General features: G+C 46.8%; 4 protein-coding genes, 2 long non-coding RNA genes and 1 pseudogene across 10 annotated transcripts; 6 read left to right on the forward strand and 1 right to left on the reverse strand.

The window, feature by feature from the left end:
- The first annotated feature begins 5,078 nt into the window (after positions 1-5,078).
- LOC140419182 (uncharacterized) lies at positions 5,079-11,057 on the forward strand. Its single transcript, XR_011945589.1, has 3 exons — positions 5,079-5,267; positions 7,158-7,328; positions 8,245-11,057. It is a non-coding gene; the product is annotated as an uncharacterized lncRNA (long non-coding RNA).
- A 12,126-nt stretch (positions 11,058-23,183) lies between these two features.
- On the forward strand, positions 23,184-32,690 carry LOC140419183 (uncharacterized). The gene is made up of 3 exons (XM_072502952.1): positions 23,184-23,247; positions 26,626-26,741; positions 28,471-32,690. Exon 3 carries the CDS (start codon positions 28,587-28,589, stop codon positions 29,622-29,624), a length of 1,038 nt encoding a protein of 345 aa, XP_072359053.1. The 5' UTR covers positions 23,184-23,247; positions 26,626-26,741; positions 28,471-28,586; the 3' UTR covers positions 29,625-32,690.
- Positions 32,691-38,325: 5,635 nt separating this feature from the next.
- LOC140419184 (uncharacterized) lies at positions 38,326-58,411 on the forward strand. Of its 5 annotated transcripts, none has more exons than XR_011945591.1 (3): positions 38,326-38,521; positions 47,253-47,924; positions 58,221-58,411. XR_011945591.1 is itself a non-coding variant. In XM_072502953.1 (2 exons), exon 2 carries the CDS (start codon positions 47,937-47,939, stop codon positions 48,921-48,923), a length of 987 nt encoding a protein of 328 aa, XP_072359054.1. In that variant the 5' UTR covers positions 38,326-38,521; positions 47,253-47,936; the 3' UTR covers positions 48,924-50,995. The 5 variants fall into 5 exon arrangements, 2 of the variants coding, with proteins under 2 accessions (XP_072359054.1, XP_072359055.1); XR_011945590.1 differs by having other exon boundaries at positions 58,265-58,411; XR_011945592.1 differs by lacking the exons at positions 47,253-47,924; positions 58,221-58,411 and adding an exon at positions 50,255-50,995.
- Positions 58,412-71,070: 12,659 nt separating this feature from the next.
- LOC140419189 (uncharacterized) lies at positions 71,071-83,863 on the forward strand. The gene is made up of 3 exons (XM_072502966.1): positions 71,071-71,498; positions 72,136-72,251; positions 78,650-83,863. The coding sequence occupies exon 3, from the start codon at positions 78,765-78,767 to the stop codon at positions 79,800-79,802; it is 1,038 nt and encodes a 345-aa protein (XP_072359067.1). The 5' UTR covers positions 71,071-71,498; positions 72,136-72,251; positions 78,650-78,764; the 3' UTR covers positions 79,803-83,863.
- A 15,388-nt stretch (positions 83,864-99,251) lies between these two features.
- LOC140419198 (sodium/potassium-transporting ATPase subunit beta-1-like) lies at positions 99,252-101,148 on the forward strand (annotated as a pseudogene).
- A 9,045-nt stretch (positions 101,149-110,193) lies between these two features.
- Positions 110,194-112,491, forward strand: LOC140419191 (uncharacterized). The gene is made up of 2 exons (XM_072502969.1): positions 110,194-110,351; positions 111,224-112,491. Exon 2 carries the CDS (start codon positions 111,333-111,335, stop codon positions 112,359-112,361), a length of 1,029 nt encoding a protein of 342 aa, XP_072359070.1. The 5' UTR covers positions 110,194-110,351; positions 111,224-111,332; the 3' UTR covers positions 112,362-112,491.
- A 4,975-nt stretch (positions 112,492-117,466) lies between these two features.
- LOC140419202 (uncharacterized) lies at positions 117,467-125,158 on the reverse strand. The gene is made up of 3 exons (XR_011945602.1): positions 125,111-125,158; positions 124,050-124,156; positions 117,467-120,620 (listed from the first exon to the last, which is right to left on the reverse strand). It is a non-coding gene; the product is annotated as an uncharacterized lncRNA (long non-coding RNA).
- Positions 125,159-137,940: the final 12,782 nt, after the last annotated feature.

Here is a 137,940-nt window from a genome sequence, read left to right on the forward strand (position 1 = left end):
CAGACAGATTAAGACACAAACACTAAACATACATGCACACAGACCCACACACGCTCATACGTAGACACAAACACATACATAGACACACATAGAAACACATGCATAAACATACACCCAGGCATAACGAACCACACATATTTTGTCACAAAAACACACGCAAAAATTCACAAACCTGCACCTAAACACAAGAAAGCACATGTTTATACACACAGACACACGTGCACATACACACACAAATCCACACACACAAGCGGGTACACAAATGTACACAGACACATACAACCACATGTCCACACAGATACACAAACATATGAAACGAGACAAGCAGATTGACTGAAGAATATGAAACACAAATGTAACCAATAACATGTACATTAGCAGAATTTCACGATGACAGAAATATTTCCATTCAAACAGAGACAATAATCCACGTTAGCACACTAATCAGGTGGACACATATTAGCATACACTTACATTCATTAACACGAACACACATGAATACACAGAGAGTCATCAATACACATCAATAGATAGTTATAAACAACCATCAGCGCATAAATAGCACTGCTGCCTCACAGCGCCAGAAACCCGGGTTCAATTCCAGCCTTGGGGGATTGTCGGTGTGGAGTTTCCACATTGTCCCGTGTCCGTGTTTCCTCCGCGTGCTCCGGTTCCCTCCCACAGTCCAAGGATGTGCAGGTTAGGTGGATTGGCCATGCTATATTACCCCTTAGTGCCCACAACGTTAGGTGGGGTTACGAGGTTCTGGAGATAGGGCAGGGGCATGCGTCCAGGTAGAGTGCTCTTTCGGAGGGTCGGTGCAGACTGAATGGGCCGAATGGCCTCGTTCGGCACAGTAGGGATTATATGATGATGATTCTATGATGAAATACACGCATCAACACACACACACATAAACGCACTTATCCAGACACAAACATTAAGACACTGACATGCATGTTGAACGTATAAAGACACATTAACACTTTCATTACTGGGCAGGGAAGTATAAACTTATATTAACACAGGCATTAATATATAAACATAGACTTCAACACACAAACACACACAATAAAACACTCATACATACAGATTAACAGAAGATAAACAAAGTTCACAGACAGGCGCTGACACACAAATACACAGATCAATACTCATTGACACATGAACACACACAATGACACTTAAAAAGACATCGGGACACACAACAGAGGAGTAAATCAAAACACGAATTTCGCATCTACACAGACACAAAAGATAAAGAACAAACACAAACATCAGGCAATGGCGGCACGGTGGCATAGTGGTTAGCACTGCTGCCTCACGCCGCCATGGACCTGGGGTTGATCCCGCTCCTGGGTCTCTGTCCCAGTGGAGTTTCTCCGTGACCCGTGGGTCTCACCCCACAACCCAAAGATGTGCAGGGTAGGTGGATTGGTCACGCTAACTTGCCCCTTACTTGGAAGAAAAAAGTTACAGAGATCGATTTCTGAGTGTCACAAACTCAACAGTAGATATGCAATGACAAATATATTAAAGAATGAATTAGCAGCGGGAGAAAATGAAGCGAGAATATTAAAAATATATCCTGGATTAATAAACAATCTGATTATATTTATTTGCTCTATCCTCGTAGATACCACAGACCACACCTGGACTGAAGACTATGAGGATGATAACGGGAACATCTGGACAACCGCTTCCACATTCAACACCCTGTTCTTCCTGAGCATTTCCTACAGCGCTGCAGTCACTCTGGTGAAGGTGAGAAGATTCAATCCACTCACACTTCAAACTGACAGAAGCCGCTTAAAAAATCTCTAAATGTTTGATTGATTAAAAACTCTAACATCAATGTCCCAGATCATAAACATCTGCTTCGTCATTTTCTCTCTCGTTTACAGATCAAGTGATCGGTTGACTTTCGGACGCTGTAGATTTTCCTCAACTGTTTATTGTGATGTGCGTGTGACAGAAATACAATATCTCCTCTTGGTGACTCTCACAGTAAAATTCTCTCAGTTTATTATTCTGCATCTGTAACTGAGACAATCATGGACAGTATTTCTGTTTTTCAGTTTGAAATGTACGAGATAATTTTGGCTGTAATGTAATTGTAGCTAATAATTTCTCTCAATGTCATGTCTAAATAAGTAACTTATCTCGTACCTTATTTACAACAGTTGCCTTCCCTTTATGTTGAGCTCCTGTTCTCTCTTTCTGATGTCTGTTACAGTTGTACATACATTTGGCAGCTCAGAGGGCATGTGTTCTGTTCTCAGTGTGACCCTCAATCGTTATGTTCCCTTTTGTAATTCAAAATAAGCTTTTCTGTAATATTTTCTCTGAAATTGTAATAAATATTGAATGAAAAATGAAGAAAATAAGGCTTTGCCGAACTCCTTTCTCTAAGGTACTTCGGGAGCGCTCCATTTCCCCGATTATATAGTTTTCTCCCCTTTCCCAGACAGGTATTTCTCACCAATCCTGTCTGGGATGTTACTGAACTCATGGCCCCTCAGTGAAAGCGCCACTGCGCCACCAAGCGGCCCATCCGGGTAAAGCCAACTTCACCTTTGCCTTATTTTGGTAAACTCCAGAGGCAGAATGCCAGCTGAAGAATTCCACAGATTCACTGCCCTCTGATGGAAGAAATGTCTCCTCATCTCTGTCCTAAATTTGAGATCCCTTACTCTGAGATTATGCTCTTTGGTCTTAGACTCTCCCACAAGAGGAAACAAGATGATTTTTCAGGCGGTGTAACTGGTTAAAGCTCTTTCCACAGTCAGTTCACTGGAACACTCCCACTCGGGTGTGTGTGTATCGGGGCTTTTCCAGTCACACTGATGTTTGAAATCTCTTCCCACAGTCAGAACAGACAAGCACATTGACAGTTTGTGATATTTAGATCCTAATGAATTGAGTGACTGTCAGATCTCGATGTTATATTTGGTTCGAGTTGCCCAGATGCCAATCCTCCCGTTCTAATGCCTGAAAAAGAAGTTTACAAAAATTATCATTTTAAGAATAGGATAGAAATTCAAAACAGATCATTTTAGTTTCTATCGAACCTTCTTTCCTCTCTTGCTTTTCCCAAGCATGGGGCCCAGTCAAAATAAAAGACCAAAATCAGCTAGAAGCCCCAACAAAAGTGTTGGGAACCTTCCTAACTGAACCAGAATATTGTTCACAGTGTCTCTGAAACACTCTGTCCGCTGAGGTGTCCACTGGTTGTGGAAGGTGTCAAACATTCTGGTGGATAGCGCATGCTCCCTCTGCAGGGCCACTGGGAATAGACAAGACCACAGAACAGCGGTCGGCAGCCAGAGTAACCACCCACCCGCCTCCATAATAATATTAATAATAATCTTTATTGTCACAAGTAGCCTTACATTAACACTGCAATGAAGTTACTGTGAAAAGTCCCTAGCCACCACACTCCGGCGCATATTTGGGTACATAGAGGGGGCATTCAGAATGTCCAATTCACCCAACAGCATGTCTTTCGGGACTTGTGGAAGGAAACCGGAGCACCCGGAGGAAACCCACAGGGAGAACTTGCAGACTCCACACAGACAGTGATCCAAGCTTGGCATCGAACCTGGGACCTTGGAGTTGTGAAGCAACAGTGCTAACAGTGCAGGGGCTGTTTAGCACAGGGCTGAATCACTGGCTTTGAAAGCAGACCAAGGCAGGCCAGCAGCGCGGTTCAATTCCAGTACCAGCCTCCCCGAACAGGTACTGGAATGTGGTGACTAGGAGCTTTTCACAGTAACTTCATTTGAAGCCTACTTGTGACAATAAGTGATTTTCATTTCATTTCATTACCACTGTGCTACCGTGCCGCCCACACCACCCAGCTACAATGCACTGTTTTAATAAGACTCAAGAGTAGATTCAGGATGTCACGCTCAGCACAAGGATACTAGATATTATAGACTGTAAGATCCACAAACTTTGTCATGATGGCTGCAACTTAACAGGTTATTATGGACATTAAACTGTGGGTAATATTCGATTCTGTGACCAATATTTAATTAAACACGGTCCCGAATAAGGAAACTTTGCAGCCACCTGCGAAGTTTAAATGTCTCGTTGTGTCAGGATGAACCAGCATTTGAGGAGCATGAAATCTCTGGACTGTCGGTCTCCAAGAGCCATATTGAACACCGGAGAATGAGCTCGAATTTGGACAGAGATAAGCGTGAGTGAGCATCGTAAACTGCTATTGTATCGGGGTGTTCTGGGTCTCAGAGTTTTAACTCTGCAGTTAATTGTCAGGGATGCAGTATAATAAACCCTGAACAAAGAAAATGTGTGTGTGAGAAGCACCTGAAGCACCAGGAACCAGCTGAACCAGCAGAGCTGAATGTTTTCCAGTGCAGCCACAGTACTGTACTTATTCCAGCTTCCAAGTCCACCTGAGAACCAACCTCCTGGCTATTCATCTACAAGAAGCTTCAGAGACTCATGAGAATTATTTGTTTCTAAAAACGCTTCACTCCAACTAAAGGATTAGCTCAACAAGAAGACAACAGGCCTGCAGCGATATAAAGACTGCAGTCTACATTCCATTTTCATCATTCCAGCTTCAACTTGATCTGTATCTAATTTCTGTTTATGTGTCAGTGAGTGTGAATAAGACAGACTGAGATGTTCAAACATCCAGGGAAATTGTGTGACAATAAATAACCATCTTCGGTTTAAAAATCACCAGTGAGCCTGCTGCTGAAATGTATTTCAAATAAAGTAAAATCACTCTGAGGGTAAGAAAATATCACACAAACATCCCGATAATGAACTGGAAAGGATCATGAAATGTAATCAAACGCTGTATAACCGCCTTCAGGTAACTATACAGAGGCTGCAGCCTCTCACACTGAATGTATACGCGATCCACAGACACCTCCAGGCCACAAATATCAACTTCAGTTTGGGAGTGGGTGAAATTTTTTGGAACCTGTTTACCAAAGACGAACTCTGCGGGCGCTAGGACCCGGCTGGAGAACAGAAATCTTCAGGCCCCGCCTACTAACTGTTACATCGCCAAGACGCCAGCGCATGCGCTCTGTTTCCCCAAGATGGCGGCTGTGAACCAGGGCCTGGTCCCGGGAGAGAGCTGACCGGCGGTGATGTGACCTGAGGATCACCGCACCTCAGGCAAGGGACCAGGTTGGGAAGGCGGTGCCTTCAGGAATAACTGGGAAGGTGATGTTTGGTCAGTTGCTGCAGTCTGTGTAGTGAAGGTGCTGTCACAGTGGTGTGAGGTGAGGAAGTACAGGATTATCACCCAGCAATGATCAATTAAGGGGAATGTAAATCCAGCTCAGGCTGCTTTCAGATTGGAAAGGGAGCTAAGGTGTGTCCTCAGAGCTGGTGAATGTTGGGGCTTTGGCAGTTTCTCTATAAAGTCCCTCTCTTTACAGCACGGAAAGAGGCCCTTCGACCCATTCATAATAATCTTTATTATTGTCACAAGTAGGCTTACATTAACACTGCAATGAAGTTACTGTGAAAATCCCCCAGTCGCCACACTCCGGCGCCTGTTCGGGCACACAGAGGGAGAATTCAGAATGTCCAATTCACCTACTAAGCTCATCGTTCGGGACTTGTGGGAGGAAACCGGAGCACCCAGAGGAAACACACGCAGACACAGGGAGAATGAGCAGACTCCACACAGACAGAGAACCAAGCTCGGAATCGAACCTGGATCCCTGGTGCTGTGAAGCAGCAGTGCTAACCACTATGCTACCGTGCCGCCCAGTAAGTTTATTAGATTACTAGCTCTGGATGAATTGTGTCCCAGGATGCTGTTGGAGGCGAGTGAGATATTGCAGAGACTCAGACCCAAAGTTTTAACCACAAATTAGGCCTGTTTTTGCTGGAATTTAGACATTTAAGGTGTGATCTAATTGATGTATTTAAGATATTAACAGGGAAAGACAGGGTAGATAAAGATCAACTATTTCCACTGGTTGGAGATTCTAAAATTAGGAATCATTGTCTAAAAATTAGGGCTAGACCGTTCTGGAGAGATGATCGGAAGAACATCTTCACACACAGGGTGGGAGAGGTTTGGAACTCTCTCCCACACACAGCAGGTGAAGCTGGATCAGTTGTTAAGTTTAAATCGGAGGTAGAGTTTTGTTAAGCAAAGATATTCAGGGATATGGAGTTAGGTCACAGATCAGCCATGATCTCACTAAATGGCAGGACAGATGCGAGGGGATGAATGGCCTACTCCTGTCCCTGTGTGTATTTCTGTGATTCTGAAATTCAGACAACGATACCATGATAGTGCGAAGAGTCCTGATTAGCACCTGAGTTAGTTCGAGCTGCAAACCATCCCTTCAGATCCTTGCCCTTCATGGATTTCATGAAGGCCAAGGTAATAGTTGGATTATTGAAAGACTTGACGGAGTTGTTAGATACCATTTTTCGGGTCTCAGGATAACGCACAACGTAATTCACGCCGCACAGCCTTGCGTTGCCTTTGAACCTCATCGAGGCCTCGACGCTTCGTTTGTGTTGCTGCCGAAATTCCTGGAAGAAGTAAATCCTCACTCCTTCCTGCAGCCAGGTTCCACCTCATCGTTCCCTCTCCAGGACATTCTCTCAAGTTGTGGAAGCGAATGATTACAGGCCTGGGATGAAAACTATCCCTCGGCCTCAAAGACCGATGCTCCCTTTCTAATTTGGAACGCCCAAGCTTCACATCCAGCTCGAGAAAACGTGGCAGTCGATCCTCGAAGAACCTAACGGGAGTCTTACTCTCCACACTAAATGGACAGAAAATATCATAATTTATGGGCAGCACAGTGGTAGATCCAGGGTCCCAGGTTCGATTCCCAGCTTGGGTCACTATCTGTGCGGAGTCTGCACATTCTCCCCGTGTCTGCATGGGTTTCCGCCGGGTGCTCAAGTTTCCTCGCACAGTCCAAAGATGTGCAGGTTCGGTGGATTGGCCACGATAAATTGCCCTTCGTGCCCAAATAAAAGGTTAGGTGGGGTTACGGGGATGGGGTGGAGGTATGGGCTTGGGTGGGGTGCTGTTTCCAAGGCGCAGACTCGATGGGCTGAGTGGCCTCCTTCACTGTAAATTCTATGATGACCATCTGACAGGCCAATGACTCAGATGTTCTTTTTCCGAACCTCAGTTCTCCAGGACCTCCGCCAGCCACTTGACTGGTTTTCAAAGGATTGAATTCGACGGAAGCATCTTGCTGAATGTTCAGGATTCTCTCCTCCGGACCATCGAGCCTCTCCATGGCGTTTTGGAGCTGGGCCTCATGAGCTCACAGATATTGAGTCAGCACACTCCGCCTCTGGTCAGTAACACGGATAATGTTGACAGTCATCATTTTCGCCGCCTCCCAGAGCCCCAGAGAGCGTGGGGTCGAGAGACCTCCTGAGGGTCAGGCCGCCATGTTGAAAAGGCGGCTCCATTCCCACTGAATCCACCTGTGCTGTTTTATCAATGCATTTCTTCACGTTTTCCAGCATAATCCTACCAATCCGAACCCTGAAATCTTCCAGGGACACGATAACAAATATGAATTCAAGGATTAGGTAGATGAGTGCCAGGCAATCAGGATAAGTGTCAGATTGTAGGTTAGTGGCACCAGAACCTGTGGAAAAGCAGCTACTCGCGCACCTGTATCGCATGCCTGACACCACCCCACTCCCAGTCTGAAATCTGATTGATGAGGATGTTGAGTGTTATGCGGAACTTGCAGGTAAATGGAGAGAAAGCTGAGATGAGAAGGGATTTCTTTACTCGACGATGTGGTGAAGATTTGGTATTCTCTATCCCCGAGGATTCTGGAGCTTCAGTCATCAAATATTTTCAAGACACAGACGGATCGGTTTCTAGATATTGAAGATGTCGAGGGATATGAGGGATAGTGTGGGAAAACGGTGCTGAGGTAGATTAGCCAATGGTCCCATTGAATGGATCAGGCTCGATGGGCCGAATTGCCGACTGCAGCTCATACTTGTTATGATCTCCTGGACAGGAAGCTGTGCGCTTGGATTTGTCAATCAACCTGAATCAGCTCCTTCAGGAGAATTAGGAGGGTCAATATGAGATACAGCAGAGTGAGAATGGAGGGAATGTGTGGGATGGACATTTACAGCTTTTGGGGAATAAGAGAGAGGAAAAAAAGTGACATAGAAACTAGAATTGTCTGTTCTGAGTTTCTATCCTGTACTGACAGTGATGAATTTTGTAAATTGTTTTTACAGGATATTAGACGAGGAGGAATTACAGACAGAAATCTCAAACGTTACGTCTTGATCTGACAGTCACTTCTTTCCTTAGAACCTGGATATCATCGGGCTTTGAATCTAGAAGGAGAAATGTTTCCCCGAACAGTCAGCTAAATATTTCAACCATCAGTGTGACTGGAAAAGCACCGAGACCCACACAACACACACCCGAGTGGGGGTGTTCCAGTGAACTGACGGTGGAAACATCAGTGTGACTGGAAAAGCACCGAGACCCACACAACACACACCCGAGTGGGGGTGTTCCAGTGAACTGACTGAGGAAAGAGCTTTAACCAGTGACACAATCTGAAAAACATCACAATATTCAGAGCGGGGAGGGACCGTACTCGTGTTGTGGACGAGGCTTCAACTGATTGTCCTGCCTGGAGAGACGTCAGGAGACCCAAAACATGGAGAAACCGTGGAAATGTGGGGACTGTGGGAAGGGATTCAGAGCCCCATCTCTGCTGGAGCTTCATCGGCGCAGTCACACTGGGGAGAGGCCATTCACCTGCTCCAAGTGTGGGAAAGGATTCATTCAATTATCCACACTGCAGACACACCAGCAACGTCACACTGGGGAGAAGCCATTCACCTGCTCTCAGTGTGGGAAGGGATTCAATGATTCATCCACCCTGCAGAGACATCAGCAAATTCACACTGGGGAGAGGCCATTCACCTGCTCTCAGTGTGGGAAGGGATTCACTCAGTTATCTCACCTGCAGACACACCAGCGAGTTCACACTGGGGAGAGGCCATTCACCTGCTCTCAGTGTAGGAAGGGATTCACTCAGTTATCTCACCTGCAGACACACCAGCGAGTTCACACTGGGGAGAGGCCATTCACCTGCTCTCAGTGTGGGAAAGGATTTGCACATTTATCCACCCTGCAGACACACCAGCGAGTTCACACTGGGGAGAAGCCATTCACCTGCTCTCAGTGTGGGAAGGGATTCACTCGGTTATCTCACCTGCAGACACACCAGCGAGTTCACACTGGGGAGAGGCCATTCACCTGCTCTCAGTGTGGGAAGGGATTCACTCAGTTATCTCACCTGCAGACACACCAGCGAGTTCACACTGGGGAGAGGCCATTCACCTGCTCTCAGTGTGGGAAAGGATTTACTCTATTATCCAACCTGCGGAGACACCAGCGAGTTCACACTGGGGAGAGGCCATCCACTTCTCAATGTGAGACGTGATTGCATGTTTCATTGGACTTGCTGTGACACCAACAATTTCATAATCGATTACAGGGCTTGGATTCTGCCGTTATTGTTTCTGCTCTACGCCCAGGACTGCATTTTGTTAATTCTGACAGGTGGTCAGTGGGATGGTCGGAGGGTTTCTTTATGCTGGACTGGCCGGTCTCACCACCTTGCCTCCAGTGGGCTGATTCTCTTTGAGCCTGGTTGCTAAAACCTGGCTTCAAAATTGCACAAGGATCACAGAGTAAAAGGATGTTTGGAAGTTTGAAGATATTTAGTTTCCATTTCTGTTTCAAACCCCCCAAAGCATGCCACGTTGCCATGGAGATGGGCCCTGGTGGTTACATGGTTACTTTGTTTAAGTTATCTGGGTGTCCCTGACAGAAGGAAACTATCAGGTTATCAGCGTCAAGTTGCCTGAGGTGGATGAGGAAACTGATTGGTACAGGGAATACCTAATATTTAAGGAATTATTACGTATTTATCAGGGGTCGGTTAGCTCAGTTGGCTGGACGGCTGGTTCGTGACGCAGAGCAAGGCCAACAGTGAGGATTCAACTCCCGTACTGGCTGAGTTTATTCATGAAGGCCCCGCCTTCTCAACCAGGCCCCTCGCCTGAGGTGTGCTGACCCTCAGGTTAAATCACCTCCAGTCAGCTCTCTCTCTGTCAAAGGGGAGAGCAGCCTATGGACCTCTGGGATTTTGTGACTTTTATTTCACATATACACAACAAATATAGATTCCTTTCGGGAACAAAAATCCAACAGGAAAAGTGATGCAACCGTGACTAACAAGAAAAGTTAAAGATTCCATGAGATCCATTAGAATTCAGCAAAGGAGGACCAAGAAACTGATGAGAGCAAACTGGCGAGAAACATAAAAACCGACTGGAAAAGCTTCTGCAGGAATGTGAAAAGGAAAAGATTAGCAAAGACCAATGTGGGTCCATTCCAGGCAGAGACAGGAGAGTTTACAATGGGGAATGAGGAAATGCAGAGAAACTAAACAATGTGTGTCTGTCTTCACAGAGGAAGATACAGAAATTGTCCCCAAAACACCAGAGAACCAAGGGACTGGTGGAGATTAGTATTGGTGAAGAAGTCGTACTGGAGAAATGAATGGGGTTGAAAGTGAATAAAACTCCAAAAGCTGATGATCCACACCCCAGAGTGTTGAACGAGGTGGCTGTAGAGATCTCTATTCCTCATTCTAAATTCTCCTGACTCTATCTGGAACAGACAAACCTTTGTTTGAGCCAAACATTTCCTTTTTATGCAGCCACAGAAGCTTTAACAGTCAATCTTTATGTATTTTGCCAATTCACATTCTATTCTATTCTCCCTTTGTTTCTCAGTGTCTTGGTTGAAGAACTGAAGTAAATCCTCGGGAATGAATCATCACTTCGGACAGGTTCTGAGACAATTAAATTTTGACTTCCAGGACAGAGTAACTATAATCGTGGAGTGTGATTGTCGGTTATGTAAAAGGGGAAAGTTCTATTTTATAGTTTATGTGTAGGTTTCCAAGTTAAAGTAGCTTCTAGTTTGTTTGTTTGTTGTATTAAAAGTCATAAAACTTGAAGTCCCGTCGTGTGATCCTTCAATTTGTTGACTGGGGATTTGAATTTTTTATAAGAAGTTGCTGAACTTTATGGGGGTCCAGATCCACAAGTTTTGTCTTCCTATTTGACCCTCTGGCACCTTTCTGTCTCTATTGCTCGTGTCAGTGACAGCCAGTTGATGGAGCTGAGGGCGGAATTTAGCTGAGAATAACGGGGCCTGTGTCCCAGTTGGGGAACTGCCATGGGCGTCGCTAATAGAGACCGGAAGGTGCTGGAGGACCGGGTGGGAACTGCACCACCAACCAATCGGGGTTCAGGGGCGAGGGTGACCGGTGCTGATGGTGATGTTACCCCCAGGGTTCAGTGCCCCCTTGTCCAAAGCGGGGAGTCACGGGAACAGGGTACAGAGGAGCCGAAGGGAAACCATTTGGGACCAGAACATTGTGAAAATTCTGTTACTCTGGTTGTCTTTGATCCTCAAGTAATTTTCTGTTAGGTTTTTTTAACCATGTTATGTTTCGTCAATAATCTTTTAACAGGAAAATATTTGAATTTGTTGGACATTTCCTGATTAAATCTGCTCACTTTCAGGAAAGTGGGTGAGAGGTTAACAGAAAATGAGTCCCTCGAAGGTAATTGGCAAAGGAGCCAGAGGGGTAGAGGGGATTTGAATTTTCTTTTGACACAGTGTTTGAAAATGGGTTCAGGGAATCAATCGTGACTGACGAATTTATCAATGTTCTCTGAGGAAGTAACAAGGGATGTCAATAAAGGAGAACCTGTAGATGTGCTTTGTCTGGATTTGCAGAAGGTATTTCCCAAGGAGCCACATCAAAGATTATTACACAAAATATGAGCTCATGGTGTGGGGGCAACATATCAGCATGGATAGAGGATTGGTTAGCGAACAGGAAGCAGCCAGTAGGTATAAATGGGTCATTTCTGGGTGGGTAAGATGTGACAAGCGGAATGTCACCAGGATCAGTGCTGGGCTCTCAACCATTTACAATCTGTATGAATGTGTTGGATGACGGGATTGAATGGCGGCTAAATTTTCTGATGCTTAAAGACGGGTAGGAAAGTAATTTGTGAAGTGGATTTAAGAAGTCTGCAAAGGACTACAAATAGGTTAAGTGAGTGGGCAAATGACAAATGGAGCATAACTTTGGAAAATGCGAATTGTCCACCTTGTCAGGAAGTGTTAAATAAAACTATTATTTAAATGGAGGGAGATTGCAGAACTCTGAGGTACAGAGGGATCCCGGTGCCCGATCCCAAGTTAGTCTGCAGGTACAGCAAGTGATTCGGAAGGTCAGTGGAATATTGTTTATTGCAAAGGAAATCTAATATAAATGTAGGGATGTTTTGCTGCAGTTGTATAGAGTCAGAGAGGTTTACAGCATGAAAACTGGCCCTTCGGCCCAACTTGTCCATGCCGCCCAGTTTTTACCACTGAGCTTGTCCAAATTGCCCGCATTTGGCCCATAACCCTCTATACCCAGCTTTCCCATAGAACTGTCTGATACTCGCAAGCCTCTGTGTGAAAAAAATTCCCCTCTGTACTCTTTTATATCTCTCCCCTCTCACCTTAAACCTATGCCCTCTAGTTCTAGACTCCTCTACCTTTGGGAAAAGATGTTGACTATCTACCTTATCTATGCCCCTCATTATTTTACAGACCTCTGTAAGATCACCCTTAAGCCTTCTATTCTCCAGGGAAAAAAGACCTAGTCTATCCAGCCTCTCATAACTCAAACCATCAAGTCCTGGTCGCATCCGAGTAAATCTTTTCCGAGCTCTTTCTAGTTTAATAATATCCTTTCTATAATAGGACCAGAAATGTACACAGTGCTCTAAATGTGGCCATACCAATGTCTTGTACAAGTTCAGCCAGACGTCCCAACTCCTGTATTCAATGTTCTCACCAATGAAACCAAGTATGCCGAATGCCTTCTTTATCACCCTGTCCACATCTGACTCCACTTTCAAGGAGCTATGAACCTGTACTCCTCGATCTCTTTGTTCTTTCACTCTCCCCAACTCCCTCCCATTAACTGAGTAGGTCCTGCCCCGATTCGATCAACCAAAATGTATCACCTCACATTTATCTAAATTTAGTTCCCATCTGCCATTCATCGGCCCACTGGCCCAATTGATCAAGTTCTGATGCAATCCTAAATAACATTCTTCACTGAATCTTGGTGTCATTTGCAAACTTACTAACCATGCCTCCTACATTCTCCTCCAAATCATTAATTTCAATAACAAATAACAGTGGACCCAGCACTGATCCCTGAGGCACATCGCTGGTCACAGGCCTCCAGTTGGAAAAACAACCTTCTACAACTACCCTTTGGCTTCTGTCGCCAAGCCAATTTTGTATCCAATTGGCTACCTCATCCTGGATCCCGTGAGATTTAACCTTGTGCAACAACCTACCATGCAGTACCTTGTCAAAGGCCTTGCTAAGGTCCATGTAGACAAGGTCGACTGCACTGCTCTCATCTACCTTGTTGGATACCCCTTTAAAAAACTCAACCAAATTTGTGAGGCATGATTTTCCACTCACAAAGCCATGCTGGCTGTCCCTAATCAGTCCTTGCCTCTCTAAATGCCGGTTGATCCTGTCTCTCAGAATACCTTCCAACAACTTACCCACCACAGACGTGAGGCTCACAAGTCTGTAGTTCCCAGGCTTTTCCCTCTGGCCTTTCTTAAACAAAGGCACAACATTTGCTACCCTCCAATCTTCCGGCACCTCACCTGTGGCTGTCGACGATTCAAATATCTCTGCTAGGGGACCCGCAATTCCCCCCCTTCCCACAAACACAAACATCCCGCAGGCCCAGAGGGACAGTGAGGGTCTTGAACATTGTTGTACAGTCTGATTGATATTTCATATGAGCCTTTTTCAGTTCCATAGAATCACTATGGTGCAGAAGGAGGCCATTTGGCCCATCATGTCTGCACCAACCCTCCAATGCGGCACCCCACTCGGGACCACTCCTCCACCCTATCCCCAGAACCTCACCTAACCTTTGGCCACTCAGGGGAAATCTTTTAGAATGGCCAATCCACCTAACCTGTGCATCGTTGGACTGTGGGAGGAAACCGGAGCACCCGGAAGGAACCCACGCAGACAAGGGAGGAAGTGCAAACTTTACACAGTCACCCAAGGCTGGAATCGAACCCCCCACCCTCTGATCTACAGTCAGCCTTTGTTCGAATGAAAAGAGCCCCAGTTTCTCGAATCTCTCCTGGTAACTAAAGCCTCTCTTCCCTGGGATCTTAGAGTCTGAGAAAATACAGCACAGAACAGGCCCTTCGGCCCACGATATTGTGCCGAACCTTTGTCCTAGATTAATCATAGATTATCATTGAATTTACAGAGCAGGAGGAGGCCATTCGGCCCTTTGAGTCTGCACCGGCTCCTGGAAAGAGCACCCTACCCAAACTCAACACCTCCACCCAACACCAAGGGCAATTTTGGACATTAAGGGCAATTTATCATTGGCCAATTCACCTAACCTGCACATCTTTGGACTGTGGGAGGAAACCGGAGCACCCGGAGGAAACTCACGCAGACACAGGGAGGACGTGCAGACTCCACACAGACAGTGACCCAAGCCGGAATCGAACCTGGGACCCTGAAGCTGTGAAGCATTGTGCTATCCACAATGCTACCGTGCTGCCCTTGAGAACAAATAAATCTACACTATATAATTTTACCATAATCCATGTACCTATCCAATAGCTGCTTGAAGGTCCCTAATGTTTCCGACTCAACTACTTCCACAGGCAGTGCATTCCATGCCCCCACTACTCTCTGGGTAAAGAACCTACCTCTGATATCCCTCCTATATCTTCCACCTTTCACCTTAAATTTATGTCCCCTTGTAATGGTTTGTTCCACCCGGGGAAAAAGTATCTGACTGTCTATCTATTCCCCTGATCATCTTATAAACCTCTATCAAGTCGCCCCTCATCCTTCTCCGTTCTAATGAGAAAAGGCCTAGCACCCTCAACCTTTCCTCGTAAGACCTACTCTCCATTCCAGGCAACATCCTGGTAAATTCTCTTTGCACCTTTTCCAAAGCTTCCACATCCTTCCTAAAATGAGGCGACCAGAACTGTACACAGTACTCCAAATGTGGCCTTACCAAAGTTTTGTACAGCTGCATCATCACCTCACGGCTCTTAAATTCAATCCCTCTGTTAATGAACGTGAGCACACCATAGGCCTTCTTCACAGCTCTATCCACTTGAGTGGTAACTTTCAAAGATGTATGAACATAGACCCCAAGATCTCTCTGCTCCTCCACATTGCCAAGAACTCTACCGTTAACCCTGTATTCCGCATTCATATTTATCCTTCCAAAATGGACAACCTCACACTTTTCAGGGTTAAACTCCATCTGCCACTTCTCAGCCCAGCTCTGCATCCTATCTATGTCTCTTTGCAGCCGACAACAGCCCTCCTCACTATCCACAACTCCACCAATCTCCGTATCGTCTGCAAATTTACTGACCCACCCTTCAACTCCCTCATTCAAGTCATTAATGAAAATCACAAACAGCAGAGGACCCAGAACTGATCCCTGCGGTACGCCACTGGTAACTGGGATCCAGGCTGAATATTTACCATCCACCACCACTCTCTGACTTCTATCGGTTAGCCAGTTCGTTATCCAACTGGCCAAACTTCCCACTATCCCATGCCTCCTTACTTTCTGCATAAGCCTACCATGGGGAACCTTATCAAATGCCTTACTAAAATCCATGTACACTACATCCACTGCTTTACCTTCATCCACATGCTTGGTCACCTCCTCAAAGAATTCAATAAGACTTGTAAGGCAAGACCTACCCCTCACAAATCCGTGCTGACTATCCCTAATCAAGCAGTGTCTTTCCAGATGCTCACAAATCCTATCCTTCAGTACCCTTTCCATGACTTTGCCTACCACCGAAGTAAGACTAACTGGCCCGTAATTCCCAGGGTTATCCCTAGTCCCTTTTTTGAACAGGGGCACGACATTCGCCACTCTCCAATCCCCTGGTACCACCCCTGTTGACAGTGAGGACGAAAAGATCATTGCCAACGGCTCTGCAATTTCATCTCTTGCTTCCCATAGAATCCTTGGATATATCCCGTCAGGCCCGGGGGACTTGACTATCCTCAAGTTTTTCAAAATGCCCAACACATCTTCCTTCCTAACAAGTATTTCCTCGAGCTTACCAATCTGTTTCACACTGTCCTCTCCAACAATATCGGCCCTCTCATTTGTAAATACAGCAGAAAAGTACTTGTTCAAGACCTCGCCTATCTCTTCAGACTCAATACACAATCTCCCGCTACTGTCCTTGATCGGACCTACCCTCGCTCTAGTCATTCTCATATTTCTCACATATGTGTAAAAGGCCTTGGGGTTTTCCTTGATCCTACCCGCCAAAGATTGTTCATGCCATCTCTTAGCTCTCCTAATCCCTTTCTTCAGTTCCCTCCTGGCTATCTTGTATCTCTCCAATGCCCTTTCTGAACCTTGTTTCCTCAGACTTACATCAGTCTCCTTTTTCCTCTTAACAAGACATTCAACCTCTCTTGTCAACCATGGTTCCCTCACTCGACCATCTCTTCCCTGCCTGACAGGGACATACATATCAAGGACACGTAGCACCTGTTCCTTGAACAAGTTCCACATTTCACTTGTGTCCTTCCCTGTCAGCCTATGTTCCCAACTTATGCACTTCAATTTTTGTCTGACAACATCGTATTTACCCTTCCCCCAATTGTAAACCTTGCCCTGTTGCACGTACCTATCCCTCTCCATTACTAAAGTGCAAGTCACAGAATTGTGGTCACTATCTCCAAAATGCTCCCCCACTAACAAATCTATCACTTGCCCTGGTTCATTACCCAGTACTAAATCCAATATTGCCCCTCCTCTCGTCGGACAATCTACATACTGTGTTAGAAAAGCTTCCTGGACATACTGCACAAACACCACCCCATCCAAACTATTTGATCGAAAGAGTTTCCACTCAATATTTTGGAAGTTAAAGTCGCCCATGACTACTACCCTATGACTTCTGCACCTTTCCAAAATCTGTTTCCCAATCTGTTCCTCCACATCTCTGCTACTATTGGGGGGCCTATAGAAAACTCCTAACAAGGTGACTGCTCTTTTCCTATTTCTGACTTAAACCCATACTACCTCAATAGGGTGATACTCCTCGAACTGCCTTTCTGCAGCTGTTATACTATCTCTAATTAATAATGCCACCCCCCCACCTCTTTTACCACCCTCCATAATCTTATTGAAACATCTATTACCAGGGACCTCCAACAACCATTTCTGCCCCTCTTCTATCCAAGTTTCCGTGATGGCCACCACATCGTAGTCCCAAGTACCGATCCATGCCTTAAGTTCACCCACCTTATTCCTGATGCTTCTTGCGTTGAAGTATACACACGTCAACCCATCTCCGTGCCTGCAAATACTCTCCTTTGTCAGTGTTCCCTTCCCCACTGCCTCACTACATGCTTTGGCATCCTGAATATCGGCTACCTGAGTTGCTGGACTACAAATCCGGTTCCCATTCCCCTGCCAAATTAGTTTAAACCCTCCCGAACAGTACTAGAAAACCTCCCTCCCAGGATATTGGTGCCCCTCTGGTTCAGATGCAACCCGTCCTGCTTGTACAGGTCCCACCTTCCCCAGAATGCGCTCCAATTATCCAAATACCTGAAGCCCTCCCTCCTACACCATTCCTGCAGCCACGTGTTCAACTGCACTCTCTCCCTATTCCTAGCCTCGCTATCATGTGGCACCGGCAACAAACCAGAGATGACAACTCTGTCTGTCCTGGCTTTTAACTTCCAGCCTAACTCCCTAAACTTGTTTATTACCTCCACACCCCTTTTCCTACCTATGTCGTTGGTACCAATGTGCACCACGACTTCTGGCTGCTCCCCCTCCCCCTTAAGGATCCTGAAGACACGATCCGAGACATCCCTGGCCCTGGCACCCGGGAGACAACATACCTTCCGGGAGTCTCGCTCGCGACCACAGAATCTCCTATCTATTCCCCTAACCATTGAATCTCCTACAACTATTGCTTTTCTATTCTCCCCCCTTCCCTTCTGAGCCCCAGAGCCAGACTCAGTGCCAGAGACCTGGCCGCTAGGGCCTTCCCCCGGTAGGTCATCCCCCACAACAGCATCCAAAACGGTATACTTGTTTTGAAGGGGAACGGCCACGAGGGATCCCTGCACTGTCTGCCTGTTTGTTTTTTCCCCCCTGACTGCAACCCAGCTATTCTTGTCCTGTACCTTGGGTGTGGTTACCTCCTTGTAACTCTTCTCAATCACTCCCTCGGCCTCCCGGATGATCCGAAGTTCATCCAGCTTCAGCTCCAGTTCCCTAACACGGTCTTTGAGGAGCTGAAGTTGGGTGCACTTCCCGCAGGCATAGTCAGCGGGGACACCGGTGGTATCCCTCACCACCCACATCCTACAGGAGGAGCATGCAACTGGCCTAGCCTCCATCCCTTCTTACCTGACAGAATATAGCTGCCCTGTGGACTAACTAGATCTCCTCCCTCCGACTCTGCTCCCAGTCAGCTACACTTTCTGTAAACTCCTGGCTCTCTTTGCAGTCTTGGCGGAAATGTCGGAAACAAAATGAAAGGAGCACCTTACTCCCTCCTCACCTAACTCCCTCGGTCACCAAACTCTTACTATAGCACTCAAAAAGCACAAAATTCAGCACTCAGTGCAAACCTATCATCTCAATGAATCTCTTCTACACTCTCTCCATGGCCTTGACATCCTTCCTGGTGTAAGATCCCCAAAACCTGATCTAATATTCCAACTGCAGCCGAACCAATGATTTGTCCAGGTTTACATGACCTCTGTCCTTTTGAACCCCACACCCAGAATTATAAAACCTTGGATCCCATGAGTTTTTTAAACACTTTATCAACTTGTCCTCCCACATTTAAAAGTTTGTGTATCTGAAACTCCTTTTAGGGTTTGGGAGATATTAACATAACATGGCTGAAATACATTGACATCCAGTGTCTGATATAATGTGTGTTATGGGAGAGAGAAGTTTAGTCTGAATTATAAACTCAAGCAGGCGCTTCACTGCAGACAGGTCACCATGGAAACGCTGATAAGACATTCCTTCACTGCAGAAAGGTCACCGTGGAAATGCTGATAAGACATTCCATTCCACAGAATCGACTCATTGGAAACTAATCGGATGGGGAGAGGACAGAGTTTGTCTGTTATCAAGTCAAAAGGTAACAGGGGCATGGATGAGGTTTCAGCAGCAGTTGGGGTGGGGATGGACACAGGTGACATTATGGAGATTGAAATATCTGGTATTAGTCATGGTGTGGATATGGGGTCAGAATCTCAACTTGGGGTCAGATCTGACCCGGAGATTGTGCAGAGTGTGGTTCAGCCTCAGACAGTTCCCAGGGAGAGGGATGCACTCGGGAGTTAGGAAACCGAATTTGTAATGGTGACTGAAGACAATGGCTTTGATCTTCCCAATTTTTAATTGGAGGAAATTTCTGCTCATCCAGTACTGGATGTGGGACAAGCAGTTTGATAATTGAGTGACAGTGGAGGAATGGAGAGGGATGGGGGTGAGGGAGAGCTGGGTGTTGTCAGTGTACATGTGAAAACTAACACGGTGCTTTTGGATGATGTCACCTACTGGAAGCGTGTTGATGAGAAAATGGAGGGGCTGAGGATAGATCCTTGGGGGACACCGAGTACAAGGAGTTGGAGAGGAAAGGGAGGTTTTGAAGTGGTAGTTGCAATGATGGTGGGGTTAAATATTGTTTTAGGATGGGTGATGATGGTGCATTTAAAGATGAGCGACAGGACGAAGAGAGAGAACTATGAACAATATCACACAACATGGAGAAGGTGAATGGTCAGCAGTTTTGTGAGAATGTGGTTAAATAGTAATAATCAAACAATCTTTATTAGTGTCACAAGTAGGCTGACATTAATACTGCAATGAAGTTACTGTGAAAAACCCCTAGTCACCACACTCCGGTGCCTGTTCGGGTACACAGAGGGAGAATTCAGAATGTCCAATTCACCTAACAAACACGTCTTTCGGGACTTGTGGGAGGAAACAGGAACACCCTGGGAGCAGACACGGGGAGAACGTGCAGACTCCGCACCGACAGTGACCCAAGCCGGGAATCGAACCCAGGACCCTGGCACAGGAGGCAGGTCTAATGGAGAAGATGAGCTCTGATGAAGATAGAGGGTAGGAGAGAAACTGGAGAAAGAGGAGTTCAGAGCTCAGACCAGGTGGAATTTTCGAGACAGTTTGGCCCATTGGTGGAGAGGAAAGCAGCAGAGGCAGCTCATCAGATTGTCTCAATCTCAGTGAGAAAGAAGCTTCATGAACCACACACTTGAGGTGAGGATGGAGGAGACAGGGGCGAGGGAGAGACCTTCAAACAGAACTAACTTGTGATGGGATGTTAAAAGATTCGACACACTTGTGTTAAATAATTGACTTTTATCCAGAATATTATCCCTTATAACTGGATTAGCGTTTATAAATATGAGTCCAACCCGAGTCCAATGAACATGCTTCAGTCCTGGATGTGATTAACAGCAAAATCCAATCACATCAGTTACTTGTGAACCCACTGGTGTCTCAGCAGGTTGCCTGAGTGAATGAATCCCTTTCCACACTGGGAGCAGGTGAATGGCCTCTCCCCAGTGTGAATCCGCTGGTGTAGAGTGAGTTGAGATAATCGTCTGAACCAAGTCCCACAGTCGGAGCACCTGAATAGTTTCTCGTCAGTGTGAACATGTTGATGGGACACCAGTTCCCGAGAACTTTTAAAGCACTTCCCGCATTTAAAAGGTCTCTCATCATTGTGAATCGGCTGGTGTGTCAGCAGTTGGGATGACTGAGTGAATCCATGCCCACACTCTGGACAAGTGAAAGGCTTCTCCCCAGTGTGAACTCACTGGTGCATCAACAGGCTGTATGACTGAGTGAATCCACGCCCACACTCGGGGCAGGTGAAAGGCTTCTCCCCAGTGTGAATGTGTCGATGGGTTGCCAGGTCAGATGGGTAATTGAACGCTTTGCCACAGTCCCCACATTTCCATGGTTTCTCCCTGCTGTGACTGCGCTTGTGTTTTGACAGACCAGATGATTGGCTGAAGCTTCGTCCACACAAAACACGTGTCCGGTTTCTCCCCACTGTGAATTGTGCTATTTCCTTCCATGTTCAAAATCTGATGATATTCAGGTTCCGATCAGTTATACAACAGACAGATTTTGATGTGGTGTTTGGTTGGAGTTTCCCAATTGCACATCCTTCCCTGCTGATACCCTGTGAAATTGAGTTAAAACAAACAAAAGGGAGAGAGAGATCCCACAAAAACACAAAGGCAGGTTGTGAAATTGTGCTGAATCAATCTGGTAACTTGTGGGGCCGGCACTGGGAAAGTGACTACGAAAACTGTTGAACCTTTTGTGAAAAGTGAACTAGTTTGTTAATGTCCTTCAGGGAAGGGAACCTGCCACCCGGTCTGAGCCCACACAAGATTTGGGCCTCTGCAAGAACACAAGAAATAGGAGCAGAAGTAGACCATTCGGCCCTTCGAACCTGCTCTGCCATTGAACACATTTGTGGCTGATCTCAGTCTTCAATTCCACTTTCCCGTTAGCTCTCTATGTCCTTTGACTTCCTGAGAGACCAAAAGTCTCACCATCTCAGCCTTATATATATTCACTGATGGTCACAGTAACTTCATTGCAATGTTAATGAAAGCTTACTTGTGACAATAATGATTATTATTAACATCCACAACCCTCTGGGCTAGAGAATTTAATATGAGAAACAGAGTGAGAGAAAGAGAGTGAGTAGTGGGGGAGAGAGAAAATCAAAAAGATTGATGGAAAGGGAGAGAGTGAGAAAGGAGTGAGGGTAACAGCAAGCAATGGACCAACAACTGAATCACAATTTGACAGAATCTCCTGAACCCTTAACCTCCACCACCTGGATGGAGCAGGACAGCAGATGTATGTGAACATCACCACCTGCAAGTTCCTTTCCAAGACACACACTGTTGAACTTGTCTGACATCCAGTGCTGGATGAGCAGAACTTTCCTCCATTTAAATATTGACAAGACTGAACCCATTCCCTTTCAACCCCGCTACAAACTCCAGTCCCTTGCCACCAATTCCATCCCTGTCCAATGTCTGAGGCTGAAGCTGACTGTTCACAACCATGGTGAAATATTTCACCCCTAGATGAGCTCTTGACCACATATCCACACTGTCACCAAGATTGCCAATTTCCACCTCAGGAACACAGCTCGACTCCACCTTTGTCTCTGTTCATCTGCTGCAGAAACCATCATCCATTCTTCTGTTACCACTTAACCAAATTATTCCAACGCACTCGCAGCCGGACTGCAACATTAAACAACCCCCTCCATCCCATCCCAAACTCTGCTACCCATGTGCATACTCACACCAGCCTCTGTGCCCACTGATCTGCAAATGCTTCCTTTTAAAAGGCACACACAAGTTTAAATTTCTCATTCTTTTCCTCCATGATAATGATCATCCTGATCACTGTAATCTCCTCCACACACACCCCTTTGAGATCGCTGCACTCATTTAATTCCAGCCACTTGAGAATTCCTCATTTTAATCTCTCCACCATTACTGAGTTGCCAAGGCCTCAATTTCAGGAATTTCCTCCTTAAATCTCTCTGACTCTCTGACTCAATTTCCTCCATTAAGATTCTCCTTAAAATCTAATATCTCCTCATGTGGCTCAGTGTCAATTGTTATTTTGTAACGTTTCTCAGAGTCTTAAAAGTTATATTCTGTTCAAGTCACAATATAAATTCGAATTATTGTCACTGCCCTCGGCATATATTCTGCCCCATAAATAAGAATTTGTAACTCAGAGTGAAAGTCTGTCATGAAGACACATTTCAAAAATGTTGCCCCCAACAATGATGGCGATTGAGCCTGCGCTCTGCTGCTCGTGCCCCAATAAAGATGGTGGGTGCGCGTGCGCACTACTGCCAGTGAGCCAAATAACGAGGGCGCATGCGCACCGCTGCCAGTACCAAATAAAGATGGCGGGTGCATAGTCTGGTCTGTAACAAAGCTGCAGCCTCCGCTCAGATCCCCAGGTACCGGTGGTTTATTTTGTCAGATGTTCAGTTTATATAACATGTTTACGAAGCGTGCCTAACAACCCGCATGATCCAGCTCTCCCTCCGTCCCGCCTTTCCCACCTTCACGGATTGTGGATCCTAGAAATAACGTTTTCTGCGTCGCCATTAATCACACTGCGCATGCTTCACTCGGCCCAGTCCCGCCCCTGATTCACTCCGATTGGCGGGAGGACCAGTCACTTCCAACCCCCCCCCCTTCCAGGACCCGTCCACTCTTCTATTGGTCGCGCGATGCCGTCAATCATTGTCCGGGAATTATGAGGGGTCAGGTGAGAGGTCAGTGTTGGGGGCGGGGTTTACAAATCCCGAGTGCGGCCCCAGAGCTGAACAATGAACATTCTCCACTCTCACTGTCCGCCACTTCCGGCTTCTCTCCACAAACAACCTCACAGAGACCAGGGGGGAGACACTGACCCAGTGACAATGTCACTGCATTAGTCACCCAGAGAGACAGGAGAATGTTCTGGGGACATTACATTAATAAAATCTGGAATTTAAAGTTCGTTTCAGTGATGGTGACTGAGGGTCACTGAGAAAATCTCCAATGTAATTGGATTAGGTCAAAAAGGCAGAACGTAGGAAACTAGTTATTTTAAAGCCTGTTGTTGGGAAACTGTTGGAATCCATGATTGAGGAAGTAATAACTGGACATTTGGAAAGTCAAACTGCAATCCATCAGAGTCAGCGTGGTTTTGTGAAGGGTAAATCGTGTTTGACTCATTTCTTGCAGTTCTTGGAAGATGTAACAAGCCAAGTGGATAATGGGGTCCTGTCGATGTATTTTGACTCCCAGAATACATTTGATAAAGTGTCACATAAAAGGTAATAATAAAGGTAAAATCCCACGGGGTTGAGAGATATTAGCTTGGATAGAGGATTGGCTAACCAACAGACAACAGAGAGTGGGGTTAGATTTATTGACACATGTACTGAAGAAAAATGTTTTTACCCAGAGGGTGGCGAGGGTCTGGAATGCACTGCCGAGGAGGGTGGGAGAGACGGTTGTCTCACATCCTCTAAAAAAGTACCTGGATGAAGACTGGCACGTCCTAACATTAAAGGCTATGAGCCAAGTGCTGGCAAATGGGATTAGGTAGGTGGGTCAAGTTTATCATGTGTTAGTGCAAACTCGATGGACCGAAGGGCCTCTCCTGCACTGGGAAATAAATGAAATGAAAATTGCTGATTGTCACAAGTAGGCTTCAAATGAAGTTACTGTGAAAAGCCCCTATTCGCCACATTCTGGCGCTTGTTTGGGGAGGCTGGTACGGGAATTGAACCATGCTGCTGGCCTGCCCAGTGTGCTAAACCAGCCCCTCTGTGTTGCTGATGATACAAAGTTCGGTGGCATCACAGACAGCATAGATGATTGCATTATATTGCAAGAAGATATTGACAGACAAGGTCAATGGGCAAGATTGTGGTAATGTAAACATGTGTGAGGTTATCTGTTTGGAACCAAAAAAGGATAGAACTGAGTACTTTCTAAATGGAAGGAGGTTAAGTACAGTGGATGTCCGAAGAGATTTGGGGTTCATAGAATCTATGGCACGGAGACCGGCCCTTCGGCCCAAACCGGTCCATGCCAACCAAAAAGCTCATCTAGGTCAATCCCATTTGCCTGCATTTGGCCCATATCCCTCTGAACCTTTCCTAACCATGTATCTGTCCAAATGCCTTTACAATCTTGTCAATGTCCCTGCCTCAACTACTTCCTCCGGCAGCTCATTCCGTACCATCCTCTGTGTAAAACCATTGCTCCTTAGGTTCCCATTAATTCTTTCCTCTCTGAACTTAAACCAAAGCCCTCTAGTTCTCGATTCCCCAACCCTGAGAAAAAGACTGAGTGTATTCACCCTGTCCACGCTTCTCATGATCTTATACATCTCAATAAGATCACCCCTCAGTCTCCTACGCTCCAAAGATAAAGGTCCTGGCCTGTCCAATCTCTCCCTTTCACTCAGTCTCTTGAGTCCTGGCAACATCCTTGTAAATCTCTTCTTCACTCTCTCCAGTTTAATAACATCTTTCCCATAGCAAAGCAGCCAAAACTGAACACAATACTCCAGGTGCGACCTCACCAACGTCCTGTACAACTGCAACATAACTTCCCAACTTGTATACTCAGTGCCCTGACTGATGAAGGTTAGCACGCCAAAAGCCTTCTTCAGAGAATTTATAGTGCAGAAGGAGGCTATTCGGCCCATCGAGCCTGCACCGGCCCTTACAAAAAGCACCCTACTCAAGCCCACTTATCTACCCTATCCCCGTAACCCAGTAACTCCCACTTAACCTTTTTTTTGGACACTAAGGGCAATTTAGCAAGGCCAGTCCACCGAACCCGCACATCTTTAGACTGTGGGAGGAAACCAGGGAACACACGCAGACACGGGGAGAACGTGCATACTCCGCACAGACAGTGAACCAGCTGGGAATCGAACGGGGGTCCCTGGAGCTGTGAAGCAACTGTGGTAACCACTGTGCTACCGTGCTGCCCTATCGACCTGTGACTCCACCTTTAGAGAACCGTGCACCTGAACTCCAAGATCCTTCTGTTCCATGATACACCCTCAGGCCTTACCATTCACTGTGAAAGTCCGACCTTGATTTCTGAAATGCAACTACTCACACTTATCTGAATTGAATTCCATTTGCCATTTCTCGGCCCACTTCCCCAGCTGATCAAGTGCCTGCTGCAATTTTTGATAACCTTCCTCACTGCCGCCAAGACCACCTATTTTAGTGTCATCTGCAAACTTCTTGATCATGTCTTGTACATTCTCATCCAAATCGTTGATTATAGATATAAACAGCAATCTCCTAGTTACTGATCTCCGAGTTACTCCCTATTTAGTTTATTACTCCAGTTTCTCAAATTTAGAACAGATTCCCAATCAGCCAATCAGCTTTACTCTGAGGTAAGTTATTTATATTTACTGTTCAAAGCTTCTCCTCCCCGGATTCGGGCCAAATCCGCTCCCTGCCGACTAGGCTATGAATCCCTGAGGTAAGTTATTTATATTTACTGTTCCGAAGCTGCTCCTGCCTGAGTTCGCACCAACTCCACTCCCTGCGTTGGTGAGATTCATACCTGGGTGTCTGGAAAATCGTTAGGACAGTAACTGTCCTGTAAGGTAATGAGTCCTTTTGCTTCCCAATTGGCCGAGGAAGGCAGTGTGTCACAAGGATGGATGTGTTGACCGATTAATGGCTGGAGGATGGGGGCAGGTCATGTGATCAAACCTCCAGGAATACATTTAATCAAAGTTGGCAAGGAGAGAATGTTGTGAATTTCTATCCTAAACTGACAGTGAGGTTTCTGTAAATTTACAGGATACTGGAAGTAGAGGTTTAACAGACGGGAAACGCAAACCAAACGTCACATCGCGATCTGACAGAGTCACTTGGTTCATAAGAAACTGAATTTCAGCAGCATCTGGGTGTGGAAGGTAAAAGGTTTTTTCTGTTCTGTCAGTGAGGGAAGATTTCAGGTCTCAGTGTGACTGCAAAAGCCCCGAGATTCACAAACCCTGGTTAGGCCAAACCTGGAGAACTGTGTTCAGTTCTGGGCAACAAGCCTGAGGAAGGATAGAATGGCCTCGGAGGGAGTGTAGCACAGATTTACCTGAGTGATATCTGAACCCCCTGGGGTTAAATTACCAAACTAGATTACACAAAGGAGTCAGAGACATGATGGCACAAAGGGCATTCGGCCCATTGAGACCATGCTAGCTCACTGGGGCAATCCAGTCAGTGCCATTCTCCTGCTCTATCCCTGTATCTTCGCAGGTTTATTTCCCTCAGATGTCTATCCAATTTCCTTTTGAAATCAAATCGTTCATTGTGTCTATTTTCAAACTCCCTCATAGGCAGCAAGTTTCAGGTCATTGCCACTGGCTGTGTAAAAACATAAATCTCATATCACCTCATATCTCCTGTACCTTTTACATACAAACTCAGAACAGGCCACTCGGCCCCTCGAGCCTGCTCAGCATTGAATAAGATTGCAGCTGATCTCATTCTAACGTTAACTCCACATTCCTGCCTACCCCTGATGACCTTTCACCTCCTTGCTCATCAAGAATCTATCCAGCTCTGCCTTAAAAATATTCAAGGACTCGGCTTCCACTGCCTTTTAAGGACGCGAGTTCCAAAGTCTTACAGCCCTCAAAAGAATACAAAATCCTCATCTCCATCTGAAATGGGTGACCCGTTATTTTGCAACAGTGGTGCCTCGTTCTCGATTCCCCCACAAGAGGAAACATCCTCTCCACATCCACCCTGTCAAAACCCCTCAGGATCTTATATAGATCAATCCAGGTTTTACCCAAAACTTTAAATCTTTGTCCCTGGATGATTAGTGAATGGAAACAGAGTTTCTTTATCCACCTGATGGAAACCTGGCATAATCTTGAGTTCCTGAATCAAATCTCCCCTCAACCTTCTTTGCTGGAACCATTCTGCAAAATCTCCTCTGCACCTTCTCCAAGAACCTTCAGATCCTTCCTGAAAAGTGGTGACCAGAGCTTTAGAAAGATTCATCGAATAGAATTGGAATCATAGAATTCCTACAGTGCAGGAGGCCACTCAGCCCATCGAGTCTGCACTGATTCGCTGAAAGGACACCCTGCCTCGGTCCACACCCCCACCCTGTCCCTGTAACTCCATAGCCCCACATAACCTGCGCATCCCTGGACACTAAGGGGCAATTTATCAAGGCCAATCCACCTAACTTTCCCTTCATTGGACTGTTGGAGGAAACCTGAGCACCGGGTGGAAACCCACGCCGACACGGGGAGGAAGTGCAGACCCCCCACAGACAGTCACCAAGGCCGGAATTGAACTCGGGTCCCTGGCACTGTGAGGCAAAAGTGCTAACCACTGTGCCACCAGAAGCATAGTTTTGGTATCAATATTACTGTTTATGAAGCTGAAGATCGAATTTGCTTTGCCAACTGCTCTCTTAGTATGTCTGTAGATATACAAAATCCCTCTTCACCTCTTTCTCTCTCCTCCCAAAGAGGCCAGTTGGGTTTTTATGACAATCCAGCAGTTTTCATGGTCACTTTTTCCCAGTGTCGGCCCCACAAGTGACCAGATTCATTCAGCTCAATTTCACAACCTGCCTTTGTGTTTCTGTGGGTTCTCTCTCACTCCCTATTTTCTGTTTTCAATCAGTTTCACAGGGTGTTCGAAGGGGAGGCTTCAAAGTCCAGAAACTGAAACCAAGCATCACATCAGGATCTGACAGAGTCCTCAATTTATCATATCCTGAATATCAACGTACTTTGAACATGGAAGGAAAAAGCATCGTTCACAGTGGGGAGAAACCGTACACGTGTTGTGTGTGTGGACGAGGATTCAGTCGATCATCAGGCCTCACAAGCCACAAATGCAGTCACACTGAGGAGAAACCATGGAAATGTGCGGACTGTGGGAAAGGATTCACTTCCCCATCCCAGCTGGAAACTCATCGACGCAGTCACACTGGGCAGAGACCATTCGCCTGCGCTGAGTGTGGGAAGGGATTCACTCGGTTATCCACTCTGTCCACACACCAACGAGTTCACACTGGGGAGAGACCATTCACCTGCCCCAAGTGTGGGAAGGGATTCACTGAGTCATCCGCTCTGTCCAGACACCAGCGAATTCACACTGGGGAGAGACCATTCACCTGCTCCGAGTGTGAGAAGGGATTCAGTGATTCATCCAACCTGCGGAAACACCAGCGAATTCACACTGGGGAGAGGCCGTTCACCTGCTCTCAGTGTGGGAAGGGATTTGCTATTTCAGCCCACTTGCTGAGACACCAGAAAGTTCACACTGATGAGAGACCGTTTAAATGTCCAGACTGCGGGAAGTGCTATAAAAGTTCTGGGAATCTGATGAGCCATCAACGTATTCACACTGACGAGAGACCGTTCAGGTGCTCTCACTGCGGGACTGGGTTTAGACGATCATGTGACCTCACTGCACATCAGCGAATTCACACTGAGGAGAGGCCATTCACCTGCGCCGAGTGTGGGAAGGGATTCACTCAGTCATCCAACCTGTCCACACACCAGAGAATTCACACTGGGGAGACGCCATTCGCCTGCGCCGAGTGTGGGAAGGGATTCACTCAGTCATCCGCTCTGTCCACACACCAGCGAGTTCACACAGGGGAGAGACCATTCACCTGCTCAGAGTGTGGGAAGGGATTCACTCGGTCATTCGCTCTGTCCACACACCAGCGAGTTCACACAGGGGAGAGACCATTCACCTGCTCCGAGTGTGGGAAGGGATTCACTACTTCACCCAACCTGCTGAGACACCAACGAGGCCACAAGTAACCACAGTGATTGGATTTTGCTGTTCCTCACATTCAGGACTGAACCATATTCATTTGGGTCTCTTTCTGCTGATAACAAACTACAGCCCATTTACAGGGGCTAATATTCTGGCTGAAAGTCAAATAAATTGACTTAAGACAATAAGACATAGGAGCGGAAGTAAGGCCATTCGGCCCATCGAGTCAACTCCAGCATTCAATCATGGCTGATTTCAACTCCATTTACCCGCTCTCTCTCCATAGCCCTTAAATTCTTGATTTCTCAAGGAATTATCAACTTCTGTCTTAAAGACACTCAACGTCCCGGCCTCCACTGCCCTCTGTGGAAATGAATTCCACAGACCCACCACTCTCTGGCTGAAGAAATTTCTCCTCATCTCTGTTCTAAAGTGACTCCCTTTTATTCTAAGGCTGTGCCCCCGGGTCCTAGTCTCCCCTGCTAATGGAAACAACTTCCCTCCGTCCACCCTATCTAAGCCATTCATTATCTTGTAAGTTTCTATTAGATTCCCCTCAACCTCCTAAACTCCAATGAATATAATCCCAGGATCCTCAGACGTTCACCGTATGTTAGGCCTACCATTCCTGGGATCATCCGTGTGAATCTCCGCTGGACCCGCTCCAGTGCCAGTATGTCCTTCCTGAGGTGTGGGGCCCAAAATTGCTCACAGTATTCTAAATGGGGCCGAACTAATGCTTTATAAAGCTTCAGAAGTACATCCCTGCTTTTATATTCCAAGCCTCTTGAGATAAATGACAACATTGCATTTGCTTTCTTAATTACGGACTCAACCTGCAAGTTTACCTTTAGAGAATCCTGGACTAGGACTCCCAAGTCCCTTTGCACTTCAGCATTATGAATTTTGTCACCGTTTAGAAAATAGTCCATGCCTCTATTCTTTTTTCCAAAGTGCAAGACCTCACACTTGCCCACGTTGAATTTCATCAGCCATTTCTCCATCCCAGCTGCAAACTCATCAATGCAGTCACACTGGGCAGAGACCATTCACCTGCTCCAAGTGTGGGTAGGGATTCACTCGGTTATCCACTCTGTCCACACACCGGCGAGTTCACACAGGGGAGAGACCATTCACCTGCCCCAAGTGTGGGAAGAGATTCACTCAGTCATCCGCTCTGTCCACACACCAGCGAATTCACACAGGGGAGAGACCATTCACCTGCTCAGAGTGTGAGAAGGGATTCAGTGATTCATCCAACCTGCGGAAACACCAGCGAATTCACACTGGGAGAGACAGTGGCGTCGCGAGCGGAGCGGCCGCGATGAGGAGAAGCTCCTGCTGGTCCACGATATCGCGGTCTTTTTCGGGGGGCTCCCCACTGTTTTAAAAAAAAAAATTAAACTTCTCCGGGGTCAGCCCTGCCTCCCTCGCCCAAGTGTCAAAGCTCCGTTTCAGGGAGCCGGAGGGTTGGAAGGGTGAGGGGTGGGGGAAGAGACTGGTCTCGGTGGGTTCGGTGGAGCGGCTGCACGTGGAGGAGGAACGGGACAACCTGAAAGCCGGACCTGAAAATTTGAAAGGAGCAGCGGGGGCGGAGCCAAACAGGCCGAGGCGGCAGGCCCAGAGCCAGGGCGTGATGTCGGTGAGATGTCCCACATCGGATGTCCCGCCTAGAATGTGGTAAGAAGACAAGCCTGGTCCCAGGGACATTCTGGAGGAATACAAAAAAGAAGAGAAAGATGTTTTAAAGAAATTTGGTGAAAAATTTTTTCTCCCTTTTTTTTTTTTGAAGGAAGAAAATGTTTTTGTTTTTTCTATTAAAAAAAAAAAGAAAGGATTGAAGAAGGTGGAAAAAAAAGGAAAAATAATAAGCCGTTAAAGGATGCGAAAAGCAGCATTGAGAAAGGTTGGAAACACGGGCTCGCCGTTGAATGAGAAGACGAGCAAAAGTGCTGACAAGATGGCGGATGCCGGACCGCGTGGTGGGTCAGCACTATTTACGGTGGAGAAGATGACCGAGGTGATGGTGGTGGAGCTGGAAAAGCAGTTTGTGAGGCACATGGAGGCGTTGAGGAAGGAGACGGTGGTCGCATTGAAGTCATTGAGGGTAGCTGTGGCAAAGACATCGGCCGAGGTGAGAGCAGGGCGAGAAGGTGAAGGAAGTGGAGGCGGCCGTGTCGCAGCACATCGACCAGCTCACCTCGCTGGGGGACGAGCTACGGAGGGTCGTGGAGGTCAACAGAGAACTCCGAGCAAAGCTCGAGGACTTGGAGAACCGCTCGAGGCGGCACAATCTGAGAATTGTGGGCTTGCCCGAAGGGACAGAGGGTCCAAGGCCAACAGAGGACTTCGCTAAGAAGCTGGCGGAGTTGATGGGGGAGGGTGAGAACCCCTCCCGGTACGAGCTGGACCGAGCTCATCGGTCATTAACGCCGAAGCCCAAAGTGAATGAGCCGCCAAGAGCAGTAATTATCTGCTTCCATAAGTACTGCATGAAGGAGAAGGTGTTAAGCTGGGCGAAGGAGAAGCGCGAGGTGCAGTGGGATGCTGCTGGAGTTTGGATCTACCAGGACGTGACGGTGGAGTTGGCAAAAAGACGAGCGGCGTTCTGGCGAGTGAAAGCGGCACCGTACAAAAAGGGGGTGCGAAGCTGAGGGTGACGTATGATGCCAAAGACTTTTATTTCGAGACAGCGGAGGCGGCTGAGGCATTCGTGCGGGCAGAAGGCTTGGGACAGACGTGAGGAGCGGAGCTGGAAGAGGGACTGGGCTGTGATTGGGGAGCTGGAAAATGTATCAATGCTATAACTTTCTTTTTACTGACGTGTATTGTAATTTAATTCTCTTCACATTGTTGCAGAGTTCAGGTTATTGGTTGGGTTGATTGGCATTCTGTGTTGCGACGGTTATATCTTAGTTTAGTGAATTGTATGGGTTGGATTGTTGTTCTTGCTTTTTCTTTCTCTGGGACTGGGTAGGAGGGACTGGTATTTCTTGGCGGGGGAGCCACTCGCGCTAGCTAATTAAAGTCAGCTAGTGAACGGAGGTGAGGTGCGAGGAGGGCTGCGGACATTGGAGCCTGGTTAGCAGGTTTCGATGGGCCTACGAGGCAAGCGGGGGGGAGGGGGGGGGTGGAGATTGATGCTGGGAGATGTTTTTTTGAGAGGAAATGTTGGGGGGGATTTGGGAGGGGGGGGGAAGGGGTTTGATGTTACTGGATAGGATATGGGTCAGGCTCATGGGGCAGGGCCCGGTGGTATGATGATGGTGGATAAGAAGGGTGGGGTGGGGTGAGAGACCCCCAGTTGGGATAGTCATATGGAATGTGAGGAGGTTAGAAGGTCCGGTCAAGAGGTCAAGGGTGCTTGCGCATCTTAAAAGTTTGAAAGCAATGTAAAAGATGTAGCAATGCTGCAGAAGACTCACTTGAGGGTGAAGGAGCAGGTGAGACTTAAAAAGGGCTGGGTTAGTCAGGGGTTTCACTCTGGATTTGACGGAAGGGCTCGAGGGGTAGTGGTGCTGGTCAGCAAAAGAGTACGCTTCCAGATGGAGAAGGTGGTGGCAGATCAGGGGGGTAGATATGTGATTGTGACAGGGAAACTGGAGAGGAGGTTTGTGGCGCTGTTCAGTGTATATGGCCCCAATTGGGACGATGTGGGATTCGCAAAGAAGGTGCTTAGGGCCATCCCCGACATGGACACACACAAACTGTTGGTGGGGGGGACTGGAACTTGGTGCAGGAGCCTAGGTTGGACAGGTCACAGCCGCGCTTGCTGGTCCCATCCGGGGGGGGAGGGGGGGGCAAAGGCGCTGGCTGGGCTAATGGTGGAAATGGGAGGGGTGGACTCTTGGAGGTTTCTGCACCCGAGGGAATGGGAGTACTCGTTTTTCTCAGCAGTCCATAAGGTCTCGCAGATCGACTTTTTCGTGGTGGGAAAGGCTTTGCTGGCTGGGGTAAGGGGTTGGAATACTCGGCAATTGCAGTGTCAGATCACGCTCCACATTGGATGAATATGGTACTGGAGAAGGGGGCAGCGCAGAGACCGGGATGGAAATTAGATGTGGGACTTTTGGGGAATGAAGTGTTTTTCTTTGACAAAATTGAAAAGGTAATTAAGGAATATGTAAATTTCAACTGTCCGGGTGAGGTGTCGAAGGCAGTTGTCTGGGAGGCTCTAAAGGCGATGGTGAGGGGGGAGGTGATTTTGTTTAAGGCCAGGGTGGACAAAGAGGAGATGTTGGAGCGGCAGAGGGTAATAGATGAGATGTTGGAGGTAGATAGGAGTCATGCAGAAGATGGGGACTAAGCAAAGCTGGAAAAGAGGAAGGAACTACAGGCGAGCTTTGACCAACTATCTACCAGGAAGGCGGTGCGCCAGCTGAGACGAGCAAGGGATGCAGTTTACGAACATATGTTAGCAGGTCAGCTCCGGAGGGAAGCAGCGGCAAGGGAAATAGTTCAAGTGAGGGATAGGGCGGGGAAGTTGGTAGTAGCTCTGCAACTGATTAACAAGGTTTTTGAGGAATTTTATGAGGGGTTGTCCAGGTCAGAGTCACCTGGGGGAGACCATGAGATGCAGGAATTTCTAGATGGGTTGGAGTACCCGAGGTTAGGGGAGGGGAACAGGACTACATGAGAGTGAGCGATAGTGGAGCAGGAGATAAAGGATGCGATTGGGAGGATGCAGGGCCGGATGGGTTTCCGGTGGAATATTATAAAAAATTTAAGGATAGGCTGGTACCCCTGATGGTGGGGATGTTTGAGGAGGCGATAGGGAAGGGGGTGTTGCCACAAACTTTGGGGCTGGCATCGATTTCACTGTTGCTAAAAAAAGATAAGGATCCGATGGAGTGTGGGTCGTATAGGCTCGCATCGCTTCTGAATGTGGACGCAAAAGTATTGGCGAAGGTACTGGCCGGTAGGCTGGGGGAGTGCCTCCCGAAGGTGATATGTGAAGATCAGACGGGGCTCGTGATAGGGAAGCAGCTCTTTTCAAATGTTAGAAGTGTATTGAACGTCGTTATGGCGCCGGCAGAGGGGAAGGAAACAGAGGTGGTTGTGGAATTGGACGCTGAGAAAGCGTTTGACCAAGTAGAATGGGGGCACTTGATGGCAGTTCTGCACCGATTTGGGATTGGACCAAAATTTGTGGACTGGGTAAAGCTACTGTATAAGGAGCCGGGGCCAGTGTCCGCACAAACAACATCAGCTCAAGATACTTTTCTCTCCACCGTGGGACTAGGCAGGGATGTACTATGTCCCCCCTGCTGTTTGCACTTGCGATTGAGCCGTTGGACATCACATTAAGAGGTTTGGGGGTATGGAAAGGAATAGTGCGGGGGTGGGGTGAATAGAGCATAGGGTGTCCTTATATGCCGATGACTTGCTGTTACACGTGTCGGAACCGAGTGTGTCGATAGGGGGAATATTGGAGCTGCTTCGGGGGTTTGGGTCTTTCTCGTGGTATAAACTAAATCGAGACAAGAGTGAGTATTTTGTGGTGTCTTGGCGGTGGGTGGGGGCCGGTGTGTCGGGGCTGCCATTCCGTAGGGCAGGGACTCACTTTAGATACCTGGGGGTGCAGGTTGCCCGGGAGTGGGGGGGAGGGGGGCTCCGCAAGTACAACATTTCTAGTTTGGTGGAGAGAGTGAAAGCTGACCTGGCAAGTTGGGATGGTCTCTGTCGCTGGCGGGTCGGGTACAGCCGGTTAAAATGAACGTGTTGCTACGATTTCTGTTTATTTTCCAATGCCTGCTGATTTTCCTACCAAAGGCTTTTTTCAGAGAGATTGAGGGAAGGATTACTTCATTTATAATGGAGGGAAGGTGGCCAGAGTTAGAAAGATGCTGCTACAGAGGGGAAGGCAGGCAGGGGGTTTGCGTCTTCCGAACCTGATGTATTATTACTGGGCAGCGAATGTGGAGGAGGTGCGGAGCTGGGTCTGAGGGGTTGATTCCCAGTGGGTCAGAATGGAGGAGCGTTTGTGCAGGGGGTCAGGATTGAAAGCACTAGCAACAGCGCCGCTCCCGATGGCCCCGGGGAAATACTCAGGGAGTCTGGTAATAATAGCTTCATTGTAAATCTGGAGGCAGTTTCGCCAACACTTCGGGTTGGGGGCAGGGTCAAGGGAAATGCCGATTCGGGGGAACCACAGATTTGAACCAGCGAAGTGGGATGGAAATTTTCAGAAATGGGAGGAGAAGGGGATTAAGTCACTAAAAGATTTGTTTCTTAGGGGTCGGTTTGCAGGATTGAAGGAGCTGGAAGCGAAGTATGGGCTGGAGCAGGGGGAAATGTTTAAATACATGCAGGTTCGAGATTTTGCCAGAAAGGAGATACAGAGCTTCCCGGTGGAGCCGGCCTCCACATTACTGGAGGAGGTAGTGTCAGCGATGTAAGGAGCTATTTTGGAAGAGGAGAAGGCACCACTGGAAGGGATCAAAGCAAAGTGGGAGGAAGAGTTGGGAGAGGATATGGAGGAGGGGTTCTGGTGTGAGGTGCTCCGGAGAGTGAATGCCTCCACCTCGTGCACGAGGTTGGGGCTGATGCAGCTGAAGGTGGTATACAGAGCACACCTCACGAGGGCGAGTATGATCCGATTCTTTGAAGGAGTAGAGGATGTGTGGGAACGTTGTGGAGGAGGTGTGGGGGGGATCACATTCATATGTTTTGGCCCTGTCCAAAGCGAGAGGATTACTGGAAGGAGGTTTTTAGGATAATTTCTAACATGGTGCACGTGAAACTGGACCCGGGTCCCCGGGAGGCCATATTCGGGGTGACGGACCAGCCAGGGTTGCAAACGGGTGCGGAGGCAGATGTTGTAGCCTTCGCCTTGTTGATCGCCCAAAGGCGGATCCTGATAGGTTGGAGAGCAACCATTCCACCCTGTGCCTTGGCGTGGTGGGGGGGACCTGTTGGAATTCTTGACTCTTGAGAAGGTTAAGTTTGAACTGAGGGGAAGGATGGAGGGTTCTACAATTCATGGGCATTATTCATTATGCACTTTCAAGAACGGAATAACATCGAACATTAGTTGGGGCGGGTTGGGGGGAGGGGGCTGTGTGTTAAAGGCATCTATGGGTGATCCCTAATTCCTTTTTGTCATTTGTTTGTGTGAACATGGTTTGGTGGGAGGATGGGATTGTTGTTATTGATATGGGGATTTACATATTTGTTAGATTATTGTTTATTGTTGGTGGGTGTAAATTTGGGAGAAAATGTGAAAAAGGAGGAGAATAAAAACAAATATGTAAAAAAAAAAACAGTGCCAGTTACTGTGAAAAACCCCTAGTTGCCACATTCTGGTGCCTGTTTGGGTACACAGAGGGAGAATTCAGAAAGTCCATATTACCTAACCGCACGTTTCGGGACTTGTGGGAGGAAACCGGAGCACCCGGAGGAAAACCCACGCAGACACGGGGAGAACGTGCAGACTCCACACAGACAGTGACCCAAGCTGGGAATCGAAACTGGGACCCTGGAGCTGTGAAGCAACAGTGCTATACACTGTGCTACCGTGCCGCCCATCCCACCCAGCGACAATGCACTGTTTTATCCAGACCCAAGAGTAGATTCAAGATGTCACGTTCGGCACAAGGATACTAGATATTACAGACTGTAAGATCCACAAACTCTGCCAAGATGGCTGCAACTTAACATGTTATTATGGACATTAAACTGTGGGCAACATTCGATTCTGTGACCAATATTTAGTTAAACACGGACCTAAATAAGGAAACTTTGCAGCCACATGTGAAGTTTAAATGTCTCGTTGTGTCAGGATGAACCAGCATTTGAGGAATATGAAATCTCTGGACTGTTGGTCTCCAAGTGTCCTATTGAACACAGGAGAATGAGCTCGAATTGGGGCAGAGATAAGCGTGAGTGAGCATCGTAAACTGCTATTGTATCGGGGTGTTCTGGGTCTGAGTTTTAACCCTGCAGTTAATTGTCAGGGATGCAGTATAATAAACCCTGAACAAAGCAAATGTGTGTGTGAGAAGCATCTGAAGCACCAGGAACCTGCTGAAACAGCAGAGCTGAATGTTTTCCAGTGCAGCCACAGTACTGAACATATTCCAGCTTCCAAGCCCACCTGAGAACCAACCTCCTGTCGATTCATCTACAGAAAGCTTCAGAGACTCGTGAGAATTATTCGTTTCTAAAAATGCTTCACTCCAACTAAAGGATTAGTTCAACAAGAAGACAACAGACCTGCAGCGATATAAAGATTGCAGTCTACATTCCATTTTCATAATTACAGCTTCAACTTGATCTGTACCTAATTTCTGTTATGTGTCAGTGAGTGTGAAAGAGACGAGGAGCTGAGATGTTCAAACATCCAGGGAAATAGTGTGATAATAAATAAACTTTATTCCTTTAAAAATCACCAGTCAGCCTGCTGCTGAAATGTATTTTAAATAAAGAAATATCACACTGAGGGTAAGAAAATATCACATAAACATCCTGATAATGAACTGGAAAGGACCACTAAATGTAATCAAACGCTGTGTAACCCCCTTCAGGTAGCTAGACAGAGGCTGCAGCCTCTCACACTGAATGTCTACGTGATCTACAGGCACCTCCAGGCCACAAACATCAGCTTCAGCCTGGGAGTGGGTGAAACATTTAAAAAACCGGTTGCCTTTAACAGATCACCGGGCACTAGGACCCGGCTGGGAACAGAAACTTTCAGGCCCCGCCCACTCGCTGTTGCATCACCAATACACCAGCGCATGCGCTCTGCTTCCCCAAGATGGCGGCTGTGAACCAGGGCCTGGTCCCGGGAGAGAGCTGACCGGCGGTGATGTGACCTGAGGATCACCGCACCTCAGGCAAGGGGCCAGGTTGGGAAGGCGGTGCCTTCAGGAATAACTGGGAAGGTGATGTTTGGTCAGTTGCTGCAGTCTGTGTGGTGAAGGTGCTGTCACAGTGGTGTGAGGTGAGGAAGTACAGGATTATCACCCAGCAATGATCAATTAAGGGGAATGTAAATCCAGCTCGGGCTGCTTTCAGATTGGAAAGGGAGCTAAGGTGTGTCCTCAGAGCTGGTGAATGTTGGGGCTTTGGCACGTTCTCTATAAATTCATTCCCTCCCTCCCTCTACCACCTCTATCTTTAAAGTCGTAGAATTTTACAGCACGGAAAGAGGCCTTTCGGCCCATTCACAATAATCTTTATTATTGTCACAAGAAGGCTTACATTAACACTGCAATGAAGTTACTATCAAAATCCCTGAGTTGCCACATTCCGACACCAGTTCGGATGCACTGAGGAATAATTCAGAATGTCCAATTCACCTAAGAAGCTCGTCTTTCGGTACTTGTGGGAGGAAACCCACGCAGACACGGGCAGAATGTGCAGACTCCGCACAGACAATGACCCAAGCCAGGAATCAAACCCAGGTCCCTGGCGCTGTGAAGCAGCAGTGCTAACCACTATATTACTGTGCCGCCCATAAGATTATTAGATTAGTAGGTCTGCATGAATTGTGTCCCAGGATGCTGTGGTAGGCAAGGGAGGAGATTTCAGTGGCTCTGACTCAAACTTTTAATTTCTGGCCACGAGGGGAGTTGCCAGGTGACTTGAGAACAGCTAATGTGGTCCTATTATTTAAGAAAGGTTGTAGAGATAAGCCAGGGAACTGCAGTCCAGTGAGTCTTACATCAGTGGTAGGGAAACTATTGGAGAAAGTTCTGATGGACTCTATTTCCACTTGGAGAGGTTTGATCAGGAATAGTCAGCATGACTTTGTCAGAGGGAGGTCATGCCTAACAAATTTGATTGAATTTTTTGAGCATGTGACCAGGTGTGTAGATGGAGTTGTGCAGTTGATGTAGTTTACATGGATTTCAATAAAGCTTTTGACAAGATCCCACATGGAAGACTTGCGGATAACTCAAAGATTGGTCAGATGGTTAACAGTGAGGTTGAGTGTCTTGGGTTACAGAAAGATATAGACGGAATGGTCAAATGGGCAGAAAAAGTGAACTGACACACTTTGGAAGGGGTAATGTGACCAGGAAGTATTCAATGAACAGCATGACACTGGGAAGTTCTGAGCAACAAAGGGACCTTGGCGTGTTTGTCCAGAGATCTCTGAACATGGAAGGGCAGGTTAATAGGGTGGTGAAAAAGACACATGGGACATTACTGTTCGCATTTCTGGTTGCCACATTATAAGAACTAGAAGCAGGAGTAGGTCATCTGGCCCCTCGAACCTGCTCCACCATTCAATGAGATCATGGCTGATCTTTTGTGGACTCAGCTCCACTTTCCGGCCCGAACACCATAACCCATAATCCCTTTATTCTTCAAAAAACTATCTATCTTTATTTTAAAAACATTTAATGATGGAACCTCTACTGCTTCACTGGGCAAGGAATTCCATAGATTCACAGACCCTAGCCCATTCACAACCCTTTGGGTGAAGAAGTTCCTCCTAAACTCAGTCCTAAATCTACTTCCCCTTATTTTGAGGCTATGCCCCCTAGTTCTGCTTTCACCGCCAGTGTAAACAACCTGCCCACATCTATCCTATCTATTCCCTTCATAATCTTATATGTTTCTATAAGATCCCCCCTCATCCTTCTAAATTCCGAGTACAGTCCCAGTCTACTCAACCTCTCCTCATAATCCAACCCCTTCAGCTCTGGGATTAACCTAGTGAATTTCCTCTGCACACCCTCCAGTGCCAGTACGTCCTTTCTCAAGTAAGGAGACCAAAACTGAACACAATACTCCAGGTGTGGCCTCACTAACACCTTATACAATTGCAGCATAACCTCCCTAGTCTTAAACTCCATCCCTCTAGCAATGAAGGACAAAATTCCATTTGCCTTCTTAATCACCTGTTGCACCTGTAAACCAACTTTTTGCGACTCATGCACTAGCACACCCAGGTCTCGCTGCACAGCAGCATGTTTTAATATTTTATCATTTAAATAATAATCCCTTTTGCTGTTGTTCCTACCAAAATGGATAACCTCACATTTGTCAACATTGTATTCCATCTGCCAGACCCCAACCCATTCACTTAGCCTATCCAAATCCCTATACAGATTTCCAGTATCCTCTGCACTTTTTGCTTTACCACTTCTCTTAGTGTCGTCTGCAAACTTGGACACATTGCCCTTGGTCCCCAACTCCAAATCATCTATGTAAATTGTGAACAGTTGTGGGCCCAACACTGATCCCTGAAGGACACCACTAGCTACTATTTGCCACCCGAGAAACACCCATTAATCCCCACTCTTTGCTTTCTATTAATTAACCAATCCTCTATCCATGCTACTACTTTCCCTATAATGCCATGCATCTTTATCTTATGCAGCAAACTTTTGTGTGGCACCTTGTCAAAGGCTTTCTGGAAATCCAGATGTACCACATCCATTGGCTCCCCGTTATCTACCGCACTGGTAATGTACTCAAAAAAACTCCGCTAAATTAGTTAGGCACGACCTGCCCTTTATGAACCCATGCTGCGTCTGCCCAATGGGACAATTATAAGAAGGATATGATTGGAGAGGGTGCAGAGGAGATTCACCAGGATGTTGCCCGGATGGAACATTTATGAAGAGAGGTTGGATAGAACAAACAAAGAACAAAGAAAGTTACAGCACAGGAACAGGCCCTTCGGCCTTCTCAAACCTGCACTGATCATGCTGCCCGTCTAATCTAAAACCTTCTACTCTTCTGGGGTCCCCCATCCTATTCATCTATTTGTCAAGGCGTCCCTTAAATGCCACTGTTATACCTGCTTCCACCACCACCTCTGGCAGTGAGTTCCAGGCACGCACTACCCTCTGTGTAAAAGAATTTCCCTCCTACATCTCTAAACTTTGCCCCTCTCACCTTAAACCTGTGTGCCCCAGTAATTGACTCTTCCACCCTGGAAAAATGTTTCTGACCATCCTCTCTGTTCATGCCCCTCATAATTTTGTCGACATCTGTCAGGTCACCCCTCAACCTCCGTCGTTCCAGTGAGATCAAACTAAGTTTCTCCAACCTCTCCTCATAGCTAATGCCCTCCATACCAGGCAACATCCTGGTAAATCTTTTCTGTTTCCTCTCCAAAGTCTCCACATCTTTCTGGTAGTGTGGCGACCAGAATTGAACACTATATTCCAAGTGTGGCCTAACTAAGGTTCTGTAAAGCTGCAACATGACTTTTCAATTTTTAAACTCAATGCCCCGGCCGATGAAGGCAAGCATGCCGTATGCCTTCTTGACTACCTTCTCCACTTGCGATGCCATCCTCTTAATGGTTCTGCCATTTGCTGTATCTTTCCCTACTGTATTAGACCTTCCAGAATGCGTTACCTCACATTTGGCTGGATTAAACTCCATCTGCCATCTCTCTGCCCAAGTCTCCGACCGATTTCTATCTTGCAGCATCCTCTGACGGTCCACATCACTATCCGCAATTCCACTAACCTTTGTGTTGCCTGCAAACTTAGCAATCAAACCAGTTACATTTTCCTCCAAATCACTCATATATCCTCCAAACAGCACAGGTCACAGCAGTGATCCCCACGAAACACCACTAGTCACAGCCTTCCACTGCTACCCTCAGTCTTCTATGACCGAGCCAATCCTGTATCTATCTTACCAGTTCAGCTCTGATCCTGTGTGACTTCACCTTCTGTACCAGTCTGCCAAGGGGCTTACTACCTTCATCAATCATCTTCGTCACTCCCTCAAAAAACTCTATCAAGTTAATGAGACACTACCTCCTCTTCACAAAACCGTGCTGCCTATCACTAATACGTCCACTTGCTTCGAAATGGCAGCAAATCCTGTCTCGAAGAATCCTCTCCAATAATTTCCCTACCACTAATGTAAAGTTCACCGGCTTGTAATTTTCTGGATTATCCTGCATTTTTCTTTTAATTTTCTGGGTTATCCTTAGGCTTGGATTGTTTTCATTGGAGCCGAGAAGGGGGCCGTTGCATGTGTGTGTGTGGGGGGGTTGTGGTGGGGGAGGTTGGGGGGTTGTGGTGGGGGGGGGGGGGGGTTGGGGTTGTGGGGGGGGCTGCTGATTGAGGTGTACAGAATTATTAGGGGCTTGGACAGGGTGGATAGGGAGCAGCTGTTCCCCTCAGTTAAGATCAGTCACGAGGGACACAAGTTCAAGATGAGGGGAGAAGGTTTAGGGGGGTTTTGAGGAAAAGCCTTGTTACCCAGAGGGTGGTTTGGAACCCACTGCCTGGGAGGGTGGTAGAAGCGGGTTGCCTCACATCCTTTAAACACTTGGCACGTCATAACATTCAAGGCTATGGGCCAAGTCCCGGCAAATGGGAATAGATAGGTAGGTCAGGTCCTTTTCACGTGTCGGTGGCCATTCAGACTCAATGGGCCGAAGGGCCTCTTCACTGTTGCTGATGATACAAAGTTCGGTGGCATCGCAGACAGACTAGATAATGGCATAAAATTGTAAGAAGATATTGACAGACTCGGTGAATAGGCAAATTTGTGGCAAATTGAATTCAAAGTAAACAAGCGTGAGGTTATACATTTTGGACCAAAAAAGAATAGAAAAGAGTACTTTCTAAATGGAAAGAGGTTCGTTCCAGTGGATGTCCAAGCTGCAAACCATTCCTCCAGATCCTTGCCCTTCATGGATTTAATGAAGGCCAAGGCAATAGTTGGATTATTGAAAGACTTGACCGAGTTGTTGGATACCATTTTTCGGGAGCAGGATAAAGCCTGACGTAATTCACTCCCCACAGCCTTGAGCTGCCTTTGAACTTCATCGAAGTCTCGAAGCTTCGGTGTTGCTGCCGAAAAGTCCTGAATCCTCACTCCCTCCTGGGGCCAGGTGCCACCTCACCGTACCCGTCTCCAGGACCTTCTTTCAAGTTGTGGAAGCGAATGATTACAGGCCTGCGATGAAAACTATCCCTCAGCCTCAGAGATGCACCCTTTCTAATTTGAAATGCCCAGGCTTCAAATCCAGTTGCGAAAACGTGGCAGTTGGTCCTTAAAGAACCTCACGGGAGCCTTACCCTCCACACTGAATGGACAGAAAATAACAATTTATGGGCGGCATGGTAGCATAGTGGTTAGCACAGTTGCTTCACAGCTCCAGGGTCCCAGGTTCGATTCCCGGCTTGGGTCACTATCTGTGCAGAGTCTGCACGTTCTCTCCTGTCTGCGTGGGTTTACTCCGGGCTCTCCAGTTTCCTCCCACAGTCCAAAGATGTGCAGGTTAGGTGGATTAGCCACGATAAATTGTCCTTCGTGTCCAAATAAAAGGTTAGGTGGGGTAACTGGGTTACGGGGATGGGGTGGAGGTATGGGCTTGGCTGGGGTGCTGTTTCCAAGGCACAGACCCGATGGGCCGAGTGGCCTCTTTCTGCACTGTAAATTCTATGATGACCATCTGACAGACCAATGACTCGGATGTTCTTTCTGTGACCCTCAGTTCTCCAAATCCTCCAGGACCTCCGCCAGCCACTCGGCTGGTTTTCAAAGGATTGAATTCTTAGGCGGGATTCTCCACCCCCACGGCGAAGTGGCCGCGCCGTTGTGAACACCGTCGAGGTTCACAACGGCGCGGAATGGCCCCGGTCCCGACCGATTCAGGCCCTGACAATGGCCAGTATCGGGGCCGCGTCGTCTACCCGCGTCAGGCCTTGTCGCCCGCATAAAAACGGCGCCGCATAGATGACGCGGCCGGCGCCGCATAACGGACGTCATCCGCGCATGCGCGGGTTGGTCAGCGCCAACCCGTGCATGCGTGGTTGCCGTCCTCTCTAAGTCCGCCCCTCAAGAAGATGGCGGACGGATCTTGCGGGGCCGCAGAAGGAAGGAGGTCCTCCTTCAGAGAGGACGGCCCGAAGATCGGTGGGCACCGATTGCGGGCCACCCCACATCTGAGGTACGCCCCGGTACAGGATCCCACCTCGCCCCCCCGCAGGCCGACCCCCCCAGCGTTCACACACCGCCCACGACTGCAGCGACCAGGTGTGGACGGCGCCGGGGGGAACCCGCCGTTTTGGCCTGGCCGCCCGGCCCATCCGGGCCTCAGAATAGCGGGGGTGCCGGAGAATCGCCATTTTGGGTGTCTCCGGCGATTCTCCGGCCTGCGGCCCGCGAAACTCGACCGGGCCATTCCTGCTGCTTGGGAGGAATTCTGGCGGCCCAGGCGATTCTCCCAAACGGCGTGGGAGTGGAGAATCGCGCCCCTTGTCTCCGTCGAGGAGGCATCTTGCTGAATGTTCAGTATTCTCTCCTCCGGATCATCGAGCCTCTCATGGCGTTTTGTAGCTGGTCCTCATGAGGACACAGATATTGAGTCAGCACACTCCGTCTCTGGTCAATAACACGGATAATGTCGGCAGTCATCATTTTCACCGCCTCCCAGAGAGCGGGGTCGAGAGACCTCCTGAGGGTCAGGCCGCCATGTTGAAAAGGCGGCTCCTTTTCCGCTGAATCCACCTGCGCTGTTTTATCGGCGCATTTCTTGACTCTTTTTGGCATAATCCTACCAAACTGAACCCTGGCGTCTTCCAGGGACTTGATCACAATATTAATTCAAGGATTAGGTAGGTGGGTGCCGGGCAATCAGGTAAGTGACAGATTATAGGTGAGTGGTGCCAGAACCTGCGGAATAACAGCTACTCCCGCACCCATATCACAAACCCGACATCCCCCCCCACAGACAGACTTTTGATTGATGAGGGTTATGTGGAACTGGCAGGTAAATGGAGAGAACGCTGAGATGAGGAGGGATTTCTTTACTCGAGGATGTGGTGAAGCTTTGGAATTCTGTACCACAGAGGATTTACAGTGCAGAAGGAGGCCATTTGGCCCATTGACTCTGCACCGCCCTTGGAAAGAGCACCCTACTTAAGCCCACACCTCCACCTATCCCCGTAACCCAATAACCCCATCTAACCTTTTTCACACTAAGGGCAATTTAGCATGGCCAATCCACCTAACCTGCACATCTTTGGACCATGGGAGCAAACCGGAGCACCCGGAGGAAACCCACACAGACACAGAGAGAACGTGCAGACTCTGCACAGACAGTGACCCAAGCCGGGAATCAAACCTGCAACCCTGGAGCTGTGAAGCTACAGTGCTAACCACTGTGATATGGGGGATAGTGTGGGAAAACAGTGCTGAACTTGGTCAGCCAATGATCCCATTGAATGGTTCAGGCTCGATGGTCCGAATGGCCGATTGCAGCTCATATTTGTTGTGATCTCCTGGATAGGAAGCTGTGAGCTGAGCTTGGATCTGTGTAGGAATCTGTAATTGACGGGATCTTAACCTGTCGAACTACGCCAAGTTTGGGGGAAGTTTAGTTGATGAATCAAAGTCCTGGCGCAATACGACAAGTTGTAAGATTTGTAATATTTTTGGACTATGCCAAGTTGTTCGATTCCTTGTATTATTCGACTGTGTAAAGTTGAAGGAATTTATATTATCTCTGCTATTCGGTTCCCAGTAGCACTTTGCGAATACTGGGACTCAGCAGAAACTTCAGTCAAACTTCTCAGGTGCCAAAAAGAATTGTTTTATTTGTAGTCGCTTGTTTACAATTTGAAAGTCATTTAAAAGGCAATTCGAAGCTTTCAGAGAATTACAGGCATTATCTCTTTTGCTTAGGCAGATAGCTCGAAAGTAACTTTTAAACGGTCAAAGTCTGGCAATGAAACATGAAAAGAGAGAGAGAGCTAATCTTCAGCTAAACTCAAACTCAAAAGTAGACTAACAGACTGACAGAACCCCCCAAAAGACATCTCACATTAACAGACAGAAAGACTATTAAGGACAAAACTGACTAAACTAACAGAAAGACAACACAACACAAAGACACTACAGAAAGACACACTGACAGAATCAAAGACAGAAATTAAGGACAGACAACACCCAAAAGACAACATCCAAAAATGGCGGGGGGAAACTTTTCAGTTATACACTTTCATATCTGTCTTAAGTCATCTAATCACACCCCAATATAATCCTAATTGGTTTGGGTTAGACTCAAACACATTTGATTTGATGGCAAGCCATCCATCTTCAATGTGCAACATCAGCTTTTTAATTGTTTCATGTCTACATGTTATGGAATGTGATATTCTGCTAATCTTTACCAGTAATAGACTGGTTGTAAACTGGCTTGGCTAATGTAACAATTGAGACTTCATATCGAGAAAGATTGAGTGAAATATATATGATTCAATGCTCTAACAAACTGCATTGGACTCCTGCCACCTCGTTGCCATGGAACTCAATCCTTGTCCTTGACAATTAGCACAAGCAGTGTCAAATTGTCTTGCAACTGTGCTGTTATAATCTATAATGGAATTTTATGCATTTGCCAGAACAACGGACTTCAGTAAAAGTGAATTATGCTGTATAAATGGGTATTTAAAACTGGGGCCTAATATTTATGCTTAAACAGCTATCTTTTACCTATACTAGTTGTATTCGAAATACCTGGCTTCTACAATCTGTCAATCAGCCTGAATTAGCACAATCAGGAGAATTAGGAGGGTCATTGGATACAGCAGAGTGAGGATGGAGGGAGAGTGTATAGGAGGGAGATTTACAGCTTTCGGGGAATAAGAGAGGAAAAAATGTTCCATAGAAATGAGAATTGTTGTTCTACGTTTCTGTCCTGTACTGTCAGTGATGAATTTTGTAAATTGTTTTTACAGGATATTCCATGAGGAGGAATTACAGACAGAAATCTCAAACATTACGTCTCGATCTGACAGTCACTCGATTCCCTGGAACCTGAATATCATCGGCCTTTGAATCTAGAAGGAGAAATGTTTGCCCGAACTGTCAGCTAAAGATTTCAAACATCAGTGTGACTGGAAAAGCACCGAGACCCACACAACACACATCCAAGTGAGAGAGTTCCAGTGAACTGACTGTGGAAACATCAGTGTGACTGGAAAAGCACCGAGACCCACACAACACACCCGAGAGAGAGAGTTCATAGACTCCCAGAATTTTCAGTGCAGAAGGAGACCGTTTGGCCCATCAAGTCTGCACCATCCCTTGGAAAGATCACCCTGCCTAAGCCCACACCTCCATCCTATCACCGTAACCGAATAACCCCATCCAACCTTTTTCAACACTAAGGGCAATTTATCATGGCCAATCCACCTAACCCGCACATCTTTGGACTGTGGGAGGAAACGGAGCACCCGGAGCAAACCCACGCAGACACGGGGAGAACGTGCAGACAGTTCCAGTGAACTGTCTGAGGAAACCAGTTACACAGCCTGAATAAACATAACATTCACAGCAGGGAGAGGCCATACACGTGTTGTGTCTGTGGAAGAGGCTTCAATTGATCATCCAACCTGGAGAGACACGAGGTAACCCAAATCATGGGGAATCCGTGGATATGTGGGGACTGTGGGAAGGGATTCCAAGCCCCATCTCAGCTGGAGATTCATCGACGCAGTCACACTGGGGAGAGGCCATTCTCCTGCTCTCAGTGTGGGAAGGGATTCATTGATTCATCCACCCTGCGGAAACATCAGCGAGTTCACACTGGGGAGAGGCCGTTCACCTGCTCTCAGTGTGGGAAGGGATTCAGTCAATTATCTAACCTTCAGGCACACCAGCGAGTTCACACTGGGGAGAGGCCATTCACCTGCTCTCAGTGTGGGCAAAGATTCACTCACTTATCCCACCTGCGCACTCACCAGCGAGTTCACACTGGAGAGAGGCCATTCATCTGCTCTCAGTGTGGGAAAGGATTTACTGAGTTATCCGCCCTGCGGAGACACCAGCGAATTCACACTGGGGAGAGGCCATTCACCTGCTCCCAGTGTGGGAAGGGATTCATTGATTCATCCACCCTGCGGATCCATCAGCGAATTCACACTGGGGAGAGGCCATTCACTTGTCCTCAGTGTGGGAAGGGATTCCGTGATTCATCCACCCTGCAGAAACATCAGCAATTTCACACTGGGGAGAGGCCATTCACCTGCTCTCAGTGTGGGAAGGGATTCACTCAGTCATCCGGCTTGCAGTCACACCAGCGAATTCACACTGGGGAGAGGCCATTCACCTGCTCTCAGTGTGGGAAGGGATTCACTCAGTTATCCACCCTGCAGAAACACCAGAGAGTTCACACTGGGGAGAGACCGTTCACCTGCTCTCAGTGTGGGAAGGGATTTACTCAGTTATCCAACCTGCATTCACACCAGCGAGTTCACACTGGAGAGAAGCCATTCACCTGCCCTCAGTGTGGGAAGGGACTCACTCGGTTATCTCACTTGCGGACACACCAGCGAGTTCACGCTGGGGAGAGGTCCTTCACTTCTCAATGTGCGATGGGATTGCATACTTCATCGCACCTGCTGTGATGCCAACAATTTCACAATTGAGTACAGTGGTTGGATTCTGCTGTTACTGTTTCTGCTCTACATCCAGGACTACGTTTTGTTCATTCTGACAGGTAGTCAATGGGGATGGTTGGAGGGTTTCTTTCTGCTGGACTGACCAGTCTCATCATTTTGCCTCCAGTGGGCTGATGCCCTTTGAGCTTTGTAGGTAATACCTGGCTTCAAATTGCACAAGAATCACAGAGTGAAAGGATGTTGGGAAGTGTGAAGATATTTAGTTGCTATTTCTGTTTGGAACCCCCAAAGCATGCCACGTTGCCATGGAGATGGGCCCTGGTGGTTACATGATTCTTTTATTAATTTATCTGGGCGTTCCTCACAGAAGAAAACTATCAGGGTGTGAGAGGTATGTTGTCAGAGGTGGTCTGGGAAACTGATTGGTACAGGGAATACCTAATATTTAAGGAATTATTACATATTTATCAGGGGTCAGTTTGCTCAGTTGGTTGGACGACTCTTTGTGATGCAGAGCAAGGCCAACAGTGAGGATTCAACTCCCGTACAGGCTGAGTTTATTCATGAAGGCCCCGCCTTCTCAACCAGGCCCCTCGCCTGAGGTGTGCTGACCCTCAGGTTAAATCACCTCCAGTCAGCTCTCTCTCTGTCAAAGGGGAGAGCAGCCTATGATCCTCTGGGATTTTTGTGACTTTTAATTTGCATATATACAACAAATATAGATTCTTTTAAGGAACAAAAATCCAACCGGAAACGTGATGCAACCATAGCGAACAAGAAAAGTTAAAGATCCCATGAGCTCCATTAGAATTCAGCAAAGGGGGACCAAGAAACTGATGAGAGCAAACTGGCGAGAAACATAAAAACCGACTGGAAAAGCTTCTACAGGAATGTGAAAAGGAAAAGATTAGCAAAGACCAATGTGGGTCCATTCCAGGCAGAGACAGGAGAGTTTATAATGGGGAGTAAGGAAATGGCAGAGAAACTAAACAATGTGTGTCTGTCTTCACAGAGGAAGATACAGAAATTGTCCCCAACACACCAGAGAACCAAGGGACTGGCAGAGATTAGTATTGGTGAAAAAGTAGTACTGGAGAAATTAATGGGACTGAAAGTGAATAAATCCCCAAAAGCTGATGATCCACATCCCAGAGTGGTGAACGAGGTGGCTGTAGAGATCTCTATTCCTCATTCTAAATTCTCCTGACTATCTGGAATGGACAAACCTTTGTCTGAGCCAAACATTTCCTTATTACATAGCCACAGAAACTTTTACAGTCCATTTTTATGTATTTTGCTAGTTCACATTCTATTCTATTCTCCCTTTTTTACCTCAGTGTCTTGGTCGAAGAACTGAAGTAAATCCTCGGAAATGAATCATCACTTTGGACAGGTTCTGAGACAATTAAGTTTTGACTTCCAGGACAGAGTTACTTAAATCGTGGAGTGTGATTTTAGATTGTGCAAAAAGGCAAAGTTCTAGTTTATAGTTTACTGTGTAGGTTTCCGAGTTAAAGTAGCTTCTAGTTTGTTTGTTGCATTAAAAGTCAGGAAACTTGAAGACCCGTCATGTGATCCTTTAATTTGTGGACTGGGAATTTGATTTTTTCCAAGAAGTTGCTGACCTTTATGGGGGTCCTAATCCGCAAGTTTTGTCTTCCTGTTTGACCCTCGGGCACCTTTCTGTCTCTATTGCTCGTGTCAATGACAGCCAGGTGATGGAGCTGAGGGCTGAATTTAGCTGAGAATAACGGGGCTTGTTCCCCAGTTGGGAAACTGCCATGGGCGTCGCTAATAGCGACAGGAAGCTGCTGGGGGACTGACTGGGAACTGTACCTCCAACCAATCAGGGGTGAGGGTGACCGGGGCTGATGGTGATGTGACCCCCAGGGTTCAGTGCCCCTGTGTCCAAAGCGGGGAGTCATGGGAGCAGGGTACAGAGGAGCCGAAGGGAAACCATTTGGGACCTGAACATTGTGAACATCCTGTTACTCAGGTTGTCTTTGATCCTCAAGTAATTTTCTGTTAGTGTTTTTAACGATGTTCTGTTTCGTCAATAAACTTTTAACAGGAAAATATTTGAATTTGTTGGAATTTTCCTGATTAAATTTGTTCACTTTCGGGAAAGTGGGTGAGAGGGTTTAACAGGCTCTTTAACAGAAAGTGAGTCCCTCTAAAGTAATTGGCAAAGGAGCCAGAGGGGTAGAGGAAATTTGAATTTTCTTTGACAGTGTTTGAAAATGGAGTTCAGGAAGTCAATTGTGACTGACTAATTTATCAAGGTTCTCTGAGGAAGTGACAAGGGATGTCAATAAAGGGGAACCTGTAGATGTGCTTTATCTGGATTTCCAGAAGGTATTTCCCATTGTGCCACATCAAAGGTTATTGCACAAAATAAGAGCTCATGGTGTGGAGTCAACATATCAGCATGGATAGAGGATTGGTTAGCGAACAGGAAGCAGCCAGTAGGTATAAATGGGTCATTTCTGGGTTGGTAAGATGTGACAAGTGGAATGTCACCAGGATCAGTGCTGGGCTCTCACCCATTTACAATCTGTATGAATGTGTTGGATGATGGGATTGAATGTCTGGCGGCTAAATTTTCTGAAGCCTCAACAACAGGTAGGAAAGTAATTTGTGAAGTGGATTTAAGGAGTCTGCAAAGGATACAAATAGGTTAAGTGAGTGGGCAAAAACCAGACAGATGGAGCATAATTTGGGAAAATGTGAATTGTCCACTTTGTCAGGAAGTATTAAATAAAACAATATTATTTAAATGGAGAGAGATGCAGAACTCTGAGTTACAGAGGGATCGGGGGTGCCCGATCCCAAGTTAGTCTGCAGGTACAGCAAGTACAGGAAGGTCAATGGAATATTATTGTTTATTGCAAAGGAAATCTAATATAAATGTAGGGATGTTTTGCTGCAGTTGTATAGAGTCAGAGAGGTTTACAGCATGAAAACAGGCCCTTCGGCCCAACTTGGCCATGCCGCCCAGTTTTTACCACTGAGCTAGTCCCAATTGCCGCATTTGGCCCATATCCCTCTATACCCAGCTTTCCCATATAACTGTCTAAATGCTTTTTAAAAGACAACATTATACCCGTCTCTACTACTGCCACTGGCAACTCATTCCAGATACACGCCACCCTCTGTGTGAAACAATTGCCCCTTTGAGCCCTTTTGTATCTCCCCTCTTACCGTAAACGTACAGACTAAGATCACTTCTAAGCCTCCTGCACTCCAGGGAAAAAGTCCCAGCTTCTCCTTATAACTAAAACCATCAAGTCCCGGTAGCATCTGAATAAATATTTTCTGCACTATTTCTAGTTTAATAATATCCTCTCGAAAATAGGTTGACCAGAACTGTACACAGTACTCCAAGTGTGGCCTTACTAATATCTTATACAACTTCAGCAAGACGGCCCAACTCCTGTATTCAATGTTCCAGCAAAGATCAGTGGGAGACTAGAGGACTGGGAAATCTTTAGGGGGAACAGAAAGCTACTAAAAAAGCTATAAAGAAGAGTAAGATAGATTATGAGAGTAAACTTGCTCAGAATATAAAAACAGACAGTAAAAGTTTCTACAAATAGACAAAACAAAAAAGAGTGGCTAAGATAAATATTGGTCCTTTAGAGGATGAGAAGGGAGATTTAATAATGGGAGATGAGGAAATGGCTGAGGAACTGAACAGGTTTTTTGGGTCGGTCTTCACAGTGGAAGACACAAATAACATGCCAGTGACTGATGGAAATAAGGCTATGACAGGTGAGGACCTTGAGAGGATTGTTATCACCAAGGAGGTAATGATGGGCAAGCTAATGGGGCTAAAGGTAGACAAGTCTCCTGGACCTGATGGAATGCATCCCAGAGTGCTAAAAGAGATGGCTAGGGAAATTGCAAATGCACTAGTGATAATTTACCAAAATTCACTAGACTCTGGGGTGGTCCCGGCAGATTTGAAATGAGCAAATGTGACACCACTGTTTAAAAAAGGAGGTAGGCTGGAGATGGCGTCCTGTAAGGGAACGAGCCTAAAAACGCTGGTGATGGCGCCGCTACCGTTCTCCCCGAAAAGGTACACCACAAACCCAGTGGTGGTGGCGACCTTGAAGATCTAGGGGCAGTGGAGACGACATAGGGGAGTGACGGGTGCCTCGGTGTGGTCCCCGATAAGGAATAACCATAGGTTCGTCACGGGGAGGATAGATGGGGGATTTCAATGTTGGCAGCGAGCAGGAATTAGGAAGCTGAAGGACCTGTTTGTGGACGGGACGTTTGCGAGTTTGTGAGCATTGGAAGAAAAATATAACTTGCCACCAGGGAATGCTTTCCGATACATGCAAGTGAGGGCGTTTATGAGGCAACAGATAAGGGAATTTCCACGGCTCCCGACGCAAGGGGTCCAGGATAGAGCTTCGGGGGCATGGGTTGGAGAATGTAAAGTGTCTGAAATATACAGGGAGATGAGAGACGAGTGGGAGGCGATGGTAGAGGAGCTGAAGGGAAAATGGGAAGAGGAGCTGGGGGAAGAGATTGAGGAGGGGCTGTGGGCAGGTGCCCTAAGTAGGCTAAATTCCTCGTCCTCGTGTGCCAGGCTTAGCCTGATTCAATTTAAGGTTCTACACAGAGCGCATATGACGGGAGCAAGACTGAGCAGGTTTTTTGGGGTGGAGGACAGGTGTGGGAGGTGCTCGGGAAGCTCGGCGAACCACACTCACATGTTCTGGTCGTGTCCGGCACTGCATGAGTTCTGGGAAGGTGTGGCAAGAGTGAGCTCAAAGGTGGTGGGGGCCCGGGTCAAACCAAGCTGGGGGTTGGCTATATTTGGGGTTGCAGAAGAACCGGGAGTGCAGGAGGCGAGAGAGGCCGACGTCTTGGCCTTTGCGTCCCTAGTAGCCCGGCGAAGGATTCTACTTATGTGGAAAGAAGCGAAGCCCCTGGGCGTGGAGGCCTGGATAAACGACATGGCAGGGTTCATAAGACTGGAACGAATAAAATATGCGTTAAGAGGATCGGCTCGGGTTCACCAGGTGGTGGCAACCGTTCCTTGACTATCTCGCGGAACGATAATGGAAAAACAGAAAAGACAGCAGCAGCAACGTGGGGGGGTGGGGGGGGGGGGGGGGTAGTATTATTCTGTGTTTTTGTTTTTTCTTAGTTAATTGTTAATATTTGCTTTTTGTTTATTTTTTTTTCCATCTGTTGTTAGTTTAATATATTATTTAAATAACGTTTAATGTATATTCCTTTATTAAGTTGTAAAAACGGAAAATCTTTGTTTGATAAACTTCAATAAAATATATTTTTTTAAAAAGGAGGTAGGCAGAAAGCGGGTAATTATAGACCAGTGAGCTTAACTTCGGTAGTAGGGAAGATGCTGGAATCTATCATCAAGGAAGAAATAGCGAGGCACCCGGATGGAAATTGTCCCATTGGGCAGACGCAGCATGGGTTCATAAAGGGCAGGTCGTGCCTAACTAATTTAGTGGAATTTTTTGAGGACATTAACAGTGCAGTAGATAACGGGGAGCCAATGGATGTGGTATATCTGGATTTCCAGAAAGCCTTTGACAAGGTGCCACACAAAAGGTTACTGCATAAGATAAAGATGCATTGCATTAAGGGGAAAGTAGTAACATGGATAGAGGATTGGTTAATTAATAGAAACCAAAGAGTGGGGATTAATAGGTGTTTCTCTGGTTGGCAATCAGTAGCTAGTGGTGTCCGTCAGGGATCAGTGTTGGGCCCACAACTGTTCACAATTTACATAGATGATTTGGAGTTGGGGACCAAGGGCAATGTGTCCAAGTTTGCAGACGACACTAAGAGAAGTGGTAAAGCAAAAAGTGCAGAGGATACTGGAAGTCTGCAGAGGGATTTGGATAGGCTAAGTGAATGGGCTAGGGTCTGGCAGATGGAATACAATGTTGACAAATGTGAGATTATCCATTTTGGTAGGAATAACAGCAAAAGGAATTATTATTTAAATGATAAAATATTAAAACATGCTGCTGTGCAGCGAGACCTGGGTGTGCTCGTGCATGAGTCGCAAAAAGTTGGTTTACAGGTGCAACAGGTGATTAAGAAGGCAAATGGAATTTTGTCCTTCATTGCTAGAGGGATGGAGTTTAAGACTAGGGAGGTTATGCTGCAATTGTATAAGGTGTTAGTGAGGCCACACCTGGAGTATTGTGTTCAGTTTTGGTCTCCTTACTTGAGAAAGGACGTACTGGCACTGGAGGGTGTGCAGAGGAAATTCACTAGGTTAATCCCAGAGCTGAAGGGGTTGGATTATGAGGAGAGGTTGAGTCGACTGGGACTGTACTCGGAATTTAGAAGGATGAGGGGGGATCTTATAGAAACATATAAGATTATGAAGGGAATAGATAGGATAGATGTGGGCAGGTTGTTTACACTGGCGGGTGAAAGCAGAACTAGGGGGCATAGCCTCAAAATAAGGGGAAGTAGATTTAGGACTGAGTTTAGGAGGAACTTCTTCACCCAAAGGGTTGTGAATGGGCTAGGGTCTGTGAATCTATGGAATTCCTTGCCCAGTGAAGCAGTAGAGGTTCCATCATTAAATGTTTTTAAAATAAAGATAGATAGTTTTTTGAAGAATAAAGGGATTATGGGTTATGGTGTACGGGCCGGAAAGTGGAGCTGAGTCCACAAAAGATCAGCCATGATCTCATTGAATGGTGGAGCAGGCTCGAGGGGCCAGATGGCCTACTCCTGCTCCTAGTTCTTATGTTCTTATGTTCAATGAAACCAAATATGCCGAATGCCATCTTCACCACCCTGTCCACCCGTGACTCCACTTTCAAGGACCTATGAACCTGTACTTGGAGATCTCATTGTTGTATAACTCTCCCCAACTCCCGACCATTAACTGAGTAGGTCCTGCCCCGATTCGATCAACCAAAATGTATCACCTGACATTTATCTAAATTAAACTCCATCTGCCATTCATTGGCCCACTGGCACAAATGATCAAGATCCCGTTGCAATCCTAGATAACCTTCACTGTCCACTATGCTACAAATCTTGGTATCATCTGCAAACTTACTAACCATGCCTCCTACATTCTCATCCAAATCATTAATATAAACAACAAATGACAGTGGACCCAGCACCGATTACTGAGGCACACCGCTGGTCCCAGGCCTCCAGTTTGAAAAAAAACCCTCTACAACCACCCTGTGTCTTCTGTCGTCAAGCCAATTTTGTATCCAATTGGCAACCTCACCCTGGATTCCGTGAGATTTAACCTTGTGCAAAAAACTACCATGCTGTACCTTGTCAAAGGCCTTGCTAAAGTCCATGTAGACAACGTCAACTGCACTGCCCTGATCTACCATCAAAAAATTCAATCAAATTCGTGACACATGGGGCAGGATTCTCCGAGCCCCGGGCCGGAGAATCGCCGCAACTGCGCCATGCCACGCCGAGGAGCGGAGAATCGGTGCCATTTGCGCTGATGCGTTTGGCGCGCTGCTGGTCGCGGGCCGCTGTCCACATCTGGGCCGCCGATTCGGCGGCCCAGATAGGCTGAGCGGCAACGACAGAGTCCCGCCGGCGCTGTCCACACCTGCTCACAGCCGGCAGGAACTCTGGTCACTGGGTTGGGGGTTGCGGGGGTGGGGGGAGGCTCCGTTCACGGGGAGAGCCTCCGATGGGGTCTGGCCTGCAATCGGGGCCCACCGATCAGCGGGCTGGCCTCTCCCTCCCCGGGCCTACTTTGTTGCGCACCGGCCCCTGAACCCCTGCACCATGTTATGTAGTGGGCCGGCGCGTTCAGTAAGGCCACTGCGCATGTGCGGGTTGGCGTGGTGCCACTGCGCATGCGCGGGTTGGCGCGGTGCCCAGTTGGCGCCGGGAAGGGAGGCTGGAGCAGCATGAACCACTCCAGCGCCATGCTGGCCCCCTGTGGGGGCCAGAATCGGTAGTCTCTGCGGCCAGTTCACGCCATTGTGAAACACGACGGCTTTTCCGATGGCGTGAACACTCTGCCACCATCTGGGAGAATCCCGCCCATGATTTTCCACTCACAAAGCCATGCTGACTGTCCCTAATCAGTCCTTGCCTCTCTAAATGCCTGTAGATCCTGTCTCTCAGAATACCTTCTGACAACTTATCCACCACAGACGCAAGGCTCACAGGTCTGTAGTTCCCAGGCTTTTCCCTCTGGCCTTTCTTAAACAAAGACACAAGATTTGCTACCCTCCAATCTTCAAGCACCTCACCTGTGGCTGTCGATGATTCAAATATCTCTGCCAGGGGACCCACAATTTCCCCCCTCGCCTCCTACAATGTCCCAGAATACATTTTTTCAGGTCCCGGGGATTTATCTAACTGGATGTGCTTTAAGCTTTATCTAATCCCATTCCCCCCTCCCCACCCTCCCCCTCCACTTTGTGGGTAATCTGCAATCCCAAAACCAAATTTTAACAGTCCCAGCTCCCCATACCTTCCATTCTGTCTCTCCTAGCCTTGGCATCCAGGGATAATTTTGCGAACCTGCCTGTGTATCTGCCCTGGCAGTGTTTGATGATAGAGTGTAACTGGAGCTTTACTCTGTATCTAACCCCGTGTTGTCCCTGTCGTGGGAGTGTTTGATGGGGACAGTGCAGAGGAGGATATACGTTGTATCTAATCTTATGCGAGACCTATCGTGGGAGTGTTTGATGGGGACAGCATCGAGGGAGATTTACTCCGTATCTAACACCATTTTTTATTAGCCTTGGGAGTCTTTCATGGGGCAATGTAGAGGGAGCTGTGCTGTAACTGATTGGAGAATGGTTCAAGCTGGCACTTGGTACTCAGATTTTCCAGTACAGATACACTTCACTTTAAAAATAACATTTCATTCAGAGATCAGAGAAACCATCACCAGTTCCTCCACTGCACCGCCCCCCCCCCCCCCCGCCCGCCCCCCCCCCCCCCCGCCCCTCCCCAAAACCTGATCTATTATTCTAACTGCAGAATAACCAATGATTTGTACAGGTTTAGATGACCTCTGTCCTTTTGTGCTCCACACCCAGAATTATAAAACCTTGGATCACTTTTTCAACTTGTCCTCCCACATTTAAAAGTTTGTGTATCTGAACTCCTTTTAGGGTTTGGGAGATACTAACCTGGACCTGGAGAAACTCAAGCAGGCGCTTCACTGTTCCCGTAACAGCCTCCCTGAACAGGTGCCGGAATGTGGTGACTAGGGGCTTTTCACAGTAACTTCATTTGAAGCCTACTTGTGACAATAAGCGATTTTCATTTTTTTTCATTGCATTTTCACTGCAGACAGGTCGCCATGGAAACGCTGATCAGACATTCCTTCGCTGCAGACAGGTCGCCGTGGAAACGCTGATAAGAAATTCCTTCACTGCAGACAGATCGCCGTGGAAACGCTGATAAGACATGCCTTTCCACAGAATCGACTCATTGGAAACTCAAATCGGATCGGGGAGAATTAAATTCTAATGTGTGATGTTTATAGCTACAGTAATGGAATTATCAGAAATAATCGAATTAACAGGCAGGGTAGTTTCGGGAAAATGAGGAAATTACTGAAGAAACTTAACTGCTGGGAATCAAGAATGTGTCCTTGTAAATCACAGATTAGAGAAATTCCTGCTGTCTTTTCCTCACTTGCTGTATGAACTGTATTCCGTACTGGGCCCCAAACCTCAGGCAAGATATAATGCACTTGGTAACTGTCCAGTACAGATTGACCATGATGAAGTGAGGCTGGTGACCTGAGTGAATCCCTTCCCACACACGGAGAACATTAATGGTCACTGTTAATGTATCTACTTCCACAACCTCCCCTGGCAATGCGTTCCGGGCACTCACCACCCTCTGCAAAACAAAAAAGACCTGGCTCGCACATCTCTAAACTTTGCCCCATGGACCTTAAACCTATGCCCCCTGGTGACTGGCCCCTCCACACTGGGAAAGAGTGCCTGCCCATGCACTCTATCCATGCCCCTCACAATCTTGTCGACCTCTATCAGGTCACCCCTCAACATCTGTCTTTCGAATAAAAACAGTCCGAGTCTCTTCAGCCTCTGCACATAGCTAGCACCCTCCAGACTAGGCAATATCCTGATAAACCTCCTCTGCACCCTCTCCAAAGCCTCCACGTCCTTCTGGTACTGTGGCGACCAGAATTGTGGACAATATTCCAAGTGTCACCTGAACAAGGTTCGATACAACTGTAGTATGACTTGCCAGTTTTTATACTTGATGCCCCGTCCAATGAAGGCAAGCATTCCGTATGCTTTCTTGAGTACCTTGTCCATTTGTGCTGCGAACTTCCAACATCTGTGCACATGCACACACAGATCTCTCTGACTTTCTATATTCCCAGGAGTTTTGCCATTTACGGTATATTTCCCCTCATAATATAATATTCTCCTTAACCAGTAATGCTACTCCCCCACCCCTTTTACATTCCTCTCTATCTCTCCTGAAACATCTATATCCTCCAACGTTATGGGGCTGGTTTAGCACACTGGGCTAAATCGCTGGCTTTGAAAGCAGACCAAGGCAGGCCAGCAGCACGGTTCAATTCCCGTATTAGCCTCCCCAAACAGGCGCCGGAATGTGGTGACTAGGGGCTTTTCACAGTAACTTCATTGAAGTCTACTTGTGACAATAAGCGATTATTAGGGGCTGGTTCAGCACACTGGGCTAAATCGCTGGCTTTTAAAGCAGACCAAGGCAAGCCAGCAGCACGGTTCAATTCTCGTACCTGCCTCCCTGAACAGGCGGTGGAATGTGGCGACTAGGGGCGTTTCACAGTAACTTCATTAGAAGCCTACTTGTGACAATAAGCGATTTTCATTTTTCATTTCAGTTACCAATCCTGCCCTTCCTTTAAACATGTTTCTGTGATAGCCACAACATCGTAATTCCAAGTACTTAAGTGTTCTAAGTTCATCTGCCTTCCCGCTACACTTCTGGCGTTGAAACAAATACACTTCAAACCACTGTGTTTGAGCAGACAGGGTGATGTTGTTCTCTTATTTTTGTTCTCCAATTCCCCTTCAGTTATTACACCTTATACCCCAGCGCTCTGGTTCCCACCCCCCTGCCATACTAGTTTAAATCCTCCCGAGTGACTCTGGCAAATCTCGCAAATTGGTGCCCCTCCAGTTTTGATGCAACACGTCCTTCTTGTACAGGTCACACCTGCCTCAGAAGAGATCCCAGTGGCTGTTCACCCTCCCCCTTCAGGATGTCCTGTGTTCGTTCAGGGACATCCTGGACCGTGGCACCAGGGAGGCAACATACCATTCTGGAGTCTCTTTCCCATCCACAGAAGCGCCCATCTGTGCCCCTTACTATAAAGTCCTCTATGACTATTGATCTCCTGCATTTTGCCCTCCCCTGCTGAGTAACAGAGCCAGTTGCGGTGCCACTGTTCAGGCTGCTGTTGATGTTTTCCCCACTGGGCTATCTCCCCAAACAGTATCCACAACGGTATACCTGTTAGAGAGGGGGACAGCCATAGAGGATTCCTGCACTGCCTGCCTGCCCTTTCTCGCAGTCACCCATCCATCTGATCCAGTGAACAGACTGTGGACATAACTTTAACCAGTCACACAGCCTGAAAAAAATCAGCATACCATTCACAGCAGGGAGACACCATGCACGTGTCCTGTGTGGACGAGGCTTCAACTGATCATCCAACCTGGAGAGATACAAGGACACTGGCGCCATGGAGAAAGTGTGGAAATGTGAGGACTGTGCAAAATGGTTCAATGTTCATCTCAGCTGGAAAATCATCAACGCAGTCACACTGGGGAGAAGCCAATCATCTGTTCTGTGTGTGGGAAGGGATTCAGTAGGTCAGCCAGCCTCATGTCACACCAGCAAATTCCCACTGAGGAAAGCCCATTCAGCTGCACTCTCTGTGAAAAGAGGTTCAGGCAGTCATCTAACTTCAATGTATACCAGCATGTTCAGACTGTGGAAAGACCATTCACTTGCTCTCGGTGTGGGAAGGGATTCATTCATTCATCCAGCTTTCTGATACACAAGCAAATACACACCGAGGAGAATCCACTTACTTGTACTCAGTGTAGGAAGAATTTCAGGCAGTCATCCACTCATTGCACTCCACCATATTCACACTGGGGAAAGACCGTTCATCTCCTCTGTATGTGGGAAGAGATGCTCTCAATCCTGCAGCCTGCTGTTTGTTACAGACACGTACTCACACAGGGGAGAAGCCGCTCATCTGCTCTGTGTGTGGAAAGGGATTCACTCAGTCATTTAACCTCTTGCTACATCAACAGCTTCATGAGTGACTGAAGAGACTGGATTCTGCTGTTATTGCTGCTGTTAATCACAGACAAGATCGATAGTCTTACAATATTTGGTTTATTTCTGCTGATGTCAACAACCCCTATAACTGGCTGCAGTTTAATATTCTGGATTCGTCACTGAATTTGGGGCTGCAGAGTCTCTTTTTAAAGACATCTTTCCTCTTTATTCAAGGTCTCTCCCAGGAACACACTTGCTACAGCGTTATGAACTTTTACTTTAATCCTAAATAGTTTTTTGTGCAAAATCTATAATTCCGTTTCTGAAACATTCTACTGATCTCCAAGTGGAAAATGCTGATTAATCCTTGCTGACAATTCTTTCTGACTTACACATTCTTCACTGCGACACCACCATTATGAAATTAAATTATCAACATGAAATAAAACCATAAAATATTTCACAGGCTCATCAATAGAAACTTAATCAATCAACATTATTATTGATGAAGTTTGGAAGTTGCTGAGTTGAATAATTTCTGACACAGCAGCAGCAACATTTGGTAAAGGTGGAACCCACAATAAAGACTGGTTTGAGACCCACTCAGCAGAGATGACATCTGTCATTGAAGCATAAGGCAAAGCCTACCTGATGCCCAACATAAACCCAAGAGCTAAAACAGTGCATCACTTGGGACTTGAACATTGCCAAGACCTTTCCGTAAAAGATGGAGATGCTGTGCAAATAAACACTGGAGCAGCCTACGTCAAGGAATCTGAAACAAAAGATAGTTTCATATTTCTTTTGGTTTCAGATTCCAGCATCTGCAGTAATTTGCTTTTATCAAGGAATCTGAAATGCCTTTGATTATGGATTTTTTTTTTTTTAAATTTAGAGCACCCAATTAATTTTATCCAATTAAGGGGCTGTTTAGCACAGCCAATCTATTTGCCCTGCACGTTTTGGGGTTGTGGGAGCGAAACGCACGCAAACACGGGGAGAATGCCGGATGGGATTTATCCTAGGATTCTCTGGGAAGCTAGGGAGGAGATTGCTGAGCCTTTGGCTTTGACCTTTAAGTCATCTTTGTCTACAGGAATAGTGCCAGAAGACTGGAGGATAGCAAATGTTGTCCCCTTGTTCAAGAAGGGGAGTAGAGACAACCCCAGTAACTATAGACCAGTGAGCCTTACTTCTGTTGTGGGCAAAATCTTGGAAAGGTTTGTAAGAGATAGGATGTATAATCACCTGGAAAGGAATAATTTGATTAGAGATAGTGAACACGGTTTTGTGAAGGGTAGGTCGTGCCTCACAAACCTTATTGAGTTCTTTGAGAAGGTGACCAAACAGGTGGATGAGGGTAAAGCAGTTGATGTGGTGTATATGGATTTCAATAAAGCATTTGATAAGGTTCCCCACGGTAGGCTACTGCAGAAAATACGGAAGCATGGGATTCAGGGAGATTTAGCAGTTTGGATCAGAAATTGGCTAGCTGGAAGAAGACAAAGGGTGGTGGTTGATGGGAAGTGTTCAGACTGGAGTCCAGTTACTAGTGGTGTGCCACAAGGATCTGTTTTGGGGCCGCTGCTGTTTGCCATTTTTATAAATTATCTGGAGGAGAGCGTAGAAGGATGGGTGAGTAAATTTGCAGACAACGCTAAAGTCGTTGGCGTTGTGGATAGTGCGGAAGGATGTTACAAGTTACAGAGGGACATAGATAAGCTGCAGCGCTGGGCTGAGAGGTGGCAAATGGAGTTTAATGCAGAAAAGTGTGAGGTGATTCATTTTGGAAGGAATAACAGGAAGACAGAGTACTGGGCTAATGGTAAGATTCTTGGCAGTGTGGATGAGCAGAGAGATCTAGGTGTCCATGCACATAGATCCCTGAAAGTTGCCATTCAGGTTGAGAGGGTTGTTAAGAAGGCGTACGGTGTGTTAGCTTTTATTGGCAGAGGGATTGAGTTTCGGAGCCATGAGGTCATGTTGCAGCCTTACAAAAACCTGGCATTTGGAGTGTTGCATGCAATTCTGGTCACCGCATTATAGGAAGGATGTGGAAGCATTGGAAAGGGTGCAGAGGGGATTTACCAGAATGTTGCCTGGTATGGAGGGAAGATCTTATGAGGAAAGGCTGAGGGACTTGAGGCTGTTTTCGTTAGAGACAAGAAGGTTAAAAGGTGACTTAATTGAGGCATACAAGATGATCAGAGGATTGGATAGGGAGGACAGTGAGAGCCTTTTTCCTCTGATGATGATATCTTGCACGAGGGGACATAGCTTTAAATTGAGGGGAGATAGATATAAGACAGATGTCAGAGCTAGGTTCTTTATTCAGAGAGTAGTAAGGGCGTGGAATGCCTGTCTGCAACAGTAGTGGACTCGCCAACACTAAGGGCATTCAAATGGTCATTGGGTAGACATATGGACAATAAGGGAATAGTGTAGATGGGCTTTAGAATGGTTTCACAGGTCAGCGCAACATCGAGGGCTGAAGGGCCTGTACTGTGCTGTAATGTTCTATGTTCTAATGTGCAAACTCCACACGGAGATTGACTCGGAGCCAGGATCGAACCAGGGACCGGCGCCGTGCTACCCTGATTATGGATTTGGGTGAAGTTCTCACCAACAGATGTACACATATCCCGCTGGGTTGAACAAGACTGTGAGCTGTACCCCTGTGAGAAGGACTCCTCCCAGTCTCTTTGACTGCAGCTTCCTGTCATGGTTGAGTTGGACAAGAAATCCTCATCACTTGAACTGGGAAAGGCCATTGATTGTTGAGCAAGCAGAAAGGCACCTAGCAAGGATGGCATTCCAGCTGAACTGTTCAAACACACAGTCCCATCGACTGTCACACCTTCATGACCTGCTCCTCCTCTGTTGTTGGCTGTTCCTCATTTCGAGGATGACATCTACTCAGAGTCACGTGTTTTCTCTTGTGGTCTTTTTGCGATTGGAGAAGGTGTTTCTTGACCCGCACATCTTTGGCAGAGATCCCTCTCTGTTACTCTCTGCCTCTTCATTGAGGCATTGGAACTCAAAAGTAATAATAATAATCTTTATTATTGTCATACGTAGGCTTACATTATCACTGTAATGAAGTTACTGTGAAAATCCCCCAGTCGCCACACTCTGGCGCCTGTTTGGGTGACTAATTCACCTAACAAGCAGGTCTTTTGGGGAGAATGCACAGACTCTGCACAGAAAGTGACCCAAGTGGGAATCGAACATGGGAACCTGGGACTCTGAAGCAACAGTGCTAACCACTGTGCTACCCTGGTGCCCTAATGATGCAGTTTGGTGGGCATGTTGTCACTATAGTGACTGATTGGCAGCTATTCGATAGGAGCTGAGGAGCATAAAGTGGGAACAATTGTTCTTGGGAAAACCACAACAGTAATGTGGGGGTTGTTTAAGGAGCACTTGCTGCGAATGCTGGATAGTTTTGTCCCACTGAGACGAGGAAGGAATGGTAAGGTGAATGAGTCTTGGATGACAAGTGAAATGGAGTTGCTAGTCAAGAGGAAGAACAAAGCTTATGTAAGGTTGAGGAAGCAAGGATCTAGCACGGCTCTAGAGGGTTACAAGGTAGCCAGGAAGCAACTCAAAAATGGACTGAGAAGGGGGCATGAAAAAGCCCTGGCGGGAAGGATTAGGGAAAACCCCAAGGCGTTCTACACTTATGTGAGAAATAAGAGGATGATCAGAGTGAGAGTAGGACCGATCAGGGATAGTGGAGGGAACTTGTGCCTAGAGTCTGAGGAGATGGGGAGGCCCTAATTTTGCTTATTAGCAAATATTTTGCTTCAGTATTCACGAGAGAGAGGGACCTTCTTGCTCATAAGAGCAGTGTGAACCAGGTTAATAGACACGAACAGGTTGACATTAAGAAGGAGGATGTGCTGGAAATTTTGAAAAGCATCAAGATAGATAAGTCCCCTGTGCCTGACGAGATTTACCCAAGGTTACTATGGGAAGCGAGGGAGGAGATTGCTGCGCTGTTGGCGATGATCTTTGCGTCCTCGCTCTACACTGGAGTAGTACCAGATGATTGGAGGGAGGCAAATGTTGTTACCCTGTTCAAGAAAGGGAATAGGGAAATCCCTGGGAATTACAGGCCCATCAGTCTTACGTCTGTGGTGAGCAAAGTACTGCAGTGGATTCTGAGAGATAGGGTTTATGATTATTTAGAAAACCATAGTTTGATTAAAGATAGTCAGCATGGCTTTGTGAGGGGCAGGTCATGCCTCACAAGCCTCATTGAATTCTTTGAGGATGTGGATATGGTGTATATGGATTTCAGTGAGACAGTTTCCCCATGGTAGGCTCATTCATAAAGTTAGGGGGCATGGGGACACAGGGAAATGTGGCTGTCTGGATACAGAATTGGCTGGCCAATAGAAGACAGGAAGGATATGAATGCTTTGGAGAGGGTACAGAGGAGATTTACTAAGATGCTGCCTGGACCGGAGGGCATTCCTTATGAAGAAAGGTTTAGTAAGCGAGGGCTTTCCTCACTGGAGCGAAGAAGGAAAAGAGGTGACTTGATAGAGGTGTACAAGGTAATGGGAAGCATGGATAGAGTGGATAGCCAGAGACTTTTCCTCAGGACAGAAATGGCTGTCACAAAGAGACATAATTTTAAGGTGATTGGAGGAAGGTATAGGGGAGATGTAAGAGGTAGGTTCTTTACACTGAAAGTGGTGGGTGGGTGGAATGCACTGCCAGCAGAGGTGGTGGAGTCAGAAACATTTGGGACTTTTGGCACATGGACAGCAGTAAATTGAAGGTTAGGTTGATCTGAGATTAGGATAAATGGTCGGCACAACATCGTGGGCCAAAGGGCCTGAACTGTGCTGTACTGTTCTATGTTCTAAACTCTTCCCAGTCATTACGGTCAATGCGTATTACATAAGTGGGGAGTGAACAGGAGTGGAGTAAATTCAGAGACATGCAAGGCAGCACCCACTTATTAGCCAACCAGAACACCAGCTTTTTCAGCATTGTTTCTCCAGAGCTATTAAAGCTCTCGAAGGAAGGAAGCACAGGTTCAGGTGCTGATGGAGATCCTGGTGCATCCTCAGTCACCAATAGTAATTATATAAAATCGAGGTCTTGAAATATGTGGAGGTATGATCGATAAACTTGCAGATGGAAAATTGTTGGTGTGGTAACTAGCGAGGAGAAAAGCCTTAAATTACAGGATGATACAGGTGGGCTGATCATTTGGGCAGAACAGTGGCAAATGGAATTTAACCAGGAAAAGTGGCAGCTCTTGTACAGGGTCAGGACAGACATGGTGTGCCGAGTGACATCTGTGCTGGATCATTCTAGAAAACATTGACCGCATTCACCATCTGAAACTGTCACGATGCCCGAGTGATTGACGGCAGCTCCTGACCAATAGGAAGAGGAGTGGCGGTCTGGAGGACCGAGTCAGGGCGGCTGGTCCTCCAAACAATCGGAGTGAATGAGGGGCGGGACACGCTGTGATTGAAGCATGCGCAGTGTGGGTAATGGCGATGTCGAAGGGCATCTTCATTGAATTTACAGTGCTGAAGGAGGCCATTCGGCCCACCGGCCCTTAGAAAGAGAACCCCACTCAAGGCCGCGCCTCCACCCTAACCCCAGAAGCTTGGACACTCAGGGCAATTGATCATGAACAATCAACCTAAACTGCACATCTTTTGACTGGGAGGAAACGGGAGCACCCGGACGAAACTCACGGAGACAAGGGGAGGACGGACAGACACCGCACAGACAGTGACCCAAGCCGGGAATCGAACCTGGAACCCTGGAGCTGTGAAGCAACTGTGCTACTCACTGTGCTCCCATGCTGCCCTAACTTTTAATACTAAGAATCAAAGAAAAATTAACTATATTATACTGGAGAAAGAAGGTTGGAAAGATCTCAATACAAACACAAAAGTACAATTCAAATTCTTTCTTTTCTTTTACCCCAGTAATAGCCTTACAGAAACAACGGCCGTAATTCTCCGTTCACATCGCTACCGTGAATGGAGATTTGGATGAGTGCCAAATTCTCCGTTCTTCGTGAATTCCAAAATTGGTAAGAGGTGCTTAACAGTATGGAGGAAGCAAGAGATTGCAGGGGTGGGCGAAAACGTTGTGAAAAGCTGTTGTAAGCTGCAATCCTCGGAAAAGAGTTTCCGGGTCCCCATTTGTACCGAAGGAGCTGCAACTCCTCATGTTTGGCTCGGGTTAACGGCCGCCATCTTTATTGGATGTGCATCAGGGCGCATGCGCGTTTGTCATCTTTGTCAGGGGCGATGTTTCAATGAGTGGGAGGAGTTTGTTCCCCATTGTTCAGAATGGAGACAACTTGTCCATCAACCTGGATTAGTCTTTGAGTCCCAATGTCTTGTTGATGATGCAAAGCGGTGGCAGAGATGGAAAGAAAAGGAAGCAAATCCTGCTCTCCGGATTTCACTGTCTTATTAGACATCCTGTCCCATGTGTCCCAGCTCTGTTCAGCCACATGAAGACCCAGGGTAGAAATTCATAACCCTGAGTAGATGTCACCCTCAAATTAGGGGACTGCTGATGACAAGAGGGTCACTGTGCAGCGGGGGGCATGAGCGGTCATCCTGGACCAGGAAGCAGGAGGGGAGAATGTTGTGGATTTCTATCCTGGACTGATAGTGATTAATTTTGGAAACTCCTTTTACAGGGGATTAGTAGGGGAGGATTTACACACAGCAAACTCAAACCAGGAGAAATGTTTATCTTTCCTGAATTTCATTTCTGGACTGACAGTGATGCCTTTGTAAACTTCTTTCACAGGGGCTGAGAAAGGGATTCGCAGACAGGAAACTCACAACCAATCCTCACATCAAATTCTGTCAGCACCATTCGGTGCTGCAATCCTCGGAAAAGAGTTTCCGGGACCCCATTTGTACCGAGCGGAGCTGCAGCTCCTCATGTTCGGCTCGGGTTAACAGCCGCCATCTTTGTTGGATGTGCACCAGGGCGCATGCGCGTTTGTCATCTTTGTCGGGCGATGTTTCAATGAGTGGGAGGATCTGGATCTGGAGATTATCGACCTTTGTGTGTAAGCATTGAGTTCCGTATCATTATCACTCACTGTATAAAATGACTACCTCCTTTCTCCCCTGTAGATCTTGTTCACAATCTTAAATCTGTGTCCCGTAATCCTTTTACAATCTACTGATGGGAACAGTTAAAAAAAATATTTTGCTGGGTTTGCCGTTGTTGTTTCTGGTGCCTGGGTCGATGCCGGGTGGTCTGTCTGCTTTCATTCCTTTTTCATGTTTTTGTAGTGGTTGAATCAGCTTGGACCAGTCCATTTAGGATCCAGAATACAATTGAAGTCTCCTCCAAGAACCAATTGATCTGTATCCAGGTCTGGGATGGATTCCAACAATTTTTTTACAAATGTTTCTATGAGATCCCCTCATTAAAAAAAAGATAAAGAAGCAGAATTAAGCCATTCAGCCCATCGAGTTTTCGAGTTTGCTCTGCCATTCGATCATGGCTGATATGTTTCTCATCCCCATTCATCCTGTATTGTAGCTCTCTTGAAATGAATGCGAACATTGCATTTGCCTTTCTAACTGCCGACTTTCCTTTATGTGTTCTTGGGATGTGGGTGTCGCTGGCTGAGCCGGCATTTGCTGCCCACCCCTAATTGCCCTTGAACTGAGTGGCTTGCTCGGCCATTTCAGAGGGGGCAGTTTGGGAGGATGTGAGGCTGAAGTGAATAAATGACAAAGGGGATAATGGTGCAAGACAAAACTGGGTGACAATGAGATAACATATGGACGATAAGGGAATAGTGTAGATTGGCTTTAGAGTGGTTTCACAGGTCGGCGCAACATCGAGGGCCGAAGGGCCTGTACTGCGCTGTAATGGTCCATGTTCTAAGTAAATAAATTAATAGGACAAGAGAATAAATAAAAGACAGGTCCTGGTAAATGGCAACAGCAGAACCGTTACCAGCACCAACTGTCTAAAAATATCGGAGTGATGATTATAATCTGAAATTACTGAAATGAATGTTGTGTCTGGAAGGTCAGAAATTGCCTGATCAAGGATGAGGTTCTGTTCCTCGAGTTTCCTTTGAGCTTTATTGGAGCAGTGCAGGAGGCCGAGGACAGAGTGGGAATGGGGCGGGGAATTAAAATATTAAAAGATCAGAAGCTCAGGATTATGCTTGCTGACTGAATAGTGATGTTCCACAGTCACCCAATCCAGATTTCATCTCCTCAGTGTAGAACAGACCAAATCGTGAGCAGTGAATACACAATACTGGATAGCAAGAAGTACAAGTAATTCACTGTCACCTGGAAAGTGTGTTTGTAATCCTGGAATATGGGAAGGCTGGCGATGAACTGGTGGTTGTTGCATCTGTTGTGTCTGCATGGAAATGACTTACAGTGATGTTCATAAGAACACAAGAAATGGGAACGGGTGTAGACCATACGGCTCATCGAGCCTCTGCATTTCTTGCTGGGTGTAACCTGCCCAATCAGGCATCATTCTGGTACACTTTCCTGTATCTACCCCAGTCCTTCCAGACCCATCTTATGATATGGAGACATTAGCCTCAACAATCCTGTGCACTAATTTAGTCTGGCCCAGTGACACCGAGCTGAAATCCAGTCTTTCTTTGACACATTATTCTTAATGCCACAACTGACAGGTTAAGAGTGAAAAAGTCAACTGTTTAGCAGTAAGGGGAAGAGGCAAGTTTGTAGATGCTCGACAGCGTTACAGACTCATTGGATCTGCTTCTTCTGTCCCATCTTATATTTAGCTAATGGAAAATGATTAAAATACTGCAACACACAGGCATTTGGGGGCAATTGTGAGTTTGCTGCTCAGATTAAGTAAAGTCATAAAATGGATCTAGAAGGACTGGAGAAGATGCAGGCAAATATATTTAAATTATGCCTGAACTGGCAGGTTTTACCCAGCAACAAAGGTTGGACAGGGTGTAAACCTTTTCTCTGGAAAAGGGAATGAAGGATGACCTGATCCTGTAAGATTATGAAAAGGTTTGATATGAGAGACAAGTGGAAGATGTTTCCATTGGATAAGAATGAATATGAGTTAGTCATTAATTGATCTAATGTGCAGTTCAGGAGCAGTTCAGAGGGAGATCACTCACACACTTTCTGGGCAGCACGGTAGCACAAGTAGCTAGCACTGTGGCTTCACAGCGCCAGGGTCCCAGGTTCGATTCCCCTGGGATGTGAGGAGTCTGCACTTTCTCCCTGTGTCTATGTGGGTTTCCTCCAGGTGCTCCAGTTTCATCCCACAGTCCAAAGAAGTGCAGGTTAGGTGGATTGGCCGTACTAAATTGCCCTTTATGTCCAAAAAGGGTAGGAGGGGTTATTGGGCTATGGGGATAGGGTGGAAGTGAGGGATTAAGTGGGTCGGTGCAGACTCGATGGGCCGAATGGTCTCCTTCTACACTGTATGTTCTATGTGCAAAGGGATTTCCTCAGTTTTCCCACTGGTTAACACTCCAACTTTAAAAGCTCAAACTATTTGATCCAATTTCAGCTCATTGTTATTGGCGAGGGGCAGTTTAACTGTGGGGGAGGGCCCATACTATTTAGGTGCTGTATTAATTGATTCAATGCATTTGTTCCCTTGGCCCAATGTTACTAATCGTAATCAGTTCGCAAAGCATAATTTCCTTCAAAAAATATCCATTTTAATGGCGGGTTTATAACCCAACATGCGTTGCAGCTGAGAATGTGCTCTATCCACATGACAGAAGCTCCTCGCCCATGTGCAGAGTCCGGCTGTGACTGGAGCATGCGCAGTTCGGGCTGTGATCGGCGCATGCGCAGTTCAGGTTGTCGCTGACGGTGCGAGGAGCGGGGAAGAAACAATCGAGCAACTTTCAGGATTGGAGCCGGTGGGTGGCCAGGGAGCAATAGAAGCTGCGGAGTGAGCCGGGAGGCTTCATAAATACCCCGTGGAGGCTTCAACTCCCGAGTAAAATGTTAACGGTCCCGTCTTAAACAGCACCAAACAGAGTGAGAGCTGAGCGGTGACAGGCCCGGGTTACCGGCCGCCATCTTTACAGAGGACAAGGTGCCGCAGGGCGCATGCGCTGCGAGCCTGGACCGGATGCCAACTCTCCCGGATTGAGTGACTGGAGTCTCCAGCATTTTATTTTATTCATTTGTGGGAGTCAACATTTATTGCCCATTCCTAATTTTCCTGGAACCGAGCGGTTTGCTCGGCCATCTCGGAGGGCATTTAAAGAATCAACCACATTGCTGTGGTTTGGAATCGTGTTGGCCAGGCCAGGTAAGGATGGCAGATTTTCTTTTCTGTTCATTCACGGGATGTGGGTGTCGCTGGCTGGGCCAGCATTCAATGCCCATCCCTAATTGCCCTTGAACTGAGGGCATCTCAGAGAGCATTTTAAGAGTCAACAAGCTGACTGTATATCTGGAGTCACATGTAGGCCAGACCAGGTAAGGATAGAAGATTTCCTTCACTGAAGGACATCAGTGAACTAGGTGGGTCTTTGCAACAATCGATAATGGTTTCAGGGTCTTCAGAAGACTTTAAATGAATTCAAATTTAACCTTCTGTCTTGGTGAGATTCGTGTCTGGGAAATCATTAGGACAGTAAAGAAGATTTTAATGTATTTTTCTTTTAACATTTCTCTTAAGCGGATATACAAATATTGAAAATGGGATAAAGGTTGTTTGGCTGACAGTCAAACACTGTCCTTTAAGGTAATGAGTCCTTTTGCTTCCCAATTGGCCGAGGAAGGCAGTGTGTCACAAGGATGGATGTGTTGACCGATTAATGGCTGGAGGATGAGGGCAGGTCATGTGATCAAAGCTCCAGGAATACATTTAATCAAACTTGGTGAGGAGAGACTGTTTTGAATTTCTATCCTAAACTGACAGTGAGGTTTCTGTAAATTTACAGGATACTGGAAGTGGAGGTTTAACAGACTGGAAACGCAAACCAAACGTCACATCGCGATCTGACAGAGTCACTTGGTTCATCAGAAACTGAATATCAGCAGCATCTGGGTGTGGAAGGTAAAGGGTTTGTCTGTTCTGTCTGTGAGGGAAGATTTCAGGTCTCAGTGTGACTGGAAAAGCCCCGAGATTCACAAACCCTGGTTAGGCCAAACCTGGAGAACTGTGTTCAGTTCTGGGCAACAAACCTGAGGAAGGACAGAATGGCCTCGGAGGGAGTGTAGCACAGATTTGCCTGAGTGATATCTGAACACCCACTGGGGTTAAATTACAAAACTAGATTACACAAACAAATCATAAAGAGAAAAGCATTAGGTCCATTGAGTCCATGCCAGCTCTCTAATCGGCACGATAGCACAGTGGTTAGCACCATTGTTTCACAGCGCCAGAGACCCGGGTTTGTTTCCCGGCTTGGGTCACTGAATGGGCGGAGTCTGTACATTCTTCCTGTGTCTGCGTGGGTTTCCTCCAGGTGCTCCGGTTTCCTCCCACAAGTCCCGAAACATGTGCTTGCGAGGTGAATTGGACGTTCTGAATTCTCGCTCAGTGTACCTGAACAGAAGCTGGAGTGTGGCGACTAGGGGCTTTTCACAGGAACTTTATTGCAGTGTTAATGTAAGCCTACTTGTGACAGTCGATCATTTTTCCTCAGATAAGGACACCAAGGTGTGGTCTCACCAAGGCCCTGTATAATTGCAGCAAGACATCCCTGCTCTTCGACTCAAACCCTCTTGCTATGAAGGCCAACAAACCATTTGCCTTCTTTACCGCCTGCTGTACCTGCATGCTTCCATACAAAGTAGAAGCAGGCCACTTGGCCCCTCGACCCTGCTCCTTACATACACATCAGGAGTCGGTCTCTCGAACCTGCTCCTTGTATACAGAGTAGGAGTCGCCCCTTGAGCCTGCTCCTAACACAGAAACTAGGAGTCGGCCCCTTGAGCCTGCTCCATCATTCAATAATTTAAACCTCAACTCCACATTCCTGCCGACCCCGAAAATCTTTCACCCCTTTGCTTATCAAGAAGCTATCCATCTCTGCCTTAAATATATTCAAGAGCTTGACTTCCACTGCATTTTAAGGACACAAGTTCTAAGTCACAGAATCCCTACAATGCAGAAGGAGCCCAAGTCAGCACTAACCCTCTGAAAAAACACCCCACCCATCCCACCCTGCCCCATCCACATATCCCACCCAACGTGCACATCCTTGGAGATGAAGGGGCAATTTAGCACCTAACCTGCAAATCTTTGAACTGTGTGAGGAAACTGGAGCACCCCGAGGAAACCCACACAGACACGGGGAGAAAGTGCAAACTCCACAGAGTCACCCAGGGTCGGACGTGAACCTGTGTCCCTGGTGCTGTGAGGCAGCAGAGCTAACCACTGTGCCACCCCTGTCTTCCATCCCTCAAGAGAAAAAAAATTGTTATCCCCATCTGAAATGGGTGCCCCCTTATTTTGCAACCTTGACCCCCTTGTTCCAGATTCTCCCACAAGAGGAAACATCCTCTCCACATCCACCCTGTCAAGACCCCTCAGGATCTTATATAGTTCAATCCAGGTTTTACCCAAAACTTTAAATCTGTGTCCCGACTGCTTGTACGACCAGTGAGTGGAAACAAGAGTTTCTTTGTCCACCCGATGGAAATCTGGCATAATCTTGTGTACCTGAATCAAATCTCCCCTCAACCTTCTCGGCTGGAACCATTCTGGGAAATCTCCTCTGCACCTTCTCCAAGAACCTTCAGATCCTTCCTGAAGAGCGGTGACCAGAGCTTTATAAAGATTCATAGAATAGAATTAGAACCATAGAATTCCTACAGTGCAGAAGGGGGCCATTCGGCCCATCAGGTCGGCACTGATTCTCTGAAAGGGCACCCTGCCTAGGCCCACATCCCTACCCTGTCCCTGTAACCCCATAGCCCCACCCAACCTGCACATCCCTGGACACTAAGGGGCAATTTATCAAGGCCAATCCACCTAACTTGCTCTTCTTTGGACTGTTGGAGGAAACCTGAGCACCGGGTTGGAACCCACGCAGACACGGTGCAAGGAGAAAGTGCAAACTCCACACACCCAGTCACCAAGGCCGGAATTGAACCCGGGTCTCTGGCGCTGTGAGGTAGCAGTGCTAACCACCGTGCCACCAGAAGCATAGCTTTTCTGTTGCGGTATCAATATTACTGTTTATGAAGCTCAAGATCGAAGTTACTTTGCCAACTACTCTCTTAATATGTCTTGTCAATATATAAAATCCCTCTTCACCTCTTTCTCTCTCCTCCCAAAGAGCTCCTGTTAGACCGCATGACAGCTCTGGAGCAGCAGATGGACGCATTTTGGAGCATCCGCGATGCTGAGGATGTCGTGGATAGCACGTTTAGTGAGTTGGTACTGAGGGAGATAGAAAATGGGTGACCAAAAGACAGCAGGAGTAGGAAGACAGTGCAGGTGTCCCCCGTGGTCATCTCCCTGCGAAACAGATATACCGCTTTGGATACTGTTGAGGAGATGGCTCACCAGGGGAAGGCATCAGCAGCCAGGTTCATGGCACCGTGACTGGCTCTGCTGCGCAGCGGGGCAGGAAGAAGAATGGCAGGGCTATCGTGATAGGGGACTCAATCGTAAGGGGACCAGGCGGTTCTGCGGACGCAATCGAGACTCCAGGATGCTATGTTACCTCCCTGGTGCAAGGGTCAACGATGTCTCGGAGCGGCTGCAGGACATTCTGGGGGGGGGGGGGGGGGGGAGGAGGGTGAACAGCCAGCTGTCATGGTGCACATCGGCACCAACGATATAGGTAAAAAACGGGGTCCTAGAAGCTGAATTCAGGGAGTTAGGAGTTAAACTAAAAAGTAGGACCTCAAAGGTAGTAATCTCAGGATTGCTACCAGTCCCACGAGCTAGTCAGAGTAGGAATGTCAGGATAGACAGGATGAATGCGTGGCTCGAGAGATGGTGCACGAGGGAGGAATTCAAATTCCTGGGGTATTGGTACCGGTTCTGGGGGAGCTGGGACCAGTACAAACCGAACGGTCCGCTCCTGGGCAGGACTGGAACCGATTTCCTCGGGGGGGTGTTTGTTAGAGCTGTTGGGGAGGGTTTAAACTAATATGGCAGGGGAGTGGGAACCGATGCAGGAAGTCGGAAGGTAGTAGAACAGGGACAGAAACAAAAGGCAATAAGGGGGAAAGTGTAAGGCAGAGAAGCCAGTCAAACAACAAAAGGGCGACAGTACAAGGTACAGTGACTGAGGGGAGCTCAGTGAATAGGCCCAGTAATACTAAAAGGAATAAAACGGGAAGTAAAAACATAAATGGTAAGCGACGCGGCAGGTTGTTGCATGAAGATATGGGTTCAACAACAAGGAAAATTAGGAGAAACGTTAAGAGGAAATATAACTTAGGAGAGGTTACTGATCGAGGTGTTTTAAGATTCAAAACAGGTATAAAAGGCGACATAAGTGTACTTTACCTGAATGCTCGTAGTATTCGGAATAAGGTAAATGAGTTAATGGCGCAAATCATCGTGAATGACTATGATTTAGTGGCCATTACTGAAACATGGTTAAAGGATGGTCATGACTGGTAGTTAAATATCTGAGGGTATCAAACTATTCGGACGGACAGAGTGGGTGGTAAAGGAGGTGGTGTAGCTCTGTTATTTAAGGAAGACATCCGGGCAATAGTAAGGGATGACATCGGTGCTATGGAGGATAAGGTTAAATCCGTTTGGGTGGAAATCAGGAATAGTAAGGCGAAATTGTCACTGACAGGAGTAGTCTTTCGGCCACCAAATAGTAACATTAGGGTGGGGCAGGCAATAAACAAAGAAATAGCTGATGCATGTAGAAATGGTACAGCAGTTATCATGGGGGATTTTAATCTACATGTCGATTGGTTTAACCAGGTTGGTCAAGGCAGCCTTGAGGAGGAGTTTATAGAATGTATCCACGATAGTTTCCTAGAACAGTATGTAATGGAACCTACGAGGGAACAAGCGGTCCTAGATCTGGTCCCGTGTAATGAGACAGGATTGATTCATGATCTCATAGTTAGGAATCCTCTCGGAAGGAGCGATCACAATATGGTGGAATTTAAAATACAGATGGAGGGTGAGAAGGTAAAATCAAACACTAGTGTTTTGTGCTCAAACAAAGGAGATTACAATGGGATGAGAGAAGAACTAGCTAAGGTAGACTGGGAACAAAGACTTTATTGTGAAACAGTTGAGGAATAGTGGAGAACCTTCCAAGCAATTTTTCACAGTGCCCAGCAAAGGTATATACCAACAAAAAGCAAGGATGGTAGAAGGAGGAAAAATTGACCGTGGATATCTAAGGAAATAAGGGAGAGTATCAAATTGAAGGAAAAAGCATACAAAGTGGCAAAGATTAGTGGAAGACTAGAGGACTGGGAAATCTTTACGGGGCAACAGAAAGCTACTAAAAAAGCTATAAAGAAGAGTAAGATAGATTATGAGAGTAAATTTGCTCAGAATATAAAAACAGATAGTAAAAGTTTCTGCAAATATATAAAACAAAAAAGAGTGGCTAATGTAAATACTGGTCCTTTAGAGGATGAGAAGGGAGATTTAATAATGGGAGATGAGGAAATGGCTGAATAACTGAACAGGTTTTTTGGGTCAGTCTTCACAGTGGAAGACACAAATAACATGCCAGTGACTGATAGAAATGAGGCTATGACAGGCTCGGACCATGAGATGATTGTTATCACTAAGGAGGTAGTGATGGGCAAGCTAATGGGGCTAAAGGTAGACAAGTCTCCCGGCCCTGATGGGATGCAGCCCAGAGTGCTAAAAGAGATGGCTAGGGAAATTGCAAATACACTAGTGATAAGTTACCAAAATTCACTAGACTCTGGGGTGGACCTGGCAGATTGGAAATTAGCAAACGTGACACCACTGTTTAAAAAAGGAGGTAGGCAGAAAGCGGGTAATTATAGGCCAGTGAGCTAATTTCGGTAGCAGGGAAGATGGAATCTACCATCAAGGAAGAAATAGCGAGGCATTTGGATGGAAATTGTCCCATTGGGCAGACACAGCATGGGTTTATAAAGGGCAGGTCGTGCCTAACTAATTTAGTGGAATTTTTTGAGGACATTACCAGTGCAGTAATGGATGTGGTATATCTGGATTTCCAGAAAGTCTTTGACAAGGTGCCACACAAAAGGTTGCTGCATAAGATAAAGATGCATGGCATTATGGGTAAAGTAGTAGCATGGATAGAGGATTGGTTAATGAATAGAAAGCAAAGAGTGGGGATTAATGGGTGTTTCTCTGGTTGCCAATCAGTAGTTAGTGGTGTCCCTCAGGGATCAGTGTTGGGCCCACAATTGTTCACAATTTACATAGATGATTTGGACTTGGGGACCAAGGGCAATGTGGCCAAGTTTGCAGATGACACTAAGATGAGTGGTAAAGCAAAAAGTGCAGAGGATACTGGAAGTCTCCAGAGGGATTTGGATAGGTTAAGTGAATGGGCTAGGATCTGGCAGATGGAATACAATGTTGACAAATGTGAGGTTATCCATTTTGGTAGGAATAACAGCAAAAGGGATTATTATTTAAATGATAAAATATTAAAACATGCTGCTGTGCAGAGAGACCTGGGTGTGCTAGTGCATGAGTCGCAAAAAGTTGGTTAAGGCGGCGAATGGAAGTTTGTCCTTCATTGCTAGAGCGATGGAGTTTAAGACTAGGGAGATTATGCTGCAATTGGATAAGGTGTTAGTGAGGCTACACCTGGAATATTGTGTTCAGTTTTGGTCTCCTTATCTGAGAAAGGACGCACTGGCACTGGAGGGTGTGCAGAGGAGATTCACTAGGTTAATCCCAGAGCTGAAGGGATTGGATTACGAGGAGAGGTTGAGTAGACTGGGACTGTACTCGTTGGAATTTAGAAGGATGAGGGGGGATTTTATAGAAACATATAAAATTATGAAGGGAATAGATAGGATAGATGTGGGCAGGTTGTTTCCATTGGCGGGTGAAAGCAGAACTCGGGCGTCTAGCCTCAAAATAAGGGATAGTAGATTTAGGACTGAGTTTAGGAGGAACTTCTTCACCCAAAGGGTTGTGAATCTATAGAATTCCTTGCCAAGTGAAGCAGTTGAGGCTCTTTCATTAAATGTTTTTAAGATAAAGATAGTTTTTTGAAGAATACAGGGATTAAGGGTTAAGGTGTTCGGGCTGGAAAGTAGAGCTGAGTCCACAAAAGATCAGCCATGAACTTATTGAATGGCAGAGCAGGCTCGAGGGGCCAGGTGGCCTACTCCTGCTCCTATTTTGTATGTTCTTATAACAATCCAGCCGTTTTCATGGTCACTTTTTCCCAGTGCCGGCCCCACAAATGACCAGATTCATTCACCTCAATTTCACAACCTGCCTTTGTGTTTTTGTGGATTCTCTCTCACTACTTATTTTCTGTTTTAAATCAGTTTCACGGGGTGTTTGAAGGGGAGTCTCAAGGTCTGGAAACTGAAACCAAGAATCACATCAGGATCTGACAGAGTCCTCAATTTATCACAAACTGAATATCATTGTACTTTGAACATGGAAGGAAAAAGCATCGTTCACAGTGGGGAGAACCCGTACACGTGTTGTGTGTGTGGACGAGGATTCAGTCGATCATCAGGCCTCACAAGCCACAAATGTAGTCACACTGAGGAGAAACCGTGGGAATGTGCGGACTGTGGGAAAGGATTCAGTTACCCATCCCAGCTGGAAACTCATCGACGCAGTCACACTGGGGAGAGACCATTCACCTGCTCCAAGTGTGGGAAGGGATTCACTGAGTCATCCAGTCTGTCCACACACGAGCGAGTTCACACTGTGGAGAAACCATTTCAATGTCCAGTCTGCGGGAAGTGCTATAAAAGATCTGGGGATCTGATGTGCCATCAACGTGTTCACACTGACGACAGACCGTTCAGGTGCTCTCACTGCGGGACTGGGTTCAGACGATCATCTCACCTCACTGTACATCAGCGAGTTCACACTGGGGAGAAGCCATTCGTCTGCGCCGAGTGTGGGAAGGGATTCACTCAGTCATCGGCCCTGCTGAGTCACCAGCGAGTTCACAGTGGGGAGAGACCATTCACCTGCTCCAAATGTGGGAAGGGATTCACTCAGTTATCCACCCTGCAGACACACCAGCGAATTCACACTGGGAAGAGGCCATTTGCCTGCGCCAAGTGTGGGAAGGGATTCACTCAGCCATCCGCTCTGCAGAACCACCAGCGAGTTCACACTGATGAGAGACCGTTTCAATGTCCAGACTGCGGGAAGCGCTATAAAAGTTCTGCCGAACTGATGCAGCATCAACGTGTTCACACAGACGAGAAACCGTTTAGGTGCTCTCACTGCGGGACTGGGTTCAGGCGATCATCTGACCTCACTGTACATCAGCGGGTTCACACTGGGGAGAGGCCATTCACCTGCACCGAGTGTGGGAAGGGATTCACTCAGTCATCAGCCCTGCTGAGTCACCAGCGAATTCACACTGGGGAGAGACCGTTCACCTGCTCAGAGTGTGGGAAGAGATTCACTCAGTCATCCCACCTGCTGACACACCAGCGAGGCCACAAGTAACTACAGTGATTGGATTTTGCTGATCCTCACATTCAGGACTGAACCATGTTCATTTGGGTCTCTTTCTGCTGATAACAAACTCCAGCCCATTTACAGGGGCTAATATTCTGGCTAAAAGTCAAATAAATCAGATTTATGTTAAATGCGCAGTGTTGAAACTTTTTAATATCTCTGACACAGGTTAGTTCCTTTTGAAGTACTCTCACTCTCCCCCGTCTCTTCCATCCTCATCTCCAACAAGAAGTCTGAGGAGCTTGTGGAGCTTCTTTGTGACTGAGATTGAGTAAATCCGATCAGCTGCCTCTGCTGCTTCCCTCCCTTCCACGAGCCCACCGGACCAAAGTGCCTCTAAATTTCATCCTTTCCCGAGCCCTGAACCCACATCTTTCTCTAGTTTCTCTCTCATCTCCCCTCATGCCCTCTCAGAGCTCATCTTGTCCATGAGGTCCAGCTCCTGCTCCATCGACCCGATTCCCACTGAGCTACTGATCAACCAACTACCCTGTGTCCATGGATATTGTCAACATTTCTCACTCTTCAGGTACTATCCCTCTGTCCTTCAAATCTGCCATCATCAACCCCTCCTCAATAAAACAAACCCTTGACCCTGCCATCCTTACAAATTACTGCCCCATCTTCAGCCTCCCTCTCCTCTGCAAACTCTTTGAACATGTTGTCATCTCCGAAATCCTTGCCCATCTTTCCCAGAACTTCCATGTTTGAATCACTTCAATCAGTTCTCTGCCCTGTCACAGCGGTGAATACAAGAGACAAACAGAATTGTACCCGGAGAGAAAGACAGACAATCCAGGAGCTTGGATGCAAGGGCGGCAAGGTAGCACATTGGGTAGCACTGTCGATTCACAGCACCAGGGACTCGGGTTCGATTCCCGGCTTGAGTCACTGTCTGTGCGGAGTCTGCAAGTTCTCCCCGTGTCTGCGCAGGTTTCCTCCGGGTGCTCCGGTTTCCTCCCACAGTCCAAAGATGTGCAGGTAAGATGGATTGGCCATGCTAAATTGCCCTTTGTGTCCAAAAGGTTAGGTGGGGCTACTGGGTTACAGGGATAGGGTGGAGGTGTGGGCTTAAGTAGGATGCTCTTTCCCAGGGCTGGTACAGACTCGATGGGCCGAATGGCCTCCTTCTGCGCTGTACATTCTCTGATTCTATGAGGTGAGATTGTCCTTTCTGAGCTTCAGCCAGGTGATGTTAAACACTCAGACGGGAAAGACAAAAATCTGCAACATGTTTAAAACAGCTGATTTATTTTACCAATATCTAGAATGTTGAACTCCAGTCCCTGAGACGCTATTATCATCAGAAACAAACTCCAACTATCAGAGTAAAAACCTCCAAGTTCTGGTCAAGAGAGAGGCCATTTGGCCCACTGTATGTATGCTGGCTGAAGTGGAGCTATTCCGCTTCATCCCATTTTGCAGATCTCAGTCGATTGTCCTGTATGTCCCAGTCCTTCAATTGGATATCCAAGACATCTATTTTAAAGTGATCAGGATTTCTGCTTCTATGACCCTATCAGACAGTGAGTTCTGGACGCCCACCACTGAAATGATGACCTCCTAGAAGCCATAGCTTTGCCAAAAGAAGTATCCATTCTAAAGTGTAAGGTCCGTATTCAAGACAACACTACAGAAGCACAAGGAAACGCCCTTGCAGACCGAGTAGCAAAGGAAGCTGCCTCCCAGTGGGATTTTTCAGCAGAACCAAGACACATCTACAAATTGGGAGTGACTGATTTATTACAAGATCTACGTGAAATGCAACATGACTACACAAGAAGAGAAATGGTCATGATTAGACTCAGGCATCCAGTTGTATGATGATATTTGGAGACAAGTTCAGACTGATAAACCAGTTGCACCACAGGCACTGATGCCATTTCTGGCCCAACAGATCAGTTCATGGGGACATTTAGCCCCTCAACAGATGATGGCTCGATTCCAGAAAAGTTGGTGTGGGAAAAATTCAAAAAACATGCACAATTGGTATCAAACCACTGTGTAACATGTCAAAAGAACAACCTACGACCTATAACATCAATGCCTCAGCTAAAAGCTGCCCCTGCAGGACCATTCCAGAACATACAGGTCGATTACATCACCCTTCCTACATGTCAAAGATACACTGACATCCTTGTAATAGTGGATATGTTCTCTCGATGGGTCGAGGCTGCTCCAGCCAGGAGGGCTACAGCCACCCATACAGCCAAAGTCCTATGCAAAGGCTATATTCCCAGATGGGGAGTACCAGCTAGCATTGATTCAGACAATGGAACCCACTATACAGGTGCTGTTTGCCAGGAGGTGTGCAGGTTACTGAACATCGATTGGAATCTACACTGCCCTTATCATCCAGAAACATCAGGACAAGTGGAACGCATGAACCTGACTTTAAAAGAACGGTTGTCCAGATACAACCAAGAAGGCATGAATTGGATTCAAGCCTTGCCACTAGTTTTGTGCAAACAGAACCACAGGCCTAAGCCCATTTGAGGTAATCACTGGCAGACCCATGTCCCTGCCAGGAACTATTGACTTAAGAAAGGCAGACTGCCATCTGATGAGTTGATGCTTTACTTAGTTATTGTCAAAACTTAACAAATGCTGTCAGGTGTTGGCGGCGTGGGGCGAGCCTCCTGAGGGGGGCCACAACTTGGTGCCCGGCGAATCCGTTTACAGAAAACAAATTCAGCGCGAACCGTTAGGAGCCAAGTGGGAAAGCCCCTACCAGATATTACTCACAAACCAGTCAGCCGTGAAACTCCAAGGAAAGAAATCATGGATTGACATTTCCAAAATCCCGACTCTTCCCTTCCCCAATGTGGAGATACCAGAACCAAAGAAAATGATAAACGATGAGGTTCAGAGATGGCGATCTGCAGGCCGCCCATTAAACACTTTCAAGGGATGGTATCAACATGTCTGTGATCGGAAACTGAATCCGCCCCAAGTAACCTTCCCAACTGGGACCATATGTTTAATCGGCTATAATCATCGAGCTTGGAATGTGGGACACAGTAAATGTGAATATTATTTGGATGTGAGTGCCAGTACACAGTGCACTCATGACACAAGAAAGGTCTATGGACATGAAGGGAATCCCATCGAATTTAAAGGGCTACCTAATCACACCGATGGGACAAATTTGACAGAACGTTGGTCCCCACAAGTGGTTGCCCAATATTCTACCTATAATGGCACTTAGCTCCCAGTGAGCTGGAGAGGAGTGTGCTATTTAGGATTCATTGTCCCCTTCATCTGTCATTCCCTTTCCCTTTCCCCATCCAATGCAATAAACGCAGACTCAAAACATGGACCTCATCCCACAGTTTGAGAAATATCAACCTACCACTATCATCATGAGGTCTAAACGCGAGATCACAGGGGCTGAGAAATTATCTTCTGCTCTCATCCCTGCCTGTGGCGTCATTGTATTGACCAGAGAATACATTAAATTGGCCGCAGCATTAAGAAAATAGCCAATGACACTGCCCGAACCCGAAGTAGCATTTCAGCCGAGATGCTAGCCATTCGCACTGTGGCTTTACAGAATCGGGTGGCACTTGACTATTTGCTAGCCGAAAAAGGTGGCACCTGTGCCTTGATTGGTGCAGTGTTGCACCTACATCCCAGTAATTCAGAAGAAATCAAAAGCTTGTCAGCACATATTCAAGAAGAAGTTAGGAAACTTTACCAACCCTCTGACACCACTCTTTGGGGATGGCTCTCTGGATGGGTGGGTGGCACAGGAATTTCCATCATTCAGGGATTTCTCTTATTTTTCATTTTTGGGCTTGTCATTTACATAGTGGTCTTGCTGATCAGATGCATTGGCCAATGTCTGGCTACCCATAATGCCCCATCAATCAAAGTGGTTCATAGTGGTCCAACTGCACAACCAACCCAAGACATTGAACAAGGCTCCTACTATTGAACTTTTATTACAGCATTATTACCCAATTATTACTACAATCAATTTCCATTATTACTGAATTGTTATTGTACTGTATAATTACTTTTTTGAATAAAATACTTCCAGAATGCTTGTAATGCTTACAAAGCTTTGCCCGCTCCACTGTTGAAGGCTGTTCTCAAACAAGTGAACCATTCACGACACTGTGAATGAGTTCCTCCCCGTGCTTACTTCTATCCTGTCGCATTTCTTAATTTCTATGTGTTATTTTGATTAATCTTATTAATCTTTAGAAGAATCAAAAGGGGGGGACTGATAGAAATTGGCTTTTCTAGTCAGCTATAGATGATAAAGGTAAAAGGGTGAAATGAGAACACATTAATCATATTAAGCATTATTTGAGTGCAACAGTAGCTGGAAACCCATTAAGGGTTAATCCAGATCATACACTTTAATTTTCTTTCATTAAACCAAGATTTTAACATTTGCAAATTGCTTGAGACAAGCAACGTCAGTGATGCCAACTAGCTAAAAGACCCCATTGTATGCTGCTGCTTTTCCAGCACAGCAGTCCCGTTTCCAAGGTAATAGACAGTCTGAGGTCAAAATGCCCTGAAGGCTGTGTTTTTTCGATTAATATTGAGATGCAATTGTCGATAATTTGGAGAATTGGCAAGCGATGGAATGGGAAAATTAAACCAACATATTCAAATACCGATATCTCTTAAATTGATGGACAGACACTTTGGTCGAATTGATAAATTATAAATTTGTTCAAGCCAATCAGCAGTAAAAAGAAGGCCAGACTTTGAGATAACAATTCTCTTAAGAGTCACTTGCCGGAATGGAAAAGTGCTTCTGTTGCTCTGTTCTGTTTCTCTTCTTGCTCATTCCACCTATATTTCTGAAACCTTTGCTGCTCGCTTTGCTAATCGCAATTGCCCAGTTATTTTATCTGGTGTATTATGATTTGAATGAAAACTCAACTTCTATGTTCATAAAAGAAAATTAATCTGACTAGCTTGCTGCAGGGCTAGTTCTTTCTAAATTTTGTATCAAAAACAAGTTTTCCAGTGGCACAGCTGACAAATGAAGTTCAACTGGACTTTGCCAAAAAGCACAGACTTGACCTCTGTTATTTGGGAACTGGGAAGGGATAACGCATATCCAAGGTTCTGACTAGACACAGAGATCTATTATCCCCCTTCCACTCCCAATCCTCTGCTAATTACTTTAAATCTAAACCCCTTGGTTATTGATCTGTTCATGAAATAGATCCTTCTTATCCATTCTATCCGGGCCCCTCATAATGTTAAACACCTCAGTTAATCTCTCCTCAGCGTCCTCTGTTCCACAGAAAACCACCTCAGCCTCTCCAATCTTTCATCATTGTTAAAATTCTCCATTTGGGGACTTCCGGGTGCGGCGATGACCAGCTGAGTCGCACGTTTCGGCAGCTCCCGGTGGAACGGACTTTTGGGCTCTTGATAGGAGCCCCAACGGCAATTTTAACGGCTAAAAACACCGTGCGGTAAACCAGAAGGGTGTTCCCCCTGGACACGGATGGAAAAAGGAGAGGAAAGTGGCCGGATTGCAGCGGATCCTTTGGAACAACGGCAAGGAAGGCAAGCAGAAACCAAGATGGCGTCGGAAGGTGGCAGTTACATATGGGGCCCTGAACAACAAGAGTTCTTGAAACGCTGCGTGGAGGAGATAAAAAAGGAAATGAAGAAAGAGTTGTTGGCCCCGATATTACAGGCGATTGAAGGGCTGAAAGAGGAACAAAAGACCCAGGAGCAGGAGCTTCGGGTCGTGAAGGCGAAAGCAGCAGAGAATGAGAACGATATACAGGGCCTGGTGATGAAGTCGGAGATACAGGAGGCACACCAGAAACGATCTGTGGAGAGGTTGGAGGCACTGGAAAACAACGCAAGGAGGAACAACTTGAGGATTCTTGGCCTTCCTGAAGGTGTGGAGGGGGCGGACGTCGGGGCATATGTGAGCACGATGCTGCACTCGTTAATGGGAGCGGAGGCCCCGACGGGTCCGTTGGAGGTGGAGGGAGCATACCGAGTTATGGTGCGAGGATCGAGAGCAGGAGAAACTCCCAGAGCCATAGTGGTGAGATTCCTCCGTTTTAAGGATAGAGAAATGGTCCTTAGATGGGCGAAGAAAACTCGGTGTAGTAAATGGGAGAACGCGGTGATCCGCGTTTATCAAGATTGGAGTGCGGAGGTGGCGAGAAGGAGGGCGAGCTTTAATCGGGCCAAAGCGGTACTTCACAAAAAGAAGATAAAATTTGGAATGCTGCAACCGGCAAGACTGTGGGTCACATATCAAGGGAGGCACCACTACTTTGAAACGGCGGATGAAGCGTGGACTTTTATTGTAGAAGAAAAATTGGAATGATTGGATTATGAAAATGAACGTTTGGACAAAGTGGTGGGGCGAATGGGGGGGGCGAAGAGGGGTTTTATGTTTTAATCCTGCGGTATGGTAACTTTTCTTTCTCCCACAGGTGGTGATGGGGGGAGGTGGGGAGGGAGAGGAGATGGGGCGTTGGCCATGGGAGGCGGGGCCGAGGGAGAGGCGCGGGCTTGGTTCCCGCGCTATGATAATTATGGCGGGAATAGAGAAACAGGAAGGAGGGGGCGTCGCACGGTGCGAGCCGTGATCACGGGGGGAAGCCGAGGTCAGCCAGAGTTTGCTGACTTCTGGGAGCAACATGGGGGGAGTAATTACGCTAGCGGGGGGTCTAGCAGGGGGGGGGGGGGAGGGGGGAATTACTGGGTTGCTGCTGCTGGGGAAAGGGGGGAGTGGGTACGGGAAAGGATGGGCGGGGGGGGCACCGTCTGGGAGAGATACAGCTGCGTGGGAACTGGGTGAGATGCTGGAAAAAGATGATGGCTAACCGGCAAGGGGGGGGGGGGTGGGAAGCCCCCCAACTCGGCTGATCACGTGGAACGTGAGGGGGCTTAACGGGCCGATAAAGAGGGCACGAGAACTCGCACACCTTAAGAAACTTAAAGCAGATGTGGTTATGCTACAGGAAACGCACCTGAAACTGATAGACCAGGTTAGGTTGCGCAAAGGATGGGTGGGGCAGGTGTTCCATTCGGGGCTGGATGCGAAAAACAGGGGGGTGGCTATATTAGTGGGGAAGCGGGTAATGTTCGAGGCGAAGACTATAGTGGCGGATAACGGGGGCAGATACGTGATGGTGAGTGGCAAATTACAGGGAGAGATGGTGGTTTTGGTAAACGTGTATGCCCCGAACTGGGACGATGCCAACTTTATGAGGCGAATGCTAGGACGCATCCCAGACCTAGAGACCGGAAAGCTGATAATGGGGGGAGACTTTAACACGGTGTTGGAACCAAGGCTGGATAGGTCGAAGTCCAGGACTGGTAGGAGGCCGGCAGCAGCCAAGGTGCTTAAGGATTTTATGGAGCAGATGGGAGGGGTGGACCCGTGGAGATTCAGTAGACCTAGGAGTAAGGAGTTCTCGTTTTTCTCCTATGTCCATAAAGTCTATTCACGCATAGACTTTTTTGTGTTGGGTAGGGCATTGATCCCGAGGGTGAGGGGAACGGAATATACGGCTATAGCCATTTCGGATCATGCCCCACACTGGGTAGACTTGGAGATAGGGGAGGAAACAAGAGGGCGCCCACCCTGGAGAATGGACATGGGACTAATGGCGGATGAGGGGGTGTGCCTAAGGGTGAGGGGATGCATTGAAAAGTACTTGGAACTCAATGACAATGGGGAGGTTCAGGTGGGCGTGGTCTGGGAGGCGTTGAAGGCGGTGGTTAGGGGGGAGCTGATATCAATAAGGACACATAAAGGGAAGCAGGAGAGTAAGGAACGGGAGCGGTTGCTGCAAGAACTTTTGAGGGTGGATAGACAATATGCGGAAGCACCGGAGGAGGGACTGTACAGGGAAAGGCAAAGGCTGCATGTGGAATTTGACTTGCTGACTACAGGCACTGCAGAGGCACAATGGAGGAAGGCGCAGGGTGTACAGTATGAATATGGAGAGAAGGCGAGAAGATTGCTGGCACACCAATTGAGGAAAAGGGGAGCAGCGAGGGAAATAGGGGGGGTGAGGGACGAGGAAGGAGAGACGGAGCGGGGAGCGGAGAGAGTGAACGAAGTGTTCAAGACATTTTATAAAAAATTGTATGAAGCTCAACCCCCGGATGGGAGGGAGAGAATGATGGATTTTTTGGATCGGCTGGAAATTCCCAAGGTGGAAGAGCAGGAAAGGGTGGGACTGGGAGCACAGATCACGGTAGAAGAAGTGGTGAAAGGAATTAGGAACATGCAGACGGGAAAGGCCCCGGGACCGGACGGATTCCCAGTTGAATTTTACAGAAAATATTTGGACTTGCTCGCCCCGCTACTGACGAGGACCTTTAACGAGGCAAAGGAAAGGGGACAACTGCCCCCGACTATGTCAGAAGCAACGATATCGCTTCTCTTAAAGAAGGAAAAGGATCCGCTACAATGCGGGTCCTACAGACCAATTTCCCTCCTCAATGTGGATGCCAAGGTCCTGGCCAAGGTAATGGCAATGAGAATAGAGGAATGTGTCCCGGGGGTGGTTCATGAGGACCAAACTGGGTTTGTGAAGGGGAGACAGCTGAACACGAATATACGGAGGCTGTTAGGGGTAATGATGATGGCCCCACCAGAGGGTGAAACGGAGATAGTAGTGGCGATGGATGCCGAGAAAGCATTTGATAGAGTGGAATGGGATTATCTGTGGGAGGTGTTGAGGAGATTTGGGTTTGGAGAGGGGTATGTTAGATGGGTGCAGCTGTTGTATAGGGCCCCAGTGGCGAGTGTGGTCACGAATGGACGGGGATCGGCATATTTTCGGCTCCATAGAGGGACAAGGCAGGGATGTCCTCTGTCCCCATTACTGTTTGCACTGGCGATTGAGCCCCTGGCGATAGCGCTGAGAGGTTCCAAGAGATGGAGGGGAATACTTAGGGGAGGAGAAGAACACCGGGTATCTTTATATGCGGATGATCTGCTACTATATGTGGCGGATCCAGCGGAGGGGATGCCAGAAATAATGCGGATACTTGGGGAGTTTGGGGATTTTTCAGGGTATAAATTGAACATGGGGAAGAGTGAGCTGTTTGTGGTGCATCCAGGGGAGCAGAGTAGAGAAATAGAAGACCTACCGTTGAGGAAGGTAACAAGAGACTTTCGTTACCTGGGGATCCAGATAGCTAAGAATTGGGGCACATTGCACAGGCTAAATTTGACGCGGTTGGTGGAACAGATGGAGGAAGATTTCAAGAGATGGGATATGGTAGCATTGTCAATGGCAGGGAGGGTGCAGGCGGTTAAGATGGTGGTCCTCCCGAGATTCCTCTTTGTGTTTCAGTGCCTCCCGGTGGTGATCACGAAGGCTTTTTTCAAAAGGATAGAAAAGAGTATCATGGGTTTTGTTTGGGCCGGGAAGACTCCGAGAGTGAGGAAGGGATTCTTACAGCGTAGTAGGGATAGGGGGGGGCTGGCACTACCGAGCCTAAGTGAGTATTATTGGGCCGCTAATATTTCAATGGTGAGTAAGTGGATGGGAGAGGAGGAAGGAGCGGCGTGGAAGAGATTAGAGAGGGCGTCCTGTAGGGGGACCAGCCTGCAGGCTATGGTGACAGCCCCATTGCCGTTCTCACCAAGGAACTATACCACGAGTCCGGTGGTGGTAGCTACACTGAAGATTTGGGGACAGTGGAGACGACATAGGGGAAAGACCGGAGCATTGGGGGGGTCCCCGATAAGAAACAACCATAGGTTTGCCCCGGGGGGAATGGATGGGGGATATGGAATGTGGCAAAGAGCAGGTATAACGCAATTGAAAGATCTATTTGTGGATGGGAAGTTCGCGAGTCTGGGAGCGCTGACTGAGAAATATGGGTTGCCCCAAGGGAATGCATTCAGGTACATGCAATTGAGGGCTTTTGCGAGGCAACAGGTGAGGGAATTCCCGCAGCTCCCGACACAAGAGGTGCAGGACAGAGTCATCTCGAAGAAATGGGTGGGGGACGGTAAGGTGTCGGATATATATAGGGAAATGAGGGATGAAGGGGAGACTATGGTGGACGAACTAAAAGGGAAATGGGAAGAAGAGCTAGGGGAGGAGATCGAGGAGGGGCTGTGGGCAGATGCCCTAAACAGGGTAAACCCGTCGTCCTCGTGCACCAGGCTAAGCCTGATTCAGTTTAAGGTATTACACAGGGCACATATGACTGGAACACGGCTCAGTAAATTTTTTGGGGTGGAGGATAGGTGTGCGAGGTGCTCGAGAAGCCCAGCGTATCATACCCATATGTTTTGGTCATGCCCGGCACTACAGGGGTTTTGGATGGGGGTGACAAAGGTGCTTTCGAAAGTAGTAGGAGTCCGGGTCGAACCAAGCTGGGGGTTGGCTATATTTGGGGTTGCACAAGAGCCGGGAGTGCAGGAGGCGAGAGAGGCCGATGTTTTGGCCTTTTCGGCCCTAGTAGCCCGGCGCAGGATATTGCTAATGTGGAAAGAAGCCAAGCCCCCGGGGGTGGAGACCTGGATAAATGATATGGCGGGGTTCATAAAGTTAGAGCGGATTAAGTTCGTCCTTAGGGGGTCGGCTCAAGGGTTTACCAGGCGGTGGCAACCGTTCGTCGAATATCTTGCGGAAAGATAGATGGGGGAAAAAAGAAGGCAGCAGCAGCAGCCCAGGACTTGGGGGGGGGGGGGGGGTGGCCTGAGACAAGGCAGTTGCCAATTAGGGCTAGTTTTTATTTTTGTTATTTAATATTTATTTATTTGTTGTTGTTTTCTTTTGTTCTTGTTTAAACAAAAAAGGTCATTATTATCTGTATTGTTATAATGTTGTGTAAAGGATGCACAGTGTACTGTGTTGGTTGACCAAAAATTTTCAATAAAATATTATTTAAAAAAATAAAATTCTCCATTTGTGTCAACATCCTCGTCAATCTCCTCTGCATCCTCTCTGGTATGAATACATCCTTCCTGTAATGTGGTGACCAGAACTGTACTCAGTAATGCAGCTGTGGTTTAACTAGTGTTTTGGACAGCTCCAGTATAACCTCCCTGATCTTATAATAAAAACAGAAAATGCTGGAAATACTCAGCAGCTCTGGCAGCATCTGTGGAGAGAGGGGTTTCAGGTCTTTCCTCCAATAAAAATTGCTGGGAATATTCCCTGCTCTAGTACTCTTTGTCCCCGTGAATAACAAAGTATCTCTCTGCCTTTACAATCGCTGTATCTACCTCTCCTGTCACCTTCGGGGATCTGTGACATGCACTCTTATGCCCCTCTGTCCCTCGACACCTCACTATCATACCATTCATATTCTTTCCCTTTGTCGTGTTTTTCCTCCCCAAATGTATTTGTTACCCCGCGCTTCTCTGGATTGACCTCAATTTGCTACTTTTCTGACCGGCTGATCAGCCTATTGATGTCTTCCTGCAGTCATTACAGCCTTGGTTCAAACATGCACAAAAGTGCTGAATGCCAGAGGTGAGGTGAGACTGTCTGCCCTTGACATCAAGACAGCATTTGACCGAGTATGGCATTAAGGAGCCCCAGCTCATCTGGAGTCAATGGGAATCAGGGGGAACACTCTCCGCTGGTTGGAGTCGTACCTGGTATAAAGGAAGATGGTATTGGTGGTTGGAGGCCAACCATTTCAGCTCCAGGACATCACTGCAGGAGTTCCTCAGGGCAGTGTCCTCGGCCCAACCATCTTCAGCTGCTTCATCAATGATCTGCCTTCATCATAAGTTCAGAAGTGGGGATGTTTGCGGATGACTGTACACTGTTCAGCACCATTCGCGACTCCTCAAATAATGAAGTAGCCCTTGTCCAAATGCAGCAAGACCTGGACAATATCCAGGCTTGGGCTGATAAGTGGCAAGTTACATTCGTGCCACACAAGTGTCAGGCAATGACTACCTCCTCCAAGAGAGGATCTAACCATCGCCCCTTGACATTCAATGACATTCCATCGCTGAATCCCCACAATCAACATCCTGGGGGGTGCCATTGATCAAAAACTGAACTGGACGAGCCATATTCGCACTGCGGCTACCAGGGCAGGTCAAAGACGAGGAATTCTACAATGGGTAACTCATGTCCTGACACCCCCCCCCACAAAGCCTGTCCACCATCTGCAAAACACAAGTCAGGAGTGTAATAGAATACTCTCCACTTGCCTGGATGAGTTCAGCTCCAACAACACTCAAGAAGCTCAACAGCATCCAGGACAAAGCAGCCCGCTTGATTGCTCCTCCACAAACATTCAAACCATCCATCACCGACGAACAGTGGCAGCCATGTGTACCATCTACAAGATGCACTGCAGTAACTCATCAATGTTCCTTAGTCAGCACCTTCCAAATCCATTACCATCTGGAAGGCCAAGAACAGCAGATCACTGGGAATCCCGCCACCTGGAGAATCCCCTCCAAGTCACTCACCACCCTGACTGGGAAATATATCACCGTTCCTTCACTGTCGCTGGGAGAAAATCCTGGAACTCTCTCCCTAACAGCACAGTGGGTGTACCTACACCTGAAGGACTGCAGCGGTTCAAGAAGGAAACTCCCCACCACGTTCTGAAGGGCATCGAGGGATGGGCAATAAATGCTGCCTCAACCAGTGAAGCCCACATCCCATAAATGAATAATAAAAGTCTGCAGCTTTCTTGCTCACTGTCAAAAAGAGGGCCGTAAATGACTTAATCATGTCCCCATGTTAAAGTCTAAAGCATTGATATAGATCTCAAGAAGCATGGAATCATGTCCTGCGAAATCTAGAATCCCACTGGAAATACTCCACCAATCACAAACATACCTCTCGACCACTGCCCTTTGCTTCCTGCTGCTCCAGTTGATGTCACTTCCTGCACTTGTGATTGTTCTGGACATGAGAAGTATCCTGGTTTTCCCACGTGGAACAGGACTGGAATCCCCAGCCAGGTCTTTAGTTATTTGATTAGTTGACTTAAACAAAATAAACTTCAGATTAAAATAAATAAAGATTCATCAGCTTCTCACCAATCAGCTTCTTCCATTGAACTGAAGTCACCTTACTTTTATCAGGAATTCACTGAAATGTATTTGTTAATTGTTTTTAAAAATTAATTTAGAGTACCCAATTCTTTTTTTTCCCAATTAAGGGACAATATAGTGTGGCCAATTCACCTACCCTGCACATCTTTGGTTGTGCGGGTAAAACACAGGCAGACACGGGGAGAATGTGCAAACCCCACACGGACAGTGACCCGGGGCCGGGATCGAAACCAGGTCCTCAGCACCTTCAGGCAGCAGTGCTAACCAGTGTGCCACCATGCCACCCTTTTTTGTTGATTGTTAATATCTAAACCTCTCAAATGATTAATTGACTAAAAAATTCAGGTGTCTTCACTCTGACAATTGCAACTTCATCTTTATCCCCTAGATTTGATGAATGGACCATGTACTGTAATTCTATGAACGATGATCAGATTGATTTTAGTTTTGTGATAATTAATGAATCATCTCACTTTATCATTGATGAATGCAGTGACCAGGATGTGCTCTCCACAGGACTGGGATGCCCTGTCATTGTCTTTATTTATTCCATTATTAACTGACTGAAGCAACAATAAACTTCAGGTTAAAATAAGAACATAAGAACTAGGAGCAGGAGTAGGCCATCTGGCCCCTCGAGCCTGCTCCACCATTCAATGAGATCATGGCTGATCTTTTGTGGACTCAGCTCCACTTTCCGGCCTGAACACCATAACCCTTAATCCCTTTATTCTTCAAAAAACTATCTATCTTTATCTTAAAAACATTGAATGAAGGAGCCTCTACTGCTTCACTGGGCAAGGAATTCCATAGATTCACAACCCTTTGGGTGAAGGCGTTCCTCCTAAACTCAGTCCTAAATCTACTTCCCCTTATTTTGAGGCTATGCCCCCTAGATCTGCTTTCACTCGCCAGTGGAAACAACCTGCCCGCATCTATCCTGTCTATTCCCTTCATAATCTTATATGTTTCTATAAGATCCCCCCTCATCCTTCTAAATTCCAACGAGTACAGTCCCAGTCTACTCAACCTCTCCTCGTAATCCAACCCCTTCAGCTCTGGGATTAACCTAGTGAATCTCCTCTGCACACCCTCCAGTGCCAGTACGTCCTTTCTCAAGTAAGGAGACCAAAACTGAACACAATACCCCAGGTGTGGCCTCACTAACACCTTATACAATTGCAGCATAACCTCCCTAGTCTTAAACGCCATCCCTCTAGCAATGAAGGACAAAATTCCATTTGCCTTCTTAATCACCTGTTGCACCTGAAAACCAACTTTCTGCGACTCATGCACTAGCACACCCAGGTCTCTCTGCACAGCAGCATGTTTTAATATTTTATCATTTAAATAATAATCCCTTTTGCTGTTATTCCTACCAAAATGGATAACCTCACATTTGTCAACATTGTATTCCATCTGCCAGACCCTAGCCCATTCACTTAGCCTATCCAAATCCCTCTGCAGACTTCCAGTATCCTCTGCACTTTTTGCTTTACCACTTATCTTAGTGTCGTCTGCAAACTTGGAAACATTGCCCTTGGTCCCCAACTCCAAATCATCTATGTAAATTGTGAACAGTTGTGGGCCCAACACTGATCCCTGAGGGACACCACTAGCTACTGATTCATGAATAAAGATTCATCAGCCACTCACCAATCAGCTCGTTCCATTTGCCTGAAGTCACGTTATTTTTATCAGGAATTAACTGAAATGATTTTCTTCATTTTTGTTATATAAACAGTTTGGATTTTAACTTACTGAAGAATTCAGACTTTTTCACTGTTACAATCACTTGTCATTCAGCTTCAACTTTATCCCCAAGATTTGATTAATTGAACACTGACTGCAATTATATAAATGATCAAATTGATGTCAGGTTTATACTAATTAATGAATCATGACTTATAGTTCATTAATACAGTGACCATAATGCTTCTCCATCCTCTCGCTGTACTCTTCATGTTTTATAAAGTTCTAGCATAATCTCCTTGCTCTTATATTCCAGGCCATGTCCAAGAAAGGATTCGATCTATCCAGCTACCTGTGGATAGGGACTCCAATGCCTCCCTGTTGCTCACCAGTTCTAAGTCTCATCCTATTTATAGTTCATTCACTTGTCTTGTTTTCACTCTGAAATTCATTATCTCTCACCGTTTGTAGCACAGTGGTTAACACTGTTACTTCACAGCGCCAGGGTCGATTCCCAGCTTCGGTCACTGGGTTGTAATGCAGAACAAGGCCAGCAGCGCGGGTTCAATTCCCGTACCAGCTTACCCCAATAGGTGCCGGAATGTGACGATTTGGGGCTTTTCACAGTAACCTCATACTTGTGGCAATAAAAGATTATTATGTCTGTGTGGAGTCTGCACGTTCTCTCCGTGTCTGCCTGGATTTCCTCCGCGTGCTCCAGTTTCCTCCCTCAAGTCCTGAAAGATGTGCTTGTTTGGTGAATCGGACATTCTGAATTCTCCCTGTGTACCTGAAAAGGCGCTGGAGTTTAAAAAAGATTGAATTCCATTTGCAATTGTTCTCCCCATCTGACCAGTCCACTGATATCTTCCTGCAGTCCATGGCTTTCTCCCGCAATGTCAACCATATGCAGAATTGTTGTATCATCTGCAAATTTCATAATCATTCATATGTACCAGAGAACTGTGGAACCCCACTGGAAACAGGCATCCAGACATCATTCAGTCCTGGATGTGATTCACAGCAGCAATAACAGCAGAATCCATCCCCTGCTGTCGCCTGTGAACTTGCTGTTGTCTCAGCAGGTTGTTTGACTGAGCGAATCCCCTCCCACACACACAGCAGGTGTACGGCCTCTCCCCACTGTGAACTATGTGTCAGCAGATTCCATTTACTTTTAAATCCCTTCTCGCAATCGGAGAATTGAAAGACCTCTGATCAGTGTGAATAAGTTGGTGTGTTGTAAGGTGGGATGACTGAGTGAATTTCTTGTTACACACGGGGCAAGTGTATAGTCTCTCCCCAGTGTGAACCCGCTGGTGTATCAGATGGTCGGATGAATCAATGAATTCCTGCCCACACACAGGGCAGATGAACGGTCTCTCCCCAGTGTGAATTCAATGGTGTCTCAGAAGGTGAGGTGATCGGGTGAATTCCTTCCCGAACTTGGAGCAGGTGAATGGCCTGTCCCCAGTTTGAGTGCGCTGGTGTTTCAGAAGATCCTTTTTGCTTTTAAATGTTTTCTCACAATCAGAACAATTAATTTGTCTCAGATCAGTGTGAACAAATTGGTGAGTCAGAAGGTGGGAGGGACAAGTTGAATCTCTTCCCACAGTTGGAGCAGGTGAATGGCCTCTCCCCAGTGTGAGTGCCTTGATGTATCAGTAAATCCTTTCTGCTTTTCTAGTTCTTCTCACATTTAAAAGGTCTCTGATCAGTATGAACAAGTTGGTGTGTCAGGAGGTGTGATGACTGAGTGAATCCCTTTCCACAGGCAGAGCAGGTGAACGGCCTCTCGACATTGGCTGAAACTCTGCATCATGTCTCAAACTCCAGGAGGAAAATGGACCTTTCTGTTTGTGGCTTTAAACAGATGAAACCCTGTGGGTGTGGAGCAAACATTTCAACATTTGTTGTTGAAATATGGCAGCAGGATGAAACAATCCACCAACAATTCAGGGCTTGATTTAAGGGAATAACTAGGTAGTCAGGGAATGTCACCCTGAGGTCAAGGAGTCTCTGGTTTCAGTTGGTGAATGGACAGAAGGGTTAGGACAGGTTAGGGAGAAGGTTAATACTGTCATCATTCAGAACAACACAGACTTTCAAGCAACAACTGAGGAACTTTACTGTCCAATTTAATATTCACATAATGTATTTGTAGATCAGAGACAGAAGAACAGGAATTTGCAATCAGTTTGGAGATAACTCCGATATTTTCCATTCTTAAACATTTTGTCTTGAAAGATACCAAATGGGATGAAGCCAAATCTTGAAAAGGCAAAGTCTTTAGTTTAAATCATCACCGTGCTGTCAGTGGAAAGGGTTAACTTCTCTGCTCTCAAAGGTGTTGGAGCAAACGTGCTCAAATGCGCACAACTGTGTTGACTTTACGTAACTTTATTTTCAGATATGAAATGAATCAAACACCATTTTAAACTTTGTTTTCTCAATTCATTTGTCAACTTTTTCAGCTTTGCCCAAATTAGTTTTTTCCCCTCTTTCTTCAGGCACTTTTCCAAGTGACTCAAATAAAACAAAAGAAAAATAAAAGTAAAACGATCAGCTTTCAGAGGTAACCAAAGCTTCAACGTTCTTAGACCAAAAAGACTTAAAGAGGTGGAGCTTCCAAAAGATTGTGAAATCCAATGCACAAATTTAAGGCTGAAGATTAACTTCAGTGAATCCAACTTTTCACTGCCTTTTACAATTGTACAAGTAAATTGCAATTCATACTTAAAGATTTACTTTCACTCAGTAATTAGAACTTCACTTTTCTCAGCACAGACTCTTTAGATTAAACACCAATTGTTCACTTTGGGTGGCACGGTAGCACAGTGGGCAGGTTGCACTGTTGCTTCACAGCGCCAGGGTCCCAAGTTTGATTCCCGGCTTGGGTGACTGAATGTGCAGAGTCAGCACGTTCTATTCATGTCTGCGTGTGTTTCCTCCCACAAGTCCCGAAAGAGGTGCTGTTGGGTAATTTGGGCATTCTCAATTCTCCCTCTACGTACCCGAACAGGCGCTGGAATGTGGCGATAAGAGGCTTTCACAGTAACTTCATTGCAGTGTTAATATAAGCCTACTTGTGACAATACAGATTATTATCAGCTGGTGTGTGGAGAAGATCATGTTCCTGTAGATCTGTCAGCACAGAAACCGCACTGTGCGTTTGTAACCATTCAGTCTGCAAGTAGATGAATCTTTTAAACATGACCCTAGTGAAGGTCTTCCCGGTGCTGCTAAGGAGTGAGACATCCCTGTAGTTGCTACAATCTCCTCTGTCACTGCTGTTTTTATCAGTTGTGATGATTTTAGCAACATGCACATGGAATGGTTCCGACCTCCCAACAAAGGAGGAGATCGTGAAGGTGTGACAGTCGATGGGACTTTGTGTTTGAGCAGTTCAGCTGGAATTCCATCCTTGCTGGCCGCTTTTATGCTTGTTGAGCAATCAATGACCTTGTCCAACTGAACCATGACAGGAAGCTGCAGGAGAGTCAGACAGCGATTGGGAGATGTCCGTTTGATGGAGCACAGCTGACAGTCATGTTCAACCGAGCGGGACATAGATTATCATAGAATTTACAGTGCAGAAGGAGGCCATTCGGCCCATCGAGTCTGCACCGGCTCTTGGAAAGAGCACCCTACCCAAGGTCAACACCGCCACCCTATCCCCATAACCCAGTAACCCCACCCAACACTAACCCCACCCAGACTGTTTACATCTGTCAGGATGTCACCATCTGGGATTTCAAGGGAACGTCTTTGGTGATGGTCAGACCCAGAGCCCTCTTCTTCCCATCACACACAGCACATAGATTTCTGTTATCACAGGCAGTGTGGAATTACTGACGTTGGCTGTCCAGTGTTTATTTTCACAATCTCTCCATCTTTTACAAAACTGTCTTGACTACTTTCACATGAAGCAGTGTTCTCGGTGTTGGGTTTATGTTGTACATCAGGTCGGCTTTGCTTTTTGCTTCAATGACAGATGTCATCTCTGCTGAGTGGCTCTCAAACCAGTCTGTGTTGTGGGTTCCACCGTTACCTTTGAATCCTGTCGGATCTTTCCAGTGCAGAAGGAAGCCATTTGGCCCATCGAGTCTGCAATGACCCTGTGAAAGAGCACTCAACCTCGGCCCACTCCCCCGCTCTGTCCCCCTAACCCTGGCTGCTGCTGCTGTGTCAGAAATCATTGAACTCAGTGACTTCCAAGTTTCATCAATATCAATATTGATTGATGAAGTTTTTATTGATTCTCCTGTGAAATATTTCACAGTTTAGTTTAATGTTCCTTGATAATGTAATTTCACAATGGACATGTTGCTGTGAGGAATGTGTGAGTAACAATTGTCAGCAATGATTAATCAGCACTTTCTAATTGGAGATGTTAATCAGTGGAACCTTTCAAACTCTGAATTGTAGATTTTGGATCAAACATCAATTTCGGATTGAAGTAAAAGTTCAGAATTGTCTTGTTCCTGTTCAGAGTTCCTGAATGAAGCTTCACCTTCCGCGGGACTCCTGACACCTGGAGCTTCTCAACTCCACTTCCCGCCCCGCGCCCCTCCCCCTCCCCCTCCCTTCCTCCGCACCCCCCCCCCCCCCCCCCCCCGCCCTCCCCGCCCCTTTCTTGTTTGAAAAGCAACGGCCGCCGCGCGAGGGAGTGCGCGCGCCGCCGGCCAGCATCAGCTCAACAGCGAGGCCAAGCTTTCCTCAAACTCTCCCACAATCCCCCGCTCAGCCTCCTCGAGACAGCATGGCCCGGGCCCGGGCCAAGGGCAAGGAGGCAGGTGGAGACTGGAAGAAATTCCTCTGGGATTCCGAAATTAAAAAAGCACTTTTTAGGCAGGACCGGCAGTCGTTGGCTCAAGATATTCTGGTTCTTCTTGATCTTCTATGGCTGCCTCGCTGGGATCTTCATTGGAACCATTCAAGCGCTGCTGCTCACAATTAGTCCATTTGAACCCAAACACCAAGACAGAGTTGCACCCCCAGGACCATCACAATCACTGTATTTGTTCAAAACAGAAAGTTCCTTTAGTATGTCAGACCCAAACTCCGACGAATGTTTTGCGAAAAGTTTGAACACGTTCTTGGATCTTTACAATGACTCCAGTCAGGGTGGCAACACTCCTTTTGAGAACTGTGAAGAGATTCCTCCAGCCTACATTCATGCAGGCCCACTGGATGATTCAGGACAGAAGAGAGCGTGCAGATTTTACCGGACGTGGTTTAAGACTTGCTCTGGATTAAATGATCCTAACTACGGTTATGCTGAAAACCCCGCATTGTTCCGAAGCTCAACAGGATTCTTAACTTTTATCCCGGGCCTCCGAAGAATTCCACCGAACTTGCAGAAGAGTTGCAAATCAATTATAATCCGTTTATTATTCCCATTCATTGTGCAGCAAAGAAAGAAGACTGAGATAAAGTTGGACCTGTGAAAAATAGAATTTACAGTGCAGAAGGAGGCCATTCGGCCCATCGAGTCTGCACCAGCTCTTGGAAAGAGCACCCTACCCAAGGTTCACACCTCCACCCTATCCCCATAACCCAGTAAGCCCACCCAACACTAAGGGCAATTTTGGACACGAAGGGCAATTTATCATGGCCAATCCACCTAACCTGCACATCTTTGGACTGGGAGGATTCAGCGGCTTTCCTTTGCAGTACTACCCATACATGGCAAGCGTCTGCAGGAAAAATACCTTCGGTCCTTTGTTGCTATTCAGTTTATGAACGTCAAACAGAACACGGAAGTGCGCATTGAGTGTAAAGTGTATGGTGATAACTACATAATACAATTTTCCCCATTATTTCAAATTAGTCTTGAACAAACTGTCGTATATATAGGACCTACACTTAATCTATATGCTTTACACTAGCTTTCTGCATTTACCTCGGTATGTAACATTAAAAACAATAGTAGTACATATTTATTCCACTGTAAATGATAATACTTGAGCTATGGGAATGCCCATTACTGTAAACTATAATTCCACTAATGTGTAGCAGTGTTTGTGTTCTTAGGTATTGCTGCCTTGTGCCTCATGTGAGTTTGAGTGTACATTCACAGGTCCTTCAAATTATGTTGCAGTTTTTAAGCACACTTTGCTTTCCAAGTTGTAAATACTCTGAAAATTGCCATGGTATTTGATTTTGTTTCTGTTATGCCCATGTGTATGAATATACTGCACTCTGAAGTTTGTGTCGGGGAGGGAGGAAAAGTTGCTTTTTTTTTGGCAACGTTAAGTGTATGGTGATGGGTTTTATTATGCTTCCTTTTAGATCTGTTTAGTCTTCAATCCATGTTGAGATCTGCGTCTGGCTATCAAGCTATTGTGATTAGTTATTAAAGTTGTTTGCTGGAACCATCACATGGTGGTGTCCAGGAATGTTTTAAACCATTTTCATGGAAGATTTTATATTTATGCAGTTGTAAAATTTTTTGCAAAGTGTAATTATAAAAGAGACCAAAGTCATTGGTAAAATCATAATCTTTATTTTAAACCAATGCAGTAGGATGGTGTTCATGGTGTGCAATGTAACATCTGTAAACTTGTTGGGAGATCAATACTCCACCCCATTTAAAACATCAACAAATAAAACTCATGAACCTAAAAAAAAGAGTTCTTGACTCAAGGAGAATATCACAGATGGTGCTTTTAAAATGGGACGTTGTAACTCTGAAAATCAGTGACATCTGAAAGTATTTAACTGTAGCCAATTATAGCATTTGTTAACATCAGCAGATATTGTCAGACCATCAATCCTGGATTTGATTAACAGCAGCACAAAGAGCAAAATCCAATCCCTGCAGGCACTTGACAACTTGCTGATGTCTCAGCTCATATCATGACTGAGTGAATCCCTTCCCACAGAGTCGATGTTGATCTCGGCCCTTTGTGAACCTTCTCCTTAGTGTGACTTCGTTGGTGTCTTAACAGGCTGGATGACTGAGTGAAGGTAGCAAAGTTAAGAAGAAACTATTTCTCCCAAAGGGCTGACTCTGTGGACTTCATTGCCCCAGAGTGCGGTGAATTATGGGACAGTGAGTAAATTTCAAGAGGAGTTAGACAGATTTTTAATTGTACGAAGTCTTACAACACTAGGTTAAAGTCCAACAGGTTTGTTTCGATGTCACTAGCTTTCGGAGCGCTGCTCCTTCCTCAGGTGAATGAAGAGACCTCTTCATTCACCTGAGGAAGGAGCAGCGCTCCGAAAGCTAGTGACATCGAAACAAACCTGTTGGACTTTAACCTGGTGTTGTAAGACTTCGTACTGTGCTCACCCCAGTCCAACGCCGGCATCTCCACATCATGATTTTTAATTGGTAATGGGTTGAAGGGTTATGGCGAATGGGAAGGATGGTGGACTTACGGCCAGGATAAGGTCAGATATGATTGAATGGCGGAGCAGATTCAATTGGCCAAATGGCCTAATTCTGCTCCTATATCTTATGAACTTGTCGAGACAACCACACCTCACTTCCCTTGGAACAACATGAAGTGTCTACTGCTTTCCAGATCCCTTCTTTTCAACTCACATTTCAATTCGACTGCTTTGCATTATTCTCAACTCCAGAGAGAACAGACTCATCCCACAGAACCTCTCCTCCAAGGACAACTGCCTGATCTCAGGAATCAATCCAGTGAAACTTAGCTCCTCACTGGCAGTGAGCGAATAGAGAGAAGAAAGAGCAGAAAGGGGAAAAGTGATAGGGACACAGATAGGCAGAATATAAGAGTGAAGGAGACTGAGCCAAATATAGAAACAAAGAGAGACAGAATGGGGTAGACATTAAAAGCAGCAGATACATTTCACCATTCCATATGATTGCTAACTTAGATTAACAGACAGAAAGAAGGAAAAAATACTTAGATTTAAACAGTGCCAGCAGAGAGTCAGGAAAAAGAGAGGAGCTGGTGTAGCCACGTAAAATGGCTAACTGGAAAGGCTGCTGGGAAAAGCAGGTAACAAGACAGAAACGGACAGCTGCAGACAGAATAGCATATTCGGCTCTGGGGAAGTTGGCCCAGATCGATACTCAGGGCTATTAACAGCCCATCCACCCAGACATCTGCAGTGTAATCAGCTATCCCCAGGAACAATTGCAACATATTAGCAATTGAATACCGGGCCAGACCTGTCGGCGCCTGCAGTGGCCCAAACAAAGGCAGGTCAACGACCACCCACCGATCGGGGAATCGCCTCGCAATTGGACGTATCGACCCCAGTGATTGGGAACAGGTCCAATCACTTGGGACTCAGGGTCAAGGGCCGCCCCGGGAGGCGGGAAGCCCCTGGGCCCTATAAGGTGAGGGGCCAAGTTCAGATCTCTCTCTCTCTCCCTTCTTTTTCTTTTTAAATAATATTTTATTGAAAATTTTTGGTCAACCAACACAGTACATTGTGCATCCTTTACACAACATTGTAACAATACAGATAATAATGACCTTTTTTATTTAAACAAGAACAAAAAAAAAACAACAACAAATAAATAAATATTAAATAACAAAAATAAAAACTAGCCCTAATTGGCAACTGCCTTGTCTCAGGCCACACCCCCCCCCACCCCCCCCATCCCTCCCCCCCCCCAAGTCCTGGGCCGCTGCTGCTGCCTTCTTTTTTTTCCCCCATCTATCTTTCCGCAAGATATTCGACGAACGGTTGCCACCGCCTAGTAAACCCTTGAGCCGACCCCCTTAGGACGAACTTAATCCGCTCTAACTTTATGAACCCCGCCATATCATTTATCCAGGTCTCCACCCCCGGGGGCTTGGCTTCTTTCCACATTAGCAATATTCTGCGCCGGGCTACTAGGGACGCAAAGGCCAAAACATCGGCCTCTCTCGCCTCCTGCACTCCCGGCTCTTGTGCAACCCCAAATATAGCCAACCCCCAGCTTGGTTCGACCCGGACTCCTACTACTTTCGAAAGCACCTTTGTCACCCCCATCCAAAACCCCTGTAGTGCCGGGCATGACCAAAACATATGGGTATGATTCGCTGGGCTTCTCGAGCACCTCGCACACCTATCCTCCACCCCAAAAAATTTACTGAGCCGTGTTCCAGTCATATGTGCCCTGTGTAATACTTTAAACTGAATCAGGCTTAGCCTGGCGCACGAGGACGACGAGTTTACCCTGTTTAGGGCATCTGCCCACATCCCCTCCTCGATCTCCTCCCCTAGCTCTTCTTCCCATTTCCCTTTTAGTTCGTCCATCATAGTCTCCCCTTCGTCTCTCATTTCCCTATATATATCCGACACCTTACCGTCCCCCACCCATTTCTTTGAGATGACTCTGTCCTGCACCTCTTGTGTCGGGAGCTGCGGGAATTCCCTCACCTGTTGCCTCGCAAAAGCCCTCAATTGCATGTACCTGAATGCATTCCCTTGGGGCAACCCATATTTCTCGGTCAGCGCTCCCAGACTCGCGAACTTCCCATCCACAAATAGATCTTTCAATTGCGTTATACCTGCTCTTTGCCACATTCCATATCCCCCATCCATTCCCCCCGGGGCAAACCTATGGTTGTTTCTTATCGGGGACCCCCCCAATGCTCCGGTCTTTCCCCTATGTCGTCTCCACTGTCCCCAAATCTTCAGTGTAGCTACCACCACCGGACTCGTGGTATAGTTCCTTGGTGAGAACGGCAATGGAGCTATCACCATAGCCTGCAGGCTGGTCCCCCTACAGGACGCCCTCTCTAATCTCTTCCACGCCGCTCCTTCCTCCTCTCCCATCCACTTACTCACCATTGAAATATTAGCAGCCCAATAATACTCACTTAGGCTCGGTAGTGCCAGCCCCCCCCCCTATCCCTACTACGCTGTAAGAATCCCTTCCTCACTCTCGGAGTCTTCCCGGCCCAAACAAAACCCATGATACTCTTTTCTATCCTTTTGAAAAAAGCCTTCGTGATCACCACCGGGAGGCACTGAAACACAAAGAGGAATCTCGGGAGGACCACCATCTTAACCGCCTGCACCCTCCCTGCCATTGACAATGCTACCATATCCCATCTCTTGAAATCTTCCTCCATCTGTTCCACCAACCGCGTCAAATTTAGCCTGTGCAATGTGCCCCAATTCTTAGCTATCTGGATCCCCAGGTAACGAAAGTCTCTTGTTACCTTCCTCAACGGTAGGTCTTCTATTTCTCTACTCTGCTCCCCTGGATGCACCACAAACAGCTCACTCTTCCCCATGTTCAATTTATACCCTGAAAAATCCCCAAACTCCCCAAGTATCCGCATTATTTCTGGCATCCCCTCCGCTGGATCCGCCACATATAGTAGCAGATCATCCGCATATAAAGATACCCGGTGTTCTTCTCCTCCCCTAAGTATTCCCCTCCATCTCTTGGAACCTCTCAGCGCTATCGCCAGGGGCTCAATCGCCAGTGCAAACAGTAATGGGGACAGAGGACATCCCTGCCTTGTCCCTCTATGGAGCCGAAAATATGCCGATCCCCGTCCATTCGTGACCACACTCGCCACTGGGGCCCTATACAACAGCTGCACCCATCTAACATACCCCTCTCCGAACCCAAATCTCCTCAACACCTCCCACAGATAATCCCATTCCACTCTATCAAATGCTTTCTCGGCATCCATCGCCACTACTATCTCCGTTTCACCCTCTGGTGGGGCCATCATCATTACCCCTAACAACCTCCGTATGTTCGTGTTCAGCTGTCTCCCCTTCACAAACCCAGTTTGGTCCTCATGAACCACCCCCGGGACACATTCCTCTATTCTCATTGCCATTACCTTGGCCAGGACCTTGGCATCCACATTGAGGAGGGAAATTGGTCTGTAGGACCCGCATTGTAGCGGATCCTTTTCCTTCTTTAAAAGAAGCGATATCGTTGCTTCTGACATAGTCGGGGGCAGTTGTCCCCTTTCCTTTGCCTCGTTAAAGGTCCTCGTCAGTAGCGGGGCGAGCAAGTCCAAATATTTTCTGTAAAATTCAACTGGGAATCCGTCCGGTCCCGGGGCCTTTCCCGTCTGCATGTTCCTAATTCCTTTCACCACTTCTTCTACCGTGATCTGTGCTCCCAGTCCCACCCTTTCCTGCTCTTCCACCTTGGGAATTTCCAGCCGATCCAAAAAATCCATCATTCTCTCCCTCCCATCCGGGGGTTGAGCTTCATACAATTTTTTATAAAATGTCTTGAACACTTCATTCACTCTCTCCGCTCCCCGCTCCGTCTCTCCATCTTCGTCCCTCGCCCCCCCTATTTCCCTCGCTGCTCCCCTTTTCCTCAATTGGTGTGCCAGCAATCTGCTCGCCTTCTCTCCATATTCATACTGTACACCCTGCGCCTTCCTCCATTGTGCCTCTGCAGTGCCTGTAGTCAGCAAGTCAAATTCCACATGCAGCCTTTGCCTTTCCCTATACAGTCCCTCCTCCGGTGCTTCCGCATATTGTCTGTCCACCCTCAAGAGTTCTTGCAGCAACCGCTCCCGTTCCTTACTCTCCTGCTTCCCTTTATGTGTCCTTATTGATATCAGCTCCCCCCTAACCACCGCCTTCAACGCCTCCCAGACCACTCCCACCTGAACCTCCCCATTGTCATTGAGTTCCAAGTACTTTTCAATGCATCCCCTCACCCTTAGGCACACCCCCTCATCCGCCATTAGTCCCATGTCCATTCTCCAGGGTGGACGCCCTCTTGTTTCCTCCCCTATCTCCAAGTCTACCCAGTGTGGGGCATGATCCGAAATGGCTATAGCCGTATATTCCGTTCCCCTCACCCTCGGGATCAATGCCCTACCCAACACAAAAAAGTCTATGCGTGAATAGACTTTATGGACATAGGAGAAAAACGAGAACTCCTTACTCCTAGGTCTACTGAATCTCCACCGGTCCACCCCTCCCATCTGCTCCATAAAATCCTTAAGCACCTTGGCTGCTGCCGGTCTCCTACCAGTCCTGGACTTCGACCTATCCAGCCTTGGTTCCAACACCGTGTTAAAGTCTCCCCCCATTATCAGCTTTCCGGTCTCTAGGTCTGGGATGCGTCCTAGCATTCGCCTCATAAAATTGGCATCGTCCCAGTTCGGGGCATACACGTTTACCAAAACCACCATCTCTCCCTGTAATTTGCCACTCACCATCACTTATCTGCCCCCGTTATCCGCCACTATAGTCTTTGCCTCGAACATTACCCGCTTCCCCACTAATATAGCCACCCCCATGTTTTTCGCATCCAGCCCCGAATGGAACACCTGCCCTACCCATCCTTTGCGCAACCTAACCTGGTCTATCAGTTTCAGGTGCGTTTCCTGTAACATAACCACATCTGCTTTAAGTTTCTTAAGGTGTGCGAGTACTCGTGCCCTCTTTATCGGCCCGTTTAGCCCCCTCACGTTCCACGTGAGCAGCCGAGTTGGGGGGCTTCCCACCCCCCCCCCCCCTTGCCGGTTAGCCATCATCTTTTTCCAGCTTCTCACCCAGTTCCCACGCAGCTGTATCTCTCCCAGACGGTGCCCCCCCGCCCATCCTTTCCCGTACCCACTCCCCACTTTCCCCAGCAGCAGCAACCCAGTAATTCCCCCCTCCCCCCCCCGCTAGACCCCCCGCTAGCGTAATTACTCCCCCCATGTTGCTCCCAGAAGTCAGCAAACTCTGGCTGACCTCGGCTTCCCCCCGTGATCACGGCTCGCACCGTGCGACGCCCCCTCCTTCCTGCTTCTCTATTCCCGCCATAATTATCATAGCGCGGGAACCAAGCCCGTGCCTCTCCCTTGGCCCCGCCTCCCATGGCCAACGCCCCATCTCCTCTCCCTCCCCACCTCCCCCCATCACCACCTGTGGGAGAAAGAAAAGTTACCATACCGCAGGATTAAATCATAAAACCCCTCTTCGCCCCCCCCCCCCACTCGTCCCAACACTTTGTCCAAACGTTCATTTTCGTAATCCAATCATTCCAATTTTTCTTCTACAATAAAAGTCCACGCTTCATCCGCCGTCTCAAAGTAGTGGTGCCTCCCTTGATATGTGACCCACAGTCTTGCCGGTTGCAGCATTCCAAATTTTATCTTCTTTTTGTGAAGTACCGCTTTGGCCCGATTAAAGCTCGCCCTCCTTCTCGCCACCTCCGCACTCCAATCTTGATAGATGCGGATCACCGCGTTCTCCCATTTACTACACCGAGTTTTCTTCGCCCATCTAAGGACCATTTCTCTATCCTTAAAATGGAGAAATCTCACCACTATGGCTCTGGGAGTTTCTCCTGCTCTCGATCCTCGCACCATAACTCGGTATGCTCCCTCCACCTCCAACGGACCCGTCGGGGCCTCCGCTCCCATTAACGAGTGCAGCATCGTGCTCACATATGGCCCGACGTCCGCCCCCTCCACACCTTCAGGAAGGCCAAGAATCCTCAAGTTGTTCCTCCTTGCGTTGTTTTCCAGTGCCTCCAACCTCTCCACAGATCATTTCTGGTGTGCCTCCTGTATCTCCGACTTCACCACCAGGCCCTGTATATCGTTCTCATTCTCTGCTGCTTTCGCCTTCACGACCCGAAGCTCCTGCTCCTGGGTCTTTTGTTCCTCTTTCAGCCCTTCAATCGCCTGTAATATCGGGGCCAACAACTCTTTCTTCATTTCCTTTTTTATCTCCTCCACGCAGCGTTTCAAGAACTCTTGTTGTTCAGGGCCCCATATGAAACTGCCACCTTCCGACGCCATCTTGGTTTCTGCTTGCCTTCCTTGCCGTTGTTCCAAAGGATCCGCTGCAATCCGGCCACTTTCCTCTCCTTTTTCCATCCGTGTCCAGGGGGAACACCCTTCTGGTTTACCGCACGGTGTTTTTAGCCGTTAAAATTGCCGTTGGGGCTCCTATCAAGAGCCCAAAAGTCCGTTCCACCGGGAGCTGCCGAAACGTGCGACTTAGCTGGTCATCGCCGCACCCGGAAGTCTCCTCTCTCTCCCTTCTACGCCTGCTCGAGACCTTCGCAAGAACAGCAAGCGGCAACTGTAAGTTTGAATCCAGCGATCGCTATCCGGTAAAGACTCCTAGCCTGGAGCAGCCTTTTGAATCCCGCAGGCCAGATCCGATTGGATAAGCCATTCGTTTCCCTGACTTGGTGGGCTCTTCCTAAAGTTAAGTATTGGCCAGTAGTGATAGGTTTATTATATAGATAGTAGTATTATTGTGTAAACATTACTTGTTGTATATAATAAATGACCGTTGATTTCAATCGTACTAAGCGGTGTGCTGACTTATTAATCATAACTTGAAATTGAACCACGTGGTGGTATCAGAAAGATACCTGGCGACTCGTGAGCAAAGGTGATGTAATCAGAGCTAATAAACTAAGGCTAAAAAGAGCAACACTGGGGAAGAAAGAACAAATGATCTTATGATGGGATTGATAAATGGAGTGATTAAATGACAAAGAGGATGATGGTACAGGGCAATATTGTAATAATGAGAGAAGTAAAAAAACTAATAGACCAAGAAAAGAAACAAAAGAAAGGTCCGATTTAAAATTATAAGAGACGAACCACTATCAACATCTAATATCTGAAAGATTGAATGATGGTCACGATCGGAAATTGTTGAAATGAATGTGCCTGATCAACAGATGAGTTCTCTGACCTACCATTCAGCTTCATTGGAACAGTGCAGGACATCCAGGGTACAGAGGTCAGACTAGGAGTGGAGCAGAGAATTCAAATGAATGCTCAGAATCACATTCATGGACTGAATGGTGATGTTCCACAAAGCAGTCACAAAATCTGAATTTAGTTTCAGAATAATGCAAAGCAGTCGAATTGAAAAGTGAGTTGAAAGGAAGGGATCTGGAAAACAGTAGACACTTCATGTTGTTCCAAGGGAAGTGAGGTCTGGTTGTGTCGATAAGTTCATAAGATATAGGAGCAGAATTAGGCCATTTGGCCAATCGAATCTGCTCCGCCATTCAATCATGTCTGATCTTATCCTGGCCGTAATTCCACTGTCCTAAACTGTGTGAAGATCACATAGTGAGCAGCAAGTGAACATAACTAAATTGCAAGAAGCACAAGTATGTCCCGCGTCATCTGGAAAGTGTATTTTGGGATTTGAAATCCCTCTCTGGGCTGGAAACTCATGTGTAAATCTCACTGCAAAAAGATTGTTCACCAGTTGAAAGTGGAAAAGAGTTCACTCGGTCATGTCATTTACTGACTTGGCCACACAGTCACACTGGAGAGAGACCATTCAGATACATACTGTGTATGAGAGGGATTTACTCAGTTTCCCTACTCATTAACACTCCAGCTTTAAAGGTTCGAAAGGCTCTGATCCACAATTGCTGAATTCTTAATGGCAAGACAGAGTTTAAATATTCGGTGTATGGGGAAAATTCACTTGTTCACCCCACCTGCTGAGGCGCCAGTGAGTACATATCGAACTATTGGGGTTTATTCTGCAGTTAATTACACTGAGGACAGGACTATGCTTCCTGAGAAATTGGTTGATGCATCAATTAGTTCAATAATTTTACATGTTAACCCTATAACTGCGATCATAATCAGACATGAAATACAATTTTCGTCAAACAATATCACCTTTCAATGGCCGGGGTGGTACCCAGCATTCCTGGCGAAAGAGAATATGTCCTATTATCACAATAGCAGATGTATGCACATGCGCAGCGGATGTTGGTGAATAGAGCATGCGCCGTGCGTGTTCAGCCTGATCATGCGCAGTTTGGGTGCTGGAGCTGCAGGGACGCGGCGGAGTGGATGCACAGGCTTCAGAAACACCCAGTGGAGGAGGCCTCAAACCCAGAACAAGAAGCTCCCCGTCCCCAATTTGCACCGACCCCGGTGGTAATTGCAGAACCTCTGTAACTGGGGAGATAGGGGTAATTCCAGTGGATCAGAGACCCAGGCCAATGGTCTGGGGACAGGGGCTCAAATCCCACCCTGGAGTTGGGGAAGTTTAAATTAAATTAATAAAGGGGGAGGAATCTGGAACATAAATCCACTTTCAGTAGGAATGACCATTACAGCTATCATCAATTGTAAACTGATGGAAACCTGCTGTCCTTCCCTAGTCTGGCCTACAGGAGATTCAGACTCTCAACAGCCCTCTGACAAGGGTAATAAGGGGTCAGAAACAAATCCAATGAAACCCACATCCCATAAAATAACAAAGGAAAAATTGATGGACTTGGGTTAATGACAGTCATCTTCCTCGGGGGGCAGGACATGTGCAGGGTCATCACTGACCCTGTGCGGTGGCACAGTGGTTAGCACCGCAGTCTCACAACACTGGGAACACGGGTTTGATTCCGACTTTGGGTGACTGCGGGGAGTTTGCACCTTCTCCCCTTGTCTGTGTGTCAGGCTTGCCTCCTGGTGCTCTGGTTTAGTCCCACAGTCCAAAGGTGTGCAGGTTCGGTGGATTGGCATCCCTCAGTTGCCCCTTCATGTCTAAAGGTCCGGTGGTGTTATGGGAATAGCGTGAGGGAGTGGGTCCTGTCGGGTGTTCTTTCGGAGCGTCAATACAGACTCTGGGCTGAATGGCCTCCTGCACTGTAGGGATTCTATGAGATATATATGTAAATGTTCTGAATTGCTATCCTGGACTGACAGCAATGGATTTTGGAACTCCTTTTATAGGGTGTAACACCGCAAACTCAAACCAAAAAAAATATTTGTCTCTGTTGAATTTTTAACCTTCGACATTGTGTTCACAGGATGTTGGACAAGCAGGAGATGAAGGCAGGAAACTCAAACCAAACATCACATCAGGATCTGACGCGATTGCCTAAATTATTGTAATCTGAATATCATTTAATCTTGAACATGGAAGGAGAAAACAATGGAGAGAAACCGTCCACGTGTTCTGTGTGTGGACGAGGATTCAGCCGATCATCTGGCCTCTTGAGACATAAATGCAAACATGCTGGGGAGAAACCATGGAAATGTGGGGACTGTGAGAAGAGGTTCAGATACCTGTCTGAGCTGAAAACTCATCAACACAATCACAGTGGAGAGACACCGTTCACCTGCTCCGACTGTGGGAAGGGATTCACCACCTCATCCATCTTGCTGACACACCAGCGAGTTCACACTGGGGAGAGACCATTCACCTGCACCAAGTGTGGGAAGGGGTTCATCTGTTCATCCCACCTATTGAAACACCAATGGGTTCACACTGGGGAGAGACCGTTTAGCTGCCAGGAGTGTGGGAAAGGATTTACTACCTCATCCATCCTGCTGACACACCAACGGGTTCACACTGGAGAGAAACCATTCACATGCTCCGAATGTGGGAAGGGATTCCCTACCTCGTCTATCCTGCTGAAACACCAGCGAGTTCACACAGGGGAGAGGCCATTCACCTGTTCGGATTGTGGAAAGGGGTTCACTGATTCATCCGACCTGCTGAAACACCAGCGAATTCATAACGGGGAGAGGCCATTCATCTGCTCTGTGTGTGGGAAGGGATTTACTCAGTCAAAGACCCTGCAAAAACACCAGCGTGGTCACACCGGGGAGAGACCGTTCACCTGCTCTGAGTGTGGGCAAGGATTCACTCAGTCATTCATCTTGTTGAAACACCAGCGTGTTCACACTGGGGAGAGGCCATTCATCTGCTCCAGTTGTGGGAAGGGATTTACTGATTCTTCCACCCTGCTGAGACATCAGCGAGTTCACACTGGGGAAAGGCCATTCACTTGCTCCAAGTGTGGGAAAAGATTCACTCAGTCATCCAACCTGCAGAAACACCAGCGAGTTCACACTGGGGAGAGGCCATTCACTTGCTCCAAATGTGGGATGGGATTCACTCCGTCATCTCACCTGCTGAAACACCAGCGGGTTCACCAGTGACTGCAGTGATTGGATTTTGATGTTAATCACATCCAGGACCAAATCTTTTTATTGGCATCTGTTTCTGCTGAGGTTAATAGACCCCAGCACAGTTGTAGGACATGTTATCGATAAAAGTTAAAAAAAACAACTTTGTGTTGAGCAGTTTGGTGAATGTTTTTACTGTCCCTAACACAAATGAATTCCTTTTGAATGCTCTCCCCCTCCCCAGTCTCCTCCATCTTCATCACTAACAACACGTGTGAGGGGCTCTTGGAGCTTCTTTGTAACTAAAATTGTGACAATCCGATCTGCTGCCTCCACTGCTTCCCTCCCTCCCACTAGCCCACCGGGACAAACTGACTCTTAATTTCCCCCTTGCCTGAGTCCTGAACTCCCATCTTCCTCCATCCAGCCCCCACACACACAGCAGTGAGTTCATACTGCAGAGAGAGGGTTTAAATGCTGAGACTGTGACAGGAGCTGTAAAACCCACATTCACTGATGGTTCACCAGTGCAGTCACTCTGGTTCCACTCTATTCATCTGCTCTCAGTGCAGGAAGAGGTTCAGCCGATTGTCCATCCTGCAGCAGCACCAGTGAGTTCACACCGGGGAGAGGTCATTCAGTCCAAAGATGTGTGGGTGAGGTGGATTGGACATGCTAAATTGCCTTAGTGTCCAAAAAGGTTAAGTGGGGTTACTGGGTTAAGTGGGGTTAGTGGGTTACGGGGATAGGATGGAGGTGTGGGTTTGGGTAGGATGCTCTTTCCAAGGGCCGGTGCAGACTCAATTGGCCGAATGGCCTCCTTAGCACTGTAAATTCTATGATTCTATGACCTGCTCCATGTGTGGGGAGGGATTCACTGAGTCATTCAACCTGTTAACACACCAGTGGGTTCATACCGTCGGAAGCTATTTTAAATGTGTTTTAAAATTTCTCTGGAGCTGATGTCCTATCAGCATGTTCACACTGACCATTCAGGATCTCACTGTGGGTTCAGGTGATCATGTGGACTCAGTGTCCGCCAGCACAAGTTAATGAAAAGGATCCAAAGTGACACACAGCCTTAAACTAATACAGAAATTACAAAGTTATCTCACATACAATTTATAACAAGTGTGCATAAAATCAGTGTGTAAATGTTGAGAGAGCAAAATATATTATAAAATACAGCATGACATATGCAAATAAAACATATTTGTAAGTAATATGAGTTAAACTGACGAAAGAACTATGAAAACTGATTGGAGAACTTAAATTCTTTAAGTTCACAAACCAAAGGTGGTTACATAGTGTGACAGAAAGTGACTGCTTCTTTCCAGAAACTGCAAGTTAAAGGTTAAACAAATTTAAGACACAAGGCTGAAGGTTTGAAATCTCACAGTTTTCTTCACTCAAACTGATGTATAACTGTTAATTTTCAATGGCAGGAGAGTTAACGGTTCCAGACCTTTGCTCATCCAACCTTTATGGGATTCACAGCAGTTGCCCTGTAATTAAACCATTAAAGTGTAACTTTGTCCTGGCCTCGGGCCATGGGATGTATTTCACTTGTCCAGTTTGGCAGGAAGAATCGAAAAAACAACATTCTTGTGATCTTATGAGACAAAATCCCATCTTCACACTGAGGATACCCTCCATTGTCCCGTGTGACACTATCACTGTGCTAAATGGGGTAGATTCAGAACACATCTCGATAAAAACAGGGTATCCAAGAGGTGCTGTGGCCATCAGCAGCCTAATATTCAATTACAATCAAACCTCATAGAACATTACAGCGCAGTACAGGCCCTTTGGCCCTCGATATTGCGCCGACCTGTGAAATCACTCTAAAGCCCATCTACACTATTCCCTTATCGTCCATATGTCGATCCAATGACCACTTGAATGCCCTTAGTGTTGGAGAGTCCACTACTGTTGCAGGCAGGGCATTCCACACCCTTACTACTCTCTGAGTAAAGAATCTTATCTCTGACATCAGTCCGATATCTATCTCCCCTCAATTTAAAGCTATGTCCCCTTGTGCTAGACATCACCATCTGAGGAAAAAGGCTCTCACTGTCCACCCTAACTAATCCTCTGATCGTCTTGTATGCCTCAATTAAGTCACCTCTTAACCTTCTCTCTAACGAAAACAACATCAAGTTCCTCAGCCTTTCCTTATAAGATCTTCCCTCCATACCAGGCAACATTTTGGTAAATCTCCTCTGCACCCTTTCCAATGCTTCCACATCCTTCCTATAATGCGGCGACCAGAATTGTACGTAATACTCCAAATGCGGCCGCACCAGAGTTTTGTACAGCTGCAACATGACCTCATGGCTCTGAAACTCAATCCCTTGACTAATAAAAGCTAACACACCGTACACCTTCTTAACAACCCTCTCAACCTGGGTGGAAACTTTCAGGGATCTATGTACATGGACAGCGAGATCTCTCTGCTCATCCACACTACCAAGAATCTTACCATTAGTCCAGTACTCTGTCTTCCTGTTATTCCTTCCAAAATGAATCACCTCACACTTTTCTGCATTAAACTCCATTTGCCACCTCTCAGCCAGCGCTGCAGCTTATCTATGTCCCTCTGTAACTTGTAACATCCTTCCACACTGTCCACAACTCCACTGACTTTAGTGTCATCTGCAAATTTACTCACCAATCCTTCTACGCCCTCCTCCAGGTCATTTATAAAAATGACAAACAGCAGTGGCCCCAAAACAGATCCTTGTGGTACACTACTAGTAACTGGACTCCAGTCTGAACATTTCCCATCAACCTTGTCTTCCAGCTAGCCAATTTCTGATCCAAACTGCTAAATCACCCTGAATCCCATGCCTCCGTATTTTCTGCAGTAGCCTATCGTGGGGAACCTTATCAAACGCTTTACTGAAATCCATATACACCACATCAACTGCTTTACCCTCATCCACCTGTTTGATCGCCTTCTCAAAGAACTCAATAAGGTTTGTGAGGCACAACCTACCCTTCACAAAATCGTGTTGACTATCTCTAATCAAATTATTCCTTTCCAGATGATTATACATCCTATCTCTTATAAACCTTTCCAAGACTTCACCCACAACAGAAGTAAGGCTCACTGGTCAATAGTTACCAGGGTTGTCTCTACACCCCTTCTTGAACAAGAGGACAACATTTGCTATAGGCCGGCATAATCCCTCACTCTACTGCTGGGAACACACAAAGCAAGTGTGGAGTACAAGGAAAGTAGAAAGAAACTTAAGCAAGGAGTCTGGAGGGCTAAAAGGGGTCACAAAAAGTCATTGGCCAGCAGGATTAAGGAAAATCCCAAGTCTTCTTAATTTTAATAATCTTCATTGTCACAAGTAGGCTTATATTAACACTGCAATGAAGTTACTGTGAAAAGCCTCTAGCCGCCACATTCCAGTGCCTGAGGGAGAATTCAGAATGTCCAAATTACATAACATCATGCCTTTAGGGACTTGTGGGAGGAAACCGGAGCATCCGGAGGAAACCCACGCAGACACAGGGAGAAATTGCAGACTCTCCAGAGTGTCCCAAGCCCGGAATCGAACCTGGGACCCTGGCGCTGTGAAGCCATAGTGCTAACCACTATGCTACCGTGCTGCCCATATATAAAGAGCAAGGGGTTAGCCAGGGAGAAGGTTGACCCACTCCAGGACAGGGGAGGGAATCTATGTGTGGAGCCAGAGGAAATGGACAAGGTATTAAATGAGTACTTTGCATCAGTGCTCACCAAAGAGAAGAACTTGGTGGATGATGAGTCTGGGGAAGGGTGTGTAAATAGTTTGCGTCATGCTAAGATTAAAAAGGAGGTACTGGGGGTCTTGAAAAATATGATGGTCGACACATCCCCAGGGCCTAATGGGATATATCCCAGAATACTATGAGGCAAGGGAGGAAATTGCTGGGGCCTTGAGATAAATCTTTGTATCCTTACTAGCTACAGGGGAGGTCCAGAGGATTGGAGAATAGCCAATGTTGTTCCTTTGTTTAAGATGGGTAGCAAAGATAATCCATGTAATTACAGGCCGGTGAGCCTTACATCAGTGGTAGGGAAATTATTGGAGGGGATTCTTTGAGACACAATTTACTCCCACTTGGAAATAAGTGGACATATTAGTGAGAGGCAACATGGTTTTGTGAAGCGGAAGTCGTGTCTCACGAACTTAGCGAGTTTTCGAGGAAGTGACAAAGATGATTGATGAGGGTAGGGCAGTGGATGTTGTCTACATGGACCTCAGTAAGGGCTTTGACAAGGTAGGTCCCTCATGGCAGACTGGTACAGAAGATGAAGTTGCACAGGATCAGAATTGAGCTGACAAGATGGATACAGAAATGGCCGGTACAGCAATTGAACCATACATTACAAACCAGCTGTCTAGCCCACTGAGCTAAACCTGCCCTAATCTTTTATTGTCACAAATATGATGTTATTGTGAAAAGCCCCTCGTCGCCAGAGTCCGGCGCCTTTTCGGGTAAGTCGGTACTGGAATTGAACCCACGCTGCTGCTGGCCTTGTTCTGCATTACAAACCTGCTGTCTAGTCCACTGAGCTAGACCAGCTCATAAACCCTGGTGTCCTGGCAAATATTTATCTCTCAATCAACATTGCCAAAATCCGATCATCTGCTCATTGCCACATTGCGGTGTGTGGCAACTTGCTTTGTTGAAATTGGCTGCTGCATTTCCGACATCAGTGATCACACTTCAGAAGCTCTTTGGGACATGTTGTGGTAATGAAAGGCACTACAGAACTGAAAGTTTTAAATTGAAGATTAATGCTTTCTGATCCTAAATTTATTTCAGCGATCCCCAACTTCCCATTTAATAAATTTGCTTTGGTTTGGACAAGAATTGTTTTTTTTTAAATTTAGAGTACCCAATTCATTTTTTCCAATTAAGGGGCAATTTAGCGTGGCCAATCCACCTACGCTGCACAACTTTGGGTTGTGGGGGTGAAACCCACGCAAACACGGGGTGAATGTGCAAACTCCACATGGACAGTGACCCAGAGCCGGGATCGAACCTGGGACCTCAGCACCGTGAGGCAGTGCTAACCACTGTGCCGCCTTTGGAGAAGAATTTTAACCAATTAAAGAAAAGGCAGAATTCTCTGGATAGTCAATTAAAAGTTTATTAAAAGAAAAAGTTTACTAAACAACTTGAAGACAGTAACGTTCGCAACTTCAAGGCGGTGATCAGTCTGTAGAAGCGTAACCCTCCCTGGGTTCATCTTTGACAGTAATTTCCTTGGAACTCGGCCTCGAGTCTTCAGTACTTGGCCAGCAAGGAAGACCTTCGGAACATCGACCTTTATCCCCAAAGTGACCATTACCTCATGTCAGAGTTGGGCCTGTTGTAACATGACCATTGGTCAATTGGGCACTAGTTTAATTTACTTGAATCTCCAATTCCTGACACCACCTTAGACAGGAATACAATTGAACTGTTTCATACAGTTCCTTTATCTGATTCTGTACAATTCCTTTTTCATACAGTTTCAAATGTTGAGGCTAATCAGGGCTGGAAGGAGACACCAATAGTTGTGGGGGTGAAACCCACGCAGACATGGGGAGAATGACAGAGACCCAGGGCCGGGATTCGAACCCGGGTCCTCAGCGCCGTAGTCCCAGTGCTAACCACTGCGTCGCTGTGCTGCCTGCCCTGGGTGTAATTGAGAACATAAACAATAACAGCAGAATCCAATCCCTGTAATCAGTTGTGAACTTGTTGGTGTCTCAGAAAGTGCAATGAATTACAAAATCCCTTTGCACATTGAGGGCAGGTGAATGGCCTCTCCCCAGGATGAACTCCCTGGTGTGACTGCAGACGGCATACCCGAGTGAATCGCACAAATCGTCATAAACGGGTGTGAGATAATTGGGATTATGGAGACACGGCTGCAGGGTGACCAGGGATAGGAACTGAATATATTCAGTATTTAGGAAGGACAGACAAAAAGGAAGAGCAGTGGAGTGGCAGTGCTGGTTCAAGAGGAAATTAATCATGGCGCTGAGGTCCCAGGTTCGATCCCAGCTCTGGGTCACTGTCCGTGTGGAGTTTGCACATCCTCCCCATGTTTGCGTGGGCTTCGCCCCCACAACCCAAAGATGTGCAGGGTAGGTGGATTGGCCACGCTAAACTGCCTCTTAATTCAGAAAAAAATGAATTGGGTACTCTAAATTAAAACAAAAAATGAATTAGGAGAAGGGAATGTGCAACAAAACCTGGGTATCCTCGTACACCAGTAACTGAAGGTAAGCAGGCAGCTACAGCAGGTGGTAAAGGAGGCAAATGGTATGCTAGCCTTCATTGCGAGCGGATTAGAGTACAGAAGCGGGGATCGATAGTTTTTTGAAGAATAAAGGGATTAAGGGTTATGGTGTTCGGGCCGGAAAGTGGAGCTGAGTCCACAAAAGACCAGCCATGATCTCATTGAATGGCGGAGCAGGCTCGAGGGGCCAGATGGCCTACTCCTGCTCCTAGTTCTTATGTTCTTATATCTTGCTGTCATTATACAGGGCCTTGGCGAGGCCATACCTGGAATATTGTGTGCAGTTTTGATTTCTGTATCTGAGGAAGGATGTTCTTGCTCTAGAGGGAGTGCAGCAAAGGTTTTCCAAGCCGATTCCTGGGATGGTGGGACTGACATATGAGAGCTGAATCAGTTAGGTTTATTATATTCATTGGAGTTCAGAAGAATGAGGGGGGGGGATCTCATAGAAACCTATAAAATTCTAATAGGACTTGACAGGGTAGATGTGGGAAAGACTTTCCCGATGGTGGGAATGTACGGAACCAGAGGTCGCAGTCTGAGGATACGGTGTCGATCATTTAGACAGAGATAAGGAGTAATTTCTTCAACCAGAGAGTGGTGAGCCTGTGGAATTTCTTACCACAGGAAATAGTTGAGGCCAATACATTCTATGTTTTCAAGAAGCAGTTAGATATAGCATTTAGGGTGTAGGGGATCAAAGGATATGGAGGAGAAAGCGGGATTAGGCTATTGAGTTAGATGATAAGCCATGATCATAATGACTGGCAGAGCAGGTGCTAAGGGCAAAATGGTCTCTTCCTGCTCCTACTTTCTATGTTTCTATGTAATCCCTTCTCACACTAAGAGCAGGTGAATGGCCTCTCCCCAGTGTGAACTCGCTGGTGTGTCTGCAGTCTGGATAACCGAGTGAATCCTTTCCCACAGAGGGAGCAGGTGAATGGCTTCTCCCCAGTGTGAACTCGCTGATGTTTCCGCAGGGTGGATGCATCAATGAATCCCTTCCCACACTGAGAGCAGGTGAATGGCCTCTCCCCAGTGTGAACTCGCTGGTGTGTCTGCAGGCTGGATAACCAAATGAATCCCTTGCCACACTGAGAGCAGGTGAATGGTCTCTCCCCAGTGTGAATCCGCTGATGTTTCCGCAGGGCGGATGAATCACTGAACCCCTTCCCACACTGAGAGCAGGTGAATGGTCTCTCCCCGCTGTGAATTCGCTGATGTGTCTGCAGATTGAATAACCCTGTGAATCCCTTCCCACATTGAGGGCAGGTGAACGGCCTCTCCCCAGTGTGAACTCGCTGATGTGACTGCAGATTGGATAACCCTGTGAATCCCTTCCCACACTGAGGGCAGGTGAATGGCCTCTCCCCAGTATGAGCTTGCTGGTGTCTCTGCAGACTGGATAACCAAGTGAATCCCTTCTCACACTGAGAGCAGGTGAATGGTGTCTCCCCAGTGTGAATTCGCTCGTGCTTCCGTAGGGTGGATAACTGAGTGAATCCCTTCTCACACTCAGAGCAGATGAATGGCCTCTCCCCAGTGTGATTGCGTTGATGAATCTCCAGCTCAGATGGGAATCTGTATTCTTTCCCACAGTCCCCACATTTCCACGGTTTCTCCATGTTTTGGGTCTCCTCGTGTCTCTCCAGATTGGAAAATCAGTGGAAGCCTTGTCTCCACACAGAACTTTGTGCACGGTCTCTCCTCACTGTGAATGGTGTGATGTTGTTTCACGCTGTGTATCTGGTTGAAGCTCTTTCCACAATCAGTTCACTGGAACACTCTCACTCGGGTGTGTGTTGTGTGCGTCTGGGTGCTTTTCCAGTCACACTCACGTTAAAAATCTTTTGAAGCCGACAGATTGGACGAACATTTCTCCTTCTCGCCGATGATATTCAGAGCCCGATGATATTCAGGTCAGAAGGAATCGAGTGAGTTTGTCACATCGAGATGTGATGTTTGAGATTTCTGTCTATAATTCCTCCTCTTCCAATAACCTTTAAAAATGATTTACAAAAGTCATCAGTGAGCACAGGATAGAAATTCAGAAGACAATTCTCGTTCCTATGGAACTTGATTTTCTCTCTCGTTCTCCAAAAGCTGTAAATCTCCATCCCACACACTGTCCCTCCATTCTGACTCTGCTGTATCTAATATTCACCCTCCCAATTCTCCTGAAGGTGCTGACTCATGTTGACTGACAGATCCAAGCTCAGCTCACTGCTTCCTCACCAGAACACAGAGATTAGAATGGGAGCAAGAGTAGGCCATTCGGCCCACCGAATCTGCTCAACCATTCAATGCGATCCTTGGCCGATCTACTTCAGTACCATTTTCCCCACACGATATCTTCAGTATCTAGAAACCCATCAATATTTGTCTTGAACATACCAGATGACTGAGGCTACACATTCCTGTGGGGTAGAGAATTCCAAAGCTTCACCACATCCTTGAGTGAAGAGATCTCTCATCTCAGCTTTCTCTCTATTTTCCTCCCTGTTCCCCATAACCCTTAACTCCATTGTCAATAGAATATCTGTCAAACTTGTGCTTCAATATATTCAATGACCCCCAGATACAACTGGTCCCTGTGGAAGAGAAATCCAAAGACTAACAACCCTCTGAAGGAAGAGATGACTGGAAATCTATAACGTAGCTACAGTCTGATATTACAACACGAGATATAATTAAACATTTACTTTATTACAGAACCGTAGATAATATATCTAATTTGTACCATGTAACAACACTAGACATATCTCTGTCCATTATTCATTTAATTGCCCTGAAATGTCAGTCATCTCCTGGGGAATCCACCCCTTTCATTGTGAACGTTAGGAAAGAGACAATCCTTTTTTGAAATAAATTGAGTAACCAATTATTGTTTTTCCAATTATGGTGCAATTTTGCGTGGCCAATCTACCTACCCTGCACATCTTTGGGTTGTGGGGGTGAGACCCACGCAGACATGGGGCGAACGTGCGAACTCCACAAGGACAGTGACCCAAGGCCTAGATCAAAGCCGGGTCCTCGGTGCTGTGAGGCAGCAGTGCTAACCACTGTGCCACCAGAAACCATTCTTTTAGTCAGACAAATAAATGTACCAACCTGTTAAGGAGATGGGTGGGAGGAGTTGGATACACTTTGTGGAGCCGTGAACCTTCATGTATTTTTTTTTTCTCCCAATTAAGTGTCAATCTAACCTCGGCTAACCACTGAGCCACCGTGCCTGCCCCTAATGATGACTTTTATAAACTCCTTTTACAGGGTATTACAAGGGGAGGATTTACAGATGGAAACTCAAATCGAACTTCACTTCAAGATTTAACAGAGTTGGGTAGCACGGTGACCTAGTGGTTCGCACAGCTACCTCACGGGGCAGGTCCCCGGTTCGATCCCGGCTCTGGGTCACTGTCCGTGTGGAGTTTGCACATTCTCCCCGTGTCTGCGTGAGTTTCGCCCCCACAACCCAAAAATGTGCAGAGTCGGTGGAATGGCCCTTAATTGGAAAAAATAAATTGGGCACTCTAAATTTTAAAAAATTGTTTTTGTAAAGGTTTAACAGAGTCACTCCATTCATCAGGACCTGAATATCATTGGCCTGTGAATGTGGAAGAAGAAATGTTTGTCTGCTCTGTCTGAAGGAAAAGGTTTTCAAGATTAGCGTGACTGAAAAAAAAAACGATACACACTCGACTCGAGTGAGTGTTCCAGTGAACTGACTGTGGAAAGAGCTTTAACCAGTTACACAGTCTGAAAAACATCACACCATTCACAGTGGGTAGAGACCATACACATGCTCTCTGTGGGGACAGACATAAACTGATTGTCAAATTTGAAGAGGGACCAGGACACCAGCAGCATCCTGAAACCATGGAAATGTGGGGACTGTGGGAAGGGATTCAGATCCCCATGTGAGCTGGAGATTCATCACCGTAGTCACACCGGCGACAGAGCACTCACCTGTTCTGAGTGTGGGAAGGGATTCACTCAGTTATCCGAGTGAGGATTTTCCAGGATTTGGGAGCCGAGCTAGTGAGGAAGCGAGCGGCCTTTAATAAGGTTCAGGCTGCTCCATGTAAGAAAGGAGTTTGATTCGGGGTGGTATACCCGGCAAAGCTGCGGGTTACAAATTAGTCCAAAGACTTCAATTTCGAGACACCAGAGGAGGCGAACATGGTAAAGCATGGACTGGGGTCCAATTATCTCTGTTGGACAAGATCTATGTTTCCTGTGCGGTGGGATGGGTGTTGTATCCTCTGTATAGTTTTGATATTTTCTGATAAAATCTGTTTTTCTGTTTGGGGTGAAGGGAGATTTTCTTTATGAAGCACAATGTAGACATATAGGGGGTGGGGAGGGAGACGGGTTAGCTATCTGATGACTAAAGAACTGTTTTTGTTTTACTCTTGAGTGTATGGGTGCATATATGGCGCCCACCTTGGGGGTTCTTGGCCTGCACATTTTGAAGATTTACTGCATAGTCCCTCATGGCTGATTGTGTGATTGGGGGGGGAACCCCTGATTCAGCTGGTCATCTCGAACGTAAGGGGATTGAGTGGACCAGTGAAGAGGTGGAGGGCTTTCGCTCACCTAAAGAATCGAAATGTTGGTGTGGTGTTCTTGCAGGAGACTCACTTGCGGGTTAGAGATCAGACCAGACTGTGGAGGGGTGAGCCAAGTGTTTCACTCGGGCTTTGACAAAGGGCTCGAGGTGCTGCAATTCTTTTTAAAAATAAATTTAGAATACCCAATTCATTTTTTCAAATTAAGGGGCAATTTAGCATGGCCAATTCACCTACCCTGCACATCTTTGGGTTGTGGGGGTGAAACTCATGCAAACAGGGGGAGAATGTGCAAACCCCACACAGGCAGTGACCCAGGGCCGGGATCGAACCTGGGACCTCGGCGCCGTGATGCAGCAGTGCTACCCAGGGCACCACTGTGCTTCCCGTCAGGTGCTGCAATTCTAATCGATAAACAGGTCCCTCTTTTGGTCACTAACATCATTGCGGACACTAATGGGAGATATGTGGTGGTCACTATGTCGTTGGGTGCTGGTGAATGGCAAGCCCCTAACTGGGACGATGTGTCATTTGAAAAAAAAATTGTTGGGATCCATCCCAGATCTGGATACACAACAATTGATTCTTGGAGCAAACATCAATTGCATACTGGATCCTAAAATGGACTGGTCCAAGCCCATTCAACTGCTACAAAAACAGGAAAAAGGAATGAAACCGGACAGATCACAGGGCAGTGACCCGGGCATCGGAAATGACAACGGTGAACCCAGCAAAAGATAAAGAAAAGCTGTTCATTAGCAGATTGTAAAAGGATTATGGGGCACAGATTTAAGATTGGGTACAAGATCTACAGGGGAGATGTTACACAGTGAGTGATAATGATCTGAATTCAATGCTTACACACAAAGGTTGATAATCTCCAGGTCCTGATAACTCGAATGTTGCTGTCAGAATTTGAGGTGAGGATTGGTTGTGAGTTTCTGGTCTGCGAATCCCTTTCTAAGTCTCTGTGAAAGAAGTTTACAAAGGCATCACTGTCAGTCCAGAAATACAATTCAGGAAAGATAAATATTTCTCCCGGTTTGTATTTGCTGTGTGTAAATCCTCCCCGACTAGCCCCCTTTAAAGGAGTTTCCAAAATTAATCACTGTCAGTCCAGGACAGAAATTCACAACATTCTCCCTGGTCCAGGATGACCGCTGATGCGCCCCCTCTGCACACAATCCCTCTTGTCATCAGCAGTCCCTTGATTTGAGGGTGTTGTCTACTCAGGGTTGGGAGTTTCTGCCCTGGGTCTCCATGTGGCTGAACAGAGCCGCAGAGCTTTGGACACATGGGACAGGATGTCCAATGAATCTTGTATTTACAGTGCAGAAGGAGGCCATTCGGCCCATCGAGTCTGCACCGGCCCTTGGAAAGAGCACCCCATTTCAAGCCACACTTCCAATCTATCCCCTCAACCCAGTAACCCCACCCAAACCCTTTTGACACGAAGGTCAATTTAGCATGGCCACTCCACCTAACCTGCACACTTTGGACTGTGGGAGGAAACCGGAGCACCCGGAGGAAACCCACGCAGACAGTGAAATCTGGAGAGCAGGATTGGCTTCCTTTTCTTTCCATCTCTGCCACCGCTCTGCATCATCAATAAGACATTGAGACTCAAGGACTCATCCAGGTTGATGGACAAGTTGTCTCCATTCTGAACAATGGGGAACAAGCTCCTCCCACTCATTGAAACATCGCCCCGTCAAAGATGACAAACGCGCATGCGCCCTGATGCACATCCAACAAAGATGGCGGCCGTTAACCCGAGCCGAACGTGAGGAGCTGCAGCTCCGCTCGGTACAAACTGGGTCCCGTCAATATTTTCGCGGTTTCCAGCTTACAACAGCTTTATACAACGTTTCCGCCCACCGCCGCGATCTCTCGCTCCCTACATATTGTTGAACGCCTCGTACCAATTTCCGATCTGAAAAATACGCCCTTCCACTTCGCCATTACCCACACTGCGCATGCTTCAATCACAGGAGACTCCGCCCCTCATTCACTCCGATTGGTTGGAGGACCAGCTGCTCCCGTTTGATCCTTCAGACCCGCCCCTCCTCTTTCTATTGGCCCGGAGCTGCCGTCAATCACCCGGGCATTGTGACGGTGACAGAACCTGAGACCGGCCACAGGCTCAGGCTGGCTCTCTGATTGTCCAATAATAACAGTAAGAGTCTCAGTGGGACAATCAGACAATAATAGTGAAAATGGGGCCCAGAGGATAAACAGCAAAGGATTCACTCACTTTGAGAGTAACAAACACAGTGTATGTTCCAATAAGTCAGGCTGCAGTGTGTGAGTGAACACATCTTTGGATCCAGTGTAGAATCATAGAATCCCTACAGTGCTGAAGGAGGTCATTCGGCCCAGTGAATCTACACCGACCCTCTGAAAGATCACCCTACCTTGGCCAAACCCCCACCCAGGGACAATTTAGCACTGACAATCCACCTAACCTGCACATCTTTGGACTGTGGGAGGAAATCTTTGCAGCCACGGGAAGAATGTGCAAACATTGAAAACAGCGCGGGCGGTGAGTGAGCCGGGACAGTGAACACAGCGCGGGAGCTGAGTGAGCCGGGACATTGAAAACAGCGCGGGCGGTGAGTGAGCCGGGACAGTGAAAACAGCGCGGGAGCTGAGTGAGCCGGGACATTGAAAACAGCGCGGGAGCCGGGACATTGAAAACAGCGCGGGCAGTGAGTGAGTCGGGACAGTGAAAACAGCGCGGGAGCTGAGTGAGCCGGGACATTGAAAACAGTGCGGGAGCCGGGACATTGAAAACAGCGCGAGAGGTGAGTGAGCCTGGACATTGAAAACAGCGCGAGAGGTGAGTGAGCCGGGACATTGAAAACAGCGCGGGAGCTGAGTGAGCCGGGACATTGAAAACAGCACGGGAGCTGAGTGAGCCGGGACAGTGAAAACAGCGCGGGAGGTGAGTGAGCCGGGACATTGAAAACAGCGCGAGAGGTGAGTGAGCCAGGAAATTGAAAACAGCGCGGGAGCTGAGTGAGCCGGGACAGTGAAAACAGCACGAGAGGTGAGTGAGCCGGGACATTGAAAACAGCGCAGGAGCTGAGTGAGCCGGGACAGTGAAAACAGCGCGAGAGGTGAGTGAGCCGGGACATTGAAAACAGCGCGTGAGATTTAAAAAGCGCAGGAGCTGCGAGTCAGAGCGGAGATTTTAAAAGATCGCGGCCTAGTTTCGGGAGCCGTTCGGAGGAGGAGGAGCAGTCTCTGTCAGGGAGAGAACCTGAGAACATCTAAGACACTCAGAAGGTAAGAAGGTAAGTAAGTGATTTTTACTCATTTTTACTTTTATACCTTTTTCAAATTGTGTGTGTCGGGGGGGAAACGGAAGTGACATCACAGAAAAGCTGTGACCTGAGTGGCTGGTTGGGAATCTACAGTAAATTTTAAAAAATTAAGCATTGGTAACTAATTAAACATAATTACTTCATTAGAATTTAGAGGGGTATCTCAGCCAGAGATCGGCGAGTACTATATTTAGCTTTCGCATTTATATTAGAAATCTAGTGCTAGGAAACAGATAGTTAACAGTAACTTTGAAAAAATAAAAAATATATATATTTTTTAAAAATAATTAAACTATTAATTTTAATTAATTGACATAATGTCAGTTAGAGGGGTGCAGTGCTCTGACTGTGAGATGTGGCAGGTCCGGGAAGCCTCCAGCGTCCCGGATGGCTTCATCTGCAGAAAGTGCACCCAACTGGAGCTCCTCACAGACCGCATGGTTCGGTTGGAGCAGCAATTGGATGTACTTAGGAGCATGCAGGTGGCGGAAAGTGTCATAGATCGCAGTTATATAAATGTAGTCACACCCAAGGTGCAGGCAGAGAAATGGGTGACCACCAGAAAGGCCAGGCAGTCAGTGCAGGAATTCCCTGTGGTTGTTCCCCTCTCGAACAGGTATACCCCTTTGGATACTGTCGGGGGGGGGGGGGGATAGCCTATCAGGGGAAAACAGCAGCAGCCAGAGCAGTGGCACCATGGCTGGCTCTGATGTTCAGAAGGGAGGGTCAAAGCGCAGAAGAGCAATAGTAATAGGGGACAATATAGTCAGGGGCACAGATAGGCGCTTCTGTGGACGTGAAAGAGACTCCAGGATGGGATGTTGCCTCCCTGGTGCCAGGGTCCAGGATGTCTCCGAACGGGTAGAGGGCATCCTGAAGGGGGAGAGCAAACAGGCAGAGGTCGTTGTACATATTGGTGCTAACGGCATAGGCAGGAAGGGGCATGAGGTCCTGCAGCAGGAGTTCAGGGAGCTAGGCAGAAAGTTAAAAGACAGGACCTCTAGGGTTGTAATCTCGGGATTACTCCCTGTGCCACGTGCCAGTGAGGCTAGAAATAGGAAGACAGAGCAGCTAAACACGTGGCTAAACAGCTGGTGTAGGAGGGAGGGTTTCCGTTATCTGGACCACTGGGAACTCTTCCGGGGCAGGTGTGACCTATATAAGAAGGATGGGTTGCATCTAAACCGGAGAGGCATAAATAACCTGGCCGCGAGGTTTGCTCGTGTCACACGGGAGGGTTTAAACTAATATGGCAGGGGGGTGGGCACGGGAGGGATAGGTCAGAAGGTGAGAGCATTGAGGGAGAACTAGGGAATAGGGACAGTGGGGCTCTGAGGCAGAGCAGACAGGGAGAAGTTGCTGAACACAGCGGGTCTGGTGGCCTGAAGTGCATATGTTTTAATGCAAGAAGTATTACGGGTAAGGCAGATGAACTTAGAGCTTGGATTAGTACTTGGAACTATGATGTTGTTGCCATTACAGAGACCTGGTTGAGGGAAGGGCAGGAGTGGCAGCTAAACGTTCCAGGATTTAGATGTTTCAGGCGGGATAGAGGGGGATGTAAAAGGGGAGGCAGAGTTGCGCTACTGGTTAGGGAGAATATCACAGCTGTACTGCGGGAGGACACCTCAGAGGGCAGTGAGGCTATATGGGTAGAGATCAGGAATAAGAAGGGTGCAGTCACAATGTTGGGGGTTTACTACAGGCCTCCCAACAGCCGGCAGGAGATAGAGGAGCAGATAGGTAGACGGATTTTGGAAAAGAGTAAAAACAACAGGGTTAAGGTGATGGGAGACTTCAACTTCCCCAATATTGACTGGGACTCACTTAGTGCCAGGGGCTTAGACGGGGCGGAGTTTGTAAGGAGCATCCAGGAGGGCTTCTTAAAACAATATGTAGACAGTCCAACTAGGGAAGGGGCGGTACTGGACCTGGTATTGGGGAATGAGCCCGGCCAGGTGGTAGATGTTTCAGTCGAGGAGCATTTCGGTAACAGGGACCACAATTCAGTAAGATTTAAAGTACTGGTGGACAAGGATAAGAGTAGTCCTAGGATGAATGTGCTAAATTGGGGGAAGGCTAATTATAACAATATTAGGCGGGAACTGAAGAACATAGATTGGGGGCGGATGTTTGAGGGCAAATCAACATCTGACCTGTGGGAGGCTTTCAAGTGTCAGTTGAAAGGAATTCAGGACCGGCATGTTCCTGTGAGGAAGAAGGATAAATACGGCAATTTTCGGGAACCTTGGATAACGAGAGATATTGTAGGCCTCGTCAAAAAGAAAAAGGAGGCATTTGTCAGTGCTAAAAGGCTGGGAACAGACGAAGCCTGCGTGGAATATAAGGAAAGTAGGAAGGAACTTAAGCAAGGAGTCAGGAGGGCTAGAAGGGGTCACGAAAAGTCATTGGCAAATAGGGTTAAGGAAAATCCCAAGGCTTTTTACACGTACATAAAAAGCAAGAGGGTCGCCAGGGAAAGGGTTGGCCCACTGAAGGATAGGCAAGGGAATCTATGTGTGGAGCCAGAGGAAATGGGCGAGGTACTAAATGAATACTTTGCATCAGTATTCACCAAAGAGAAGGAATTGGTAGATTTGAGTCTGGAGAAGGGTGTGTAGATAGCCTGGGTCACATTGAGATCCAAAAAGACAAGGTGTTGAGTTTCTTAAAAAATATTAAGGTAGATAAGTCCCCAGGGCCTGATGGGATCTACCCCAGAATACTGAAGGAGGCTGGAGAGGAAATTGCTGAGGCGTTGACAGAAATCTTTGGATCCTCACTGTCTTCAGGGGATGTCCCGGAGGACTGGAGAATAGCCAATGTTGTCCCTCTGTTTAAGAAGGGTAGCAAGGATAATCCAGGGAACTACAGGCCGGTGAGCCTTACTTCAGTGGTAGGGAAATTACTGGAGAGAATTCTTCGAGACAGTATCTACTCCCATTTGGAAGCAAATGGACGTATTAGTGAGAGGCAGTATGGTTTTGTGAAGGGGAGGTCATGTCTCACTAACTTGATAAGAGTTTTTCGAGGAGGTCACTAAGATGATTGATGCAGGTAGGGCATTGGATGTTGTCTATATGGACTTCAGTAAGGCCTTTGACAAGGTCCCTCATGGTAGACTAGTACAAAAGGTGACGTCACACAGGATCAGGGGTGAGCTGGCAAGGTGGATACAGAACTGGCTAGGTCATAGAAGGCAGAGAGTAGCAATGGAAGGATGCTTTTCTAATTGGAGGGCTGTGACCAGTGGTGTTCCACAGGGATCAGTGCTGGGACCTTTGCTGTTTGTAGTATATATAAATGATTTGGAGAAAATTTAACTGGTCTGATTAGTAAGTTTGCAGATGACACAAAGGTTGGTGGAATTGCGGATACCGATGGGGACTGTCAGAGGATACAGCAGGATTTAGATTGTTTGGAGACTTGGGCGGAGAGATGGCAGATGGAGTTTAATCCGGACAAATGTGAGGTAATGCATTTTGGAAGGTGTAATGCAGGTAGAGAATATACAGTGAATGATAGAACCCTCAAGAGTATTTAAAGTCAAAGAGATCTAGGAGTACAGGTCCACAGATCACTGAAAGGGGCACACAGGTGGAGAAGGTAGTCAAGAAGGCATACGGCATGCTTGCCTTCATTGGCCGGGGCATTGAGTATAAGAGTTGGCAAGTCATGTTGCAGCTGTACAGAACCTTAGTTAGGCCACACTTGGAGTATAGTGTTCAATTCTGGTCGCCACACTACCAGGAGGATGTGGAGGCTTTAGAGAGGGTGCAGAAGAGATTTACCAGAATGTTGCCTGGTATGGAGGGCATTAGCTATGAGGAGCGGTTGAATAAACTTGGTTTGTTCTCACTGGAACAAAGGAGGTTGAGGGGAGACCTGATAGAGGCCTACAAAATTATGAGGGGCATGGACAGAGTGGATAGTCAGAGGCTTTTCCCCAGGGTAGAGGAGTCAATTACTAGGGGGCATAGGTTTAAGGTGAGAGGGGCAAGGTTTAGAGTAGATGTACGAGGCAAGTTTTTTACGCAGAGGGTAGTGGGTGCCTGGAACTCGCTACCGGAGGAGGTGGTGGAAGTAGGGACGATAGTGACATTTAAGGGGCATCTTGACAAATACATGAATAGGATGGGAATAGAGGGATACGGACCCAGGAAGTGTAGAAGATTGTAGTTAGTCGGGCAGCATGGTCGGCACGGGCTTGGAGGACCGAAGGGCCTGTTCCTGTGCTGTACATTTCTTTGTTCTTTGTTGTTTGTTCACACAGACAGTGACCCAAGGTCGGAATCAAACCCAGGTACCTGATGCTTGAGGCAACAGTGCTAACTACCGAGCCACCCCCGAAACTCTGTCATAATTAGACAATAACCTGTCTGTTATTCCAAATCTGATGTCTGTTACTCTGTCACTATTATTATTAGACAACAACCTATCTGATATTCCAATTCTGGTGTGTGTTACTCTGTTACTGTTATCATTAGACGCTAATAGGAGGGCAAGATGCAAGATAGCATTGATATTTTGAAGTTTCTGTGTTGCAATGGGTGTCACTGGGAGGTGTGTGATAAAATAGGAATGGAACCATCATGACAAAGAATGGCATGGTGGCAGTGGTTAGCACTGCTGCCTCACGGTGCTGAGGACCAAGGTTCGATCCCGGCCCCGGGTCACTGCCTTGTGGAGTTTGCACATTCTCCCCATGTCTCCGTGGGTCTCACACCCACAACCCAAAGATGTGCAGGCCAGGTGGATTGGCCACTCTTTTGAGGTCCACCAACAAAATAGAACAAAGGAAACAAACTTAGGGACAAAGCAAAAAGGGCCGCTCCCGTTAGGGGCACTGCCCGAACGTAACAAAGATCAGCAGAAACTTAAAAACATCTAATGAGAGTGCATTTAAAGGGGTCAATAAAGCACCCCAACCCCTGCGGTGCCCACCGGGCATGGAAGGCTTTGTTGGTGCCCATGGACACTGCAGCTCCCTTTCTAGGGACACCCAGCTGCGAATGTAGCCATGGAAAAGAGGAAAACAGTCTGATCAGATGACCCCCTCGGTTGCCCGCTGCCTGGAGCTAGAAATGACGCGCTTCGCCAAGCCCAGAAGCAGGTTCACAAGGAGGTAAGTGGTGCTGGTTCGCGAGGTCTTCGGCCAAAGTAGGACTCAGTAAAAACACAGTCCGTGCTCCCACCCTGGAACAACCACCCAATGGAATCCACCTCCTCCCTGCTCCTGTGGAGTCTTCAGGCCGGGAGGAGGCTCAGCAAACACACTGCCCACTCAATCCCCCTGCCCCGGAACAAGCACACTGGTTAGAATAAGGAGGGTTGTGTCCTTGCTAAAGGCAGATGTTATCAGTTGGTAAGACTGGGCCAGGCCGTCAACCCGGGAGGGGGCCAGCAAACAAGCAGTCCAATGGGCTTTAATCCCACCTTGGTTTTGAAGTTGCTTTGGAGGCAGTTCAGTGAAGTTTCACAAGTCTGATTTCTGGGTTAGGAGAGTTTGTTTTATGGAGCAAGATTGAACCTGATTGGTCTGTACCTGATGGAGTTTAGAAGAATGAGAGGTGATCTTATTGAAACATCTAAGATTCTGAGGGGTTTTGATGAAAGAATATTTTCCCACATGGGGATTCAGGAACTAAGGGGGACAGTTTAAAGATAAGAGTTCTTCAATTTGACACTGAGATAAGGAGAAATGTCTTCCCTCAGAGGCTCATCAGTCTGTGGATGAAAGCAAATTACTGCGGATGCTGGAATCTGAAACAAAAACAGAAAATACTGGACAATCTCGGCAGGTCTGACAGTATCTGTGGAGAGAAAAGGGAGCTAACGTTTTGAGCCTGGATGACTCTTTGTCAAAGCTGAGTTTGTGGAATTCTCTTTCCCAGAGAGCAGTGGCGCTGGGTCACTGAATATACTCAAAGCTGAGTTCGTCTTTTTTTTATCTACTGGGGGGTCAAAGGTTTTGGGGGCAGACAGGAAAATGTAATTAATGGCACATTCGGATCAGCGTTTATTGAATGACAGAGCAGTGTCAATAGGCCGAATGGCCTACTCCTGCTGCTAATTCTGATGTTATTCTTCTTCTGTTCTTCGGATTGCTACACATGGAAGTAACACCTCCCCCCTCTGGAGGGGCCTGTCAATCATCGAGACAATGATTTTCTCTCCTGGTCACCGGGACCCTGAAGCACCGCCTCTGTTACGTCATCAAGATGGCCCCTTAGCCGCTCCGCTAAACAAAGATGGCGGCCGTGGAACTGGGCCTGATACCGGATAAAAGCTCCGCACTTGCAAACGTGGGATTTGCAGAGTCTTATTCCGGGCTCGCAGGCCTCCGAGCAGTGACATTGCGCATGCTCCAGATACAGCCCAGCATTGCGTCTGCGCACTGGGCTCCGTGGAATGAATCGGGTACATTCACAGACGCAGGGAATGTTGGGTAATAGCCGCACCATTGAAACAGTTAATGCAAAATAACTTGGGTTACCAACTGCGAAAATAATCAAACAAATTATTGTCAATGGATATTCTGCTATTCTTCATTTCTCAAAATGATTAAATGCTGCTCTCCTGTGGAATAATGCAGCACTTAAAGGTTTTTATCCCCAATGGGTTCTTCCTTTCTCTTCCCCAGAAGATGCAAACTCTTCCTGGGTTCAATTCGAGAATCAGTAATTCCTCCATCTTCTTCCCTCTTGCTCGTCATACTGAATGTTCAGTGTTTTCTAGAATTATCCAGCACAGATGGAAGACACTCGGCACATCATCTTGATCATGACCAGTGTTCTGGCGAAAAGAATAAATAGGGTGGTCAATAGGACTTTAAACTAAAGATTGGGGGGGGGGGGGGGGGAAGGGAAAGTCAGGGAACCAAAAGGTGAAGTAATCAATGGGTAGCGTAGCTGCTTAGGAATACAAAAAAGCACGAAAAGACAAAACTCAGGAGAGGTTATGATAGTCCCCATCCCACAAAATATGACACAGTGTATGGAAAGGCTCAGTAAACCAAGGTCCACCACACTAAGAAAACAAAAAGGGACGGTCAATAGAGAATTAAAGGTGCTATATTTAAATGCGCGCAGTGTACGGAACAAGGTAGATGAGCTTGTGGCCCAGATTGTGACTGGCAGGTATGATGTGGTAGGCATCACAGAGACATGGTTGCAGGGGGTTCAGGACTGGCATTTAAACATCCAGGGATTCACAACCTATCGAAAAGACAGAGAGGTGGGCAGAGGGGGCGGGGTTGCCTTGTTAATTAGGAATGAAATTAAATCAATAGCACTAAACGATATAGGGTCAGATGATGTGGAGTCTGTGTGGGTAGAGTTGAGGAACTACAAAGGCAAAAAAAACATAATGGGAGTTATGTACAGGCCTCCTAACAGTGGTCAGGACCGGGGGCACAAAATGCACCACGAAATAGAAAGTGCATTTCAGAAAGGCAAGGTCACAGTGATCATGGGGGACTTCAATATGCAGGTGGACTGGGTAAATAATGCTGCCAGTGGACCCAAGGAAAGGGAATTCATTGAATGTTTAGAGGAGGGCTTTTTGGAACAGCTTGTGACGGAGCCACGAGGGAACAGGCCATTCTGGACTTAGTGTTATGTAATAAGCCAGACTTGATTAAAGATCGTAAAGTAAGGGAGCACTTAGGAGGCAGTGATCATAATATGGTAGAATTCAATCTCCAATTTGAAAGAAAGAAGGTAGAATCAGATGTAAAGGTGTTACAGTTAAATAAAGGGAACTACAGGGGCATGAGGGAGGAACTGACGAAAATCGACTGGGAGCAGAGCCTAGTGGGAAAGACAGTAGAACAGCAATGGCAGCAGTTTCTGGGAGTAATTGAGGACACAGTACAGAGGTTCATCCCAAAGAAAAGAAAGGTTATCAGAGGGGGGATTAGGCAGCCATGGCTGACAAAGGAAGTTAGGGAATGCATCAAAGCAAAAGAGAAAGCCTATAATGTGGCAAAGAGTAGTGGGAAGTCAGAAGATTGGGAAGGCTACAAAAACAAACAGAGGATAACAAAGAGAGAAATAAGGAAAGAGAGGAACAAATATGAAGGTAGGCTAGCCAGTAACATTAGGAATGATAGTAAAAGTTTCTTTAAAGACATTAAAAACAAACGGGAGGCAAAAGTTGACATTGGGCCGCTCCAAAATGACGCTGGTAATTTTGTGATGGGAGACAAGGAAATAGCTGAGGAACTAAATAAGTACTTTGCGTCAGTCTTCACAGTAGAAGACATGAGTAATATCCCAACAATTCTGGAGAGTCAGGGGGCAGAGTTGAATATGGTAGCCATCACAAAGGAGAAAGTGCTAGAGAAACTAAGAGGTCTACAAATTGATAAATCTCCGGGCCCAGATGGGCTACATCCTAGAGTTCTAAAGGAGATAGCTGAAGAAATAGTGGAGGCGTTAGTTATGATCTTTCAAAAGTCACTGGAGTCAGGGAAAGTCCCAGAGGATTGGAAAATCGCTGTTGTAACCCCCCTGTTCAAGAAGGGAACAAGGAAAAAGATGGAAAATTATAGGCCAATTAGCCTAACCTCGGTTGTTGGCAAGATTCTAGAATCCATTGTTAAGGATGAGATTTCTAAATTCTTGGAAGTGCAGGGTCGGATTAGGACAAGTCAGCATGGATTTAGTAAGGGGAGGTCGTGCCTGACATACCTGTTAGAGTTCTTTGAAGAGATAACAAATAGGTTAGACCAAGGAGAGCCAATGGATGTTATCTATCTTGACTTCCAAAATGCCTTTGATAAGGTGCCGCACGGGAGACTGCTGAGTAAAATAAGGGCCCATGGTATTCGAGGCAAGGTACTAACATGGATTGACGATTGGCTGTCAGGCAGAAGGCAGAGAGTTCGAATAAAAGGTTCTTTTTCGGAATGGCAACTGGTGACGAGTGCTGTCCCGCAGGGTTCAGTGTTGGGGCTACAGCTGTTCTCTGTATATATTAACGATGATGGGACTGGGGGCATTCTGGCTAAGTTTGCCGATGATACAAAGATAGGGGGAGGGGCAGGTAGTATGGAGGGGGTGGGGAGGCTGCAGAAAGATTTGGACAGTTTCGGAGAGTGGTCCAAGAAATGGCTGATGAAATTCAACGTGGGCAAGTGCGAGGTCTTGCACTTTGGAAAAAAGAATAGAGGCATGGACTATTTTCTAAACGGTGACAAAATTCATAATGCTGAAGTGCAAAGGGACTTGGGAGTCCAAGTCCAGGATTCTCTAAAGGTAAACTTGCAGGTTGTGTCTGTAATTAAGAAAGCAAATGCAATGTTGTCATTCATCTCAAGAGGCTTGGAATATAAAAGCAGGGATGTACTTCTGAAGCTTTATAAAGCATTAGTTAGGCCCCATTTAGAATACTGTGAGCAATTTTGGGCCCCACACCTCAGGAAGGACATACTGGCACTGGAGCGGGTCCAGCGGAGATTCACACGGATGATCCCAGGAATGGTAGGCCTCACATACGACGAACGTCTGAGGATCCTGGGATTATATTCATTGGCGTTTAGGAGGTTGAGGGGAGATCTAATAGAAACTTACAAGATAATGAATGGCTTAGATAGGGTGGATGTAGGGAAGTTGTTTCCATTAGCAGGGGAGACTAGGACCCGGGGGCACAGCCTTAGAATAAAAGGGAGTCACTTTAGAACAGAGATGAGGAGAAATTTCTTCAGCCAGAGAGTGGTGGGTCTGTGGAATTCATTGCCACAGAGGGCGGTGGAGGCCGGGACGTTGAGTGTCTTTAAGACAGAAGTTGATAAATTCTTGATTTCTCGAGGAATTAAGGGCTCTGGAGAGAGAGTGGGTAAATGGAGTTGAAATAAGCCATGATTGAATGGTGGAGTGGACTCGATGGGCCGAATGGCCTTACTTCCGCTCCGATGTCTTATGGTCTTGTCATGTCTGTACTGACTTTGTACAAGAGCCATGGTTTCCTGGTTAAATTCCATTTGCGACTGTTCTGCCCCCATATGACCAGCCCATCTGTATCATCCTGTGATTTAAGGCTTTTGTCCTCGCTAGTTCCCACACCAACAATTTTCCATCTGCAGACTTATTGATCATACCTCCAATCTTCACGTATTTCAAATCCTAGATTTTATATATAATTACTATTGGTGGCCGAGGATGCACCAGGATCTTCCTGTGAGACATTCGGGAGCTTTAATAACGCTGGAGAAACAATGCTGAGAAAGCTGATGTTCTGGTCAAGGCTAATAACTGGGTGCTGCATTGCCTGTCTCTGAATTTACTCCACTCCTGTTCATTCTCCACTTATGCAATAAGCATTGATCATAATGACTGGGAAGAGGTTGCTGCTAATTGGTCACTATCGTGACAACATGTGCATCAAACATCATCATTAGGGTGGCACGGTAGCACAGTGATTAGCACTGTTGCTTCACAGCACCAGGGTCCCGGGTTCGATTCCCGCTTGGGTCACTGCCTATGCAGTCTGTACGTTCTCCCCAAAAGACGTGCTTGTTAGGAGAATTGAGCTTTCACCTGAACAGGTGCCGGAGTGTGGCGCCTTGGAGATTTTCACAGTAACTTCATTGCAGTGTTAATGTAAGCCTACTTATGTCAATAAAGATTATTATTTTTTGTTTTATTGATGTTCTTGTAAAATATTGACCTGTTATATTTTCTTTGATAATTTACTTTCATAATGGAGGTGGCACCGTGAAGAATGTGTCAGTCAGTAAGGATTGTCAGTGAGGATTGATCAGCATTTTCTAATTGGAGATGTTAATCAGAGGAAGCGTTCAGGCACTGAATTGCAGAGTTTTTTTACAAAAACAACTTAGGACTGAAGTAAAAATTCATAATTTTATTGTTCATCAGTTTCTTTGGGAGGTCTTAAATCGAAGGATAAGATCACAGATGATGCTTTTAAAAAGGGACCCTGCCATCACAAAAACCAACATATATCTTGAAGATTAAACTCCAGCCAGTTAACATTAGGAGGAAAGTAAATAATAATAATCTTTATTGTCACATAGGGACTTAAATTAACACTGCAATGAAGTTACTGTGAAATGCCCCTCATCACCACATTTTGGTGCCTGTTCGGGTACACTGAGGGAGAATTCAGAATGTCCAAATTGCCTAACAGCACGTCTTTCGGGACTTGTGGAAGGAAACCGGAGCACCCGGAGGGAACCCACACAGACACAGGGAGAACATGCAGACTCCGCACAGACAGCGACCCAAGCCGGGAATCGAACTGGGACCCTGGTGCTGTGAAGCATGAAGGAGCATTGAGGGAGCATTAAGGTTCAGACAGGAGAAGATCACCAGGAACGATGGAGAAATAACAGAAATATTAAATAATTACTTTGCATCATTGTTTCCCAGGGAGATAGAACAGGTCAACAGGACATTGAATGA

This window comes from Scyliorhinus torazame, chromosome 5, assembly GCF_047496885.1.
Source record: "Scyliorhinus torazame isolate Kashiwa2021f chromosome 5, sScyTor2.1, whole genome shotgun sequence".
Lineage (NCBI taxonomy): Eukaryota > Metazoa > Chordata > Chondrichthyes > Carcharhiniformes > Scyliorhinidae > Scyliorhinus > Scyliorhinus torazame.

Bases quoted from the DNA above. Each gene is read 5' to 3' on its own strand.
- LOC140419183 (XM_072502952.1), top strand. From the start codon at position 28,587: ATGGAAGGAAAAAGCATCGTTCACAGTGGGGAGAAACCGTACACGTGT.
- LOC140419184 (XM_072502953.1), top strand. From the start codon at position 47,937: ATGGGGAATCCGTGGATATGTGGGGACTGTGGGAAGGGATTCCAAGCC.
- LOC140419189 (XM_072502966.1), top strand. From the start codon at position 78,765: ATGGAAGGAAAAAGCATCGTTCACAGTGGGGAGAACCCGTACACGTGT.
- LOC140419191 (XM_072502969.1), top strand. From the start codon at position 111,333: ATGGAAGGAGAAAACAATGGAGAGAAACCGTCCACGTGTTCTGTGTGT.